Source organism: Ursus arctos, unplaced genomic scaffold (genome assembly GCF_023065955.2).
Source record: "Ursus arctos isolate Adak ecotype North America unplaced genomic scaffold, UrsArc2.0 scaffold_13, whole genome shotgun sequence".
Lineage (NCBI taxonomy): Eukaryota > Metazoa > Chordata > Mammalia > Carnivora > Ursidae > Ursus > Ursus arctos.
The window spans coordinates 53,763,795-53,907,973 of NW_026622797.1; the positions used below are offsets into that span (position 1 = coordinate 53,763,795).

General features: G+C 36.9%; 1 protein-coding gene and 2 pseudogenes across 5 annotated transcripts; 2 read left to right on the forward strand and 1 right to left on the reverse strand.

Moving 5' to 3' along the window:
* Positions 1–918: 918 nt before the first annotated feature.
* HACE1 (HECT domain and ankyrin repeat containing E3 ubiquitin protein ligase 1) lies at positions 919–101,341 on the forward strand. Of its 5 annotated transcripts, none has more exons than XM_026511728.4 (24): positions 920–1,242; positions 6,833–6,887; positions 8,242–8,331; positions 9,090–9,194; positions 13,626–13,701; positions 24,403–24,534; positions 33,751–33,833; positions 41,190–41,286; positions 41,559–41,660; positions 42,534–42,640; positions 47,759–47,909; positions 54,801–55,135; positions 55,635–55,703; positions 55,944–56,031; positions 70,349–70,460; positions 70,553–70,650; positions 70,831–70,918; positions 74,883–75,032; positions 75,549–75,745; positions 84,068–84,199; positions 91,093–91,191; positions 91,467–91,537; positions 99,688–99,801; positions 100,344–101,341. In XM_026511728.4, the coding sequence occupies exons 1-24, from the start codon at positions 1,167–1,169 to the stop codon at positions 100,444–100,446; spliced, it is 2,730 nt and encodes a 909-aa protein (XP_026367513.1). In that variant the 5' UTR covers positions 920–1,166; the 3' UTR covers positions 100,447–101,341. The 5 variants fall into 5 exon arrangements, with proteins under 5 accessions (XP_044244785.1, XP_026367513.1, XP_026367514.1 ...); XM_026511729.4 differs by lacking the exon at positions 920–1,242 and adding an exon at positions 7,689–7,829 and having other exon boundaries at positions 6,840–6,887; XM_044388850.3 differs by lacking the exon at positions 24,403–24,534 and having other exon boundaries at positions 919–1,242.
* An 839-nt stretch (positions 101,342–102,180) lies between these two features.
* On the forward strand, positions 102,181–104,744 carry LOC113264656 (cofilin-1-like; annotated as a pseudogene).
* Positions 104,745–113,895: 9,151 nt separating this feature from the next.
* Positions 113,896–116,506, reverse strand: LOC113264693 (piezo-type mechanosensitive ion channel component 1-like; annotated as a pseudogene).
* Positions 116,507–144,179: the final 27,673 nt, after the last annotated feature.

The window sequence follows — 144,179 nt, forward strand, 5'->3', positions numbered from 1 at the left end:
TGCACTACTGGGTATTTACACAAAGATACAGACATAGTGAAGAGAAGGGCCATATGCACCCCAATGTTCATAGCAGCATTGTCCACAATAGCTAAATTGTGGTAGGAGCCGAGATGCCTTTCAACAGATGACTGGATTAAGAAGATGTGGTCCATATATACAATGGAATATTACTCAGCCATCAGAACGAATGATTACACATTTGCAGCAACATGGACGGGACTGGAGGAGATTATGCTAAGTGAAATAAGTCAAGCAGAGAAAGACAATTATCATATGGTTTCACTCATTTATGGAACATTAAAGAAATAGCAGGAAGATCGGCAGGAGAAGGAAGGGAAGAATGAAGAGGGGGTAAACAGAAAGGGGAATGAACCTTGGAGTCTCTTGGAGAGACTATGGACTGTGGGGAAACAAACTGAGGGCTTCAGAGGGGAGGGGGGTGGGGGACTGGGATAGGCTGGTTTTGGGTATTAAGGAGGGCACATATTGCATGGTGCACTGGGTGTTATCCGCAAATAATGAATCATTGAACATTACATCAAAAACTAAGGATATACTGTATGGTGACTAACATAACATAATAAAAAATTATTATAAAAAAAATAAAGTCACACGTGGAAAAAAAAACCAAACAACTGTGCAACCCCCAATCGGCTATATAGGAGAGTGACAGAATTGAAAGAAGCTGCTCCTCTCCTGTATGACTTTGGAGGGCAGGAGAGGGCGTGGGGCCACACAGCTAGTCTCTCCAGGAACTTGGGGGTACGCCCAGTCTTAGCTTCGCTTCCCCCGCTCGCCTCTTTACCCGGGCTTCTGCGTGGTCTGGGCGCGGAGCCACCGGCGAACCTAGCGTGGCTCCGCCTCAGGCGCGCTGGTCCGCTGGCTCTGAACTACCGTTCCCAGAAGGCCATGCGAAACCGGGAGGGAAGCGGCGGCGGTGGCAGGAAGGGCGCGAGCGGCGGCGGTCGGTGTCCCGTCAGTGGTCGGTCCGGCTGTCCCCGGCTTCCAGACCCAGGACGCGGTCCCCAACGGCTCGTGCAGCTCCGGACGTTAGCTGGGGCGAGTCTGTGCCTGCGCCCTCCGAACGGGCCGGGGGCGGGATGTAGGGCGCTGGGCGCGGAGGCCGCCGGGGCGGCGGGGTGGGCGCGGAGGGCGCGCCGAGGATGGAGAGAGCGATGGAGCAGCTCAACCGCCTGACGCGCTCGCTGCGCCGCGCGCGCACCGTCGAGCTGCCCGAGGGTGAGCGGGGCGAGGGGTAGTGGTGTTCCGGGCATACGTGGCGTGGCGGAGGCGGGGATGGGGGGGGGGGCCGAGGTCGGGTGGATAAACTAACCCAAAGCCGAGAAAACGCCCACATTTACTTTCCTTAGCTGGGAGGGGCCAGGCTGGAACCCCCGGCCACCCCTCGCCCGCTGGTCCCACCCAGGCAGGTGGGAGTTTGCTGGAGGGTCTGGGCTCTGCGGGCCCTGGTGCTGGGAGAAGCAGGAAAGAAGTCTCTCCCGACCGTCGATTTGGGGTTTTGGCAAAGGGGCAGAAATAGTCGGATGTCGGAGACCCGGATTCAGAAAACATTACAGTTGTGGGTCATTTTACAGTCGTTGATAACTGGGGGTAGAGAGATGCACCAAAATAGTGTTTTTTTTACTTTAAGCTGCAGAGCGGGAATCAAGTAGCCTTTCTTTTCTTTTCTTTTCAGAAATGGAGAGTACTGTGTTTTGATATTTTGACAATAAACACAAATAAAAGGGTGTTAAATATCAAATATGTACTCTTAAAGTACTGTGCTTGTGTATACATACACTTTGAAACTATGCCAGCCTGTCTTCATTCATTTATCAGACCTACGTGTGGGTTGGGAACCTTCCTTCCACAGAGAGGAATAAGGCATGATCCTTGTAGTTCAGGAATTTTAGTTCGTTGTGCCCCGGTTTCTTTAGAGCAGGTAAAGCGCTAGCAGTAAAGAAGGTGAGCAATAAAGCCGTTTTGTTTGCAGCCTCATGAATTCTCACTTTTTAGTGGCAGTGGGAGATGGTAGTGCTTCCTCTAGGAGGCTTTCTGTTCCCTGTGCCCCGGTGAGAGAAGGGTTAGGAGGTTAAGGCTGGTGATTTTTTTTTTTTTTTTAATGCATTGTATTAGTGTAGCTTTCATTTTTGAAAACTTTCTTTGAATTGCTGCTGGAGAGGTGATTTGTAGGTTATAGGAGACCTTCGGAGAGAGTCATCTAATAAATGTGGGACTGGGAACTTTGGGGATAATTTTCATGAAAAAATTTCTCTACTTGGGATTAAGAATAGGGATGATTTGTGAGACTTTCTGAAAAATAATTTTCTACTTGGTACTTTGCTAGTATGAAATAGTTGTCTGAAAATGATTATGATTTTAATAACTAGACTTCCAAGTTGAACTTCTACTTTCTGTGTTTTCTTTCCAACTTTTACCTTTGAATCCATACAAATTATTCGTATGGGTTAGTGAAGAACACAGCATGCACAGTTTCATTGAATTGGCAATTGTGTTGCTTAGTTTAAATCCCACTATTTTTTACACAAATATGATTTAGAAGACTTTGATAATGTTTCCTGGTCTTAAAATTAAGTAATATATTTTCATTGTAGAAAATTTCAAGAAGAAGGAAAAATTAAAAAATCTGTTATTCTTCCATTCAGTAACAATGTTCATATATTCTTTATTCCTTCTATTATTTTTTCTGTTTTTCTCTACCAAATTAAGATCATACTGTACATAGTCTTTTATTTTGCTCTTAGAAAACATCACTTTTAAAAAATATCTATAAATATGCCTAATGACATTGCACAATTTCATAGGAAACGTGTAACAAATAGTGAATTTAATTTTTGTTTTGATACTAGATTTTATGAGGAGCAGCTTTGTAGTTTTTAAGTCTTAGTCTTCCTCTAAGTCTTTCTTCAGGATTAATAAGTGGAAGAGGAATTACAGATCTAATTATGTCAACATTTTTAAAGCTCTGAGTCTCAACCTCTCAACTCTTTAGAAAATTCCACCAACAGTCTTGAGAGTCCCTGGAAACTAGAGTAGTAAGTAAAAATGAAACATTTTCCCATGTTGCTAGGCAAGAGTGGCATCTTGGCTTTCATTTGTTTTTCTTTCATTAAAATGAATCTGCTCATCCTTGTTCCTTTGTCCCTAAGTTCTTTTTTTTTTTTTTTTTTTTTTAATTTTATTTATTTATTCGACAGAGATAGGGACAGCCAGAGAGAGAGGGAACACAAGCAGGGGGAGTGGGAGAGGAAGAAGCAGGCTCATAGTGGAAGAGCCTGATGTGGGGCTCGATCCCATAACTCCGGGATCACGCCCTGAGCCGTAGGCAGACGCTTAACCGCTGTGCCACCCAGGCGCCCCTGTTCCTAAGTTCTGATGGATCTTTCTTTTTGAATTCTCTGAGATTGGCTCTTTCAAGTACATATATGTATGTGTTATAAAAATCTAGTTATATAAATCCGGATTGTTGTGCTTGCATTTTAAAGATTGCACAAAAGTTCTGAGACCTCTCTAAATTTAGAAAATCTTCAGCTACTTATTTTGCTGTATTGGAATTCAGTGATTAATAAGCATCTAATTGGAACACATTATTAAGGTTAGAAAGTTTTTAATCAGCTTTTACTCCAAAATTAACTTTGTTGCATAGGATTAAGCTGCAGATTTGATTTACTGTATTGGATTCTGGTAGAACACATTTATGTTTCTTTGGGATGATGAAAACCTGTGTATTACTGTGAAGTAATATCACTAAATAATGGAGTGCAGGTTGTTGAGTCATCCTGGGCAGGGCTAATATAGGAATATTCTTGTGAGACAGGAAGTGAAGAGAAAGAAATAACTCTAGGGATATGGATTCTCAGTGGACTTTAAAAAATTGGTTTATTTTGTTTGATTATGTGGGAAAATAGTCTTAAATTACTGAATTTACAGTGAATGTAGCTTGTGTTGTAAGATAATGGAACTTGAGCCCATATTAACCTATATTTGAATGTTGCTTAGGGTGATAATCAGTTTTTTAAAAATTACCCCCATTTGCTGGTTTAAAGAGAAATAGTATATAATATAATGAATCTGAGCCCCCTATTCTTTAAGGTTTCCTTTTAGTTGTGGAGTCCTGGAACTTTATCAACTAATCAAAATGGCCAACATATCTAAAAAAGTGAGAGATTAAGCTTTTTTTTTATCACTCTGAAAACTTTAATTATATACCTAGTTCTTAAGGTATGTTCCTGAGTGTGGAGAATGAAGCACATGAGAACAAATTTTATTCTGTTCTTTCATAGTATACTATTTCCTGGATAGTCTCCTCCTAGCATCATAGTTGTGGTTATATTTATTTTCTCATACCATTTAGTGTATGTGAGCTATATTTTTATAAGGTTATATGTAAATTAAAAAGTGAGATCTATATCTAAATTTTGTCTAAATAAACACCCTATTAAATAAAACCCATGCAAACCTTATGAAGCTCATGCTCACTTTAAATTATGTACTAACTTGATTTATAAGTTAAAATTAAAAATAAGGGTACTTCCTGTTTATGACTTTGTTTATTATGGAGAGACTTAATGAAATTGTCATGGTTTGGAAGTTCAGATGTTTGTTGGGGCATGTATCACATGAGAGATAAAAAATGTTGCTATGCCCAGTGAGGCTGAGTGGAGTATTTTTCAACTGCTGGTGGTGATTCACTGGTAGTTAATGAGAACAATTTAGTGCAGTCAGCATTTTAAAAAATGAAATAGAAGAGAATAAAACAAATTAGAGTGTATTGCACATAAAAGACTAAGTATTGTATTGTAGACCTTTTGGTTACTGTATGTAGTATACCGGGTGTACTATAAGATTTTTTCTGTGTGGGCTCTGGAATCAGCCAGGTTTGAATTCAAGCTTAATGACTTAATGCTACCATCACACAGTTTGTTACTTAATTTAGTGCTTAGTTTTTTCATTTGTAAAATGGTGATAATAATAGTACCTACTTCATAAAGTGATAGGATAAAAGAAATGATGCATGTAAAATGTTTAGAACAGTGCCTTTAAGATAATCATTTAAAACTTTTGGGCTTCTAGGACTAGGATTTTTTGGTATTATTATTTTTTTGTAGTGAAAGAGTTGTTGCTTCTGTATGCTGAACTTGTGAACAGTCCTGACTAGGACTAAATTGCTTTTCAGGGATATACTTACACATAGTGAAATAATGAACAAAGATGTGAAGAAATGGTGATAACTTTTTTCCTTCTCCCTGGTGTATATTTCTTCAGTATATATTTCTAAATATGTAAACTGCTTTTTTCAAACATAATCACAATACAATTGGTAGAGCCGACACAAATGACAATCATTTTTTTTTTTTAAAGATTTTATTTATTTATTAGACAGAGATAGAGACAGCCAGCGAGAGAGGGAACACAAGCAGGGGGAGTGGGAGAGGAAGAAGCAGGCTCATAGCGGAGGAGCCTGACGTGGGGCTCGATCCCACAACGCCGGGATCACGCCCTGAGCCGAAGGCAGACGCTTAACCGCTGTGCCACCCAGGCGCCCCGACAATAATTTTTATTATCATCAAGTCCTTATTAAGTTTTCTTCTTGCAGAAACATTCTCTTACAGTTGGTGTGTTTGGATAAGTACCCAGAGTCCACATACTATACTTGGTTGATCATTTCTTAAGACTCTTTTAATGATAACAATTCCCCTTTTTTCTTCTTTTGTTAAAACTTTTTATTTTAAGTAATACAAGACTTACAGAAAAGTTGCATAAAAGTACCCAGGTTTGTCTGATCTTTTTTCATGATGTGCTGTTCTTAGTGGATCGTATCAGAGGCTACATGATATTACATGATAACACTATGTATTATATCTGGTGGTATTGCTGTTTATCAGTTGGTCAGGGTGGTATTTGCTGGGTTCTCCACTGTAAATTTACTGTTTTCCTTTGTAATTAGTATTTTGGGGAGATACTTTGATACGATGCAAAAACCCTTTTTCCTCCTGAAACTTTAACTCTTTAATTTTAGCATTGGCATTAATGTTTTAAGAGTTGTCAGAGTTACTTCTCTGTAAATAACTTACAAAAAACCATAAACCTCTAAAATGCATTGATTTGAGAAATGACCATTAGTAATATATAAAAATAAATCCAAACAAAGCTGAAATTTACATAAGTATAGTCTAATATCATAGATATTGTTGACTTTTAACCTCTCTCTTTGGGTCCTATTTCTGTGAACTTATTCTATAAAAGATATAACTGAAAATGTGAATAGTGTAAAGTAACGGGAAAGTAAGATTTTAATGCTGTTTTGTAAAAGCTTCTAAAATAATTTCCTTTGTTATAATATTGGCAAGAAGCAAGTACTAAGTATATTTAATGTTTTAGAATTATTTTAACATATATATGTATATAAAATACCTATATATGCTTAAAGTTCCTCCAAACTACATGTAAGTTTGATAAAACATGAAGTCAGTAAACACTTTTTTGGAAGTAAAAGAAATTTCTGTTGATAAAGCTACAGAAAATATTAGGTCTCATTTTCTCCGTCAAATCCAGAACCTAAGCATTTTGGTGATGATGTAACGGGGCCTAGCATTAGAATAAGAAATTCTGCATTGTTGCAAATTTTGAAATGCTTCTGGTATTCTGCACTATCTTTAGCCTTCTTTCACCTCTTCTCACTTTTTATATGTAATTAAGAAAACTCTGAGGTAGTTTTAAATATCACCCTTTGGGGAAAAAATAGGACGTAAATTAATTCTTTTTATGTTTTTTGTTTAGTTTTTGTTTTGTTTTGTTTTTTACCCAGATAACGAAACTGCTGTTTATACATTAATGCCAATGGTTATGGCTGATCAACACAGGTGAGTGCCTATTTCAAATTTATGCTTTTTGTATAAATATACAAAAGAAGGGTGCCTGGGTGGCTCAGTTGGTTAAGCGTCCGACTCTTGATCTCAGCTCAGGTCTTGATCTTAGGGTCATGAGTTCAAGCCCCATGTTAGACTCCACACTGCATGTGGAGCCTACTTTAAAAAAGAAAGAAAGAAACAAAACCCCCCAAAACTAAAAAAAACCCTCAAAAATATGAGAAGTATAAGTTTACCTATGTTATGTACACATACAAGCACACACACAGTTTGATCATAGATGTTGTCCAGGGACACGTTACTTAACCTCTGTTACAGTTTATTGTCTGTGAAATAAAAACCAGGATTATCCAAGGTCTATCTCAATTGTAAAATTCTATGGTAAGAGATGTTCTCAACAAATTATCAGATATTAAGTTATTCAGTTGGTCACTGACAGAAAAAACATGGTGATGGTTGCAATCAGAGATCACTACTGATCTTTATTGCAAAAGGATAGGGCTGATGGACAGCTTACTTCCTAATGTTCTACTTTGTTGTTCTTTTGATTGATGTAGTGTGGACACTCTTTTTACAGGGCTCATATGAAGTATAGTTATCTGGCTGGGTGATAAGATGTTTATACTTGTAGCAGGCACTGCTATGGTTAGCCATTGGGTAGTTGGTATAATAAGGTGACAAGGAAACTGTTTTGAAACAAGTTTAAAATATAAATAATTTTTTGCTTTAAACTTCCTGTGTGATACAACTAAAACATGTTTAAATCTGATTTTTATTTGGCCAAAATTAATATAGATAGGCTATACGTTTTGCAAGGGGAGCAGCCAGCCCAACTCTGTTTCTCAAGAATCTAGGAGGAATTGAAGCCAACTTAGGTGTCTTCAGAGCAGATGATACAGATCAGTAGATGAGGAAAACTTCAACACCAGTTTATAGGTCAGTGCAGTTTTTTTTGTTTGTTTTTGTTTTTAAGATTTTATTTGAGAGCAAGAGAGACAGAGCACAAGCTGGGGGAGAGGCAGAGGGAGAGGGAGAGGGAGAAGCAGACTCCTCACTGAGCAGGGAGCCTGATGCGGGGCTCCATTCCAGGATCCTGGGATCATGACCTGAGCCGAAGGCAGATGCTTAACTGACTGAGCTACCCAGGTGCCCCAGTGCAGTTGTTTTTTGAATGAAACTGTGCTGGCTACCATGCTATGCTTAGAGAATAGTGCTTTGTTTTTTTGTTGATGTAGGACAGAACTTTTTGGATAATTGGTTAGAGTAACTGAAGGGCTATTAACTTGAGTTAATATGTTTAAAAAGCATTTTTTTTTAACATATTGACTTTTATTTTCTTTTGGCTTAGGTCTGTTTCTGAGCTACTATCAAATTCAAAGTTTGACGTCAATTATGCATTTGGACGTGTGAAAAGAAGCTTGCTTCACATTGCAGCAAAGTAAGAAGGAAGATATTTTGGATTATAGTCTGGTCTAGCACAGTGATCAGTAAGCCTTGGATCAGTGTTGTCCCACAATATTTATGGGAAGAGATGAGAACGGACTGCTGAATGGTTCTTTATTCTGTTTAGAGCATAGTGTGCTCTGTTTGCATTCTTTTCTAGATATGTTAACCTTGAGACCAGACTCAAGTCTCACATCTACTATCTTAGCTTGCTGTAGAGCAGATCAGTAGGTTGTCTTTCCTGCATGTACTTGAGAGGGTACATTCACTGACATTTTTCTCTCATCCTACCAGTATGACATTTTATATGTTAACTGCACATGAAGCCATTGACTTTATATTTTTTACTTAGGTGTGAGAATGATTTTTATCCATAATCTTCCAGCATGTAGTCAATCAATTATTGATATCTAACTTCCTTTCAGGACTTAGGTAGATATGTTAAAATTAATTTTTCATAATAAATTTGGCTTCTGGAAGGCCAAAAAATTGAGAATACTATGTGTTTCTTTTATGTATTAATACTTTATTTTGCTTTATTTGAGCATCTCAAATACTTTATAGCTTTCATAATAGAATGTACCTTTTTGAAAGTAGAGGATATTTACTATTTGTGACAAGTTAAATCAAATTGTAGGTGAATAACGGACCTCAAAAATAATGTGTGTAATAGAGCTTTTTGTTTTTTTAATTAAGGTATGTCACTGTGGCTGTTTATTGAATGTATCTGAACTGTTTTTAATATTGTTTTAGTTGTGGATCGGTGGAATGCTTGGTCCTGCTATTAAAGAAAGGAGCAAATCCTAACTATCAAGATATTTCAGGCTGTACACCTCTTCATTTGGCAGCTAGAAATGGGTAAATATTTTGTCTCCTTGAGTAGCTTAAGTTGTATTATCAGTTATGAGTATTCAAGGCACTCTTGATTTGGTGATTTTTTTTTTTTTTTACTAATATTTGCCTTGGGAAGAGGATTGTGGGTAATTATATTCAATATTTAAATAACTATCATATTTAACAATTTATTAAATTGCTTACTAATACTTTTTTCTTGAAAATATTCTTGAAGTTCATTTTTACTTGTATTATAATGATATTTTATTTTCTAAAAAGCGTCATTGTCACCTCTTTTTTTGGTGTTCTTTTTCCTGACCATTCTTTTCCACATCTACTTCCATACCTTATTTTCTAAATTGCTTATTCAGTTAATTTTATTGATGGGATTAAAGACAGAATAAATATACCCAGCTTATTTATAACTTTTTGAGAATGGGCTATACCATAGTAAGCTTTCGAAATTAGGGTAGCTTACTCCTTTCAGTGCCAAAGGTTATTTTTCCTTTTAATTATGACAAAATTTTTCTAAATAAATAATGTCTTTTGTACTCTTCCTTTTGAAATTTTTTATTAAATAATTTTTCCCCTTATCAAGGTAGTATTTCCAAAATGTAAATATATTTTTGCCTTTTCCTGATAACTCTGGTCTTCATTATGAGCAGCTTTATGTTATTGTGTGCTGTTTTATTTTATTTTATTTTTTTAAAAAATTATTTATTTGAGAGAGAAAGAGAAAGAGAGATGCTTGAGGGAGAGAGTGGAGGCAGGGGCAAAGGGAGAGTCTATCAAGCAGACTCCCTGCTGAGCATGGGGCCTACGACTTGGGGCTCCGTCTCAGGACCCTGAGATCATGACCTGAGTTGAAACCAAGAATCAGACACTTAGCTGACTGAGCCTCCCAGGCACCCCCATTGTGTGCTATTTTAAACTCTACTATACTTTTTATGGCTTTCTTTCTCCCTTTTTTGTTGAGAATTTCAGATGTCACATCTCTGTGTCTGCCTCTACTTACCACTATTTTTTACATCTTAAAATTCTTTTGGGCTGAGGGGTGCCTGGGGACCCAGGCTCAGTTGGTTAAGTGTCCGACTCTTGATTTCAGCTCAGATCATGATCTCAGGGTCCTGGGATCGAGCCCCACATTGGGCTCCACACTCAGCAGGGAGTTTGCTTGTGATTCTCTCCCCCCATCTACCCCTCCCCCCTCTCTTGTGTGGGAGTGTGTATGTGTGTGCGCTGTCTCTCTAAAATAAGTAAATCTTTAAACAAAATTCTGTTGGATTCAGAAACCATACCAAACGCCTAGAATTATGTTTAAAATGAGATAAGTAGCATTTGACTCAGTGTTTGAAGAACTTATATTTATAAACATGTTTCAAATGATATAAAACATATATATAAAAGTATATTGCTGGGGCACCTGGGTGGCTCAGTTGGTTAAGCTTCAAGCTCTTGATTTCAGCTCAGGTCATGGTCTCAGGGTTGTGAGATCCAGCCTGGTATTGGGCTCTGTGCTGGACATGGAACCTGCTTAAGATTTGCTCTCTCCCTCTCCCTTTGCCCCTACCCCCCTCTGTCCCTCCCCCTGTTTCTCTCACACACACATACACACAAAGGTATATTCCTATGTGTTTCTTTTTTTGTTTACTCTCTCTCTCTTTTTTTTTAAGATTTTATTTATTTATTTGAGATAGAGCATCAGTGGCGCGAGAGAGAGGGGCAGAGGGAGAGGGAGGAGCAGACTCCCTGCTGCGTCCAATTCCAGGACCCTGAGATCATGACATAAGTCGAAGGCAGATCCTTAACTGACTGAGCCACCCAGATGCCCCTCTTTTTTTGATTACTCTTGAAAATATTTTTGTTTCCTGTTTTGACCTGGAATTCTAGGTAGTTGATGTAGTTGCCTAACTGAGATATGGGACTAAAATTGTATACTGCATCATTCTGAGACCAAATTTTTGCATACAAGGATTGAAGTGGAACCAAAAATATAAGAACCATAGTGATATCTAGGTTGGACAGGGGAAAGGCATACTCCTTTGATCCTGTTTTGTCTGATCCATTTCTTGATTTAGCATGTGAACCAGTTGTCCACTGTTCTGATAGGTAACAAGGTATCAATGTGCTGATTAAACAACTGGTTTTATAATAATTAGCCACACTGGTTTTGTTTGTAGGGTGTCACACCCAAGGTGATAGATCTTGTTGAATTAATTCCTTGCTGAATTGATCTCAGATCTAGATACATTATCCCAAGCATTGGTAGGATAGTGACAAAGCTCTTTCAAAAAATTACACATAGAAAAATATCTCAGCAACTGCAAGTGGAAAGAGATTAATGCAATGTGGGGATAAAATATCTATTGCCATTGTAGTCAGAGACTTAAGTCATTTAGGAGATTATTACTTTTTTTCTTCTTCTAACTTTGTTGAGGTATAAGCAACAGAATTACAAGATTTTTAAAGCATACATCGTTATGATTTGATAGACCTATACATTGTGAAAGGATTCCTTGCATTTAGTTAATAAACACATCCATCACTATCACCTTACATATTTATCTTTTTTTGGGTGGGTGTGTGAGAACATTAAAGTTGGAGACTGTTACATTTAAAGGTGAAGAAATATGACAGAAATCACTTGATTCACACGGCAAGTCAGTGAGGAGGGAAGGAATAAGAAGAGTTTGTAACCCTAACGTAATATCTAATTTGGATGCCTTTCTGTTTCTCTAAAGATTAATTTTGATATTTAGTACTTGACTATTTTAGTTTTTGTTACTGGGTGCCTTGTACAACTTAGAGTTGCTCCATAAATGTTTGCTGAGTAGCTTGAGTACATGTTACTTCCCGTAGCTTCTGATGTTTTCAGAAATAGCTTTTTATTACAATTTCTTTATGAGTTCAAATTTGTCTAGATTGAAGCAGAAGTTGGAGGGGACTTCTGCCCCTTTTGCTTGTCCATCAGTTTTTGGGAGTTTGTTTTTTGTTTTGATCCCTCAGTTATCATTAGATGAGTAGTATAATTCTTCTGGCCTGTTTTATTATTCCTCTCTTTAACCGTTAGTGCTGGGTGCGTTGGTGCTTAATTGCCCTCCTTTCCAGTAGAAGACCCATTAAGCTACCACCGAGCACTAGGATGGTTTGCCCCTGTGTCATTTGGGTTACCATAAGCTTCCCATAATTGTTGCAATATCTGGGCAGGAAAATAGTTGCTTCCTGTACAGGAGGATCCAGTGTTGCTCATGATTATATGAGATTGTTAAAAAAAAAAAAAAAAAAGACTTCAAAATTGTTGTGTATTCTTAGGTTGCATTTTGGTCAAATTTGAAACATGATTTTTTTCTGTATTTTTTGGGCTAGGTTGTGACCTCATAAAGGGCAAAGCCCATGTATTAATTAATATTTTAGCTCTAATTCTTGGCAAAATAAGTGCTCATTTAGTGAATTGTTTTGACATACTGAGATTCTATAAAGTATCAATAATGATTGTTAAATGAGAAAAAAAGCATGCATTTCTCTCATCGTGCTCTCTGTCTTTTGTGATTCATTTTTGGGATAGGGAGCATTATGGATTGCTCCTTTTCTTTATCGGCTCCTCCTAAACACCTCCTTGGGACTATTTCCCGGCTCATTTCCACCTAAGTGTTTATTTTGGCCATATGCCAGTAGTCTAAGACAGGCTCTTGAAGATGTTTTCGAAATCCAGTTGTCACACAAACACATGTTTTAAACAATGTATTAATTTTAATAGGGCTGTCTGGTCTGTTGTCTCAGGATTATTGAAGATTTATTAACTACGGTGTTCAGAACAGTGTATTAGATAAGCTTTGTAAATGTTGAACTTACAAGTTTACTCAGAACTTTCTCTTTCTTTTCTTTGATTATAATGCTGTTTTTAAATGACATTTAATTTCATTTCAGATACAAAAACCAAAGCTAGAAAAGTAATTTGTTCCACTTTAAAAAGATTTATTCAGTTAATAAAAATTTTAGCTATTAACTTAAAAGATTGAATAATTAATAGTAAAGTTTTATTGAGTTTCATTGAGAGCAGCTAGCTGTGCTTAATATTGAGTTTATTAAAGAAATACACAATTCATGGCTTGAAATTTATGATCTAATTGAGTAAATAGTAACATATACACGTACATACTCTATTTAGTATCTGTTCTGTATATATCATATATAGTACCATATATGTAGTATATCCATATGTTAATACCATATATGTAACATATGGTACATAATATGCTATTACATATACACTGTTACATATTTTTTATATGTCCAATTTTTCATTTTATTTCAAATGTTTTAATGTTTGTTTAAAAACCTATAGATTGATACTTGCCATCAGTTAATGTTGAGTGTAGTCAGTATTTCAGTAAAATAATTGTCATTTGCTTATTTTTCTCGTACCAGTTATCTGTGTCTCTTTTTTCTTTTCAGGCAGAAGAAATGCATGAGTAAATTATTAGAATACAGTGCTGATGTCAACATTTGTAATAATGAAGGCCTTACAGCAGTAAGTGCTAAGAATTTTATGTGACAGTTTTAAAATACTTTTTAGAAAATAATATTGAAGGTGATAATAATGCATAGTATAGTGCAAGTGTTTCTGCAGGTTACTTCTTTGTGTAATTAAGAAGATGCAGAAAGATTTGAAACATAGTTCTCTGCTGTGTTTATTAAGAGAAGTTATGGGTTCACTATGTTTCTCCTTTCTCCTTTTTGTTTGTGACCTTTCATTTAATTTGAAGGCTTATTCCTCTAGCTTTTGTTACTGACTTTCAGGGGATATTTTAGGAGCATCTCTGCTGTGTTATGAGTTCATTATAGGAGAGCTATTTTTCATTATGACTTTTAAATTTAAATTATTTTAATATGTACATTTCAGAAAAATTGCATAGCTAGGTGGAAAGGAAAAGTAATGAATGGACTGATCACTAACTGTATCGTCTGTCCTCAGAGATAATCACTGTTAATATTTTGTTCTATATCCTTCAAACTTGTTACAGCTTACCTGAACTAGTACTTTTACCCATTTTGCTGTGTCACTTTCTTTTCAAAAATAAGTTAATGTATTTTTGACCCATATAGATGTTTATTTGGAGGTAGTGTGGGATATTTCTGAAAAGATTGTTGAAATCCAAAAATTTTTTAAAATTTGATTTTTATTTTGATTCCAATATAGTTAATATACAGTGTTATATTAGTTTAAGATGTACAATTTATTGATTCAATAGTTCTGTACCTGAAATTTAAAAATTTTAATCATTGTCGTCATTTAATGGAGCATTCTTCATTTTAGAAGTAGAGATAAAATAGAATTATGAGATTATTGAGAAATTATTTTGAAGTTGTGACAGAAGATGTTAAATTTTATATATTAAATTTTACCTTCCTATATGTGATGTTATGCATGTATGAATTAAGTGGATGGTGAGAATCCTTTCACAATGTCTATCAAGTCAATATGTTATATACTTTAAATATCCTACAATTTTATTTGTCAATTTTACCTCAATAAAACTGAAAAAAATTTTTATTAAGTTTTTAATTTTAAGTCCAGTATAGTTAACATACAGTGTTTTATTAGTTTCAAATGTACACTATAGTGATTCAACAATTCTATACATTATTCAGTGTTCATCATGGTACGTGTACTCTTAATCCCCTACACCTATGTCACCCATCCCCCCACCCACCTACCCTCTGGTAACCATTAGTTTGTTCTCTGTAGTTAAAAGTCTGTTCCTTGGTTTGAAAAAAAATTTTTTTTTTTTACCTTTTTGGTAGTATTTGTAGATTCTGAATCTTTTAATTTGTGGATAGAGAATATTATTTATATACCATGCCAGTTTTCAAGACTTTCAGATTAAAAAATTTTTTGAAAATGGGGGTGCTGGGCATAAAAAAACAGCTTCCCTAAGATTTGCTTTATTCCGTGAATGCCTCAATCATTATTATATGGAATCCACAGTTCCTGTGATAATCTGGATTTTGTTATATATTAACAACATAATGCCATCTACTCTATAAAGAAAAACTGTAGAGTGAGTATTTACAAGATGCTTAGTGATATGGTAGCTACTACTGAGGATTATAAAACTATGGAACTGACATAGACCTATCCTTAGGACACTAGTATAGGCAAGATAAGATGATCAATATTAACATACTCTGTTTAATCACTTAAATTTTTATCTGTTAATTTCTCCCTATCACTCCTGAACTTTTAAGAAAAGTAGAGTAGAAAAGTTTTTAAAATCAAATTTTTACCTAAAATATATATTAATGCATATATTTAAAGAGTCAAATGACTCTACAAAGCTTGTTATAGAAAAATAGTCTCTGCACTCTTTCTGCCTGGGACCAACCTTCGTGTTTTCTCCTATGGCCCTGCATGGTATAGTGTGCCTCTTGGAAACTATTCTGGCCACCAACATGATTCTGCCTAGTCCCAGACCACCATGATGGAATTAATTCAACAGCTGGGCCCATTGACCCCCCCCCCCCCCCATCAGCTGAAGGAAGCGGGGCTGGTGAAAATGTGTTGCTGCAGGACTGAATAGTTGCCACCAAACATGTGGGACAGTAAAGCCAATGGCTCCTGAGTTGGAAGAAACCTTCAATGAGGAGCCAAGAGCCCCAGGATTTTTCTTACGAAAGGAGAGAACTGTTGATTGCATGCTTTCTAGGCTGATCACCCTCACAAAGGACTCCTCATATTTCTTGCTTCATTTGTTGTTTCAACAGGAATTTCTTGAATACCTACTATGTGCTAGGCCTTTGCTGTTGTGGGATAGAGTGATGAATGTGGTCCTTGTCCCCAAACTTATAAGGAAGATAGGAAAGTTTTTTTTTTCTTCCAAGTTTTTATTAAAGTTCAAGTTACTTAACATCTAGTGCAGTATTGGTTTCAGGAGTAGAATTTAGTGATTCATACAACGTCCAGCGTTCATCACAAGTGCCCTCCTTAAAGCCTATCACCCATTTAGCCTATCCCCCCACCCGCCGCCCTAGTTCGTTCTCTGTAGTTAAGGGTCCTTTATGATTTGCCTCCCTCCATGTTTTTATCTTATTTTTCCTTACAGAAAGACTGGAAAGTTAGCAGTCAGTGGTAACACAGTGTAATGAATGTCAACATAGGAGACCGAGATGCTATGGAAGTCCTAGCAGGGGACCCATCCTCTCACCTAGGGCATTAGAAGAGGCATTCCAGGGACATAGCACATGAGCTGAGGCCAGAAGGACAAACAGAAATTAGACTGGTGAAAGTGGTAGTTGTGGGGTCGGGAGAAAGCTGGGGAAGAGAATTTTGGCTCTATGGAATAGATTAGTGAAGGCTTGGAGGTGAAAGAGAGCATGCTACATTAGAGTGGTGAGCTTAACTGTTGTTCAGGTACCTTGGGGGTTCAGAGCCTTTCCAAAGGTCTTTGGCATGGATAGTTATGGGGATCACTTTCCAGATCTTTAGCTTCTAGATGTGCTTTTTTCTTCAAGATGATGTGCTCAAGAGCAGCCTGCAGTAGAGAGCCTGCCCTTCCCACCTTCAGCTTCAAAATCACTCTCCCACCACTTTTTTTTTTTTTTTAATATTTCACGTATTTATTTGATAGAGAGAGAGTGAGAAAGCACAAGCAGGGGGAGCGGCAGAGGCAGAGGAAGAAGCAGGCTCTTTGCTGGGCGGGGATCCAGGATCCCTGGGATCACCACCCGAGCTAAAGGCAGATGCTTAACTGACTGAGCCACCCAGGTGCCCTCTCCCACCATTTTTTGAACGAAGTACATTTTATGCTCACCCATCCTGAATATTACTAAGGCACATTGTCAAGAATGGCCTGGGGATAGTGGCAAGCAAAAGAACAGTTCAAAGTATTGATGTCTGCAAAGGCTCTGTCATTCAGCACCGTAAACCATAAAATCATGGCAGGATTTCGTAGATTTTTCCCTGCCTTATACATATTGTTGTTAGGGGTGAGGTAACTGGACTTAATTTGGTTTGTTTTGAACTCAGCAAAATTATAAAAGTGGAGCAACAGGAGTTGTGGAATAATTGTTTGACGAAGTTGCCTATAACATTCCCCAACAACTGTCAGAGAATTCATTGCCTCTAACAGAGGTCTATGAGAACAAAGCAAAAGAACATCAGTAAAAACTACTGAAGGCAATGTTGACTTGCTTTACACAAAATCAAGGTGAGACATGTATCTTACCTATCTATCTCAGGACAAGGGAGGAAATAGGCAGTGACCGCTAATGGTATTGGGTTTCTTTTTGGGGAGATGAAAATGTTCTAAAATTGATTGTGGTGATGATTGCACAACTGTGAATATACCAGAAACCACTAAGGTGTATACTTTAAATAAATGGATTGTATGGCATTTGAATTGTATGACATTATGCCTCAAACAAATGTACATCTATGTTGTGACCACCCCCGAAAAGGAAATACTCTCTTGACTTTCTTCCCCAGCCTCTATAAACTTCTAACTCTGTAGTTAGCTCTTCTCAACTATTTTAATAGATGTAAAAATTTTGTTTCCTCACATCTAAATAACACGCTACTATTGCTGTTTTTTGATTTTTCAGTTTTAGGCATTACCAGTTGACTTTATGGAAGATAAGGTTATTTGCTATCTTTTTCAGCCCCACCTCCCCTTATCCCATCATGTACAAGCACATTTCCCTCACACCTTTCCAATATAGTTGTAATTTTAATTAGATTGTTTTTCAGTATTTTGATTTTTTTTTTTAAAGATTTTATTTATTTGACAGAGATAGAGACAGCCAGAGAGAGAGGGAACACAAGCAGGGGGAGTGGGAGAGGAAGAAGCAGGCTCATAGCGTAAGAGCCTGATGTGGGGCTCAATCCCATAACTCTGGGATCACGCCCTGAGCCGAAGGCAGATGCTTAACTGCTGTGCCACCCAGGCGCCCCCAGTATTTTGATTTTTTAAAAAATTATATACGTACTATTCATAGTTAGACCAAATAGTTTGCTGTAGTTACTTTTCTTTATTACATAGTATTTTGATTTTCATGTAGTTAATAATTGCATTCTTAAAAAATTGAGATAATTGTACATTCATATATACCTGTAAGAAATAATACAGAGGAATGCCTTCTATATATTGCCCAGTTTCCCTCAATGGTAACATTTAACAAAACGGTAGTATATTACCATGACTAGGATATTTATACTGATATGATTCGTTCCGATTTCCCCAGTTTTACCTGTTTATTTGTACCCAGTTTTATATATGTGTGTGTGTATGTATAGTAAGTTCTATACAGTCTTGTTACCTGTGTAGGTCCGTGCGTCCACTACCATAGTCAATATTCTGAACGTTTCCAACTCTACAAAGATGTTTTGCGTTGCTCTTCTTTTGTAACCACACCTTTCCTCCCTTTCATCCTATGCCTAACCTTGGCAACCACTAATCTGTTCTCCATTTCTAAAATTATGTCCTTTTAAGAATGTTATATAAATGGAAGCATCTTGTATGGAACCGTTTAGGATTGGCTTTTGTGTGTTCATCATATTCCATGGAGAGTGACCTAGGTTGTTGTATGTGTCAGTAGTTTGTTCCTTTATATTGCTGACTGGTATTCCTTGGTGTAGATGTACCATTGTGTGTTTAACCGTTTACCTGTTGAAGGACATCTGGGTTATTTCCTGTTTGGGGCTATCTTGAATAAAACTGCTATAAACGTAAACATTAGTATACAGGTTTTTGTGTGGAAGTAAAACTTTTCATTTCTCTAGAATAAATGTCCAAGAATGCAATGGCTGGGTTGTATGATAGTTTCATGTTTAGTTTTAAAATGCACTGCCTGGCTTTTCCAGAGTGCCTGCAACATTTTATACCCTCAGCAGCAATATATGAGTCATCTAGTTTTTCAGCATTCTCCCCAGCATTTGACGTTGTCATTGTTTTTTATTTTAGCCATAAGAATACGTGTGTAGTTGCTATCTCATTGTGGTTTTAATTTGCATTTGCCTAATTGACATCTTCTCATGTGCTTTTTTGCTGTGTATCTTTTTTTTTTTTAAGTTTTTATTTAAATTCCAGTTAACCTACAGTGTTATATTAGTTTCAGGTGTGCAATATAGTGATTCAGTGCTGATTACAACAAGTGTACTCCTTAATCTCCATCACCTGTTTAACTCATTCTTCCCCTGCCCCCTTACCCACCTCCCCTCTGGTAACTGTCAGTTTGTTTTTGTTTCTTGGTTTGCCTCTCCTCTCTTCCCCCTCCTTTCCCCCCTGGCTTTTTTCTCCCTTCTCTTGTTTTTTTTTGTTTCTTAAATTCCACATAAGAGTGAAGTCATATGGTATTTGTGTTTCTCTGACTGACTTATTTCACTCAGCCTAATACTGTCTATCTGTGTCGTTGCAGATGGCAAGATTTCATTTTTTATGGCTGAGTAATATTCTCTTGTATATATATATCTCACATCTTTTTATTTATTTATTTATTTTTTATTTTTATTTTTTTGGTTTTTTTATATCACATTTTTATACATTCATCAGGTGATGGACACTTGGGCTGTTTCCATAGTTTGGCTGCTGTAGATAATGCTGCTATAAACATTGAGGTGCATGTATCCCTTTGAATTAGTATTTTTGTATTCTTTGAGTAATTTCGCTGTCCATATATTTTTCTATGTCAAATATCGTTTCATGTCATTTGCCCATTTTTTAATTGGATTTCCTTTAACTCTTGAGATGTGAGAGTTCTTTATATACTGAAGATATAGGTCCTTTATCAGGTATATGATGTGCGAATATTTTCTCCTAATCTCTAGTTTGCCATTTTAATTCTTTATCTTTCATATGAAGGTTTTCAATTTTGCTGAAGGCCAATATATCAGTTTTTCCTTTTACGGTTTATGCTTTTGGTATCAAGTTTAAGAACTCTGCCTGACTCTAGATCTTGAAGATTTTTTCAGATCTTTTTTCTAAATTTTTATTATTATGTATTTTACATCTAAATCTGTGATCTATTTTGAGCTAATATTTGTGTAAGATGGGATGTTTAAGTTGAGGTTCTTTTTTTTTTTTTTTTTTTTTTTGCTTATCAAGTCCAATTACTCGAGCACTGTTTGTTGAAAGACTATCCTCCTGCATGAAATTGGTTTTGCATCTTCCTCAAAAATCTGTGGGGCATATTCATATGGACTTTTCCCTGGGTTCTTAATTCTGTTTCACAGATCTATGTGGCTGTCCTTTTGCCAATACCACACCGTCATAGTAAGCCTTAATATCTGGTTGAGTAATTCCTCCCACTTTATTTTCCTATGTCAGGATTGTGTTAGCTATTCTGGTTTCCTTGCCAGAAATTTACAGATAGAATAAATTTATTTATAGTATAAACTTGACTATGACAAAAAAAACCTTGCTGAAATATTTACTGAGATTATATTAAATGTATAGATCAGTTTGAGAATTGATATCTTTACTATAAACACAGTATGTCTCCTCATTTATTTAGGTCTTTGATTTCTTTTTGTAAATGAAATTTTACATCTTGTACTGCTCACCATAAGATCTTGTTCGTGTTTTAAGTGTATACGTATAGCCAAGTTTCATTTTCTTTGGAGCAATACTAAATGGTATTATGTTTTTAATTTCGGTTTCTGCATGTTTACTGATAGTATGTAGAAATTAGATTCCTTTTTTGTGTGTTGATCATGTATTCTTGTGACCTTGCTGAAGTCACTTATTAGTTCTGGAAGTTTTTTTGTAGATTCCTTAGGGTTTTCTATGTAGACAATCATGTCATCTGCAAGTAGAGATAATTTTATCTTTTCCTTTCCAATCTGTATGTCTTTGTTTCTTGTCTTATTGCAGCTTAAACTTTTTTTATTATTTATTTAAAAAAATTTTTTAAAGATTTTATTTATATGTTTGAGAGCAAGGGTGAGCACACACGTGAGAGAGAGAGGGAGAGAGAGAGTGAGCAAGCATGAGGGGGGGGAGCAGAGGGAGAAGCAGACTGCCAGCTGAGCAGAGAGCCAGGCTCAGGGCTCGATCCCAGGACCCTGGGATCATGACCTCAGCAGAAGCAGGCAGTCAACCAACTGAGCCACCCAGGTGCCCTGCAGCTTAAAATTTTTTAAAAAACTTTTCTAAGTACTTATTATTCATTATGAAACTTTTCCTGAGCTTTGTAAATACCCTCATGGTAAGTATTCACTGTCTTTCATCTTCTTGATTAGTTTTTTTTTTTTTTAAGATTTTATTTTATTATTTGACAGAGATAGAGACAGCCAGTGAGAGGGAACACAAGCAGGGGGAGTGGGAGAGGAAGAAGCAGGCTCATAGTGGAGGAGCCTGATGTGGGGCTCGATCCCATAATGCCGGGATCACGCCCTGAGCCAAAGGCAGACGCTTAACCGCTGTGCCACCCAGGCGCCCCCATCTTCTTGATTAGTTTTGAAGGAGTCTTTTATGGAGACTTCTGTCCTTTCTAAGCTGGTTTGGGTGATTTCTAGGCCTCCTTCACAGTTGTTGTTTGGAATGACTCCTCACCATCATCCTGGAGATTTCTTTTGCCTATCTCTTGTTTTGGGTTCTTTTTTACATTGATTCTGTGTCTATCTTTGCAGATAGCCATTCTTTCACTTTGGTGGAGCACATTTTCCAGTAGTTAACTGAGAAAGAGTTAATGGGAGGTAAATTTGTTGATACTTTGCATTACTTGAATCTTGAGTCTGATTATGTAATCATTAATAATAATTTAGCTGGTAATAAAATTCTAGGCTGGACATTCTTTTCTCTTAGAATTTTGAGTGTTGCTTCATTGTCTTCTAGCTTTCAGTTTTGAAGTTTGGTGCCATTTAGATTCTTCTATTTTTTTAAAGATTTATTTATTAGAGAGAGAGAGTGTTTGCATGGGGTGGGGGGAAGGGCAGAGGAAGAGGGAGAGAGAGTCTTTTTTTTTTTTTAAGATTTTATTTATTTATTTGACAGAGAAAGAGAGAGAGAGGGAGAGAACACAAGCTGGGGGAGTGGCAGGCAGAGGAAGAGGGAGAAGCAGGCTCCTCGCTGAGTAGGGAGCCTGATGCAGGACTTGATCCCAGGACCATTGGGATCATGACCTGAGCCAAAGGCAGACGGTTAACCTACTTACTGAGCCACCCAGGTGCCCAAGGGAGAGAGAGTCTTAGACAGACTCCTCACTGAGCACAGAAAGGGATGTGGGGCTCGATCTCACAACTCAGATCAGGACTGAAGCCGAAACCAAGAGTCAGAAGTTTAACCAAGTGCGCCACCCAGGCACCCACCATTTAGATTCTTGACTCTTCATGAAACCTGTTATGTTTTTTCTCTCCAGAAACTTATTGAACCTACTTTGTATTTAGAGTTCTAAAATTTCAGGATTATAGATCTGGGCTTGGTTTAATTTTATCCATTTGGCTGGGTAATACTGAGACACTATCATCCCGGAAACTCATGTAATGGGAACTCAGGAAAAATTTTCATAAAATACTTCTTTGAAGATTTCACTCCTCTGTTTTCTCTGTTCTCTCCTTTTTGAATTCCTGTTATTTGAATATTGGACCTCTTGGGCTAACCTTTTAATTTTCTTACCTTTTCTCTTGTTTCTCCATTTCTTTGTCTTTTTGTGCTTCTTGGGAGGCTTCCTCAATATTATCTTCTAAATCTTTTGAGTTTGCATGTCTCTATCATAGTATTAATTTCCAGGAGTTTGTTTGTTTTTCACTGTCCTTTAAAAAAAAAATATCCTGTTCTTGTTTGAAGGATGCAGTCAGTATGTTTTCTCTCTGAGAGTATTAAATATAGCTTTTAAAAATTTTTTTTGTTTTTTTTCTTTAATATTTATGGTTCCTTCTCTGCTCTTTTCTTCCTGTTTTTTGTTTGTTTGTTTGTTTGTTGTATTTTGTTCTGTTTTGTATTTTGTCTTCCAAACTAGATGCATTTGTCAAATGTTTGGTGGAATTGGGAAAAGCTATTTGAAAGCCCTGTTTGAATGAATGAGGATTATTCACCATGGGCTTCAGTGTAGGGTGATCTCTTGGGCATTTGCCTTTAGATCCTTCCTGGTATCAATTTCTTTAGGCATTTACTCTCAGGCTGGTTAGATTCCTCAGAGAAAGCTCTAACAATTGCCAGGAGGGTGTTAGCATTCTGGATATCAGGTAGAGGAGAATTCTTTGGCATTTCAGTATTCAGTATGTAAACTTGACTTCATCTCCCTTTTTCAGTGTGATATTCTTGCTTCATTGTGCCTAGCGTCACTTATCTAGAGATTGTTTTCAAGCCTCTTGTGTTCTCTCAGAGTGGGTAGGGGCAGTTATTGGCCTGGAAGTGTTGGGGAGGGTTGGGGATATAAGTGTTTAAATCTACCAGTTCATCCCTACTGCAGGAGATGCAAGATGCTTACCACCGATTCTTGAGTCTTCTGGGATTTTAGTGACTTGAATCATCTTCCTTGGCTTTTTCTATTACTTGTTTAGGATTCACCTTTTTGTTCTGACAAGTCAGACAAAAGCTTTTAACTTGCAAAACTTGTTGCTATTATAATCTCTTTTTTTTCTTTATTGTAAGGGGTCTGTCTTTTAAGAAAAAGTATATCTTTATTGTTATTTCAGTGGTGTTTGGGGAAGAAATAGAAGTTGATTCATGTGTTTAAGCTGCCATGTTAAAACAAGTTTCATGATATATTTTTTAATGGAAAACAGTCAATTGAAAAATGCATGGATAGCATAGTCCAAAGTTTTAACATTGATTATCTTTGAGTGGTAGAGTTACAACTATTTTATTCTCCCTATATATGATTATTTGTGTGTGATACATGAATTACTTGGAAAATACAGGAAGTAAAGAATATGATGTCTCCTGTTTGCTTCTGGGGAAGGAAAAGTATCCAGTACATTTTGTTTAGAGACAAGCTGTACATAGAGTCCAGTATCATCTAGGAAGCAGGGTATTTGTTGATCCTAAGTCTAGGATACGTTAACTGTTTTGATCCATGAAATGCTTGATTTTGAAGTACATGGTGCTGTAACCTACATCTTGATGCGTATTTTTTCCCATAAAAAAATAGAAAGAATGTAGGAAAACATATGGGCTTTTCTTTTAATCTTTAGTGTGTGTATCATGCTCACATTTGAGAAATAATAGCATTATTTATCTGCTGTTTTTATGAAACACTCCTTGCACAAATGTTAAGTAACTAACTGGCTGTACAGATACACTGGCTGGCTGTGAATGGGCGGACAGAACTACTCCATGACCTTGTACAACATGTCAGTGACGTCGATGTTGAGGATGCGATGGGGCAGACAGCACTGCATGTGGCCTGCCAGAACGGTCACAAGACGGTAAATTCAGCCATGAGGACTTTAAGTTGCATGTATTTATTTTTGAAAACTTCGAATTCATAAAAAGTTTTTCACTGTGCATAATTGGGAACATGAAGGCTTGTAGCAAAATCTTAAAATATTTTCTGCATCATATGGAATTATGATTAATATATATTCTTTGTGGGTAAAAGGAATAGAAAACAGTGTTTTTAAATCTGTTTAAAGTATTTGGATTTCACATTTATTTCTGATTCATAGAGTTTGATTGATAGCTGAATATATTAAAATTTTAAATGTATGTTCACATGTAATTCTAAGTAATAATGTTCTTATTCTCAATTTTACTATCACATAGCTTATTTATATTTTATTTTTTACCATTAAGCCCCAATTACTTGGATTCGATAGTCAGAAAGTGAGCAATGATGTTGCTAAAATATTTCAGCTTGGATTATCATATTTTTCTGCTGTCTTAGAATATGATGTAAGAGTAGAGTGATGGTTGTTTTCTTTCTTAGATTTCTAAAATCATGCGTTTGTTTTATGTCAGTACTTTCCTGGTTACTCCCATGTACAAACATAACTTTAAATGTTGCTAATAGATTTCTTCATTAGGAGACTGCTGCGTTATATAAAAATTGGTAGTTTAAAATTTAAAATCTGCTTTGTTATAATTCCCTATCCTGGTTACTAACTTTTTAGTTTTTTTTTTCACATTTAATGTTATTGATAATAGAAATTAATTTACTTGTTAACCATAACAATAACAAAAACCAGCTGAAAACAGAATCATCACCAATAACTGCAAAGATACAGAAATTTGTGTGTTTAATATGTTTTTTTTTAAAGATTTTATTTATTTGACAGCACAAGCAGGGGAAGAGGTAGGCAGAGGGAGAGGAAGAAGCAGGCTCCCCGCTGAGGAGGGAGCCTGATGCAATGGGGAGAGCGGGGGTTGGTTCTCGGCTCCATCCCAGGAGCATGGGATCATGACCTGAGCCAAATGCAGGGCTTAACGAACTGAGTCACCCAGGCACCCAGTATGTATTGTTTTGGACACAGTCTCTCTGAGTCTTTGTGTTGGGAGAATTCCTACTGGAATCAGGATTTTCATCTCTGCAAACACTTTTTTCCTAATCTGGGTTCAGGATGTAGAAGGCTACATGTTTAGATGCTCTATGTATGACTACAGTTCACAGAGTTTTGCACTTTAAGATAGTGAGGCCAAGAGTAACATTTTCTTATGTTTAATGAGTTGGATAAGAGGAGGGATATAGAATTTTTTTTCTTCCTTGTAATTTCTTCTAAACACTAGTTGTTCATTTTTATTTATTTTTTTGTCTTTCATCATCTGAAAACTAACCCAGTGTTTTCAAGGAGTATTTCCTTCTCATTAGTTTTTACTTTTTGAGAGTCAACACTATTAATTTAAAAAGTATTCTGTGTAAAAAAAAAAATTATCTGAAATGTCCTAATCTTGAATGACCTAGGTTTTTAAACAACTTTTGCATATTAGAGAATGAGTCCTGCTGGTAGTTGTTATAAGACAGAAAACGCACCCACTTTAATATAAACACTTTGCCATAACAGGAGTGGAGTGTCATATACTAAGATCATAAACCTTGCCTGTTGCCCAAGAACTTTTGTACAAAAAACTGGGATTCAGATCAGAAGTGATCTACAAAAGCTAATTTTAGCTCCCTTGAGCCAATGAAGAAACAGTAATTACTAAGAAAATCTTATTTCAAAACATGTGCATTACAGGTTGCATTAAAAATTTAGAATTGCCTTCTGAAGTTATTGAAGAATAGTTAGTATGAGTATAATATATTCCATATGGTTTACAACCTAAAGCAGGTGTGGTGAAGTAAGGGAGAATTCCTCATAGTCAAATGCCTTTGAAGAATTATATTCTCCGAAGATTTGTAAGGGGGCCTGACTTCACTGCAATGATGAGTTTCACAGAGTGAGATTTTGCAGATATAGTAGGGAGGAAGGGTACAAAAAGCCTTGTTGACTTGTGGTTGATTGTATTGGTGAGTGAGATTCCATTCTATTATAGTTGGTCAATTATAGTTATCTGTGAGGATCATGAACAGATAAAGAGTATGTTTAGCACTGACTGTTTATGAATCATTGTATAGATCTTTAATTGATCTCAATTAAGATAAGAAGGAATCTTGAAAAATTGGTCTTTTAGCCTCCAGGCTGAATTATACCCCTAAAAATCTTTGTTGGTAGTTGTGCTAATATTACCTATGTCTTGTAATTACTTGTATACACATTTCTGGGACATGTTTAAATCTCAGTGGATGAGCATATGATATGATAAATTATTACAGGGTAGGGATTATTGATTTTTTAACTCTTTATATCTTTCCATAAGTTGAACACTGAATCTAAAATGCTTTGTCGGGTATCTTAGTGACTTATTTTAGCAGCAAGTAAAAATGGCGTTTTCGTTGTCTCAAATAGTCAGTTCATGCATAAATTCATTAAAAGGTCTTCAAAACTTGGTTCCATGTAGACATATAGCAGTGCATATAGGTTTCAAGATTTATTTTTTAAAAAGCTTAAAAGTTTGCATATTGATTATATATGTTTTACAAAATAGAAAACTTTAAAGGGAGAAAGAAGCCCCATTTAAAAAATATTTTTAAAAGAGGGGCACCTGGGTGACTCAGTCGGTTAAGCATTTGACTTCAGCTCAGGTCATGCTCTCAGGGTCCTGGGATCGAGCCCTGTGTAGTTGGGCTCCCTGCTCAGCAGGGAGTCTGCTTGTGCTGCTCCTTTTACCTCTGCCCCTCCCCTGCTCGTTCTCTCTCTCAAATAAATAAAAAATCTTAAAAAAATATTTTATTTTCAAATTAAAGAGATATGATAAATCCTCTGAAATTTACTTTCTAATCTCACTTTAGGGTAAATCTCAGGAGTGCATGAAAAGATTTTGATCAACTGGCTAAGAGCTCTAAAGCTTTTCGGAATTTGTAATTGAATACTGTTATTTTTGCTTTGATAACAAGAAGTGCTGTTCAGATTTACATTATTTTTTAAAAGACAAAAGATTTAGAAGAAAAATTCAGTTTTGTGATAAATAAGAAATTGAATAATCTTTGCCATGATTTCATATAGATGTGTTGGTTTTGTTAGAGGTAAACCAAGATAAAGGTCTTGTTGAAAGGAAGTGGTTTGGGCTGTTAATGCATTTTGACCATTTTTTGTCCTTGCAGCATAATAGCACTATGAGGTTGGGTTTTTGTTGTTGTTGTTTTGTTTCTTTGTTTTTTTTTTTTTTTTTTTTTGAGAGATGTGGGGGAGTGGGGAGGAAGGGACAGAGGGAGAGGGAGGGAGAGAATCTTAAGCAGACTGCATGCCCAGTGTGGAGCCCGACACGGGGCTCCATCTCAGCTCCATCTCACGACCCTGAAATCATGACCTGAGCCAAAATCAAGAGTTGGACTCTTAACCGACTGAGCCACCAATAGGTGCCGTAATAAATAACACTATGATTTTAAACTACTCTGTTCCTATTTAAATATGATCAGATGAAAGAAATGAGCATAACAACTTCTTAGTAATTTAATTTTTTATAACTTTCCTTGGGTCAGCTGTTATTAGCTTTACAATAGCAAAATTATGGTTTGTCTTGGGATATTGATTTTAAAAATCATTTCAGAGTTCCATTATTCAGCTGGCCTATTATACAGTCTTTGGCAAATTTTTCTTCCTCTGTCCTTACCTGCCTCCTAAATATTAGGTGGTAAAACCTAATATTATTTTACATGGATATAATTGACTCCAGTTTTTTGGGCAATAAACTAAATCAGTGACTTTATTCTTTGTTATTAGTTTTTTAAGATTTGTTAATGTGTTAAATTGCCACAAATGGTTGATTATTGTTTTCCTAGAATAACTTGGATTTAAAAACCCTAGCGAATTGTCGAATGGTTTAGTCGCAGTTTATATAAATTAGAGTGCACAGCGGGATTAGTTTATGGACTAATTTCACTTCACTCAAAAAAGAAATTTTATTTTTATCAGAATAAACTTTATGTTGCTAAGTTTGTATAGCTAAATGTGAAGCTTCACAAACAACATAAAACGATAGTTGAACCCTGCTTAGAGTAGATTTAAGCTCCTGGAACTTAAAAGTGTTGTTTGATGCTGGTATTGTAGACTGTTTTTGATAGAACTGACTGTGTTTTACTGGAATGGTAGGCTTGGTAAGGAACAGTGCTTATCTACATTCAGTTAGCTCTCTTGATACCTTTTACTCAGCTTTCAAGCTTTTCATCCAGAGAATTACAGGACAGCGATGCAAACTTAATTGAAAGCTTTTGCAAAAACATTCATTGGATTCAGCCTTGAGGCACAAGGTAGATAGACGAACATTTTGGATTGCATTTTTAGATTCAGAGTAATTTTATTTATTCTAATGTTAGAATTCTCCTTTAATCACTTCTGGGAAATGTGAACAAATAATAAATACTTCTATTACTGTGATCTTCAAACACAACTGGATAATGATTTTTACTAGGTGTTACATAAGACTTCAAAGTTTTGGTAGGTATAGGTGGACAGGTTTCTATAGAAAAACCTATATAAACCAGTCATTGATTAGTGAGTTGGCCTTTTTTCTTAGTGGATAAGTAATTTGTGCTTTGCTGTCAAGTCATATTATCAATTATTTTTAATAAAAGATAAAGATGCTGTTTTTGTTGTTTTGTCTTTTAGCAAGTAGAAATACCACAACTCAGATGTTTACTTGTAATTTTAATATTGAATATCTGTTCCTTTTTACTTTGATCAGTGTTATTTAGAGAGTTGACATTGATAAAGTAGTGCTGCCTTGGATTTCTTGCTTTGTAATTTTTCAGTGTATTGGGCACAGGTGGTCTTGGTTAGTCACTACCTTCAATTAAATGACTTTTGAGATTGACCCAAACATTAGCTTTGCACATTAGTTTTCCACTCAAGAATATTGTTTTATCACTTGAAAGGTCACAAAATCTGTTGAAAATGTGTTGTTTCTTCTCAAGGATTTCTTGAAGCCATATGAAAATTCCCTTTTAATGCTTTTCTTTCAAGGATCCTTCCTAGCAGTTTCTTATGCTATAAGGAGGAAGGACCCCCCCCCTTGTAGATTATCTAGGAAAAGGAGAATAGTTTTTAAATTTTTTTCTTGTTTTTTTGCTGGGGGGAATATTTGACAGTGTCCTACTTTAAAAGTAGAGAGAATATCAGTTTCCTCACAGGATGTGTTAAGTTTATTAGCGCAGTGTCCAGGCACATGTTAAGGTTACTCATTATATCATTATGTATTTTAAACAACTATATGATTTTTCTAAATGCATAGTATGTTTTGTTAATGATTTATTTCTGCTTCTGGGACGCCTGGCTGGCTCAGTTGGTAGAGCGTGCAATTCTTGATCTAGCAGTTGTGAGTTCGAGTCCCACATTGGGTGTAGAGATTACTTAAAAAAAAAGTCTTTAAGATAATAATAATAGTAATAATAATAATTTATTTTGCTTCTATATGGATTGCTAGGTTTTAATTGCGTATTAACGTATATTTTCAGTATATATATTGCATTCATCTCTCCTGAGCCTTTTGAATTATGGCTTTTTATCAAATTTTTGTAATAGCTAATGAACATTATTGCTGCTGTCCATCTCATTCTTGTTTTGGACCATGTAGACACAGCCTCTAGGTCAAAACTCAGAAAGGAGAAAGCCATGATCAAAAGGCTCAAATAGGCCTTGTCTTATAAAATAATGACCTAATGCTTATTTTTCTTACATTTGAAAGTTGTGCTTGACCACTTGTCTTCAGTCTAAAGGAATTCTATATCTGATAATAAAATTTTATGTTGCAGTGTTTCTATTCTTCTTGGGATAGAAGTGAATTCAAGTAGTAATACATGAATACTATATCTTAAAATATTTCGCTTTTATCAGAATCTTTGCAATAAACACAATAATCCCTTAAACCACCCTTTTTTGTCCAGTCATGAACACCAGGCAACAATTTTCAACTCTTTTAGTTTTCCTTTTGATATCTATTTCCAAATAATATGCTTCTGTTGCTCTTCCTCAACTTTCAGATATCACTGAATCATTTCTTGTCCTGGTGAGTGAGGATTTAACTCATTTAAATCCTCTTCCCATGCCTTCTCCCCCATTTCTAAAATTAAATTGTAAATTTTGACAGAAAAGATTCGGTGTATGTATATATAGTTAGGTAACTGTTGTTTACTGCTGAGTCAAGTAATGAATTATAATAACACTTTCTGTCAATGGTGACTATTTTTCTTGAAGTTAATAATTGGCTTTGTTCAATTTTCTTTTTATGACTCAGTAATTCTTTCTGTGTACTCCTACAGAATATGTTAGGACTATTTTCTACACAGACAAATTCATTAGATAATATCAGTTCCATTTTTTTAACTTGGGAATTTCTTAGTTTCTCCTGTGTTCAATCCCCAATAATCTAGCTTCTATATCTTCTATATTTTGATGTATTTCTTCATTTATAGCTTCTTGAGAAAAGGTGCATTGGATGTAATTTTTTTTTCAAAATCTTACATAGCTAAGCATATTTTTAATTTAAAACCATATATTGGAATGATAATGTGGTTGGCTATAGAGTTCTACATTGGAAGTCATTTACCTTACAATTTTGAAGGCATTTAATGTTTGAAATTCCATTGTTGCTGTTGAGAAGTTTCATGCTAATCCCATTTCTGTTTATCTGGAATTTTCTTTCCCCAGTATTATGAAATTTTACTTTGATGTGCCTTGTTCAAAGTCTTTTAATTTATTACATCACTCAGTTGGTGAGCTTTTTCAATCTGGCACTGCATGTCTTTCAGTTATGGAAATTTTTTGGTATTATTTCTTTATTACTTCCCTTTTGTCTCCTACCTCCTTCATTCTCTTTATTCTCGATTTCCACAGTGTCTCCCTGGATTGATCTACTAATTTCTTCCTATTTTCTTTGTCTCTTTGTTTTACTTTCTTTCTTGTGGAGTTTTTCAACACTGTCTTTCTAAACTTCTGTTGAATTTATGGAGTTGCCTGGCTGGCTCCGAGAGAAGCATGCGACTTTTGATCTCTGGGTTCTGAGTTTGAGCCCCATGTTGGGTGTGGAGATTACTTAAATAAATAAATAAAAATAAACTTTAAAAAATGTTTAATCTCCTATTGCATTTTTACTTCTTCCATCATATTTTTGATTTATTGTTGAATATTTTTCTCCCAGCATCTTGTTCTTGTCCTATGGATGTAATCTCTTTTCTGTTTGAGGGTAATATCTTTTCAAAATTTTGTTTTTTCTTTCATTCCCTTTATTATCTTTATTTTTCTGACTTCCTTTTTCTGTTTGTTTTGATTTTGTTTTTCAGGTTAGAGACCTGCTTTTAGTTAGTCAAGTTAGTTGTCCCTTAAATGTTGTGTGTCCATTTGGGTATAGTGGTGAGGCACTAAAATGTTGGCTGGAAGCATTGTGTATGTGGGCTGGGTTTGTTGACTGGCCTCGCAGAGTGCTTTGGTTTCTCAGTCTTGCCACTATTGATATTTTGGGACTGAAGATTCCTAGTTATGGTGGTTGTCTGTAGATTGTAGGATGTTTAGACATATCCCTGACCTCTACTAACTAGCTGCCAATTGCACTCTCCCTTCCCCAGTCATGAAAAAAAAAATCTTCCAGCATTGCCAAATGTCCTGTAGGGGACGACTGGGCTATTTCATGGCACTCTGTAATGCCAGTATTTGTAGGACTTTTCTCTGGTGCCAGTCTGCAGAGAGGAAACTTTCAATCTCCAGCCTTTGAGGTTTAGCCTGGCTACTGGATTTCTGGGAGCCTAGTGGAATGTAGGGGCTGGAAGTTTTCACTTAACTGTGTTCATCATGGCTCCTTATTTCTGCTTTACCTATGTATCTTGCCTGTCAGTCTAGAGCCTCCCTATTCACTTTGTTCAGATGATAAACCTCACTATTTTGTGACAGTGTATGGTGAGAGAGTGGCATGGGGAGGAAGGGTCCTCTGGTAAGGTCCAGCTGTTTCTTTTATAGGCTTTTACTACTATTCCTGTTTAGAGCTCTTTGTAACTATTCCTATCTTCCAAGATACCTGGTATTTCCAATTTTTGTATTTTGTATGTGTGTTCTACAGGGAGAATTTGGTGGTTTGTTGGAATCCATGTTTGCAGGCACTTAATCCTTAGCTGCCTTTGAACTGCTAAGTCGGCCTCTATTTCTCTCCTTGCTTGCCACTTTCCCCAAACTTACTGACTTGTCTAGTATGCTGTTGTGTTTTTTCTTTTTCTTCCTTGTGGGTTTATAGTCTTATTATTTTATTGACCTTGTACTAGGTTTTAGAGCAACAATAATGAACATGTCTGTTCAGTCCAGAAGTAATATTAAACAGTGTAATTCCAAAAACTTTTAGGTTTTTACATGTTTTCTTCCTTTTTGCAGGAGAAACCCAAATGAAGATCAGAGGAATAAAACCAGAAGAGATTCTTTTTTTTTTTTTTTAAGGTTTTCAGGCGAGCCACATTCTATATCTAGTTACTGAATATGTGTTTTTAAGATTTTACATTAACTTGCTTTTTCTTAGTATGACTCAGATAATTGCAGAAGTAGAGCTTAGGAGACAGAGTACGTATGAATCAGACTATCAGAGAAACTGAGTCAGTATTGGTTACTATTAATAGCAAAAGGATTTCTTAGCTTTTTAACATTTTGAGCTTTAATAATTATGTATAATAACTATGTTTGAGTTTAAGAAAGTGATAGTTCTGGTACCTATTTTTTGTTTTTAGAGGCAAAAATTCTGGTTCCTAAATTCAAATATCTAGAGTAGCGCTGTCGATTTTACTAGTCGTATGTGGCTATTTAAACTTAATTATTATAAAATAAAATTAAAAATTAAGTTCCTCAGTTATTCTAGCCATTTTTCAAGTCCTTGGTAGCTACATGTGTCAGAGATTTTCTAGAGCCTTCCCGGGTTAACACAGGCTATATTACATTGATAATTCCACATATATTGCTTCAAGAGAGCTAACCAAAAAGTTGAAGTAGTTCAGCCATCATAATTGTCATGTTCCACTTGTTCTACTTTAAAATTTCAGGTAGTGGCAAGAGCATTCCTTATATCTATTTAAATTGTGATAATTGTGTCTTTGTTTGACTTCTCTGGCTTTACTTTTTAATTGTTTCTTTTCCCTCCAGACAGTGCAGTGCTTGCTAGACAGTGGTGCTGATATTAACAGGCCAAATGTATCTGGAGCTACTCCCTTGTACTTTGCTTGCAGGTAGGATATTTTATATTTTCAGATGCTCTCATTAATGGATTTATTACATTTCCAAACACAAGCATTTCTGTATATTTTCTAAAGTTCTCTTATTTTCCCACAAATACTGTGCTTACTTAACTGGGCAGGGAAAAACATTTTCTATTGTATTGCCAGTGTTTTTATGTTATAGGTGGGAGCTTTTGATTTACTTGATTATTTAAATTTTAGACTAATTACTTTATAAATAATGAAAAAAGATGTCTCTATAATCGAGTAATTTCCATAGTTTTCTTTGTTAAGTACTAGGTCAGTTCCAGAAGGATGAGCCATTAAAGTGTGTCTTGGACCAGAGCCATGTCTTTGCTTTCTTTGGATTTGTAACTTCAAAAAAAAAAAATCTTTGAATTTGTCTAGTTAGATATTAAATTATGCATTATTTTTGTACTTCTGTCTTGGTTCATTTTCTTGAAGCAAACATTTTGTTCGTTGGTTCATTCATGTAATAAGCAAACATTTAGTTAGCATTCGGTGTGTACCATGTATTATGGCATTAGTGATACTGTAATAAATAAATCTAAGTCCATAAGGAGCTAACAACATAACAATTATACACATACTCTACCCCATACATACCCCACATAAATACATACATACTATGTTCTATAAATGCAGTTAGAAGCAGTTTACAGTAAACCAGTGTTTCTTATCTTTGGTTTGAATTATATGAAGTGCAATATTTATTTAGGCTCTTAAATGCAGATACGGAGTTCTCCAGAAAGCTCCTCTTTTCTTATCCATTTTTCTGTTATATATCATTTTCCTGGAGGTTTGTTTTAGACTAAAAGACCTACTTTTGTTCTTGCTTAGCTTCTCTTTAGGGTCTCTGATGTTACTTTTATTAGACTGCTTCAAATCATCATTGAACAACCTTGAGTTAGAATACAAGGACTTTTGGATCACTGGACTTCTATATGCTATCTGAATCCAGCCATTTTCTTAAATTATACTTATGTTTTGGTTGGTTGCCTAGAAAACCAGTTCTTTCCATGGCGTCCTGAATTTATGAATAATGTCATTGTTTGATTCCCTGAAATCATATCCTATCTTAAGGGGTTATCTCTAGATCAGTCCTTTCTTTGAAGCTTCAGATTTGAATGGCCACCTGCCTGATTTACATCATCACTTGCAAGTCTTATAGAATCTCAGATGTCAACATGTCCAAAACAGAGCTTCTGATTTTCCTTTTCAAGCTTTTCATCTACCTTTTCTCATCTCTGTCATTGGAACTGTTATCCTTTCAGTTGTTTAAACCAGAAACTAGATAATTATTTTTTTATTTTTCTCTGTCTCTCTCTGACCCTGAACTTGGAATTTATTAGTAAGTTCTGTAAATTCCACCTTCAGAATATATTCTGAATCTCTTAACTTCTCTCCAACTCACTGCAATGACCTTAGTTAACGTTGTTAGTGCTTGTCTAAAGTGCAGTCGTCTCTTAACTGGTCTCTCTGATTTCTCTGTTGTTTGTCTCTCATCTGTCCTTTCGTCAGCAGCCAGAGTGATCTTTTAAAAAAATGAATCCAGTTGGGGCGCTTGAGTGACTCAGCCAGTTGAGCGTCTTGATTTCAGTTCAGGTCATGGTCTCATGGTCGTGGGATCGAGCCCTGAGCCGGACTCTGGGCTCCGTGCTCAGCACAGAGTCTGCATGTGATTCTTTCTCTCTCTCTCCCTGCCTCTTGTCCCCCTCCCCCGCCTCAAAATAAATCTTTAAAAAAATCAGCTTTTGTCACTTTCTGTTTAAACTTTGTATTTAAAATTTCTCAGGCCTCTGTTGCATCAAGTAAAATACATACTCTGCCTTTGCCTGTGAGAAGACCTGCATGGTCTGACCCCGGCTTAGCTCACTATGCTTCTGTCATGTCAGCTCTCTCTGAGTTCACTAAATGCAAGGGACTCTTTCCAGCAGGCTTTTCTGCATACTGTTTGTTTTCCCTGAAATGCTTTTTATGTGGCTGACTCTTTCTTTATGTTACCGCTTAACTGTTACTTTTTAGGAAGGCAGTTCCTGACCAGTCTGAGTAGGCCTCTCCTCAAATTTTCTTTCACAGCATCACAGTCATTTCTTTTTTTTTTTTTTTTAAAGTGGTCTCCACGCCCAGCATGGGGCCTAGCATGGGGCTTGACCTCATGACCCTGAAATTAAGATAGAGTCAGACACTTAACCGACTGAGCCACCCAGGCGCCCCACAGTTATTTCTTTTATAGCACTTTGTATTTTGTAATTGTTTATTTACTTGTTTATAGTGTATCTCTCCTACTAGACTGAAAGCTCAATAAAAGCAGGAATTTTATTTACCATTTTATGTGCAATGTGTAGTTACAGTGCTTTGCATTTAGATGCCAAGTGAATGTTTTGAATGAATGAATTGCTGTAATGACATGTTTGAGAAGAATCTTCTATAAAATAACGGCATGTATAATAGTTAAATATAGGCACGTTAGTGTTGTGCAGAACATGGATATTCTTATGGTTAGTCTGAGCATAGAGTACTTTTAGAAGTACTTTCTGAGTAAAAGAGTTTTTTAGAAATACTTTCTGTTAGTTTTATATTCCCGTCATTAACTTTTATTTCTTCAATTTCTTAAAGATTTTTTTTTTTAAGTAATCTCCACACCCAGTCTGGGGCTCGAATTCACAACCCCAAGATCAAGAGTCGCATGCTTCACCGACTTAGCCAGCCAAGTGCCCCTCCCATCATTAACTTTTATTCTAGCAAATATTAGATTTCTTTGAACAGAGATAGTTAGGCAAGTCTGATTAAAATTGAAACAAGAAAAGAAATTTATCATTGTAGCAGGATCATAGATATGGAACATGGTTCATTTGTAGGCAGACTTTTTTTTTCTTTAAATTTTTATTTAAATTCTAGTTGGTTAACATACAGTGCAATATTGGTTTCAGGAGTAGAATTCAGTGATTCATCACTTACATACAACACCCAGTGCTCATCACAAGTGCCCTCCTTAATACCCATCACCCATCTAGCCCATCCCTCACCCACCTCCCTCCATCCACCCTGTTTGTTCTCTATCTTTAAGTCTCTTATGGTTTCTTTTCCTTTCTCTCCACCCCCCACCCGCCATATGTTCATCTGTATTGTTTCTTAAATTCCACATATGAGTGAAATCATATGGTATTTGTTGTAGGCATACTTTTATTTGTGATATCTAAATAGGTATACATTAAACATATAAATTATTCCCAGTGTATTCTCTCTCATAAATAAAAAGGGAAAGGAATGTGGGAAACAGAACAAGTTGACCCTATAGACAAATTAAATTTAAAAAAAAATTAATGGAAGTTTTTATTGGTTGAGAGGTGTTAAGATATATCATCATATGCTTTTAAAAAATTTTTAAATTACATTAGAAAAGTATTGAGATATATAGGAGAAGGAGCCTTGGAAGCAGGGTTTAAATCTCAGCCCCAAAGCTATGTAACTTCAGTCACGTTTCTTGACCTCTGAAGCTTTTGTTCCTTTTTTGCGAAATGGAAATGCTTCTCTCTGGCTTGTGGGACTATAGTGAGAATTAAGTGAGATGGCTTATAGAAAGCATCTGGCAGAGTATTTTGCACTTAGTAAGTGCCTACTGAACTGTAGCACACTTCTTCACTCCTCAGTGAGCACAAAGTATAGTTGTCCTCATTCAGTTTTGTTGCTGTACAAGATTTTCATTTTAAGCAATAGGATTCTTCTTTCACCGTACAGACCTTTTCTTTTTTTTCTTTGTGTTACTTATGTTCTAATTCTGAGCCATATTTAATTATGTAGTGCTTCCGTGAATGAGTCATTTTCAAACTCATTTTGACCTAAAATTATGACGGGAACTATTTCCCAGCCACTTTTTTCCTCTAGGTATTTTGCAGAAGACATAATTCATTAACTTTCTTTTATGTATATACTATAGGCACATAATGATTCCCCCCCACCCATTCCACCCCGATTTTTTTTTTTTTTTGAAGATTTTATTTATTGAACAGAGAGAGGCAGCCAGCGAGAGAGGGAACACAAGCAGGGGGAGTGGGAGAGGAAGAAGCAGGCTCCCAGTGGAGGAGCCTGATGTGGGGTTCGATCCCATAGCTGGGATCATGCCCTGAGCCAGAGGCAGACACTTAACAACTGCGCCACCCAGGCGCCCCCACCCCGATTTTTAGGTACTCTTGTTTTTAGGACTTTTTTTTAGGAGGGAGAGGGGAGAGGGAGAAGCAGACTCCCCGCTGAGCAGGAAGCCTGACATGGGACTCTATCCCAGACATGGGACTCTATCTCAGGACCTGGGATCATGATGTAAGCCAAAGGCAGACTCTTAACCGACTGAGCCACCCTGGTGCCCAGGAGAGAGAGAATCTTAAGCATGCTCCAAGCCCAGCACGGAGCCTGACATGGGGGTTGATCTCAATCCTGAGGTCATGACCTGAGCTGATATCAAGAATCAGACATTTAACTGACAGAGCGACCTAGGCGCCCCTATTTTTAGGACTTTTTTTTTTTTTTTTAAAGATTGGTTTATTTATTTTAGAACAAGAGAGTACGAGTGCATGGAGGGGAGGGGCAGAGGAAAAGGGACAGAGAGCTTTTTATTTATTTTTTAAGATTTTATTTATTTATTTGAGAGAGAGAAAGAGAGCATGAGCAGGGGGAGAGGGAGAAGCAGACTCCCCACTGAGCAGGGAACCTGATACAGGGCTTGATCCCACAACCCTGAGATCATGACCTGAGCCAAACCAATAGTTGGTCGCTTAGACAACTGCACCACCCAGGCATCCCTAGGACTTTTATGTAGTATTTACAAATGCCTCAAGTCCTTAAATTGCTAGATAGATTTTATGTTCAGTGGTATGCTTCCCATTCCCTTAACTGAGTTCTTTAAGTAAAGGTTTGAATGTATAATGATTTTCAAGTATTTTCTGTATCTGGGATAACTTTTTTTCTATTAGGAAAAGCAAGGTTTAGTTAGAGTTATATGGATACAGTAAATTAGCGAGATGTTTATGTAATTGTAGACGTTTGCTATAGAGAAATAGAAAAAGGTATGATTCTGGACATGGGTTTGTAGCTACTGCCAAGCAGCTCCTTTCAGTTAGTGGAATTCATAATCAAAGTCATATAGAACAGGCCAAAGACTCAAAATTGTAAACTTTAGAATAGGAAAGATCATTAGAAAATATGGTCTCTTTGTTTTAGAAGTTGTTCCAAAAAATATTGCAGTATTTGTACTGTATGCACTTTAGCCAAGTTTTCAGATCATATTGCTTGAAAGCCTAAAATTTGTAAACTGAAAGTGCGTGAAAAATCACCTCTGAGTGTGTTTCAAAGTACTATAGCTTTCTTATTAAATCGTTGCCAACTTAGTTTCCAGAAAATTCATTGGCATTTCCTTGAAGGGACTATTATCTCAATAAAAAAAAAAAAAAAAAAAGAATTGAATTGCAAAGAATACATGTTCATTGAGCAAATTTTTGCAGTTATTTGAACTGGAAAATCTTTCATGCAACACTCTGAGCAGTTTGTTATAGCTTAGTCTTAACGTCATGCAGTATTGTAGGTGAGGCACTTGAAACCCTAATCGGGTTATGCAGATTTTATATATTATTTAGCTCTTGTTTCTTGCTTTTAATTTATTTTTGAAATGAAATGTTACCTGATCGTAGATGAGATTTTAATGTAGTTTTAGAAATTACTCCAGTTTCCTAAAAATGTCAAAATAGTATTCTTTTTCCTTCATGCTGATTATCCCTTTTGCTATATATGATAAATAAAATTATTTGGAGACTTTTTAAAAACCACATATATTCAACAATGTCCCAGTTGTACATGGTGGTCTTGTCTATCCATTGTGTGTGATCCTCAATGTATATAGCATATATCCCCTTGCACCTTATACAGTACTCTCTTGAGTACTAAATTGTTTACTCTTTGAGGGCAAACTCTATGTTTGTTTGTCTTGGTGGAATAATATATAGGTGAAAGATTTTGGAATCAGACTGACCTAGATTCAAATTCTGCTCTGTTACGTAACTGTTGATCTTGAATAACTCCGTGGTTTTCTCAAGTCATGGTTTTAGCCTCTTGATACTTGTATTAAGCTAAGTAATCAGTATTAAAATAGAGTATTGAGGGAGTGATAGATCTGTAATATCCGCCATCACATTCGTAGTAGGGTTTTACTAACTTTAAAAATTTTTAAATTAAAAAATTTTAAATTGTTTATTGCCGTTTGGTTATAAATTATACTTTATGCAGTGTCATTTTGTGGAAAGGAATGAGTAGGGTTTTTTTCTTTTAGCTTTCTGAGAAATCTGTATGTCTTTCTCTTTGGGAAATGACATACTGTTTTGGGTGTAAGGGTATTGTAGAAAGAGTCTTGGTATGGAAGACAGGGATCTGAGTTCTAGTTTCACCTGTGCTTGAGTTAGTAGCTTTTATCATCTACATAGAAATTTTTGATCAGATACTCTTCCAAACCATATGACTTCCTTGGGTGTTTTGTATAATTAGCTTTAAACTGTAGTGTCTGTGCATCGTAAATTTATTTTTTTATCGCCTAGAGTATCTAGGATCAGATTAGCTCACTGAATAATGAGACCTAGAGTCTAGTGGTTGCTGTCCCCAAATTAGCTTCCTCCTAGATGAAAGAATGGTGGTTACTAATTTTACTCTTACTAGAAAGAGAACAAATAGAGAATGGGCATGTAGGTAAGAGCATTGTTCATTCTAGATCAGATTAATTAGCTGTCAACAGAAGCCAAACTGAGCAGGTTGATAAAATGGAGGTTGAAAGCTAGATAGGATTTTTGGGTAATTAGTCCTTACCCTTCCCCCCTTTTCTTATTTTGATATTTGTATTTTCTCCTTCCTTCCTTTTTATTTTTTTGCCAAGTATTAAAGTGACATAAAATATATTCTTGTTTTGAATATTGGAGGGTTTTTTTTTTGACGTAAGAAGTCTAGAGACTTGAATGGGTGTGGTAGAAAGAGGGTCAGGCTAAAGTTGAGAAGGGGATGATTGAAAGAAAAAAATGGAGCATTAAGCCTGAGTAGTAGCTGCTTATCCCAAAATATTATGATTTATTGAAGGTAATGTGTTCTAAGTTCAATTCTAAGATTTAATAGGTCAGTTTCTTACCTACATAGTGAAGGTGTGCTTTAACATTGGAAAATGTTTTCCTGGATGTTGAGGATGTAATTCAGATCTTTCTTTCAATTTTTAAAAATTGTTAGTCTTCTGTTGGTTCATATTGACTGCCCATAATTCATTGAGAAAGACTTTAAATTAAAAAGATTATTTTTTAACATGGTTTTACTTCTGTACAGTCATGGTCAGAGAGACACAGCACAGATTCTTCTGTTACGAGGAGCTAAGTATCTGTCAGATAAAAATGGAGTAACGCCTCTGGATTTATGTGTACAGGTATGTTGTTAATGTATATTCTTAGCCCTTTACTTTATAATAGAAACCGAGACTGGTAAAATCACTTTTTTTCCTCTGGGTAGTTAGTGTCAGAATTGAATTAAATTGTATGACACTTAGTTGGTGTCCACAGACAGTTGGAGAATTGCTTGGTGTGGAAACCCCACACATTTAGTGTCAGACTGGTGTGTAGAGGAAATAAGTTTTCCATTGGGAACGTTTTTTTAAACCTAGGTAATTTTAAATCTTTCTTTTCTTTTTCTTTTTTTTAGGGTGGCTATGGAGAGACTTGTGAAGTATTAATTCAGTATCACCCTAGGCTTTTCCAGACAATTATTCAAATGACACAGAATGAAGATCTCCGAGAAAACATGGTAATGTAATTGTGCTAGTGGCTTGTAAATGAACAAGCTTTGTTCATGCTTAGCATATATGGCATTTTAAAATGTGCTTAGTAATTTTATTATTACAAATGTTTTAATGATTCAAATTTGCTTATCTGCATATTAGGAAAATATGAGTTATATACTAATAAACTTTGTGTTAGTGTTTAGCCCTATGAGTCTTCCGCCCTCTGGGTCTTTGTTTTGTTTTTAAAGATTTTATGTATGTATGCATGTATGTATGTATGTGAGAGCACACACATGGGCGGGGGAAGGGGCAGGGGGAGAGGGTGAGAGGAAGAATCTCAAGCAGACTCCTCACTGAGCCCAGAGCCAACCTGGGGCTCAGTCCCACAACCCTGAGATCATGACCTGAGCCGAAACCAAGGGTCAGATGCTTAACCAACTGAACCACCCAGGTACCCCTGAGTCTTTTGTTTTTGCTTAAAATAATTGGAATTTTCCCCATAGGTAGAGGGAAATAATCTAAGGGGGAATATCGTAGTATCAATGGTAGTCACTAGTTTGTTGAGCTCCATATTTACAATAGCTTTACTCGGAAAAATTGCAGAGTTTAAACTTCTCTTATATTTTAGAAATTTGGAATTAAATTTCTGTAAATGAACTTCGTGATTTCTCTTCTATCTATTTATATTTTTATTGGTTATTTACTGGGTGATTTTGAAAAGATTTTATGATATCTCTATATTAGCTTTTGAATTTATGCAAGGCAAAATAACTGTAAAGGACTTGATTTCAGCTAATTGGCTTTGGGATACTTTTTAAACTAATAGGTACTTAATTTCTTGATAAAGTTTAATGGATTATTGTATAATCACATTTTTTTATTTGTAAAAAATTTAGTTACGGCAAGTTCTGGAGCATTTGTCTCAGCAAAGTGAAAGCCAGTACCTAAAGATTCTAACAAGCCTTGCTGAAGTTGCCACAACAAATGGGCATAAACTGCTTAGGTAAGTGTTTCAATATGTAAGCAAATCAGTAGGTAGCAGTATCTGTCAACTTTGTCTCCTTTCAGGCTTTTCTGGGAATAGCTTATTTTGTTGGATGTTTTTGTCAGTGCTAAGATGTTCTGAAACTTTACTGACTTATTATTGTTTCATTTTAAAGGACTAGAGCAATCAGCTATTACTGGGGGACTTTAGTCTCTCTAGAGAGACTAAAAACAGAGACTTACTTAAGTAGCTTTGGACAAAAGTGTCTAAAATTTTATAAGATGATAGCTTAGATTACTCATCCAAGTAAAATGTACATGAAGAAGAATCAAGAAAGTTTAGGAGTCTTTTTTTTTTTTTTTTTGTCCTTCCCCCAAGAAAATAGTTTAGGAATGTTCATCACTAATTTACAGAACTCTGTGTATGGGCTATTGTTCAGCCTCTCAGTATATCCTCATGATCCCTTATAAAGTTTTTGCCCTAAACTGTCCCCTTCCATTCAGTTCTTTCTTTCCAAAAGATGCTGTGGTTTTAATGGCTCATTGCTATGTCCATGGAGGTCATGCCTTTATATTACTTGTGTTTATATGTATTGCATTTTCCTGCAACTATACTTCACTGTATGTATATGGTTAGCTGCCCCAATTAGGAATAAACAGCCCCAGTTAGGAATAAACAGCAATTTAGGGGCACCTGGGTGGCTCAGTTGGTTAAGCATCCGACTTTTGATTTTGATTCAGGTTGTGATCTCAGGGTTGTGAGATTGAGCCCTGTGTTTGGCTTCATGCTCTGTGTGGAGTCTGCTTGAGATATCCTCTCACCCTCTCTCTCTGCTTTTCACCCTGCTTGCGGGCACACAAATGCACGCTCTCTCTCAAATAAAAAAATCTTAAAAAAGAAATAAACAGTCATTTAGAAATGGTTGATGTGTTTTTTCTTAGCTTATAAATTTGGCCCACTTCTAATTTGGGCGCTTTCCGCTCTGCAGTTTTCTTTTAACTTCTCTTAATACGTTGACAGTCTTAGAATAGGTCACAGTCTTCTTTCATCTCTGTGGTTGCAACTGGAGTTTCTTCCTTCCAACTCCATGCTGTTTCTATAAATCAGCTACATTGTTGGATCCATTATTTTAACCCTTTGTTTCTGTCTTCCTTTGGGCTTTTCATATACTTCAGACCAGAATCACACTCTATACCGTTTACCTAGAAGGATCTTTGCTAGGCCCCTTGCCCTTCATGATACCAGGGTCACCCCCTTGTGTTCTTTTATCCATTAAGTCTTTCTTCAGCATTTCTACTCACTGTACCATTTGCTAATTTTTTTTGAGACTACTTTAGATTCCATTTATTGAATTCATTGAATTTCAGCTTTACATGATACTCTTGTTTTATTTAGTCATTCCTATTAATCCATTTATTTGATGAGGACTTTCTGCAATTCAGACATACTAAATAAAGGCATGGCTTGGGAGTGAGCCAGACTTAGGTTTAAATCCAGATATCACTATTTGCTGTGTTATCTCAGCAAGTAACTATTTTGAGTTTCCCTTTATCATCTATCCATATATCTCATACATGTGTCTGAGTGCCTACTATCCACCAGGCCATCTGGTAGGTGATTATGAATAAAACAGATAAGATCTCTCCCTATATTTAATATACAACCTAGTCAGGATTTTATTTCCTTGTTGGAAAATGGTATTAAGTATCTTATTAATGAATTGTTGTAAAAATACAATGATAACGTGCTATAAAGTGCCAAGCATATTGTCTGGCACATGGTAGAGATGATGATGATGATTATATAAATGGAAAATGCCAGAGATAATGATTATGGTTATTATAAATACTCTACATTCCTTCCTTCCTTCCTTCCTTCCTTCCTTCCTTCCTTCCTTCCTTCCTTTCTTTTTTTAAGATTTTATTTATTTGAGAGAGACAGAGAGAGCACAAGTGGGGGAAAGGGACAGAGAGAGAAGCAGACTCCCCACTGAGCAGGGAGCCTGACGCGGGGCTCAATCCCAGGACCTGAAGACAGACGCTTAACCAACTGAGCCACCCAGGCACTGCAGTACTTTGCATTTCTTATGTTAGAAAACTTACCTGGTTTTTTTCTGTTTCAATCTTTGTCCTATTTTTTGGTTTTCCACAGTAATGAGAAAGCCTATATTTTTATGTATTTATGTTTTTAAGTTTACCTTTAATATTTATTAACCAAGCACTAAGCTAAGGAACATTCAAATACATTATTTCATTTAAATCTCACAGTAATTTGTTATTAGGTAGTTATTTCCTTTGACATATAAGAAAACTGAAGTTTAACCATTTACCAAGCTAACACATAGAAGAACCAGGATTCCTATTCTTACTAATAGAGAGCATATTCTGGGTTGCAGTCTAGCTCTTAAAAGTAACAGGGAGATTAGTGGAATAGAAGTAGAGTGGGAAAAAAGGAGCCATGACCATAACAAGTCTTAAAACTATTTTGCTAACCTGTACTGCCTCACCACTTACAATGCTACTTTCTTTCTTTCTTTTTTTTTTTTTAAAGATTTTATTTATTTATTCGACAGAGATAGAGACAGCCAGCGAGAGAGGGAACACAAGCAGGGGGAGTGGGAGAGGAAGAAGCAGGCTCATAGCAGAAGAGCCTGATGTGGGGCTCGATCCCAGATCGCCGGGATCACGCCCTGAGCCGAAGGCAGACGCTTAACCGCTGTGCCACCCAGGCGCCCCTACAATGCTACTTTCATATGCCCTATGAAATCTGTTAATTATGGCCATTTTGGGGCTCTAGTATCTTTTTCTTGAGATTGGTAGTGAGTATTGGTTATTAGTTTTTTATTAGAATTATTGTATTGTTTACTGTTTTAGGAAATCCTGCGTTTCTCCTTTACTCTCATACTTCTGTGCTCACCAGAGGTATGGGTTTTTTATTGCCCACACCAAGAAATTCTTTAGACATCAGCTGGCGTACAGTTTAACTAAGCTTGGACAGTTGTCCATCTAGAGATACATCAGATCTCATAGGTTAAGGGCTCATTCCTACAAGACCGCTCCCACTTTCAGATACCAATTGCAAGTAGTAGATCCCAAGGTTACCCACAACTTCTGTCTGACTTCGCTTCAAATCAGAGGTTCTCATGACCTCCTTCCCCTTGGATTTGGAAGCTCCTTGAACCACATATTTTTGGGCTTTTTGTGCAGGCTTTATCTCGTAGGCATGTTCATCATTGACTGCATTTCCAGGCCCTTTCCTCTTTTTGGAGAATGTGGGGTGGCACTGGAAATTCAAGCTTCTAATCATGGCTTCATCTTTCTCATGACCAGCCTCCATCCAGGAGCCCACTAAGAGTCAGCTCAGTAGAACCAAAGACACTGCTATCACCCAGGAAATTACAAGGGATTTAGGAATTCTGTGTCAGGAAATGGGGTCAAAGACCAAATATTAGAACAAAAGATGCTCCTAGTGCTCTTATCACTTAGGAAATTATGAGGGTTTTAGGAGCTCTGTGCCAGCAACCAGGAGCAGAGACCAATATATATATTTTCTATTATTTCACAACTGCCAAGGTAGAGTCTTAAGGGGATCTCAAATACAAATTATTCCCCCCCCCAGTTTATGTTTCATGGTACTTTTGCAAATTGTCTCCCTTTTGTTTATTCCTTTGTGAATCATTTTGTGTTTCATAACCCACAATGTCATGTGATTTTGGCCAAAAACTTTAATAGAAATTTTAATTAAGGAAACTGATTCAAATATATATTTAGTGACAATTGAGATGTTATTTAGCTTACTGTTGAAAAAATGGATATCCTTTTGTCTGACTGATTCTAGGAATATTTACTAAAGATAATAAATATTTACTGAAGGCCCTTTTGCACATAATGGTGTGTTTCACTAAATAAGTGAGTTATCTTGCTTTCTGTATACTTATGATTAAGGATAAAGATAGTTATCAATGTGCAAATGAACAGAGAAATTATAGCTGTTTGCTTAGTGAGACACTGAATGAAAGTATACTCTTAGATAAACCAAAGGTAAGTATATTGATAGGACTTTGCATTAGGAAACTGATGTTAAAACTTATATATTGAAACATCTCATGGCTTGGGAAGAAGTTATCATTTTATGATCAAGGATATGATTAAGTTTGGATTTTATGATCTTTTTGCTTAATACTAAAGAGATATTTCACTGATTGTAAAGTGAAAAATAACATTTTTTAGATCCAGTGAATCAGCTTGGGAGAAGTTTAAACTGGGTACAGTAATAGAAAATTATTAGATGTATTAAGAATAGTGATATTCAGATTCCACTGTGTAAGAAAATACTTCTTAAGATAACTCATAATGTGTTTCCTAGATCAGTCTTTATATATGTGGTAATTTTGCAGAGGAAAGTCAGATTCACTTCTTTCTCATGGAATTTGAGAGTCATCATAGTTAACTTTTCCAAGAGTCACAATACAATTAAAGAAGGAAATAGTTTCAGCCAAACTACATTTCTATTTTGTCAGTCTCAACAATCTTAGGATAAAATTAGAAGCACTTCATAAAGACAAATATGTAAAAATCAACACAAGCTGATAGTAACTTTAAGATTATTCAATTTGTAAATGTTCTACTGTACATGAACAATTGGTTACTCTTCTGGGTAGAGGAGGGGAAATGAGGTTATGGATGAGAGAAAAGAAAGTTCAGCTTCTACAATTGAGTTGTGTGTTGACTTAAGAACATAATCAACATTTCTATCATTGTTTCTCTGAAATGTTCTGAGAGTTCTAAAGACTCAGTGTAATTTACATATACATTTTTGGAAGTGAAAGTTTGAGATTGCCTTAAGTTGGTGCCTCAAGAAACCGTTTTACAGTGGTGCTTTTCTTTATATTTTTATGCTTTGGTTATCGGTTATATTCTGGTTGCTTAAACATTAGTAATTTATTCATATGCAATTCAAATAATGTATAGCAACTTCCTATTAAACAAAACATTCTAACCCTATCATGATAGGAATTTTGCTAGTTATATTAGGAAACCCATGGTCAGTATGATGAAAAGACCTTAAATTAGGTATTTTAAGATGCAATTTGTTTTATTCCACCTAACCTGTTCATATTTTAATTTTTATTTTCAGCCTATCTAGTAATTATGATGCTCAAATGAAGAGCCTTTTAAGGATTGTGAGGATATTTTGTCATGTCTTTCGAATTGGTCCATCCTCTCCCAGTAATGGAATCGATTTGGGCTACAACGGGAATAAAACTCCAAGAAGCCAGGTGTTCAAGGTCAGAAAAATACATGATGTTGTTAGGAAGACAGTTGAAAAAGAGATGAATATGACAAAGCATGCATTCATTAGTCAGAAACCTCACAAACTAAGTTTGGTTCATACTCATACCACTTTTTAAGTTAGGCACACCTTTCTCCCTTCATTTCTGTCTAATCAGCAGCAATCTTAAGTGGTAAGTTTTCTGTATTTTTCTTACAACTAACATTTTAATTCCATTAGTGGTGTATTCTAAGGGTAAAGGTATTTATTATTTAATCTACATTTTTACTGGATTATAGGTTTTAAATGTGACAATATGCAGCCATCATGCTTTTTTTTTAATTATTATTCAGAAGGAAAGAGAATATCTCATTTTTTTTCCTTGTGTCCACTTTTTAAGTTTTTATTTTAATTCCAGTTAGCTAACATACAGCGTTAATGTTAGTTTCAGGTGTACAATATAGTGATTCAACAATTCCATGCATCACCTGGTGCTCATCATGACAAATGCACTCCTTAATCCCCATCATCTATTTAACCCATCCCCTCACCCACCTCCCCTCTGAAAATATCTAGTTTCTATTTAGAGGTTATTATCATGTGTGTGTTATGTGTGTGTCTGTGTATGTATTTTTGAAGGAAAATTACTTTCATTTCCTAGGTTTACTACCAGTTAATTCTTGAGATCACTTCAACGAAAAATCATTGAGATATTTCCTTTCTCCCTCCTCCTTCTCTCTCTCTCTTTCTTTCCTTCTTTCTTTCTTTCTTTCTTTCAACATTTTATTTATTTGAGAGAGAGAGAGCATGTGTAGGGGGTGGTGGCAGGAGGGCAGAGGGAGAGGGAGAAGCAGGCTCCCCGCTGAGCAGGAAGCCCGAAGGGGCTCCATGCCAGGACCCCGAGATCATGACCTGAGCTGAAGGTAGATGCTTAACCAACTGAGCCACCCAGGCACCCCATATTTTCTTGAATTATTTTTTATCGCTTCAGCTGCTTCCTATAAGGCCCAACACAATGTTGCTACCCAAATTAAATTACAATTTTATAAATTAAGCAAAGTGAAATGGCTATAATTGCTATTGTTAAGGCTTTTTTGTGGCATTATATTTTTAAATAACTCAGATGGACAAGTGTGTAACTTTATAACTGTTTTCATGTTATTTTTTTAAAAGTAATTTATCTTAAGAGATTTTCATAGTGGGGCGCCTGGGTGGCACAGTGGTTAAGCGTCTGCCTTCGGCTCAGGGCGTGATCCCGGTGATCCAGGATCGAGCCCCATATCAGGCTCTTCCGCTATGAGCCTGCTTCTTCCTCTCCCACTCCCCCTGCTTGTGTTCCCTCTCTCGCTGGCTGTCTCTATCTCTGTCGAATAAATAAAGAAAATCTTTAAAAAAGAAAAAAAGAGATTTTCATAGTATACAGTTTGCTTTTGGGTTCACAAAGGTTTATATTTCTTTAGTCTTTTGAGTATAAATATAGGTTATCTCTCCAGAAGTGATAAAAATATTTTTATGTGCCAGTTCCTCAAAAACTAGTTAGGATTAGCAGCTTTACTGCCTGTAAAATTTGAAGTAAAACTAATGACCTATGCTAAGTGATTCTTTTCTTCCATAGAAATTTTTTTTGGCAGACATTTACAAATAAGTGCTTTTGTAAGCATTTTGACACTAGTAGATTCCTTAATAACCTGAAATAGGTATGATAGGCTTTTAGAAAGGTATGTGTCTTTCATCTGTTTGTCTGCTTCAGCGTTTTTTAAAGAATTAGTGTAGGAAAGAGTTTTCAGCCGTGTGTGTGTGTGTGTGTGTGTGTGTGTGTGTGTGTGTGAGAGAGAGAGAGAGAGAAAGAGAGAGAGAGAGAGAGAATGTGTTTATTTTTCTTCCCTTTTTTTCCCCTATTGTGCCACCTCCTGGAAAAAGTCAGTAGTACATCTTGTAATTCAAATTTTGGCTTTTCACATACCACTTCTTCAACACTAGTTTGGAGTGATAACTTAATGTCTTTGCAAGATTTGAATCTGATTATTGATCCACTCTTTGTCAGGGATGTTTTAATTAAGTTTTGCTGCTTAAACATTCAAATTACATGCAGTCGTTCTTAATGTATTCTGGTGTGGCCCATGCTGTTAGTTACTGAATCTAGGCTTGATTTGATTTTCTGCTTATCCTTTCTACTTATCTATAATGATGAATAGTAAATCAAATCAGGTGTAGATACAGTCACTGTTACCCAAATTGTGTGTAGATTATATTTACTGTTGTCTGATTTTTTGTTGTTATTAAAATTTAAGTCCACCATGTGTTTGCTAATATCAGAAAATAAGTAATGTGCTAATTAGTAGCCTCTGTATAGGAATTTAATGCATGATTTAAAATGTTAGTTTTCTATGTAGCTCATCAGTAGAGGTATAAGAGAATAGAAAAGGGTGTCACTGGTTTTCTTTGAGCTTTTATGAAATCTAAACTCCGTTTCGATTGTCATATATCAATGATGTATATAATATAAAAAGTTGTTTTTTTTCTATTTTATTTCATTTGTTAGTTTCTTTTTTTTCTTTTTTTAAGGTATTGTTTTCTGCATCGTTGACAGCTGCTTTTGCCTCCGACCACTTATTTTCTCTTAAATTTTGACCTTTCACTTCGGTAAAATATTTTTATTACAAAACTCACCTGATTTTTTAAAAACATTAGGTGTTACTATTAAAAATTCATAGTCTCTTTCATATAATTTTATGAATTAAGTGTAGACTGAAGGATGACAAAATGATCTGCCCTCCAACTTATAAAGATAAAAAATAGAAACTACGTTGTCATCTATTTATATAAAGTCTTCTGTTCATTGTAGGGTGATTCACAGTTGTAAAGATCATAACCATTTCCTGAGTTCCTGCAATGCTAGACTGGAAATACCATTTTAATTTTTACCACATTTTGTTTAAGGTAGCAACTGATCCCTACTTTCCATTTCATTAACTAGGTACTCTAACATGTCACTTTATTGTTAGGATTAACTAATGGGTTTTCCATTAAGAATGAGTGGGTTTATAGGCCATGTGGTTTTAGTAGGTGAAATTGTTTAACATCCTGTTATTAGTTTTCTGATTTATCTTAGAAATCCTTTAAGTTAATCTTAACACTTAGCCATTTTTTTCAGTGTTAAAAGATTTTTATCTAGTGCCTTGGGAACTTGGGGGGATCCAAAGGAAATGTAGTTATGATTATTGAAGCAGTGTGAGCATGGGGAAGACAATTTAGGCTTCCTGAATCTTGATGTGCTCTGTGTGTGTGTGTGTGTGTGTGTGTGTAGTAAGCTGTGACTGTTAACACTTTCATAGAGTTATATAATTGGGAAAATTTGGAAGCCAGGAAAGATTGAGAAACTTTTAACTTTAAAATATTATCTTTGGGTTATAACATTTGACATTATCAATTTGAGAATAGTCAGACTAACAGAAAACTTCAGGATACTATTTAAGAATTTAAGTTAGTAATACTTTCCTGTCAAATTTGTATCTCACTTTGCCAAATGGATCTTAAATTTTTAAAAATTGTCCAGCAAGTCTGAGATTATATGTTATAGTTTTGAAATAGATCTTAAAATATTTTGAGAACTGTGTATGATTGTCATAGCATTGTTACTATGTATAGAATATATTTCTGTAGTGAAGACCATTCAATAATATGAAATGAAGCAATATTTCACAATGCTAAGAAGCCTACTAATGACTTCCATATTCATTGACTCATTTTCCATAGTTATTGTTTTCCATAGTGATTTTTTTTAAAAGATTTTATTTATTTGACACAGAGAGAGACAGCCAGAGAGAGAGAGAGAACACAAGCAGAGGGAGTGGGAGAGGAAGAAGCAGGCTCCCAGCAGAGGAGCCTGTTGCGGGGCTCGATCCCAGAACTCTGGGATCACGCCCTGAGCTTAAGGCAGACGCTTAACGACTGCGCCACCCAGGCGCCCCTGTTTTCCATAGTCATTGACTCAGTTTTCAGTAATAGTTGATATATATGTTGCTTTGTATCTTATCTAAAGTTTTCTATCATTATTATTTATGGATATAGAAAACATCATAGATAAGCTTTGCAATGTTTTATTTTTAATTTTAAAAATTTATTTGAATCCTTTTTTAGCTGCTACCACAGTTAGAAATTGAAGTTATTTTCACAATTTTCTTTTTGGTATTGAGGCATGAACTTTCTGAACAAATCTTCAAAGGGACAAGTCTCTTGGTAAAAATACCTCAAGGTTGGAATTTAGTTTTAATGCATGTGTGAATGATGAAAGAAAAGATAGGTAAAAAGAGAAAAGTAAAGAAAGGCCTAAGATGACTTACTACTTTTTTTCCCCTCATTCTCTTTTAATTTTTGCTCTGTTCCTTTGCTGAAAACTCTTTCTAGAACTATCATTTTTACACAGATCTGGGTTTAAAAAAATATTTCTGGATTTTTCAAAATTTGCCTTTAATTTTTACACAGTGTCAGTCTTTAAAAGTAGGACTGCTGTTGGTTCAGGCTCAGTGCTCTCATCTGTGTGAGCAGCGGGTATCATTTCTTGCCTTAGGCTTCAGCTTGATCCAGTGTGTTGATTTTCTGGGTTTTAGCCCTTCTCATTTAGAGGCCAATTATTTCTTTTGCCTTTTGTTTCAAGAAGTTTTATGTTACCACCTGTTCTTTCTATTTTGGAAGTTTATTTTGTGATGTAAAACTAAAAGTTTTGCTGACATAAAAAGTTCTTTTTCATCTTTTACAGTGTGTTTAATGTTTTGCTCGTGAGGAGAATTAAGACATTTTCGGTGCACGTCGGTGTTTATGGCAGCTGGTGCTTCTTACCCTTCCTTTAAGCAGCTCAGGGATCCTGAATCTCTCAACTGCTGTGCCTAACCATGGAAAAGCTCTCTTTGGGGGGGGGGGGCAGGGGTGCTTATTTCAACCTCAGAGAGAGTATAATTAGTTTCTCACTCTGCTTACCTGTTACCTAGTATGTACTAACTAAATATTTGTTGAATGAAGGAAGTAGGTTTTTGTTGGTGATAGTAGGGACTTTTTGCTTTATTTTATTTTGTTTTCTGCTTTTTGATTTAATGTTACAGTGAAGAGTTCGGGCTGATGTAATTGTTTGCAAATTCAGTAAGTCAAATATTCTCAAAAAGAGAATGTTCTGGAAACCTGAAGAAAGGCTGAACATACAGCAGAGGAATTTGTTAGAAAATAATTGTAAAGAATTTCCTGGAAGAAAGATTACTTAAATATTTCCTAAACTTCCAAATATAGTTGTGGAATCTGTTTCTATGAAGTAAGATTTTAATATTTTAATCTTTAAAAGTAACATTTCTTTTGGTTGAAATATTGTAGGCATGGGTCTTTCTGAAGCACATGGTCTAATTTGTAGCATTCTGTGATCCTATAAGAAACAAAAAGTAGGATTAACTTTTACATTCATTTGCAGAAAGACAATTTATATTCTCAATAGGAATATTTAGCACCTGGGTGGCTCAGTTGGTTAAGTGTCTGCCTTTGGCTCTGGTTATGATCTCGGTGTCAGTAGGAATATTTAAAATAGTGTAGGAATGAAGGAGCATTTAACTGGTATCCTTGGCCGCCCTCCCCCCAACTGTTAATTTTTATTTGGGGTTAAAAATGTTTTAGCAGGTCTCCCCCCCCCGTTTTATTGAGATATAACTGACATATAACATTGCATAAGCTTAAGTTGTACAGTGTGATAATTTGATACATGTGTGTATTACAAAATGTTTACCACAATAAGGCCAATTAACATATCCTTCACTCACATTATTACCATTTTCCTGTTGTTATGGTGAGGACATTAACGCTTTACTTTTATAGCAGCATTCAGGTAAACAGTACAGTATTGATAACTAGTTATGGTATTGTGTATTAGATCCCTGGTAGCATGTCTTTTGTGATAGTATTTCTCCTTGTTAGAAATTACTGATTATTAGGGATGATGCATATATTTCATCTTCCTTAGTACTTAGTCCTTTTGTAGCTTTCGCGATTACATAATATTTTAAAAAGGAAATTTCATTTGCTGTTAATTTACAAAAGACATTTCATTATTCTTAAAAGGAATATTTTAAATAGTGTAGAAATAAGCAGTTTACTCTCTCCCTCCCTTTTTCTTTTTTAAGCTGTTACTCTTTAGTTGGAATTAAGAATTTGCTAGTCAGTATTTGATATTTACTAGTTATTAGAGATTGATTTTGTGTATATGTGCATGAAAACATGTATGTTATATATGTATATATATTACATACATGTTTTTAAATTTCTTACCATAAATTTTTAAAATCTGTGAATTACATGTAAAGAAAACAGTGCACTAAACTTTTTTTTTAAGTTTATTTATTTCTTTTAAAACCTCTGAACCCAATGTGGGGCTCCAAACTCGCAGCCCTGAAATGCTCCACTGACTGAGCCAGTCAGGCACCCCAAAACTAAGCTATTTATTAAGCTTTTAGGAATTCTCTATTTTTTAATTGAGCAAAGATTTATAATTGAAAATTGTTAACACATGAAAATAGTAAAGGTTGGGGGATTGTATATATAAAAGTAGTATATGTTTTTAAAGCTAAATATTTGAAAATTTTTAGAAGAGGAAAGATTGCTTATAAATTTTTCGTTAGATTTTAGTTTTACCTTTTTATTCCAAGGAAATAAATAAATGCAAATTAAATTTTTGCTATACGCAAAGTAATTGTTATTTATGTGGTATTCATATGTTTTTGTTACTTACCTTAGGCATTGCTGTCACATTAACTTGAGAAAATAGAAGTATCTAGAATAAATTTTCTCTTTTATATTATTTGTTTAACTATGTGAGTTTTTTTTCCTGGAGTTTAAGAATGATGTTTAAACAACACTTCTGTTTTTCTCCTAGCCTCTTGAATTGCTTTGGCACTCATTAGATGAATGGCTAGTTTTAATAGCTACAGAACTGATGAAAAACAAAAAGGACTCAACGGATATCACTTCTATTTTACTGAAACAAAAAGGCCAGGATCAAGATGGTACTTCCATTCCTCCATTTGAACCTCCAGGACCTGGGAGCTATGAAAATCTATCCACTGGCACAGGGGAATCTAAACCAGATGCTCTTGGAGGGAAACAGGAAGCCAGTGCAGACTGTCAGGATGTTATTTCTATGACAGCTAACCGGCTAAGTGCTGTCATTCAAGCTTTTTACATGTGCTGTTCTTGTCAGATGCCTCCAGGGTAAGAAGGTTTCTGCTTATTATTTCCTTTTCTGATAGATGAAGAAAAGCTTATGATTTTTTTGGAATTTCAGTAACAACAAATAATAATTTGTTGATTTTAGGTTCTGTTTTGATCTTGTTTTAGGACACTTATTGTACTAATCTTAAACTATTTGCATTATATAAGTTATTTAAGCATTATATAAGTTCTTAATATGTAGAATGGTGAATGTCACTTTGTGTAGGATCACTTAATTCCTTATTCAAAATGTAAAGAGCAGAGACATTTAAAATTTCAAGGTTTTTAAAAAGTCACTGTTCATATCCTCTATTAATGAAAAGTTATATATATATTTTTAGTCTTATAAATTGGGCATGCCTCGGTTTCTCAAATTTAGTCCAAACCCAGATCTTTTTTTTTTTTTCTGTCTAGAAGCCAGTTCAATTCTATACATTGTTATCAAATTTGCTGTATCACCAATTTCTGTGTGTTCTGATTGTTTTTTTATTCCCCACAGAATGACTTCACCCCGTTTCATTGAATTTGTCTGCAAACATGATGAAGTTTTAAAATGCTTTGTTAATAGGTAAGGCTTTCTTGGATTTATGGATTGCCCTTGTAGACTTTTCTTTACTTACAGTTTTGATCTCAACAGAAATAATGTTATTTCTGTTACTATTCAAAAAATGTTACATGACAAGTTAAAGTATGGTAGGTGTGGATTAATATTTTTCTTCTGTTTCAGTATCTGTTTATCTGAATTTGCATTTCACTTAATGCAACTCATTTTTCCTGTCCATTTAAACAAATTATATTTTTCTTTTAGAAATCCCAAAATTATATTTGACCACTTTCACTTCCTCCTTGAATGTCCTGAGTTGATGTCAAGATTCATGCATATCATAAAAGCACAGGTAGAGATTTCTCTTAATCTTGTTTTTTGTTTGCCTAATGAAAATTAAGTTTTTTAATTTGAATACTGTTTAGTGACGTAATTACACTGAGACATCTGCTGTAAGAGGAGTGACATTACCTTATTCTTTACTTTAGTATGTGGAATTACATTAGTATGTTACTTCAGTATGAGGAGCATTTTTTTTTTTTTAAATCTTAAAGGAAGTGTGTATTGAGTGCCCACTGTGTGCAAAGACAACAGAATACGTTGCCACATTTCCTGAAATGAGTTATTGGAGTGTTAGTCCTATAAGTCCTTGAGAAAAGAATTTTATTCCCAAAAGGATTTGGAAAATATAATATCCCTGTTGGAGATTTATAAAGCATATCAGTAGCTTGTTAAAAGGTTTTGAGAAACCCTCTACTAAAAATAGTGATTTAACTTTGTTAATCCTCCAAATTTATTTGGCCTGAGACCCTTTTCCCCGGCAAGGTTCATTCATCATATCTCATGTTTCATGGAGCATGCTAGGGAAAAGCTTGTTTGTTTTGCTACTTACCAGCTGTGTAATTTGGGGTACATTTCCAACATCCTTGAGCCTTGGTTTCTTCATCTATAAAATAGAGATAACGACACCAACCCCACAAAACTATTGTGAAGAATAAATTTTAAATAGTAACTGGATATATGTTCAATAAATGGTAGCTATTTGGAGATAGAAAGCATATGTCTTTTCTCTAAAAAGATCTTAATTCACTCTAGCAGGGGAGATAATAAATGTACCTATAAAAGTAATTACATTATTACCGAGTTGTTTAGGAGTTTAAGGGAGGAACACCTTGCTTCTGCCTGCTGTAGTAAAGGAAAATTGTGAAGACGAGGTGGATCTTATGCTGGACCTTGAAAAGCATTGCAGAATTTTGCTGGGAGTAAATGGGGAAGATGAACATTATAGCCAAGATATGGGCCAGGGCTTGTAAATGGAAGACTGTATAAAATTACAGTGGTTGAAGTAGAAATTTTGTGTAGGTGAGGAATGAGATATAATTCTGGAAAGGTAGGTCAGGGTCACACTGTGTTAAGCCTTGATTGCCTGATTGAAGATCATCTTTGTTTTTTAGGCTGTCAGCTGCCCCTGATAACTTTGCTTCAGGAGAATGATATGACCTTGGCAAAATTTTAGGAAATAATTTGTCAAAAGTGTAGGATAGACTGGAGGCTCTGGTTTGGTTACTAGTCATAAGATAGGTACTATAGGTGTTTTTAAATGTTTTTAGGGACACTGACCCTTTCAGAAGTTAAAGAATGCAAAGAACGAATTTTTATAAAATTATACACATGTATGTAGGTATCGTTTGGCATCTGTTAAAAAATGACAATGTAAAAGAGAAGGTAGTAATAGTACCTTATATTTATTAAATGTTAACTTTAGGTCAGTTACCATATATTTGCTTTACATAGATTACTTTCATAGCAATCATGCAAGATAGGTACTCTTTAACTGAAGACGTTAAGCAACTCGTTGAAGTCATTTAGCTACTAAGTGGAAGAATCAGAATTTAAGAGTCTGTGGGTTTTTTTTTTAAAGCTCATTGGGATCTTCAGTTAAGTCTTTTTTTTTTTTTTTTAAAGATTTTATTTATTTATTCAACAGAGATAGAGGCAGCCGGCGAGAGAGGGAACACAAGCAGGGGGAGTGGGAGAGGAAGAAGCATGCTCATAGCGGAGGAGCCTGATGTGGGGCTCGATCCCATAATGCCGGGATCACGCCCTGAGCCGAAGGCAGACGCTTAACCGCTGTGCCACCCAGGCGCCCCTAAGAGTCTGTTTTTTAAATTCATTTTCTTAATTTAAACTATGTGACTCCATTCTAGGACAAATGAGGTTATATGTGAAAGAAGCTTTTAGTTTTTGAAAGAGTTTGTTATTCTTAATATTATCTCTGCTTTTCAATTCTGTTTTCCTCTTTCCTTCCTGAACAATTTAGTCGAAAGCATCTGCATTAAGCTATCCACTTTTTTTTTACTCACAGAGGAGGTTTTGTTGCCTGACCAGGGTGAGGAGGGTGTTCACATGGACAATGGTGGCCTAGTGTGGGGTTTGGGACTTGGGTATGGTAAGGAGGTTGTCTCTGTAGAAGAGGGGCCCAGCATAGAGTATGTGAGTTGGAGCAGCATATGGAGGATGTCCAGTGTCGAGGATGGTGACAGTTGCTCAGAGCGGACTGAGAGAGCTGGAGTAGGGTAGAGGGCATCCATGCAGTAATGTGTCCATGTCAGCGACAGGACATTGGTTATATACAGTGGGGCAGTTCATCAAATAAGTAAGTATACGTGTTATGGGTGCCTGGTTTCTCACTGTTGGAGAAAGGAGTTACGAAATGGAGGAGAATAGAATGAACCATGTGCTGTTGGATTGGATTGGAGATATCAGTGTGAACTTGAAGTTTTCAGTGTAGATTAATAGATATGCAAACTTGGCACCCAGTTCTCGGCCCCTAAACACTGTTCTCAATTAACCAGAGCTCTTTGGAGAAATGGCTAATTTCAGGGCTGGGTCAGAGAAGGTACCTATGAGCCTGGATCCTCTTATTATGCAAGAAAGCTGTTCAAAGAGTGATAGGATTATGTCAGAATGACACAGAACCAGTTTGAATGGACTCCACTGGCCAAAGCTGAACAATTTGAATATCCAAATAAATGATGATGGCAAATAAATAAATAAAATTGGAATCCATAAATCTATACTGAAAAAAATTAATGAATAAATGGGAAGTTTGATGAGGAGTGGGGTGTGTTTATAGTCTCAAAGTATCTACTCACAGAATACTTAAGAATTAGAAAGATTAAAAACTACAGTGGAAAACTTGGCAGTGACCAAACAGACAGTTCAGCGTGCCTGCCGGCTGATAGGATGCACCGAGGAGGATGTGGCATCACTTCTTTGATATTCCTGCTAAAGATGTACACCCTGAATTTAATCATGACAAGAACGTCACACTAACTCCAGTGGAGGGACATTCTCCGCAATAACTGACCTACGGTTTTTAAAAGTATCAATCAAGGTCATGAAGGTTAAGAACACACTGAAGAGCTGTACCAGAGTGAGAGAGACAGGACAACTGAGAGCCATTCCTACGCTGTGAAGAACAGTATTAGGAAATGGGCAGAGCTTGACATAGGGGTCTAAGAATTAGCTATAGTAAGGTATCAGGGTTAATTTCTTGATTTTGATGGTTGTTATCTGGTTATGTAGGAGGATTCTCTTGATTATAAGAAATACACACTGAAGTATTTAAGGGTGACTGGACATCACGTTGGCAGCTTACTCTCATATCAGGGAAAAAATACTTTGTACTCTATTATTAGAAATTTTCTGTAACTTGGAAGTGGTTCACAAAAAAGACAAATAGAAAGTGTAAAAGAACAAAAACAATTACCTATGGTAAGGGATTGACTACTTCTTCTACCGGTGGCTTTCAGGTGGCCTGTAGTTAAAGGGAGAGACATTTTGTATTGCTGTGCAAATGCTATTAAGAGGAGCCTCTGTGATCAGTCTTGTTTTGCGAATTATTTTATGGAAGTGCAGGTACTCAGAAAGTTTACATACAAAGACATGCCCTTTGGTTTTTTAGGTATATATAAATGTGTGTGGATGTTTTGATCTTGCACATCTCTTATTAGCTTTTGAAGGTAACGTTGTGTACGTTTTAATGTTCCATTTGAATTACTTTAAAAAATGCCATTTGCTTTTATTTCTTGGTTCACATTTTATAGATAGTTTAATATCTTACAGTGGTGAGAAAGTTTTCTGTCATTTTCTGTCATGTTAAATAATTTTAATATTGTTCTGAGTGGTAATAAGAACACCTACTTATGGAGCATTCTGGGTATTGAGTATTTCCACATGTTACTTAACTTCTTGGTGCTGCATTTTTCTCTTCTGTGAAATGGGGATGATATGAGGCCCTTTTTCTCATAGTGTTGTGAGGATTATGTGTGAAAATGCATGTTAAGTGCTTAAAACAGTACCTGACTTATAGGCGCTTTAATAATTGTTAGCTAATTAATTATTGTAATTATGATTATGAAGTTCCGTATTTTCATTATTTCATTTAATCCTCACAGTTAGCCCTTGAAATAATTTCCCTATTTTACAGGCAGGAAAACTGAAGTTCTGAGAGGTTTAGTAATTTCCTTAAGATCACAAAACTAGTAGTGACAGAGCCAGGATTCCAAACCATGTTTATCAAACTTCAAAGCCCCTACTTAAATGCATTACTTCTGTGTAATGTTTTTTTCTCTCTTTTACCAAAATTTTAGAAATAATCAGCATTTAAACTGCAAGCACTTTATATTCTAGTTTGCTTATTAAAATTTATATGCCTAGTAGTTATAAAAACAGTGCTTTATTCAGAATGCAAAAGACTATTAGAAGTATGGATAAAATTATACGCTTAACTTTTTTTTATTTTTTGTTTTTTTTAAAGTTTATTTATTCAGGTACACCCAGTTGGGGCTCGAACTCATGACCCCAAGATCAAGACTTACATGCTCCTCTGACTGAGCCAGCCAGGCACCCCAGTACTTTTAACTTTTAAAAAGAGAACATTTATTCTTTTCTTACTGAAAGAAAATATATTAAAAGGCAGAAGTTAATCTCTTACCAGTTACCTTCATAATAATAGTATTTTTATTAAGAATTAATAAAGAGTGATGTTTAAGCCTTTTGAAGCAAAACTAATATTTAGTTTAACTCAGATGAAGAAACTTCCTGGTGTCCTACAAAGTGCCTGAAGGATAACCTTTTTGTGGTCTTGGATACTGGTCATATTTATTCCTTGAAACTCTGGGCTTTGTGGTATTACACCACCCTGCTCCTCCTCTGACTTTTCTAGCTGTGTGTGTCATTCACTAAGCAGATTCTCAGTTCTGACCTGTGGTCATAAACTCTTTTCTGGGTGTTTGTTCTGTATATCTTTAATCTCTTGAACAAAGGACCTTACCTTGTGTCCAACTTCAGCTTTGTTCATGACTCTATTTCCAGCGTTTCAGCTGTGGCACTTTCCAGTATTTATTTCCAACCACCTAGTAGTTGCATCCCAAGTAAACTGAAATTCGGAATATATAAAACCTCATTCATTATCTTTCCACCTGTGCCTTCTAGGAGTGTAGGGGTAGATTGTGAGGGGAAGGTTTTCCCCCTCTAAGCTGTTTCTGTCATTAAGTTCTCTCCCTAGAGATCTCTTACTTTCCATCTTTATTCAAAGTAGTAATGTCTTTCAGATTTCCTTTTTGTTCCTCTTTCATCCTATGACCAACTCCTTATCACCTAATACTTAATATTTTAACTGCTGCCTCCATGGTCTCGCTTTATACTGCAGCTACTCTCATTTTAATTACCACATTTATTATATTATCCCTCTGAACAAACACCTACAATGGTTCTTGTTTCCTTCGCTTGATTCTCAGGATCCATGATTATGTCCCCAGTGAACTTACACAAACTTAATTCCTTCATTCTGTGAAGGGATGGGACTCTGTTTATGGCGGTTACCCTCACTGCACCTTCCAGGGAGACACAGTTTTACCTTCTGTGCCTTTTTCCTTGACTCCCTGAGCCTGGTGTGCTCTCTTCTCTCCCTTTTTGAGCAAGTCTTACCCAGCTTTATGTCCTGGTTCAAACTGAGACCCCCTGAAAGCTTTGTACTCTCCTCATCTGCACAGTCTCTCAGTGCTTAGGGCACTATACCATGATAGTGAAAGTCTGTACTTCACCATTTAGAACTTGATATTATGTACATATTGTTTGTTCTGTGTTAGTCTTACCTCTTTAACTGTCTTAAATAGTTTTAAACAATGAAATTGAGGTTTTTAAAGCTCTTATGTTACCTGCAGTGTTGGCACTTATTAGGCATGCAGTACTTCCTGATTAATTTAGAAGTAACAAGTCACTTGCAGTTTGCAAATGACCAAAAGGTAGAGACTTCTTTACTGTTCAAGAAATCTTATTTTTCAGTTTTTGGGGAGGAGGAAGGGAAGAAAACAGGGTAGTAGTTCCTTTCTAGTTGCCATATATATTCTGTTGTGTGTTCAATCTCAGCTTATCAATAACCAGTGCTGTGGTTGGACCAGCTGTTGTGGTTCTGAGTGATACCTTTCAACAATAACCATCAGGAGACTTTGAAAATATAAAGGTCTATTACTTACAGGACCTGGAAATTACTCAGCATACCTGGGGCCACATAGTGAGGGCATGGGTAAAGAAAAAGAGCACGAGTGAGCACTCCAGAGCTGGGGGTTCTGCTTTTATGGGGTTGAGGTGGGGGCCTAGGGTTTTGAGGGCTCACTCTTTATTGGTGAATTTAAAACATAAGAGCAGGAATTTAAAGCACGGGAAGAGAAAAATACAAATGGCCCAAATAGTTACTACAATTAACCAGGATCTCTTGGTTACAAAGGTAACAAAGGAACCTCCATGTGGTGAGGTAGACTGGCTCTTTATCTAGTTTTGTGGCTGGCAGTGTGTTCCCCACCCTCCTCCCTTTGCCCCAATCCCCCTCCTCCAGATAGCCCATCTTTGAAGTGGCTGCCACAGCAATCAAAGTTTAAGTCAGGCACCTGCATTATGAAAAGGAAAAAAACCCAAACAACTGTCAGTGTTTAGACACTCTGAGGCATTAGAGTCAATGGTGAGGACCTTAACTGCCTGGGTAGCTGATATGCTAAAAGTCCATTGCAGGGCATTTTGTAACCCAGAATGTGCACATCTAAACAGAATTATAATAGCAAAACTTAATAATTATACAGGCAGTAGTCTGAAATCCAGTCTGTAGCTATTGTCCCAAACTTGAAAGGTCCAGCCATGAAAATAGGTCAGTTAATTAAACAGTTGCATCTCATTTCAGGAGGCGGTCTTGCAAGTGGATTTCCAAAGTTAGGCCTGTATTTGCGAGAAATCAGGTATTTAATAAGAGGCATTTCTATGGAAACAAAGGAAAAATAAAGGCTAATGGTCAGAGTAAATTATAAACCAAATCTGGATCCTGAGGGCAGGATTTCTAGATGTTAGGCTCAAAGCAGCTTGGCAGTTTGAGTTTTTCTGATGGTGCCATCAGGTATTCAGGTAAACTTGCTGTTACCCACACAGCAATAGGCACAAAGATTGTCTGTATATGAGGTGTTGTGATGATTTCTCTGAAGTTTATATCAAGTTGTTCTATTCTAGCTCTCATAGCTTTAGGAAAAAGGCACTTTTAAGTTCTCTGTGATTCCAAGTCAGAGGGTGGGAGAAAAATTGGGAGTGTTAGTTTGGAGAGTTGTAACCAAATACTGGAAGAAACTAGAAGAATTCGTGATCTGGTTCAGTTTACAGGTAGAAAACAAAACCTCAAGGACAATTAAAAACACTAAAATCTGATATCCACAAAGATATATTACTGAAACATAATTTGTTCTCTCTATAGTCATTCTTATTTCTATCAGAGATAAGGAAAATAAGGCTGAAGTGTTTGTAAAGTAAGTCCAGTCTCTTTAAACTTGGTCTGCTTATTTACGTAAGTGCAGCATGAATAGCAGTTGATCATGTAGACTCTTTTAAGTCATCTTTGCTGGAATTTTTCATAAGGAATCTCAGATTGAACTTTTAAAAAGCTGCTCAAGATGGGGAAGCCAAGCCAAAGACTTGATGTCAGACTTCATCTATAATACCTATAGATTTGGGTGAATTCCTCATTTTTTGAGGTTCTTAAAATATTCTGATGTTCCTGGGCCGGCCAGGAAGTGACCTTCCTCACTCACCTGGTAAGGCTGCTGGGAACCCTAGAAGTGAGTTACCAGACTGATTTTTCCTAAGGGGCTTGATTGGTTCCATAAAGTCAGCCTTATTTTTTTAAAGCTGCTGGGTCATATCTGAATCTATGCATATCTTTCTTAAATATGACATTACATTCAAAGCCTTGGTGATGTAACCTGTGTTTCTAGTTGTGTCCTGGTACAAGGAGAACAGATTCTCAATTGAAATTATGCAAATAACTATACTGCTGTGAAAATACAAGACTATTCACTGAGAGTTTCCAAAATCTGGAGGAATCAGATGTGGGGTGGAAATAAGTGATTGTTTCATCTTGGTTCACAAAGGTATACTTTACCAAATTGCTGTAAGTCATAGCTATCTTAAGAGAAAAGTTTCTTTAAATCCAGAAAACAAAAGATTAAAGAACCAGCAGTATTTCAAACAAAACTCGTAAAAAATTATAATCATTCTCATCAGTTCATCCAGGCCTAGTGATTCTTTTTTTTTTTTTTTTTTTTTTTTAAGATTTTATTTATTTGACAGAGAGAGACAGCCAGCAAGAGAGGGAACACAAGCAGGGGGAGTGGGAGAGGAAGAAGCAGGCTTCCAATGGAGGAGCCTGATGTGGGGCTCGATCCCATAACGCCGGGATCACGCCCTGAGCCGAAGGCAGACGCTTAACGACTAAGCCACCCAGGCGCCCCAGGCCTAGTGACTCCTGATCTTGATCTTCTCTTAGCAGTTTTATGAATCTAGTTTTTCCTTAGAGTTTTGTCATTTCTTACCCAGTTCATTATATGATCTGAAAGTTAACAGAAACGTGGGCTTGTCAGAGTCCTTTTCAGGAATCTCCTTGAAGACGAAGCATTTGTGCAAAAGCATCAGAGTGAAACAGTAACTGTCTATAAATGATAAAAGACTTAAAAATGCCCATGTTTAAAGTTCCGATGAGAGTTAATTATAACACAACTGACAAGGAAATTTGACTATTTCTGTGACATTTTAAGATGATAACTAGAATGGTGACTGATAATACTTCGTATCAGATTTTTAGGAATTTGATAGAATTTCTGGAACACTTATATTAATAGCATATATCCATACACAGATATCCATAAGGAAGGGTTAGCATTATTTCTTATTTGACATTGCTTCTCAAATAATTTTACCTATCAAATAAGCCTAATTAATTCAGTGTTTCTCTTTTTTATAAGGAGAGTGAACAGATCTTTTGAGATGTTCCAGGGTTCTCTAGAAAATCCCAGAGTTATTTCCAGGTCACAAAGACTTTATTTAGAATTTGATTTTCGGAACTTAGTCAAAAACATCAAAAGGTTTTGCACACTTGACTAAATAGGATCACAGATAATTATGAAACAGTACTTAATTATCTACTTCGCTAAACTGACAAAAGATTTTAAAGGCATATCCCGAAGATTACATAGTTCTAAGCAAAATTCAGCTCCTTTAATATTGAAAAGACTCAGTTTGCTTAAGTAATCAAAGACCCGATTAAAACAGCATGAAACACATGTTGATTATTTTGATAAAACATAGAATCTTTGCCTTCTAGCTAGATTACTTAAAAGGTAAGGCAAAACCTTTCATAATCTGTTATCAAGAGCTGACCAATACTCCCAAGAAAACTTTGTCCTTTTAAGAGGAACGAAAACTATAAAAGCGTAGTATTGATATTAAAGCTTATTAAAAAAAAAAACCCTTGTAACAACAATTTAGTTTTAGCTAACTCAGTTACACAAGGTAAAATTTTTTATCTTTCTTCTCAACTTTCTATACCATTTTGTCCTTTATTTTCCTCTTTCCCATTCTGAAATAACCAGTTTTACTTTAGGACAAATTTACTTTCTTTTCCCTTAACAAAAATGTATCTTCATACCTCATACCTTCTCTTAGCTAAAGACACATTCTACTTTCTTGCATGCAGAGATGTTTCCCATATTATTTCTAATAGTTGTAATTACATGTATTAATTAGGACTCTTAGCCCTTAGAAGCCTTAATTTCTAACAAAAAGCAAGAAGTAAAATTTGTGAAGCAAGAAGTACAATTTACACCAGCATTCTTTACACTGGCAAATTTATGAGTATATTTTGTAATTTCTATCAACATACATTTCCTCGTAGTACAGCTTTTCAGTGTGTCAGAAGACGTGCTTACTAACAGGCCCAAATATCTTTAGTTCCTCTGTAATAAGAGGTCAAAAGTGGTAAACTTCGACTTGTTTTGCAATTAATGTTTCAGTATTTTGTATTTTATCTTATTTTGAAATGATTTAGACATTCAATGAATTCCCTTCTTTTAACTCGCAAAATTCTAGGGGTGGAAGTTAACAATTTTAGAAACTAGTTTTAAGTAGACATATCATAACACATAATCATTGCTGGAAAGTTTACCTAGAAACTCTTAACCCATTTAACATTTATCTAAATCTCTTGATCCCAACAATTATGTTTAGATGACCCATGAAAAACTTCATTAGATAGCATCATCCCGTTATTTTTCTTGCTGACAGATTTTGTAATAGAGATAACATGAATTTATTTGACTAGTACACCCCAGTAGAATATGTTTTTAATCTGCATTTTATTTAACATAACTAGTTATAATTAATATGATCTCTGTTATATTTCATATATATATGTGTAAAATATAATTATGTTAATTATTGATTATTCTATGTAGATTAATAACATATAATCTGCATTATATTAAATATATATATATATATATATATCTCCGAAGACATACTTTTTAAAAATCACACCAAATTTAAACTAGCTTTTATTTCCCAAAGATCAGCGCAGATCATGTGAAGTTGTAAATATTTGGGTTAGTTTTGGGAGCGCCTGGGTGGCTCAGTTTGTTAAGCATCTGCCTTCAACTCAGGTCATGATCCCAGGATCCTGGGATTGAGCCCACGCATCGGGCTCCCTGCTCATTGGGAGTCTGTTTCTTTCTCTCTCTCTCTGCCCCTCCCCCTGTTTGTGCTCTCTCTCTGTCTCTCTCAAATAAAATCTTAAAAAATATATATTAGTTTCAATTGTTTTGAGTTTTAAGAATACTTAATTCATAAGTGCTTATTTTTAAGCCAATTAAGTAGAGCCTTTTATATATTAATTTTGGCAGTACCATCTGGAGGTTGAGAGAAGAAAATCACATAACATATCCTTAGACACATAAACATGCAGACAGACAGAGACCTATAGCTTAAATTCCGGCATTCTAGTCATGAATCAGGTACAGCAATATAAAACTCGCTAGTGTTTAAGTAACAGCTGAATCTAAATTGGCAGACAGAGTAAGTTAAGGTTGCCTGTTCCAGTGGCTAAAGGTTTTTACTAATATCTGTGGAGAAGACTTTTAAGATTTGTATTTATCTTAACAAATAATCTTAAAGAGGCTGTGGACTAGAGTTTGGGCAGAAGAACTTTTATAGCATTTTGTATTTTAAAAGGCCTCTTTCCCTTCTTTTTTTCCTTTAGTCTTAGCCAATCATGGGCAGAGTTTTAGTTACCACCTGGGATGTTTACTTTTCAAAGACACTGTAGGATTTACATCTTCAAGGGACAGAGAAAGGATGTAAGTTTTCTCGTAGGAGTTCTAGTGCTTTTTCGATGGTTTCCGAGGTCACAGTAAAATGTAGTAGTGCCACCCTGTAATTAGGGGGAATGCCTAGTAAAAATAATTCTCTAGCCTCAAGGTCAGATGAGGCCTCTTCAGGTTGAAAACGAAGAAGGGGTTATTTGGATCACTGTGGTCATGGAAATGATGAACCCATTGGACCACGGGAATTTTGTGTAGGAAGAGATGGGCTTCCTCTGTGAGCCTTAGCAGTGATCACTGTGAATGGAAGGATGGGTACAGTGCCAGGCAGTGTATATCCAAGTGAGGAGGGGGAGGGCTCAGGTATGAGTATCAGTGACTCTAGTGTCCTTTGTCTTCCCATTTCCTTCTTCCTCCTCAAGAGAGGCCTCGATAACCCTGTCTGCTCTGCCCTTGGCAGCAGGAACACCTCATGAGGTGTGCTTGTAGTTATGCTCCCGTTCCGCAGAAAGCTGAGGGGCCTCAGCAAATGTGCTGTCTCAGGAGGAATGAGCATTATAGTTCAGATGGATCTTTAAGAGAGTTATGGATTTTAGGGTTTTTAGAGATGGCAGCCAGTTGACGCGTTTTGGCCGCCATGAGTAACACTTAAGAGCCTGTTCCAAACAAACAAGAAAACCTGTAATAACCAATTAGTTCCCCTCTCTCCTTCCTGCTGCATAAAATATTTAAGAAAGGTTTGAATTTCAGTTAATGTATAGCTTTTGATCTCAATTTCTTCTTCTTGTTTTTATCCTGTTACCTTAATCTTACTGGAAAGTTGTTGTTACCAGAAAATTTTGGATGGTTTCACTGTCAGCCCTCTTTGTAGGTGGCTGCTTTTCTTTTCAGGGTGTCCCAAAAAGCCTCTTCTGGATGGAAGTCTGCCTTCAGTAGCATGATAGGCACGGAGTCTTTGGGAAAAGTCTCTAGGCCTCTGGAGCATAAACCAGAGTCTTGGCATTTCGGCATACATAATCGAGAAACACCTAAGGAAGCATCTGTGGGGTATTACATTTATCAAGGAGCTAGTGTATCTCCTTAGGGTTCTTAATTGTTCAGGACATTTATATTCGTCCATTAATTTTTTAGCAATACCACACCAGGGATTGGACCGGTAGTATCCTATTGGGTCAGGGGACAAGTAGCAATGGTAGTGAGTGAAGTGCTGACACAGAGACTGTAGGCCTCTGTTGTACGTTCCCTCTGTGGTGCCATTGGCTTCCAGTTGCAAGGCTATTTCTCTCTTCTGGGTTAGGACATGTAATTTGGGCACAACCCACTTGACTCAGTGATTGCAAGTAGAAATTTCCAATCCTCCTCACCTAAGGGAATCATTTCTATCTACCTTTAGCCCAGAACCCTCCGAGGGCAGTGACAGTAGCCTTGTAGTCTAATCCACCCTCCCTCGCTCTCCTTGGCTTTGGAGGCCCCTTGTACACATTAATAGTCAATTAAGACCTTTATAATTAGTAGTTTGATCATCTCATTAGACCATATGGCCTTGATCATGCTGCTCTGGGGATATTCTTGAATTATTATGGCATCTGTGACCTTTTAGGTTGGATATTGCAGGCAACACATGACAGAGGCAGTGTGTGAAAGCACATAGCAGCATGGCAGATCCCAGCTAAAGGGTCTCCTTTCTCAGACGGTGAGTTTGGCATTTAGTAGACAAGTTGCAGGTAAAGGCATTCCCCTTGGTTAATTGCAAGAGCAATCATGCAGTCCTTCTGACTATGCCAATTGTGTGTTGGTCTCAGCCTGTCGATAACCAGTCTTGTGCCTAGACCAGCCCTTGTGGTTCTTACCATGATTGCAAGATGCCCTTCAGCAATAATCACAGGAAACTAAAAAAAATAAAGGTTTATTACTTATGGGACCTGGGTATTACACAGCACACATGGTGGAGGAGGGAGAGTGGGAGAGTGCATGATAACGCACATGGGCCTGAGGTTCTGCTCTTAGTGGGGTTGAGGTTGGGGCCTCTCGTTCACAGGCTCACTATTGGTGAATTTAAAACGTAAGAGTGGGAATTTAAAGCACGGGAAGAGGAAAGACAACAAGTGGGCCAAATGGTCAGTTATGTAAATCAACCAAGATTTATAAAAAAGAGGAGCCCTCTGTGGGAAGGTGGCCTGGCTGTTTATCAAGTTATGTGGCTAGCATTCTGTTTATTTGAGATGACCATCTTTGAAGTAGATGCCTCTTTGAAGTGGTTGCCTTGGCAATCAAAGCTTAAGTTAGGCACTTATAATTAAATTAAGAAAAAATACTCCAGTTGTCAAGGTTTACACTACATATTCAAAGGATAGAAATACGAATAAAATTAGATAGGGGCACCTGGGTGGCTCAGTTGATTAAGTGTCCAACTCTTGATTTTAGCTCAGGTCATGATCTCAGCCCTGTGTCAGACTCTGGGCTCAGTGCGGAGTCTGCTTGAGATTCCCTCTACCCCTTCTGCCCCTCCCCCAGCTCTCATACATGCTCTTTTCCTCTCTCTCTCTCTCTCAAAAAATAAAAGAAAGTTAGATCTAGAAGATTATTTTCATGAAAAATTAAATGTAACATGCAATGTAATTTTTCTGGATTTGGAAATTTATTCTTACAAGCATTGTTGGTCTTAAAAGAAATTGGGAGTAAATGTCCTCAGTTACATATCTGATATTAAGTTTTCAGATACAACCTTCTAATTTATCAAGTCTTTTCTGTTAAAAATGGGAATTAAAAAAAATACTGTATTTGTAATCAAAGTATTTCAGCTAAGATCTGCCTTTTTGTGAATAGTTTTTGAGATGTTAGAACATTATCTAGAACTATTTATTATAAATAAATGTCTAAGAATGATTATTTGTAGAAAGGGCATTAGCAGGCTCATTAGGTAATCTGATAGGTAACTGAAATACTGCTAACATATTTTACTGTTATTTGTTGGGGTAGCCATTTAAAGATCGCTGTGAATGGTTCTATGAACACTTGCATTCAGGACAACCAGATTCAGACATGGTGCACAGGCCAGTGAATGAAAATGATATCCTGCTGGTTCACAGAGGTATGTTTAAAAAGAAACTGATGTGTGTGAGGTACAAAATATTAATTATTGTAAGTTTTAATACATAAAATTAACCAATGCTACATATTCAGATTCTATTTTTAGGAGTAGCTGTGAAGTTGTGTCAAAAGCAAATTGTGCAAAGCTAAAGCAAGGAATTGCTGTGCGGTTCCATGGAGAAGAAGGCATGGTGGGTATAAAAAGAAGTGCTGCTAAGTTCACTAGATATAAAACATTGAAATGCACTTGAATAAAGTTTGGTATATAATTGATAATGGAAGAAACTTGAAATGCTTATAATTTATTATTATTCAGAAAAAAGTTCCCCATATATTTCTGATGATACTTAATTTTATTTTCTTGAAATCAGGGTCAAGGTGTTGTGCGTGAGTGGTTTGATATTCTGTCTAATGAGATAGTCAATCCTGATTATGCATTGTTTACCCAGTCAGCTGATGGTAAGTTGTATAGTCTACATTACTTTTTCTGTGTCTTGTCATATTCTCAAACTACGTCAGTGCATTTAATCCTTTGATTCCCATAGTAATCCTGTGAGCAAGGTGTGGGATATTCCCATTTCCTAGAAAAGAAAGTTGAAATTCAGAGTTTTGTTAACAAAATTAACGAGTAGTGGGATCATGAGTGGAACCTGATTCAGTCTAGCATTCTTTCCTCTAGACAGTTGGTCTCAAATATTTGTCTCAAGGGCCAGTGCTGGCTCTAAGAAAGTTTTCATCGGTCCTTTGTAAAGTAAAACTAGATTTATATAATTTAAGGATTGTCCTTAGACTACTTTTTTGAGTTAAAATTTCCTTTTATGAAATAGTGGTAGTAGATGGATTTAGAAAAATACTTACTTGGAAAAATTAAAATTTGCTAACCCTATTTGAGTTTCCAAGTCTTAAAATTTGGTCATAAAAAACAGAGTCTAGAAATCATGGTGTTAAATCTCAACTTATAATCTATGTATAGTAACTTAGTTTTCAGTCCTTTTAAAAGATAAAACCTGGCAACTAAAAAGCTCCTAATATCTTATAAAACAAACTATTTGTTGAAATGGTGCTTTTGACGCGCACAATTCTAATTTGATATTGTAGGCTGAATGGAAATGGTTACCGCCTCACCTATGTGGAGAATACTTGACAGTTCTCTAGCTTAAGAAAGACATATACAAGTGAAGGCGGGATTTCAGTTTTAAAATGCTTTACACAGTTGTTTTCATTTCCTGAAGATCTTTTCTTTCCCAGTGTCTAAGTTTTTTTTATAAGGAGAGAGTACATCATTAATTGTACTTTCTGATTATCTGCAACCAAACCAGCAGGCACGTCTGCATTGCATAAAGATGACTGTAGGAGCAGCAAGGGGGTGGCGGGCTGCAGTGATGCTACGGCGCTGCAGGTATTCACTTGTGCGATGGGCTCCTCAGTCACACATGGGGTATTTGAAGTTATTGAGGACTATGTGACTGCTTTAATTTATGACTTCTGATTATTTGCTCTGAGGTGAATTTGGTGTCCTTTGTTGTTTTTATGACAAGTTTGATGAGGTACTGGGTTCAGTTAGGCCTAATCTTTGAAGCAAGATTTAGCATGGAGCATTATATTTTAGATTTATTTCATTACTTTGTCGTCCCTTATTCTGAGTCTGCCTGTTTAGTTTCATACCTGAGAAACAGATTTGGTGTGGAATTATGAGTCGAGGTAATTCCTCATACTATGAATATATTAGCAGGGCATCTGCTGAAGCACAGAGATCATAAAGGTTGTGATGTTTTCCTATTTGTAAGCCATATAACTTTTCTCTTTGGGATCACAGTATTTATAAATTAAAATCTTGGTGAAATATGTCCTGTTCTTACGTTTAGTTGACATGAAGGGAATTATATTAAAATTTTGAATTAAAGATTCCTACATTTGGGAAATGTGTGGGTAGTCCTCGTGTCTATAATTTCTTTAAAACTTGCTTTCTAATTAAATTAAGATGCTTACTGTAGAGTTTGGCCTTTGGTGTCACACTGGATGTGAGTCCTGGCTCTGGTCTTCTTGTTGTTATCATCTTGGGCCAATAAATGTAACCTTTCTGGACCTCAATTTCTCCATTTGAAAATGGTGAGAACGTATGTTTTGTAATGTGGTGAGAGAGAAATCAATTAGCTGTTATGTAAAAAAATGCTTAGCCTAGTACCTAAGAAATACAGAAAGCACATAGAAAGTAGAAATAATTATTAGAAGCTATTATGATATGGAAAATGATATTTTCTTGTTCACTGGGATTTTTCAGAGGCGATGAAAATAGCTGTGTCATATTTACATTTATTTTTGAACTTAGAACCTAAACTTTGTGTTCTAAGTAGTTTTTAAGTTAAAAGCTATTATTTCTTTCCTGAAGATTTTTTCCCTGTTTGTTTCCTTATTTATTTTTTGGTTTTGATTTCTCCTTATCTGTTCTTATTAATAACCTAAATATCCCAGAAAGTTCTTAGCAAAGGAATTATAAATCACAGACCTAGGGGTGGAAAGTTGAGTCATCAGAAATCTTTGCTGATTGATTCATCAATAACCCTAAGCATTCACTATTTTATTTTATTATTTTTTAAAAATATATTTATTTATTTATTTGAGAGAGAAAGCCCGTGCCTGTGCACACACACACAAGTGAAGTGGTGGGGAGAGGCAGAGAGAGAGGGAGGAGCATAGTCCCCACTGAGCGGGGAGCCTGATGCGGGGTTCGAGCCCAGGACTTTGAGATCATGACCTGAGCCAAAGGCAGGCACTTAACTGACTGAGCCACCCAGGCACCCTAAGCATTCACTATTTTAATAGGTAAAAAATATTTGTGACTATTCTTAGATTATTTGTATTTTTGGAATTATTGTTATGTTTGTCCTGGAAGTCTTTCTTCATCTCACAAAACTTTTCTTTGACTTTTATTACCCAGTCCTACCCATGACTGGGAATGATTCTCAAAAGGTTCTTGACAGTGAATGACCAGCTTCATGTAGCCCTTTTAAGTCATCAGTCATAAGCTTTCAAATTTGTACCTTATATCTAAGTAAACTGGACATGGCAATGTAGTCTAGTGCCAACAGTGAGAAATCAAAGACCAGTAACGCACGAAGTGAATTATTGTCAAAATATGTATACTAAATGACCAAACATCTCATTTTCCAAAACTTTCTGCTTTTCCTTTATTTTCTCTTTGGATACTATTTCATTAGATTTAGAATTTATTCTTTTAGTGTATCTAGAAGAGTAGCAAATAGCATGAGCTCAATAAATATTTGTTGAATGAATGAGAGTTGACTTCGGAGTTAGTGATCATCATAGAAAAATACAAAAAGAGTTCTTCAAAGTTCAGGTCTTGGTATTAGGTTTTTCTGTTGTACTAGATTTTTTTTTAGACTTTTGTTTTCATTGTGATCAAATATGTAACATAATATTTACTATTTTAACCACTTTAAAGTGTACTATTCACTGGCATTAAGTACATTGACAGTGTCGTGTAACCATCACCACTATTTATTTCTAAACCTTTTTTCATATAGGTGGAATCATACTAGGTTTTGGCAGTAATTGCCAATTAACTATTGCCTTTGCCATTTTTACTTTTATACCTCAGTGGTACTTATTTAAGGTTGATTATTTGTGGCACACCTAGGTAGCCAGTTGGATAAGTGTCCAGACTCTCAGTTTCGGCTCAGATCATGACCTCAGGGTTGTGAGATTGAGCCGTGAGTCAGCCTCTACGCTCAGTGGGGAATCTGCTAGAGTCTCTCTCTCCCTCTGCCCCTTCCCCTGCTTGTGTGTGCTCTCTCTCTCTCTCTCTCAAATAAATAAAATCTTAAAAAAAAATAAAGTTGATCATTTGTTATGAGGAATAATTGGTTGACTTGTGGATTTAGGTGATTTTCTGATAACTGGTAAAAGGCATCAAGTTCATCACTTAAGAACAGTTGTACATTTAAAATTTTAGTTATTCTCTTGTAGTTCTGTATTCTATAAGGAGCAAAAAGTAGTGAAAATCTACTGCACTGGGCATAGATAGATGAATGAAACAATGCCTGTCCTGATTCACAGCCTAGTATTTCTACATTGCTGAGGAAAACATGTTATATGTATTATCTTTTAATATATTATTTCCAGGATCTCTCTGACACATCTTCCAACTACTTTCAGTTAAAAGTATTCTAAAATTTTCTCTCTGCAAAGACTTGCTCTGATAAGTATGTGTGAATTAATGATTATCTTCTGACAATTCCATTGTCTGTTATATATTCCACAAAGAATGTTCTGGTGGAAGTTTATGCATAATGTAACCTTGGTTTTGCTGAATTTGTATATGAACTGATTTATCTGCATTGAAATGATCTTTCTTCTGCATCTAGATTCTTAGAAATAAATTACTTTGTATTTATTTTAATAGGAACAACTTTTCAGCCTAATAGCAACTCCTATGTAAATCCTGATCATTTGAACTATTTCCGGTTTGCTGGGCAGATTTTGGGATTAGCTTTGAACCACAGGCAGCTGGTCAACATTTACTTCACAAGATCATTCTATAAGCACATTCTTGGTATGGCTCTATTGTTATTTCCAAAAGCATTTATTGGAAGTGTTTTTCTTAGACTCTTTAGGAAAAACTAAGTAGATAAATGGTGGCATTTTGATTGATGTAATTTTTATTTCAATTGGAAACTGTATGTAAGGATTTGGAAGCCTGAGGGAGGGAAAAAAATCTACTTTTTTGCTAAAAAAAGTTGTTTATCATTTTAGCATGTATGTATGTTTATGCTAAGAATGTGTTTTAATATAAATATGCTTAAGTGAATTGGCACTTTTTGAAGTTTATAATAATTTTTCTGTATAGCTCTTTTAAAGAAAGATTGCATTATAAAAATGTGGAAAAAAACACAAGCTTAAATTAACAGACTTCCAAATCCAGGAATTAGCCTCCAATTAAATCATGCTGTGAGTTGTATTATATTTTGCAGTTTTATGGAATATCTGTAGAGGGCAGTATTTTACCATTAAACAAACAAGGAAAGGCAGACACATTTAGACTATAACTGCTGTATGTTTGCATTTTTAGGTATTCCTGTAAATTACCAAGATGTGGCATCCATTGATCCAGAATATGCCAAAAATTTGCAGTGGATTTTAGATAATGACATTAGTGATCTGGGTCTAGAACTAACCTTTTCTGTTGAAACTGATGTGTTTGGAGCAATGGAAGAGGTGCCTTTGAAACCTGGGGGTGGAAGTATTCTTGTGACACAAAATAACAAAGTGAGTATTTGAATATTTATCTTAGCCATTGTTTGTAACTTGGCCCTGATAGTTTGCTGGTTACTCTAGCCTTCTGACACTAGCTAGAAACACTTTTGCTGTTATAGTTTCATAACATTTTATAACAGATAAAATATTTAAATTAACTAAACCATCAAATATCAAACTTTGAGTTAGAAAGGATCTTTTCACTGTTGTGTTAGATAGCTGAGGCAATTCCTGAAGCAGCCTAGAGCACAATTCAGTCAATTGTGTAAAGTGGGCTTCTCTTTATTGAAAAATTCGGTTAGAAATAGAAGTTTACATCAAGATCATATTTGCATTAATTACTGTTTCATGTTTTAAAGTATGATGTTAAGAGCTCCAATAGAGAAAAGAAGAATTTCCTGTGTTAAACTTTGTACATGCTTTTGGGACCCAGTAAATCTGTTAGACCTCTGAACTTGATTTTTTTTTAAGCTTTATAACTTGATTATTTTTTTTAAGATTTTATTTATTTATTTGACAGAAAGAGACAGAGAGAGAGGGAACACAAGGAAGGGGAGTGTGAGAGGGAGAAGCAGGCTTCCCGCCGCAGGGAGCCTGATGCAGGGCTTGATCCCAGGACCCTGGGATCATGACCTGAGCCGAAGGCAGACGCTTAATATAACTTGATTATTTTTTATTTATTGTTCTGTTTGTAAATATTTTTTCTAGTTTATTGAGAAATAATTGACATGCACCTGCGCATATTTGTTTTAAATTTTGGCATATATTTTAAATTTCAGTTGAAAAATAAGTTATTTTAATATATAATTCAGTTTTATGTTATATTTTGATATGTAGGATATTGGGAGTCAGGAAATCTGGTTTGGGAACTCCACTTCTGTCATTTACCAGTAGCAACTTCTGGTTAAACAAGACTAAAATCCTTTTCCTTTCCATTAGTTGTATTATAATTCCAAGACAGCTTCAGAAGCAACTAACTTTAAAAAAGAATATCCATTGATTTAGTAAAATACATATATATATGTATATATATATATATATATTTTTAAAGACCAAGAGACTTGACTGCATTTTAACCTCTTTGAGCCTCAGTTTTCTATTCTATAGAATTGGGATAATAATACCACCCATACAGAATCATTACTAGCAAAATTTTGCAAACTGAAAGCCACAACACAAAAGTTAGTTGTTATTGGGTAGTGTTCTATACAAAGAAGCTCTTAGTTTGAGATATGTACAGGGTATTAGAAAGTTATATTAAGCTATATAGTTTTACTTTTTGCAACTTACTCTACGTATAAAAAAAACCATGGGGGCGCCTGGGTGGCACAGTGGTTAAGCGTCTGCCTTCGGCTCAGGGTGTGATCCCGGCGTTCTGGGATCGAGCCCCACATCAGGCTAATCCGCTGTGAGCCTGCTTCTTCCTCTCCCACTCCACCTGCTTGTGTTCCCTGTCTCCCTGGCTGTCTATCTCTGTTGAATAAATAAATAAAATCTTTAAAAAAAACAAAAAACCATGAAATTTAATTTTTGAAAATAAGATCAGAAGCTAAGTTTTTGCACATACATACTTAGATGTTTTTATAGTTTGCCCTCTCATTTTACACATGAGGACACTGAAGCCTAAAGAGTTAATGTAAAGTTGGGGCCAAAACCCAGGTCTCCTAGTTTCAAGTCTAATGTTCTTCCTGTTTGCAAAATTAATCATGTTGAGGAAGATCTTACTTGATTTTTAATATAATGAGTCATGTCAAACTCTAGAAGATGAAAATAGTAAAATGCTTCATTTTTAAAATATGTATAAGCTTGCCAGTGAATGAAAATACTTTTTAAAATCTTTTAATTATTTGATTGTCCACTCTATTGTGCATTTATTATTTTGTTTTACACTGGAGACCTATTCTCAATTAAGGGTAATGAAGTTACAGAATCTTTATTATAAACAAGTGATTGTTTTTCACCAGAGAAGCTCAAACATGATTCTTATCTGTGAATACTATGGTGAGTAGAGAGTAGACTTGTCACCCTCTCAGATATATTTTATATGACAAAGTGGAAAGACCGATTAACAATTGCATGATGCACAGCTATATTTTACTTGTATCTCCTAATGGTCTCTCTCCCGTTATGACATGATTTTTGTTTGGATTTTTAAAAAGACATATTTTATTAATTCTTTGGTGTTCGTGTCTTTTAGGGAAATCTAGAAAGAAGGAAGATACTGAGTAAATAATAGTAAGAGTATACACACATTGAGGGTGTACCTATCATTGTCAGTCTAGTTTGAGACTGGAATACTTACTATTGTAATATTAAAGAGCCTGAAACTTTTGCTTCTAAGTTAAATACATTTTTATTTAACTATATTAACTAATTAGTTGATTATAGGCTAATTTTTTTTTTAATGATTAGCTTTTGGTAATAAAGCAGAATCTCAATCACTAATATGTTAATTCTTTGCAGCTTTCATTTTTGTGATGTAAACATTTTTCAGAATAATTGAGCCTCTTCATTTTCTAATATTACCAGAAAGAGTCAAGTACAGTTTTTTTTTTTGAGTCAAGTATAATTATATATCAAATTGTTGATGCTTAAACATTTAATGGTTACTCAATTAGCAACCTGATTAATTTTTTAAAATTAAAAATCTGTAGAAACATACCTGCATCTTAAATTGATCAATTGTTTTAAGATTGTTAAAGTATTCAATTTAGAAATAAAATTTTCAGTTTTTAGAGATTTTGTTATTTTTTAACATACATTTCTTTCATGAATTTTTATTACTTTATGGTTAGCCTTTTACTTACTATCTCTATAGGTGTAAAGTTATAATTGTCACGTTTGGAGTTCAGCTTCAAAATCTGTAAGCATGTTGAAGCTTAAATGAGTTACTAAGCTTGTTAGTACGAGAAAATCTGTGTAAGCTGATCTCCACATGGGGGAGTCATTTATTCCTAAGTTTTATGGAAAGGCTTTGGTAATTGAGACCAAATAGATGAAAATACCTTGTTTAAAAAGCAGTACATTAAATAAATACAATTGATGTAGGCAGAAGAGTATATATCTATTCTATATTTGAAATATACTGGTCTTTTAAATTTAATTTTGTATCTATCAATTTGTTTAAAAATCTTAAAAAATAATAATAAAACTAAACTCTGGTTTCACTTTTGAAAATGGCTGAATTACTAGGACCTGAACATTTACATATAAATAGTATTTTCATCTTCGTTTAAAAGTTTTGCTTTTACTTTTCACATTCTCTTTTTTTATTCCTTTTTTTTTTTTTTGTAAGGTTTTATTTATTTGTCAGAGAGAGAGAGAAAGAGAAAGAACACAAGCAGGGAGAGCGGCAGACAGAGGGAGAAGCAGGCTCCCTGCTGAGCAGGGAGCCCCGATGTGGGATGCGGACCCGATCCCAGGTCCCTGGGATCATGACCTGAGTGAAGGCAGATGTTTAACCAACTGAGCCACCCAGGCGTCCCCTCTTTTTTTATTCTTGACCAAAAGCTGGAATCATGGAACCATAAAATTTGAGTTAGAAGTGACAGGTTTTCTTATATCTTCAGTTCTACCTCCTAGAACTGAAGAGTAAGCTGCATGAGTTTTAAATGCTAACACTTTTACAATACTAATCATGAAGTTCATTCAGGCTGGGAGGGAAAGAAACGGGGGTAGGATAAGACAGGATATCAAGGAATGGAGGAGGTGGCATGGAAGTTGAATTATAGAGGAGAAGCATTAAGGGCTCAGATAGGAGTAAGGAAGGGGAAAAGGAAATGTTCTGGGCTTATAGGAAATTAAGGATGACAGAGCATGATGTGTTCAGGGAACCACAGGTGGTAGATCATAGCTTAGATTGCAAAGTAAATGAGTGGTAAAAGATGAGGGGAGTAGACAGGGGCCAAATTCTGAAAGACTGAATTCACAGTTAAGAATTTGAAAATTATTCTGAAGATTGCAGGGATGATTGTAGGTGTTATAGAGTCAAGTTTCATCAATGGATTCTGTTTCTTAAAAACTCACACAAAACAAACTCAATTTAGAGTGTGAAGAATGAATTGAACTGGGGCAATACTGGAGTCAGGGCAACTGATAGGTGGTTGTGGTATTGGTCTGGGGAGCATGCATGAGGATTTTATAAGACAGTGGCAGTGAGGATGGAGAAAATGAGGTAGTTTCTTGCCTTTTTGGTATATCTGCTTATTCCTACAAAAGAAACCTGGTTATCCTTTGGAGTTCTCAGTGGAGAAATTTTCAATGGGAACTTTTACATATCAGAGCAGTAATAAGTGCATAAACTCAGGAAAGAAGCTTTTATACAACAAAGGATTTATATTCAAACAGTAAATTGAGTTATACCAACAATAATGCCATTTAAACTGTTAATTACTAAAAAAATAACTGTTCCAAACTGTTTTACAAATGTGGCCCAGTTTATTCCTCTGCTTCGAGGAGGGGAAAAAAAGAACATCTTATTTTCACTAGTAAGTTAACTATTGTTTAAGTAAATATGGTTTATTTAGATATCTTTCAAGAAATAATGAAAAAGATTTTCAAGAAGAAAAATAGCTTAAAAAATGCATTCATTTTCAACATCACCACCATTTCTTGTAAGAAGACATAATTTAGTTTCAAAGCCTGAAGAGAAGTTACAATTTTAAGGAAGATTTCTGAGAGATGAATATTATTTATTCCACGCATTCAGAAGACTAGGAGATTATTAAAACAAAATGTTTCTGTAAATACAGACATATAATTTAACTGGAACATATTGTCTGAAAGTTCAGTCTTCTTAATCTCAGTATTTTTACACAGTTTCTTTTTCACTTACTTATTTTATATCAGTTACCAGCTTGAGAGGTTAATCCAGAAAAAAGCTGCTAAGGCTCTTTTTTGTTGCTGTTGTTGTTTCTATACTGAAGTTTCCAAGTTTAAAGCTTTGTATGTATTAATATAATTACTTCAGTACAAGTACTACGATTCTGTAATATGATTAATTCTTCAATTTAATTCTTTGGCATCTGGTATTATTTTATGCCTTCAAAGAATAGACAACAAAACTCAGGTGGGAGCAAACATGACTCCCAGGATATGCCATCTGTTAGGGATAAAAAACGATCCCCTGCCCCCAAGTTATAGCAATCTCTTGTAATAACTTAAAAGAAAATGATAGTTTAGGTTCGGTTTATATTTAATGTTTAATTGTGCAACTCTTTGTGCCAGTGTTTTGTGGACTGATTGTCATCAGCATATCCACTGTTTTCTTGTTAAAGCGTATAAGATATTTGGTGTAGTTATGCAGGGCATAAAGTGTGGGGAGGTGAGTCACTTGGATACCTGCATAGATAATGAGAATGCAGCCAGTAATTTCTGCACAGTATGAATAGTCAAAATGTTAGTGTGTAACAATAGTGGATGTTTGTAGTAATAATTGTATCATTGAGAAAATATTAATTTTTGTTCTGTTTGAGGATGTACTGCATTTAAGGAAGCAGGGCAACATTTTAGCTCGCTTGGATTTATAGTTTTGTTAAACAGTTATATTTCAGCTACGTGGAAAACTTTATTTTACTAAATATCTCAGCAGGATTTGTGATAGCTATGATTTTATTATTTTCCTGAGAAATAATTGAGACCAAGATTCATCCACATATAAATTAACTTAATATGGAAATTGGTTTTTGAAGGAGCTGATTTCCACAAATTGACATACAATGACTATGGGTCAAAGTTACATAAATAAATGTGGAAAATATTTAGATATTAGAATAATACTCATATTAGAAGAATGGAAGGGAACATGTAGGGAAAGATTAAGATACTTGTGGAAATTAATTTTTAAAAAGAGAATGTGTGAGGAAATAATAGGAATTAACTGATTGAAACAGAATGTGTACTATTCTGATAAATATGGAGTGCAATGGCAAATTAAAATTGGTAGAGCGTACTTGAGCAATTCACAAATCTTTTCCTTTTTTTTTTTTTTTTTTTAAAGAAAGAGAGAGTACACGTGCACATCTGAATGGTTGGCGAAGGGGAGGGGGCAGAGGCAAAGGGAGAGGGAGAGAGAGAATCTATTTATTTATTTATTTATTTATTTATTTATTTAAAAGATTTTATTTATTTATTTGACAGAGATAGAGACAGCCAGCGAGAGAGGGAACACAAGCAGGGGGAGTGGGAGAGGAAGAAGCAGGCTTATAGCAGAGGAGCCTGATGCGGGGCTCGATCCCATGACGCCGGGATCACGCTCTGAGCCCAAGGCAGACGCTTAACCGCTGTGCCACCCAGGCGCCCCAAGAGAGAGAGAATCTTAAGCAGGCTCCACGCACAGTGCAGAACCCGACACGGGGCTGGGTCTCACAACCCTGAGATCATGACCTGAGCTGAAATCAAGAGTTGAACATTTAACCTACTGAACCACACAGACGCCCCACAAATCTTTTACTTTTATGCTTCATAATTTAAGGTCTTGAACAATGATTATTGAATAGTACCATAAGATTCTAAGAGCAATACCTTTTGGGGAAAAAACTGTTCTTGTTAAGGGAAGATAGGGTCTCATATAGCATCTTAAACATTAACGATGGAGTGGAGCAGAAAAATTGTCGTAGTTGAGTAAGTTTAGGTAGAACGGACATAAACTAAAAGATAATGATGTGCTAGTATTGGAATCACTGCTGGTTATCACTTGGAAGTGTGCTATGTATATTATTTCTTGGATTGGATGTGAAAATCCAGTTTATGTTTCTGTTTGATTGTAGGCACACATTTTTATCTCCCTCTGTCTAGTAACTACTTAAATGTAGTAACTGATTAATTTCTGTACAGTGGAGAAAAACTTGGGTGGTAGGGAGTATGATTTGGGGTTGGGAGTAGACTGAATAGCAGAGATGAGAGCTTTCCTCATGCTATATTGCACAAGGGGCTATATGGGATTTGGGGAGAACTGTGGGGAATCCACCATGACACTTCTTTAGCTTTGACATGTATGGAGAATTCATAGCCAGTGGTTATATATAACTTGCTAGCTCAGTGCTTGTGGGTCCCCCCACCCGGGTAGAGTTGGGGAGTGGGGTGGGGCAGAGCATCAGATTAGTGCCGCCCCCCCGCCCCCCCCCACCCCCCCGCAAAAAAAGGAAGGAACCTAAAATAGGGTTTCTCTACTCTCTTTAGAACATTCATACCTGGGAGGTAAGACCTATATACAGCATATTGCTTTTAAGTCACAAAGTTTCACTTAGATGTAACTTAAAATATATAAATGATAACAATTGATAGGGCTGATTGATAGGTAGGTATAATAATTGATTCTTGTTTGAGCCAAAATATATAGAATATTACCAGTTAATTTTAAGTGACACTATTTTCTATCATGATGTATTTTAAAATGAAATGTGTAAAGATAGTTTACCTTAATTCAGAATCAAATCAGCTATGCTTAAATGACCCATTTTATCAAGTTCTAAGTATGTATTAAAGCAGTTGTTGAATGTATGCATTCATCCAATATTTGTTGAACATTTGCAAAGTAGCAGCCACTTTTTTAGGAGCTGGGAATATATACTGGAAAACAAAACAGAGCCCCTGCCTGTAGAGAGATTACATTCTAATGAGATACTTCAGTCAGAGACATGAGGAAGTGTAGACACTGAGGTCTGAACAAGCTTATGTTTGGGGAATAGAGAGAATGAACAAGGGGGAGAGCGGAAAGAAATGAGATGAGAGAGCAAAGCAGAGGCTGCACCATTTAGGGCCTTTAGGCTAGGAAAGTAATTTGTATTTTACTTAAGTCAAGGTAGAGTTGTTTTGTTTTGTTTGTTTTTTTTTTAGGGAGGGAAAGAGGTGCTTAACTGACTGAGCCACCCAGGCACCCCTCACTGTAGGATTTTGAGCAGGAGTGATGTGATCTGAATTATATGTGAAGTTATATATAAAATATATTTTTATATATTTAAAAAATCACTTGGTGGTATGGAAGAAGCAGTACAGGGCAAAAATGGAAACTGGGACACGACATGTTACAGTAATCCAGGTGAAGATGATGATGGCTAGAAGTGGATGGAGATGGTGAGATGGGTCAGATGGAGAATGTTTTTTAGAGGTAGTTCTGATAGCACTCACTGATACAGCATGTGAGAAAAATCATTTGTGATTGATTCCTAGGATTTTGGCCTAAGTAGCTTAGTGATTTATGGGTTTACTGAGATATTTGAATAATGGTGCCAACTAATTGCAAACCTTTACCTCTTAAATGAGAAATGATTATATCAATAGTACCTGAAGTATGTGAAATTGAAAAAAAAATCATCACTTTTTTTTTTTTAATAGGCAGAGTATGTCCAGCTTGTTACTGAACTTCGAATGACAAGAGCCATTCAGCCTCAGATCAATGCTTTTTTACAGGGCTTTCATATGTTCATTCCACCTTCCCTCATACAGCTTTTCGATGAATATGAATTGGTAAGGAAAAACATCAGTTCATTTGTGGTTACAAAACAACACAAAACTCCACTTGCTGTAATTTGGAAATAATTTTGGAGTACTATGATGAATAAAATAATGTATAATAAGACATTGTGGTTTAATGTTCATGTTTAGAGATTTTTACAAGATTTGTGATTGTGCTTCTCTTAAGCTTAATATCAGAATAATGATTCCTTAGTGTGAAATGGGGTGAGGTGGTGATAAACAAAAATGGAGTACATTTTCAGAGTATTTTACATGGGAGATGTTGAAGGCCAGTCTTCTCAAAAGCAGTATTCATATTACAGTTAACCCTTGAACAACACATGTTTGAACTGTGTGGGTTCAAACTTAAACACGGATGTTTTATAGCATAGCACTGTAAATTTTCTCTCTTCCTTTTGATTTTCTTTTTTTTTTTCTTTTAAGGATTTTATTTGAGAGAGAGCACGTAGGCACAACAAGCGCATATGCGAGTTGGAGAGGGAGCAGAGGGGGAAGGGAGAAGGAAGAGGGGAAAGATCTCAAGCAGACTCCACACCAAGTGTGGAGCCCCATGTGGGGTTTGATCTCACAATCCTGAGACCATGACCTGAGTTCAAACCAAGAGTCAGACACTGAACCAACTGAGCCACCCCAGATGCTCCTTCCTTTTGATTTTCTTAATAATATTTTCTTTTCTCTAGTTTACTTCATTTTAAGAATAGATATGTGTAATACATATAACATACAAAATATATGCTTATTGTTTATGTTATCAGTAAGGCCTCTGGTCAACAGTAGGCTATTAATAGTTAAGTTTGGGGGGAATTCAAATGTTACACGTGGATTTTGACTACAAGGGGTCAGAGTCCCTAACCCCTGCATTGTTCAAGCGAGAATCAGCTGTACTTCTGAATTTTTTATTTGACCATGAGGTACAAGATAATGATACTAACTTCTTTTCATTCCGAAAAGAAGAATTAGAGGGTTTTTCTTATTATATTTGTTTAATTTTCTCTAACTTCTTATTTTACTGTATATATAATTTTATCATTTTCCACTTTAAACCTATGTGGAGTCTTCTCTTCATTGGCCGCTAGTATATAATAAATGTTTTGCTCTTTTAATTTGCCTGCCTTTTACTTTGACCTAACAGGATTTCTAATTGTATATGCTTTATGTTTGCATTTTCTCTCATATCCTTCTCTCTTATGATTGGTAATCAATTATTTTCAAACTCTTTGAATTGTCTAACTCTTTAATTAAACACAGTATTTTTTTTTAAAGATTTTATTTATTTGAGAGGCAGAGAGAGTAAGCGATAGAGCACATGAGCAGAGGCAGAGGGAGAGGGAGAAGCAGACTCGCCACTGAGCCGAGAGCCCAACACAGGGCTTGATCCTGGGACCCTGGGATCATGACCTGAGCTGAAGGCAGACGCTTAACTGACTGAGCCACCCAGGTGCCCCCACAGTGTTTTAAATAGAGTATAGAGTATAACTAATTTTTTATTTAAAAAATTAAAATTTGGAATAGTACATTTTAGATTAATGGAAAAGTATCCTTTGGTTTTTATTCTTTCCCATAAAATTAGTTTTACCATATGCTTTTCCCCATACTATATGAATAAGTACACTGGTTTATACCTTTTAATTTTACATATATGCCAGTATTTTTGGTTTATCATTCATAGTATATCTTAGTATAGTAGTGAATAAAATTTGCAAGTTAATTTTGAAGTCTATTGTGACTTGGTTTCATTAAATGTCAGTTTTGAGGTTTTTTTTTTTTGGCTTGCATTTTTAGGTTTAAGATTAATGGTTTTGTTTAGTATAGACTGACCTAGTTTTTGCATAGCAGTAAGTTATTGTTAGCATTTAAAAATCGAGGAGTACTTATGAACTATTATTAAACATGACTGAGATCTGACTTTTTTTGTACTGTACATATATTAAATTGGTCTTGTGAAGTTCAAAACAGAATTTTACATTATTTTCTGAACCTATTTGTAAAAATAGCAACAAAGTAAATAATTGACAAAAACTTTGCCCCCTAATTTACTGATACTGCTAAGTTTTATGAAACTTAGTGATTTACAATGTATGTAGAGAAAAGTATATGCATCATAAGTGTATAGTTTGATGAATTTTTACAAACTGAACACATTCATAAAACTGGCACCCAGAGAAATCCTAGCACCCCAGATGTCCACTCCTGTCCTCTTCCAGTCACTATCCCTCTTCATAGGGAACCACTTTTCTGACTTTTTTTTCCCATTAACATTATTTTATTAATTTTCTTGTTTTTACATTTATTTAAATTCAATTAATCATATAGGTAGAGTTCAGTGATTCATCAGTCTTATATTTTTTCTTTAAGATTTTATTAATTTATTTTTTAGAGAGAACCTGAGAATGGGGAGGGGCAGAGGCAGAGGGAGAGAGAGAATTTCCAGCAGACTCCCTGCTGAGCACGGAGCCCAACATGGGGCTCCATTTCACGACCCTGAGATCTTGACCTGATCCAAAATCATGAGTCCTATGCTTAATGGACTGAGTGACCCAAGCTTCCCCTTCTGACTTCTAAAAATACCGTAGATTAGGTTTCCCATTTTTGAACTTAGTAAATGGAATAGTCACCTAGAATATATCTGCCTTCTTTAGCTCAACTTTTTGTGAGAATTGTACGTATTATTTCATGAAGTTGTAATTTGTTCATTTTTATTGCTTTATAGTATTTCATTGTGTTAGTTTATGTATGTATATAAATATATATATATATATAGAGAGAGAGAGGTCTATTCTGTTGTCGATGAACATTTGGTGGGAACTTTTCAGTTTTGGGTTATTTGAAATAGTGCTATTATAAACATTCTGGTACATGTCTTTAGGAGGGTATATGTATGCGTTCTTAAAGTGGAATTGCTGGGACATAGGATGTGCATTTATTACATTATAGTGGATATTTGCAAACAGTTCAAGTGGTGTGTCAGTTTCTATTTCCACCGTAGGTATGAGAGTTCCGGGTATTCCATATCTTCATTAGCACTTGATATTGTGTCTTCTTCATTTTACAATTTTTGTGGATCACTAGTGGTGTTTCATTTCCCTAATGACTAATGAGGTTGAGTGTGTTTTTGTGTTCACTGGCCACTTGTACTGTGTTTTTAAAGTGTTTGCTCAAGTAATTTGTCCATTTTTCTATTGTGTTTTCTGGTTGTTACTGATTTATAGGATTCTTTATAGGAGTGTTTGCTAGTTATCTATTTTGTGAATATCTTCTTCTCTGGTATCTTTTAGTGAATAAAAGTTTTTAGTTTTAACACAGTTCAGTGTATCATTTGTTTTTTTCTTTTTATAATGAATGGATCTTTTTTGTGTCCTTTTTACATTTAAGAACCTGTCTCTTATTCCAAGGTCATGAAGATGTTTCCCCATGTTTTCTTCTAAAAGCTTTATTCCTTTATCTTTCATATTTAGGTCTGCTACTGTTACGTTTTCAGTTGTGGTTTTTATTAGAAGTTAGGTCAGGATTCCTCATCTGTCTTGGACTCTGGCTTTACTACGTTGAGCTGATTCGGATGGAGGGATATGGGAAGAGCAGTGTTGTCAGCATGATCCTGATTTATGCAGTGATGAAAATTATTATTAAAAATGCAGTATTTGCCAGGCACTGTCTGTCTTCACTTTTAATATTTTCACAACGGACCTCTGATATAAGTATTATTATTCCCATTTTACAGATGAGGAAAACTAATCCAAAGAAGGTACAGAACTTCCTCCTGTTCATAGAGTATGTGTTAGAGCCAGACTGGGAACCCATGTTCTGTGACCTAGAGCCTGGTCTGTCTTCATCACTATTGCCAAACTGCCTCTCAGAGGCATAAGTTATAAATGGGACTTGGTTTTAGAACCTTTTGTATGACTTTATGTCTTTCATAGGAAAGGGCTATGCTACACTGGGATAGGAAACTTTTTTAAAAAGTTGGCACAGACATCTAAGCTAGGTATGCATCTGGTATTAACACATTGAGCCATATGAATACTAGGTAAGCTAATGGCTACAAACATTTGCATGACTTAATCGCTGGCCATTTGTATGGGATATATACGTTAACCCATTTCCAGCAGACTAATTCATTTATTTTGTCATATTTTTAAAAAAATAAATTATTGATTGGGACTTGAAATCTTCTTGCTGTATATTCTTTTTATTGTGGAATTCCCATTTCATCTTCTTTTTTTTCATCAGTGTAATAATTTTTTTTTTGCCCAGGTGTTCAGTGGCATAATAAAGATCTTTCATCCTCTTCACAAAACTCATAATATGATATTCATGAAATGCTTCAAATTTCTTGAGAGAATATAATCTCAGTCATTTTTGTTCATAATTATTAATAATGAAAGCATACTTAATATTATTAAAAGCTTATCTTCAGTTTAGAAGGGAAGAGGATTAAACTCTCATGGCTTCTAAGAAATGTGTAAAATTCATCCCCACTCCCTTTTGGCAGATCTGTATCAGTGTCTTGCCAGGGAATAGAATTTCCCCAGATGGCTCAAATCGAAACTTTAACAAAGGGGCTATTACAGAGGTGTGGCAGTGTTAAGAATAACAAGAGTATGGTGAGGCATTCAGAGACTAGCAACAGTGGAAAGCTTTATCATCCCTAGAATTGAAGAGAAAGATGGAGGAATTACAGTAGTCCCCCCTTATCAAGAGGGAATCTGTTCCAACACCCCCAGCAGGTGCCTGAAACCATGGATAGTACCAAATCTTGTATATATTTTTTCCTAAATATACATACCTAGGGTATAGTTTAATTTACAAATTAGGCACAGTAAGAGATTAGCAATAATAACTAATAGTAATATAATAGCTAGTAATATTTATAACAACAATAATTATAATAATATACTCTAATAAAAGTTATGTGAATGTGGTCTCTCAAAATATCTTATTGTGTGGTGCTCACCCTTGTTCTTGTGATGATGTCAGATAAAATGTCTGTGTGATGAGGTGAAGTGAGGGGAATGACATAGGTATCATGAGTTAGCGTTAGGCTACTATTGACTTTCTGACAGTGTGTCAGAAGGAAGATCATCTGCTTCTGGACCACAGTTGACCACAGTAACTGAGACCACAGAAAGCAAAATTGTGGGTAAGTGTCGGGGGCTGTTGTACTGCGAGGACCCTGTGAGAGCCCGAAGTACCAATGAGGGGCAACCTCATAGTAGCTATAGTTGAGGATACATGGCCACTGCAAATACGTGCTGAAGCAAAGTGGGAGCAGAAAATATCCTCATGTCCAGAATGTTTCCTGTTTCCCGGTGAATGAGCCCAGCCTAAACCTGATAGGCAAGAGAGCCCGTCTGTGAGAATTGGCCTCCTGAGGCACAGAAAAGTGCAAAGAATGATGGAGAATATATTTAGATTGTTAAAATGGAGACTAATCAGAATGTCCATCTAGTAAAAGTACTTCACAATACTATGGAAAGGAGGACTGAAATACACCCTAGACCAGCAGTTCTCAAACTTTTTGGTTTTAGGATACCCTTAAAACAAAAGGTTTTGTTTATGTGGGGTTTTATTAATTGATATTTACTGTATTTGAAATTAAATCAAAAATTTAAAATATTTTCTTGATGTAGAAATAACAGTCCATTACATATAAATAACATTTAAAAATTGAAAATTGCATTTTTCAGAATAAAGCTAAAAATAGTGGGAAGAGTGGCATTGTTTTACATTTTTGTAGGTTATTTAATATTTAGTTAATAGAAGACAACTAGGTTCTCATATCTGCTTCTGCATATAGTCAGTTGTAACATGTTGTTTGCTTGAACTAAATGAAGAAAATCCAGCCTCAGATATGTTGGAAAAGGGAGAACTTTGTAGACTCTGAATAGATCTTAGAAACCCCAAGAGTTGTCATATCCCACCTCTTAGCCTTCATTAATTTTCTTCAGAGCATACCTCTGTACCAGTCAGATGTATGTATGAGTAGTTGGTGTAGGAGACATGATTTTGAACCGCATTGTATCTATGTCTGTGACAACAAACTGCTGATCTGGCTTGTCAGTATTTAGCTAAGTGTAGTATAGTCATTGCCTTGTCTGACTGTACAAACACATCCAGTTGTGAGATATGGGCTCATTGAGCCATTTGGACAAGCTCTTTCCATGTTCTCTTTTCTCTTGGAAAACATAATGGTAAATATTTTTGACATTCTTAATTTCATTTTTATTTATTTGGTTAATATTTTGTTTGATGATCTTCACATAAGAAAAAGATGACTACCAAAAGTCATTAGGAAATTACATTTTTTTTTTCTCACACTGGGGAATGTTGGCTTTAGAGGATCCAAATCATGCGAAAATCGAGTTCTCTGGGGACCTGAGTCTGTTCTGTTTTTTTTTTTTTTTAAATAACTATTTTTATTATATTGCCTCTTTTTATTATATTACTCCTTTTTCCTAGTAATTAGAGTTTCTCAATGATCTTTTCCTTTTGCTTAACCCAGGATTTATTCAGGTTGTTGTTGTCACTTTCATGTTGAGCATATGGTCTCTTTAGAATTTAACAAATCCTAAAACAAAAACATAAACCAAAAATAACATTCATAAAGTTGTTGCAGATGTAAACTTGTTGCCTATGTGTTTATGTATTTGTCTCTTCTTATGTTTTAATGAAATTGTATCAGTGTGTAGACATTTCCACATCTCAGCAATATTTGAGATTATCAGTATGAAGAGTTCTCTCCCATGTAGTACTTGTTATTGATGACATGCAGAAACTGTCACAAAAATAAATCAGTTTTACATGGGATTAGTTTCTAATTAAGGCAAATTTATAATAGCTTTTTGTCCCAATGAAGATTAATGAACTACTTTTCTTCTTCCCCAAAGGAGCTACTGCTTTCTGGCATGCCAGAAATTGATGTGAGCGATTGGATAAGAAATACAGAATACACAAGTGGCTATGAAAGAGAAGATCCAGTTATTCAGGTAAAATCTCTCTAGAGCTTAGAATGAAGTTAAGTTTGCCATTTAATTTTATAAGCTTTTCAGCACTATTGGATGAAAACCTACATTAATTAACAAAGTAAAATTTTTCCCTAAACTCTTCTCCTGGGAATATTGCATATGAAAGCTTTGTATGAAAGCATTTTTGATAAATGAGTTTCATAGAATATATGCTTTATGAATATTACATATTTCTCGGGTATTAAGAAGTCTACAATTACTCTGAAATATGAATTAAGTTTTTTTGTTGTTGTTAGTGGTTCTGGGAAGTTGTGGAAGACATTACTCCAGAGGAGAGAGTTCTTCTCTTGCAGTTTGTTACTGGCAGGTAAGAAGTGTTTTTATGCTAATGTGGAAAGAATTTAATGTGTTGCCGTTTTGATGGCTTAAACAACCAAAATGCATTATTACTTTGAATTATCAGTTTCCACCTCCCTTTCCATCTTTTTAGGTATTAAGCAAAGATTTATTAGCCATTAAAGATAAAACGTATGGTAATGCTCAACAAATGTTTATTTAATGTATATTAATGTATAAAAAATAAACTTCCAATCAGGACAATCAGTATATATATTGTATTTTATAATTTGGTAATTTTTTCATTGTGTAGATAAGTCAATGGTAGTGCCAAATTTTTAATATTCGTGTGTTGCTGGACAGCACACACACACACACACACACACACACACACACACACACACACACCACATGTAATATCCATACTCAGCAGTTTTTCTCCAGTTCTTACCAATTTTTTTTAAGATTTTATTTATTTGAGAGAGTGTGCTCGCATGTTCGCGCACAAGTCGGGGGCGGGGGCGGCAGAGGGAGAGGGAAAGAATCCCAAGCACACACTGCGCTGAGTGCGGAGTGTGACGTGGGGCTTGGTCCCACAACCCTGACTGAGATCATGACCTGAGTGGAAACTAAGAGTCGAAAGCTTAACAACTGAGCCCCCAAGTGCCCCTCTTACTAGATTTTAAAGTCTCAAGATTCATGGCCTAAAAAATAATTTGTTATACCGCACATCTTTGCAAAGTTCACTATTGGACTGATGAAAGATGATTTTAACCTTCTTTAACTTATATTTCTGAAAGATGTTTAAAAAAAGCTGATTTTCATTTGTGGCATCTTAGAATTTCATCTGTGCCCTCCTCTTTATGGAAATATAGTTCATATGTTCCATTATAAATGTACATGGTTCTTCTAGGAAAGTTGGAACACACATAAAATTAGAACAAATAAAGAACAACACTCCCTGCCAGCAGTAACTACTATAAACAATTTGGTGTGTTTACTTCTCTATTTTTTCTGTCTATTTTAAAAATTGTTAGTGTGCATCTCTATAAAATATATATGTAATTTAAAGTTGTCTATATTCTTATTTTAAAAGTAGTCCATAACCATTACAGAAAATTTGGAAAAGGAAGAATATAGATAGAAAAAAATGAAAATCCATTAATTCCACTATTCAGAGATAATTCTTTAACATTTTGCCTCATTTTCTAAGTCCTTTAACTATATAATTAGAAAAATAGTTGGAGTCACACTATATATCTAACTTTAAAAAATAAATAAAACACGAATATTCATTCAGGGTACCTGACTAGCTCAGTTGGGAAAGCATGAGACTTGATCTTGGGGTTGTAAATTTGAGTCCCATGTTGGGTGTAAAGATTACTAAAATATAAAATCTTAAAAAAAGAACATGAATATTAACAGATTATAGACTAAAGATACGAAAGAAACCTAGTTTTAGTGTTGTATTTTGTTTTTTTTGACTTCTTAGTGCCAAGAAATACCCAGATTTGAGTAACTTAATGAAAAGAATTAGAAATTATATAGTCTATGTAGGAGGATTAGACAATTTCAATAAAAAAAATCACTTCTAATCTCCGTGCCTGAGATTCCAGAATTTTTCCCACATACATAAATTTTTACCTTTTTTTTTTTTTTTAAGTTTTATTTAAGTAATCTCTACATCCAACCTGGGGCTCCAGCTCACGACCCCAAGAAGAGTCACATGCTTCTCCAACTGAGCCAGCCAGGTGCCCCATAAATTTTTACTTTTTAAATACATTGTTCCTCTTTTATAACTTTTGAATTTAGCTATATATATTTAAAATTGTTCCATTTTATAGATCTCATTTTTTCATGGCTATCTGTTCAGTTTATGGACCTCCCTTAATTGGTATTGTCCTTCATTGCTAAATTTTCCTGTTTATGAATAATACTGAACAAATAAGAAATTCTTGCTCTTGTACACTTGTGGGCCAGTTTGTCTTTATATAGAAAAAATTCTTAGAAGGGAAATTTTTGAATATGAAAGTATATAAATTTTTATAACCTGATAAATATTGTTCATTTAACCTTCAAAAAGATATCAGTTTTCGTATCAATAAGGAAGGAGAGGGCCTATTCCTTTTACTGTATCAGTACAGGATGTAATCTTTTTTTTTTTAAGATTTTATTTATTTATTTATTTATTTATTTTAAAAAAGATTTTATTTATTTGTTTGACAGAGAGAGAGATAGCCAGTGAGACAGGGAACACAAGCAGGGGGAGTGGGAGAGGAAGAAGTAGGCTCCCAGCAGAGGAGTCTGACGTGGGGCTCGATCCCAGAACGCCGGGATCACGCCCTGAGCCGAAGGCAGACGCTTAAGGACTGCGCCACCCAGGCGCCCCTAAAGATTTTATTTATTTATTTGAGAGAGCATGAGAGAGAGCGTGAGCACAAGCAGGGGGGAGGGGCAAAGAAGCAGGCTTCCCAGCGAGCAGGCCCGATGCAGACTTGATCCCAGGACTCTGAGATCATGACCTGAGCCGAAGGCAGATGCTTAACCGACTGCGCCACTCAGGCGCCCTCATTTCTATTTTTATATAATTTTTTATTTATGTAATTTTTATGTGAATTGCCTATCTTAATTTTTATGCATTCTATTGTCATTTATTTTTTTTTAAAGATTTATTTATTTGAGAGAGCGCTGGGGGTTGGGGGTGGAGAAGGAGAAGGAGAGAATCCCAAGCAGACTCCCCACTGAACACAGAGCCAGACACAGGGCTTGATCTCATGACCCAGAGATATGACATGAGCTGAAATCAAGAGCCAGATGCTTAACTGACTGAGGCACCCAGGTACCCCTATCTTCATTTTTAAAAATTCAGTTCTAAGTGTTCTTTATGTGGGACATCAACTCTGCAGATACTTTTCCCAGTTTATCATTTGCCTTTTAACTTCATTAAGTTAAATATACAGATTTCCATGTAATTTAAATTATAAATTTACTTTATAAAGTTTATAAAACCGAAATATTAATTTTGTCAGTTGATTATTAGTACTTTTCTTTGTGATAAATCCTTCCCCACCCCCAAAATTTTGTATATATGTTTATCTGCATTTTTTTTCCTGTAACTTTTTATAGTTCCTATTTTTACTTTCCTATTTTTAAGCCATCTGGATTTTATTTTGGTTTGTGTATTGAGGTAGGGTTCTTATTATTTTTCTAAATGATTTATATCTAAACACCATTTAGTGGATTATTATATCTCCGCCACCATGATTTGGTTGGTATGAGTCTTTAAAGTGCAGATAACAATTACAATTACTCAAGTTGTCTGGTACTAAAAATGTTAAGTTGCTGCTCTTGTAGAATGAAAAGCTGCTGTATTAGTAATACAGAGTGCGTCTCCCAGGTCAACATATAGTGATTGTTAGCAGGACTGAAAAGAATTGCGCTGTTTATTATTTAACTGGTCATGAAGTGTAGCTTGTGAATCCATTTAAACTGAGGTGAGGGATGTGAGTAAAAAAAGAAGCCAAGGAAACTAAGGGGAACAACACAGAGCTAAGCTTCACCATCATGCTGAAGAAGCCACCTTTCAACGCTTAAGTCTACAGAGTCCTTGTTTTGAATTAAGGCTGAGTAAATTTTAAGTTTTTTTGAACCTTAACTTTCATTTAATTATACTTAAGTATAGCATTTGCCATTCTAAACTTAGTGTGTATTTTTTTATTCAATACCCCTTCTGATTATCTGTTTACATTTAGATATTAAAATATCTCCCTCCATGTCCATAGTTTAGTACAACCTTATTGAAAAGTCCATTGTGTTCCAATTATTAGAACCAAGAATCAATGCAAAAAGTAAATTTTAAATATTTTTTGGTGTAACATTATTTTCTTGGTCTATAAGACTGTCTTAATTAAATGACTTACTCTTGTTTCATTACCCCTTAAGAATAATGAAAATCAGACTTGATGATTTCTTTGTGTATAAAATATAAGTATGTCATTTTTATTGACTGTAATTTTACATTGTATAATCCAAGTGTCATAATATTCAACCAAAGACCATTTCATTTATTTTTCTCATACATCCTTTTTTTTTTTTTAAAGATTTTATTTATTTATTTGACAGAGATAGAGACAGCCAGCGAGAGAGGGAACACAAGCAGGGGGAGTGGGAGAGGAAGAAGCAGGCTTCCAGCGGAGGAGCCTGATGTGGGGCTTGATCCCAGAACGCTGGGATCATGCCCTGAGCCGAAGGCAGACGCCTAACGACTGAGCCACCCAGGCACCCCAATTTTTCTCATACATCCTTAAGCTTGATGAGCCATGATCTTAGCATAAGAGTCATTGATTATTCAAGTACGGGGCCCAGTCATATTTGTTTGTAGTTTAGAAGAGGAATAAAGTTTCAGAGATTGTTTGTAAATATCAGTTTACAGTGTAATTTTAATTTAGATCTTAAAATTGGGAAATCCTCTGATTTTTAAGCTTATTTTTCAAAATTTAGTTACACAAAAAACATTAGATAGTTCATTCTGTTGTTGAAATAGTGTGTATTAATTTGTGTAAGAATCAGTGTCATACCTTATTTTCTCATCCTGATAAAGTGGTGTACTTACTTTTAAATTCTATATCTACAGGAAATTGAGAACAGCTTGGCTTTTTATCCCTTTTCATTTTTGGTTGCCGTTGTTAATTTTTAAGGCAAAGGTTGATATGCATAGACTAATGTTGAATTTTATTTCAGTTTACAGACATGCCCAGGCCTTCTTTAGCTGTTTTTTTGCCCTAAGTAGGAATTGCTCATGTATTAGTGTTTATTAACAAGACTTTTAATATTCACATGGATTTCTAAGGTAAACTGAGGCATTTCATCAGTAAAGCATTTAATAGCAACCAAACAACTTCCCAGCTATAGAAGAAAACTCCTTTTTTTTAGAGATTTATTTATATTGGATTGTTATTTTTTCCCCTGTAAATGTATACATATCATTTATGATTTTAAACAGAAAATCCTGGTGCATTTTTCCACAGTTTTTATAGCGTATGTGGTAGAAAATACGTAACATTTAACATTTTAACCATTGCTAAGTACAATTCTGTGACATTAAGTACATTCACATTGTTGTGCAACCATCACCACCATCCAACTCCCAACCTTTTTTTATCTTCCTCAGCTGAAACCGTACCAGTTAAACACTAACTCTTCATACTCCCTCCCTCTAGCCCTAGGCAACCATGATTCTATTTTCTGTCTCTATGAATTTGACTACCCTAGGTACTTCATGTAAATGGAACCATGCATCATTTGTTGTTTTGTGACTGGCTTATTTCACTCAACATAGTGTCCTCAAGGTTCATCCACATTGTAGCATATGTCAGAATTTCCTTCCTTTTTAAGGCTAAATAATCCACTGTATGTATGTCCCACATTTTGCTTATTCCTTCTTCCATGGATGATCACTTGAGTTGCTTCCACCTTTTGGCTGCTATGAACATGGATGTAAAATAATCTTTTTTAGTCTCTGTTTTCAATAATTTGGGCTATATACTGTAATTCTGTTTATTTTTTGAGAAACAGCCATACTGTTTTCCACAGCTGATGTAAATTTTACATTCCCACAAGCAATGCATAAGGGTTCCAATTTCTGCATATCGTTTCCAATACTTGTTATTTTCTGGTTTTTTGTTTGTTTTTAATTTTTGATTTTTCTTTAAAATGGTCATCCTAGGGGCGCCTGGGTGGCTCAGTCGGTTAAGCATCCAACTTTTGATTTCGGTTCAGGTCATGATCTCAAGCCCCATGTCAGATTCCGTGCTCAGTGGGGAGTCTGCTTGAGATTCTCTCTCCCCCTCCCTTTGCCTCTCTCCCTGCACACACACTCTCTCTAAAATAAATAAATACATCTTTTTAAAAAGTTAAAAAAAAAAAGGGTCATTCTAATGTGTATGAAATGGTGTCTGGTTGTGGTTTTGGTTTACAGTTCCCTAATACTAGTAACGTTGATTGAGCATCTTTTCATATGCTTATAAGGTGTCTATGTATCTTCTTTGGAGAAATGTCTATTTGGATCCTTTCCCTATTTTTAATTTGGGTTTTTGTTGTTTTTGTTGAGTTGTAGAAGTTCTGTTTATTTTCTGGATATCGATTCCTTATCAGATATAAATCTGACTTGAAAATATTTTCTCCCATTCTGTGGGCTGCCTTCTCATTCTTTTGATGGTGTCCTTTGGTGGACAGGTTTTTAATTTTGATGAAGTCCAGTTTATCTGTTTTTCTTTTGTTGCCTGTACTTTTGGTGTCATATCTAAGAAATCATTGCCAAATTCAGTGTCATGAAGCTCCTCCCCTGAAGAGCTTCTGAGAATTTTGTAGTTTTAGTTCATGTTTTCATCTTTGATTCATTTTGAGTTAATTTTTATGTATGGTATTAGGTGAGAATTCAACTCCATTTTTCGGTAGTGTGGATATCCAGTTTTCCCAGCACAATTTGTTGAAAAGACTGTCCTTTCCCCATTGAATGTTAGACTGTAGTTGAAATTGGTAATATATATAAGGGTTTATTTGGGATATTCTATTCCATTTCTACGTGTCTGTCTTTATGCCAGTGCTACATTGTTCTGATAACCATAGCTTTGTAGTTTTGGAATCAGGAACTGTGAAACCTCCAACTTTATTCTTTTTCAAGGTTGTTTTGGCTATTTAAGGTTCAACAGTTGTCTTTTGTTTTGTTTGTTGTTTTTTTAATGAACTGAATTATGCTTTCTACTAAGAATCCTATGCTAGAAAACATTTCTAAGACTAGTCAGACTTCTGCCTTTGAGTATATCTTTAGTACTTATACATTAAATGTTTTGTTTTTTTTTGGTTTGGTCATCATTCTTATTTACCTAAAAAGCACTGTAGCATCTCAATTTAAAAACAAAATGTTTTAATCATGATACATACAAAAGCGAATTTGAAATAATGTCTTTCAAATGTGAACAATAGAATTTAGGAAGTTGTAATTATATTCTCTGTAGCCATGTACCCAAGATTAAATTTTCTAGTACTGTGTATGCATTTTGTTAGGGTTTTTTAATTTGAATGTGGTCTTGTTATGTTTTTGTTAGGTGACATTAAAAAAGAAATACATCTGATATTGTGAATCTTTGGAATAGAAATGTAAAGAATATTCTAGTTTTCCCACAGTGAAAAACAAAACAAAAATCCTTTGACCTGTTGGGGAGGAAAAATTTTCCTTTACCTTTTAAAGTTATTCTGCTTGGTCTAAAAATTAAATTGACATGGACAGATTAACAAGAAGAAAACATTTAATTCATATGTTTTGGAGCTCATAGAAGTATGAGTCTCAAAGACGTGACCAAAGTAAGCAGGATTTACACCTTTTAGACAGAGAAAATACATTTTTGAGGAATTGGAAAGACGAAGTTTGTGAAATTGGTGAAGAAGTAATGAGGTTTGTTTCTATAGCCTTCTCAGCCCTGAATTCCCTATCTCTGGTCATAGGATGTTTCTTTACCTTCTGATACAGGGAGAGTACCTTTCACATGGGAGATTTATTTCCTGCTTTCAGGAAAACAGGAAGGTTAAAGTATCCTTTTTGCACTGGTTATTTTTAATTTAAAATAATCAGTATGCCTAAGTGGCATATTTGGGGATCGCCTGCCCTGAACCCTATCAGACCTAGATATTTTTCACATATAGAGTAATTGTTTGGATTATGTCCAAGAGCCTCTCTATTGCTTGAATTAATCAAGCAAAGATTCATGTATTTGGCAAATATCTAATGAATGTCTGTTAGATGCCAGTCATTTTGCTAACCCCAAGGATACAAATGCAAATATGACACATTTAGGTCCTCAGATTAGTCCCAGTTGAGTAGGGAGAGACACATAGAAGAAAATAATTGTACATGCAGTATGCTACGTGCAATAATAGAGGTATGTGCAATGGCCAGTTGAAAGCATAGTATGGCTTATAGAAATGTGGAGGAGGGTCTCCATGGAAGCTTGCTAACTGGCCACAAAGCATCTTTTAGTAATGAGCTGGAGTTTTGCAGAACCAAAAATGTTACCTTGCCAGTGCCCTGGAGTTGAATATATTCTTACTCTAAATTATAATTTGAACTATATCTGTCACAAAGGTTTTCGTTTCATGATTACAACTTAAGATATGAACTCTTAGTTCCAGGGTCCCACATGGTGGATTTGCTAATATCATGGGTGGAAGTGGATTGCAAAACTTTACAATTGCTGCTGTGCCATATACTCCAAATCTCCTACCAACTTCAAGCACATGGTATGTTAAATTGTTTATTTAAATGTATTGTGAATTGTCTTGATTAATTTTGAACGATTAAAGGTCTAACTACTGTACTGCTGCATTGAGAGGAAAATCTCAACAGTAATCTTTTTTCCACATTTTGGAATCACTATAAATAAGTACCAACATAATCCCTTGTTTCTCCCTTTTTTGGTAGGGAAAATATTTGAGGAAACTACCTATAATGTAATTGAACGTAGTTCAAGTATCACTGAGGTTAATACTGTCATAAGTATCACTGAGTTATACCGTCACTTCAGACTAAATTCCCTTATTGCTTATTTATTTTAGACTGAAAGGAACTTATTTTCTTCCACTACATTTGCATGCTAGAGGAAACTGCAATGCAGCAGTTTTTTTTTTTTTCTTTTTAAATACTACTTCAGGGTTTTCCAATTTGAATGCAAATTTGAGAGGGTGGTTTTATGTTAATTTTGAGTAGTGTTTTCACTGCTAGACAAAATAATCAGAAATTTCATAGATTTCCTATTTAATGGTGGTATATTTTTCTTTTAAAGCATCAACATGCTCAAGTTACCTGAATACCCAAGTAAAGAAATACTCAAGGACAGACTTCTTGTGGCGTTACATTGTGGCAGCTATGGTTACACAATGGCATAAAGAAGTCTGGAAAATTCATCTGATTACTGATGCGCAATTCAGAGTGGCAGAAATAATTTAGGAAACTGTCAACAGAAAAGGAGCCTAAATGCAGCCCATAGGCAGGGCTGATGTTTAAAATTCATAAAGGATCACGCTTTCTACCCTCCCTTCCCGTTTGCCTTTTATGTTTTCTGTTTGTGATACAATTAGAAAATATAAAATCACAGTAGTCTTCAATTTAAAAAATGCTAATTGAAAGTAGTAGAAATTGTCCTTTTTCATATTTCTTTACTCTTATCCAAGATTGTGTTAAGGCAAAATCTTATTCTACATTCCGCCTCCACTATGTAACTGTCTTGTTAAAAAGGTGTTTTCTCTTTATTTTCCTATATATTAAATTATATTAGGACACCCAGCCTGGTATGTTCTGTTGCATGTAAAGTGCCGTTTATATTTTGGAAAACTATTGTATAGAATGGATTAATTTAGATTGTGTATAAAGCCACAAATACATATTTTCCCATATTGAATCTATATTGCAATGATGTTTTTTAGCTTTTTAATATTTTAATATATAATGTAAAGTTTAGACTGATGTGACTAACAGCTGATGAAATGACATTTAATTTATATATTAAAGCTTATATTGTATGAATTATTTGCATCTTTCAGTGGTCAGTTTTCCATATACGTATTGTGGTTTCAAAGTTTTTCTTATGCTCTATTTTAATTTATATTTTAGGTAAAATTAAATATAATATTTTACCACTTTCTTTTTATTACTTTTGTTTTATCTGTGAGTTCTGATAACACATTTGAAGAAGCAATCCAATGTGCAGATTACAATTTATGTAATTTTTTTATTCTTGTTTGTTTCTCATGATTAAAATGTTGAGATAAATGACATACCTAATACAGAGCTTTGAGTTTTTAAATTTTGGGGTGATCTAATCAGTTTTCTTTTCAAAGGACATACTAGAGTCATTACAGCATACCTTTTAAGGGGAAGTAGGAACACTCACATATTTAGAAGTGCTAACAGAGGAACTTGTAATGTCTAGGACTTTGCCTTTGGAAACTAAAAGTACACTCTCCAGTGGCATCAATGTTGGTAAAATGATTCATGCAGATTTTTTCTAGGAGTAGCTGGTCATATTTTCAATATATGTTGAAAGCTTGGTTACATTATAAAGTAGCTTCTTTAATATATGTATTTTGGGCCTCTTTTGTTATTGCAGGTGTATGTGTGTATATATATTTCATATATATTTACTTATATAGAATATATATTTATATATATTTATATTTATATATTATATATATGTAAAGAAAGCATTTCTGAACAAATTAATATTAAAACTATAGGAATTCTTTAAAAATGACAGCTTTAAAATTAAGACTCAGATGCATGTTTATAATAAATGAAGCTAATAATTTTTAAAATTTGACTTTAAAAATTCATTTGTATAAGATGTTGCCCTCTGAGTTTTCAAATAGGCAGCTGACCTCTTTAATATAACATTGCTTATAATTTAAAATTTATAAACATTTATTTCTGCTTATAATCATACAATGCATTGGGCTTTGTCAGACTGGTCCTTTTGCAAGTATTTATGTAGAAGAGATAATGAAATACTAAAAATCTCATGGTATTTTACCCCTGAATTTGAATATTTTTTGATACAGATTTAGCAACTTCAGGGTTTATTTTTTTATGTTGCTTTATTTTTTAACTATAAGAATGTAGTTAATATAAACTACTTTATATGGATTAAAAATACTATTTAAGCGAGAGGCAGCAAGTCTTTTTAATAAACTCTATTCCCACAATTTCTTATGTGAGTAGGTGGGTATGTAGAATGCAAAGTAGTATAGGAAAATGACTCTGCCCTTAAAACATATGGTGGTTCCATATAATGGAGAAAACAGAGGAATGCCACACTCTAAAGGAATAAAAATGTAGGGCAAAGGACCATAATGTAGGAAACTGATTAATAAAAACATCTGGACAAGAGTAGAATAAACTGTTCACATAGTTTGAGGGAACAGTGACCACGTAGTTAATAAAATCTTCTAGTTTGTCTAGAAATAAAATGTAATCTAAGGAAATCCCAGCTTTAAAACAGTATGCTAAATGCAGCCTAAAGCCATGACAGTCTTTGTTGGTTGGATATGGGGACGGAAATGAAAGCTTTAAAGTGTAGGACACAATTTGGAGGCCCAGTGGATGGTTTCCACTCACAGTTTTGTTTATCGTGCCAATTCTAAAATTCTAAAATGAGTTGTCAACATTTAAGAAATCTGGAGGTTTCATGCAGAAGTCTAGATTTTAGGCTTTTGAGAGACCAAGACACTAATATTGATTCCTAGAAGGCATAGTTGGCTGCCATTGAGGAGAAACCACTTCTTTCAGTGACTGAATATTCATGCTTTTCAGTTTACCATCTTCTTACCCCATCCTGCCTCCCTCATTTATGGTACCTTCTTGGCCATTGACAGCATTGGAATTTGCTTTAAAGAATTTTTTGATCAGAAATGTTCCCTTGGAGTATAACTTGGTACAAATTCTTTGGAAGGCAATTTGGCAATCTCAGATTTTTTTAAATGTACACATATTCTTTTACTCAACAATTCTAAGAATTTATCTCGTGGATAATCTTGTTCATGTACATAAAGATATTTGTACAAGAATGTTCCCTGAAGCCTTGTTTGTTATAGAGAGAAACTGAAAATAATTTAAATGTCTATCAGTAAGGGGTTACTAATAAATTACAGCCATCAGTAGACTATTAAATAGTATTTACAAATAATAAAATGGATTTACACATACTGATATGTAAATGTTTCTAAAGTATGTTAAGTGAAGTAAGGTGTATAGAAGAGTGATTAGTGTATAAATACAATACATGTGGGGCAGTTTTACACAAGAATGATTTCTGGACCATGGATTACTGCTATATGTGGGAAAGCGTTGTAAGATGGGATGAAGACTTTTTCATTAAATAACCTTTTTTTCCTGTTTTTCTAACTCACATGCCTGTGTTATTTTCTATGTGAAATGTGAAAAGAAACAGTGGTATCTTTAATCAAGGGAAGTAAGCATCAGTAATAGGTTTTATTGGATCTATAAAAATGCCATAGCAGTAGCAATAAGCATTATTTTCATAACCACAAAACTTAATATTTTATAATGTGGTTAACTTAAAATAAGTCTCTTTCTGTCAGATCCCAGCAGCAGTGGCAGTGGCCCTCCTCTCTTCTGACTCTCCTTGTTATCTCCCTTTCGCCTGGAAACATGGCCTCTGATATGGCAATCTCTGATGGCATCATCAAGGTTTTCAGTGACATGAGGGTAAGTGCGCAAGTCCTCAACACCAGAAGAGGTGAAGAAGTGCAAGAAGGCGGTACTCCTCTGCCTAAGCGAGGACAAGAAGAACAGCATACCTGAAGGAGGGCAAGAATATCCCGGTAGGTGACATGGGCCAGACTGTAGACCACCCTTGTGCCACCTTTGTCAAGATGCTACCAGACAAGGACTGCTGCTTTGTCCTCTATGATGTAACCTATGAGACCAAGGAGAGCAAGAAGGAAGACCTAGTATTTATTTTCTGGGCACCTGAGTCTGCATTCCTTAAAGCAAAATGATCTCTGCCAGCTCCAAGGACACCATCATGAAGAAGCTCACGGAGATCAAGCATGAATTACAAGCAAACTGCTATGAGGAGGTCAAGGACCACTGCACCCTGGCAGAGAAGCTGGGGAGCAGTGCCATTATCTCCCTGGAGGGCAGCCTTTGTGAGCCCCCTCCAGCCCCCTGCCTGGAGCATCTGGCAGCCCCAGACCTGCCCATGGGGGTTGCAGACTGCCCCCTTCCTGCCAGACCGGAGGGGCTGGGGGATCCCAGCAGGGGGAGGGCAATGCCTTCACCCCAGTTGCCAAACGGCCCCCTCACCCCCTGCTCCTCCCTCCTCCCTCCATCCCTGCTGGTTCTAGCCTTCCCAAACCACTTTTGATCAGATTCCTCTTGGGTTGAAACAGACCAAGTCCCCCCCCAGGCACCCCAGTTTGGTGGTGGGGACTATTTTTTTTTTATGACACCCCAATTCCCCACCTGTTCCTTTAACCATGCTGGTAACTTCTAACCTCAATAGTGACTCTGTGCTTATCTGCTTAGTTCTGTGTGTATATGGAGTGTTGTGGAGATGACCCCTCCTTGTGCCGCTTGGTTCCCCTCCCCTTTCCCCCTGGTGACAGCCATTCATGGAAGCAGGACCAGTAAGGGGCCCTCAATTAAAACCACACACACACACACACACACACACACACACACACACACACGTATAAAATAAGTCTAATTAAACTCTTCTGCAAACGAAGTTAAAGAAAGGAATGCTCTTTTGTCCACAAAGCTTTATTTCCACATTGCCTGATAATCAGCACTATTTATAGCTCTCTAAAATTCTACCAATTAGGGATTTATTTAAATTTATACTTTGTTCTCTGATTTTCCTTTTTTTTTTTTTTTTAAATAGCACTTATTTGATATAGGAAAATCTGGAAAGCATGGATTCATGCATTAATTGGGAAAAAGCCATAAATTATAAGTCTACTACCCAACAGTTTTATTATCTTCTAGTCTTAGTGCATTTTTTCCATAATTGAGTTCATAAAGAACATAGCATTTTAGTATCTTTTTTATTTATTCAGCATTATGTTTTGTATATTTCCCATGTAATTACAACTTTTACACATTTTTCAAATGTTGGATACTCTGTTGTATGAATGTATCATAATTGGTTGGACCAGGTCTCTAAAATTTTTAACATAGATTTCTAATATTTTTGCTTTTATAAGTAACAGATGGTCTCTTTCAACACTAGTTATAGTTTAAGAGTGGTAACATTTTTTGGGTTATTTGTTGAAATGTCCATCAATTGCTCCACAGTTGTGGAATTACTGTTCGAAGGTGCAAGGAAGGGCTGTTGAAATTTACAGTACGTAGGACTGGATAGCATTGTTCCAGCAACATAATTAGGGCTGGGTGCCCTACCCGAGTGTAAAAAAGGTTAGAAGGGTGTGACAAAGGTAAATCAATTTTAATCATTGTTTACTTGAGTCTTCTTTCTAAGAGCAGGGGAGGAAACTCATGTACATGACACAAGCCCCATTCTCAGGACCCAGAGCTTGGAGCATTTATTATGATGTTATATAGTACAGCTATGTCCACATTTATACTCTCATGCGTTGAAGTACAAGCCTAACTTCCATTTACAAAGTTTTCCAAAAAATGGACTTACAAACTTTTGAAATGCAATCCTTTTTGTCAGTTGCAAAATGTATGTATAACAGCTGTCTCTCTGAGGTGGTTTTTAGCTAAAAGTAAAATTTTGGTATAGCCCAATTTAGACATCCTAACACATATCTGTAGTCACTATTTTTCACATATGAAACATGCTCCTGTTCCTGTGCACATCCACAGTGGTTAGGTAACAAAATTGACTTTTAAAGTTAACGAGTAACAAATCTCAATTTTACACTTTATTTTATTTTATTTTTTTTTAAAGATTTTATTTATTTATTTGACAGAGACAGAGACAGCCAGCGAGAGAGGGAACACAAGCAGGGGGAGTGGGAGAGGAAGAAGCAGGCTCATACTGGAGGAGCCTGATGTGGGGCTCGATCCCATAACACCGGGATCACGCCCTGAGCCGAAGGCAGACGCTTAACCGCTGTGCCACCCAGGCGCCCCTATTTTTTTTGTTTGTTTGTTTAAAAAATTTTTAAAAATAGTTTATTTATTTATTTGACAGAGGGAGACAGCCAGCGAGAGAGGGAACACAAGCAGGGGGAGTGGGAGAGGAAGAAGCAGGCTCCTAGCAGAGCAGGGAGCCTGATGTGGGGCTTGATGCGGGGCTCGATGTGGGCCTCAATCCTAGGACCCTGGGATTACGCCCTGGGCCGAAGGCAAACCCTTAATGACTGAGCCACCCAGGCGCCCCTCAATTTTACACTTTATCTTAAGCTATTTTAATGTGGAGAGATTTCTGTTAGAAGGTCCTTTGTGAAATTCTTGGGTCCTGGGTTATGGTTACCTGCCTACCAATCTGGTATAAACGGCACAAACGCATTTACTTAATTGGTAATAAGTCCTCTCATTTTAAAGATGGGAAAACTGTAGAGATCAGAGAGGTGGTGACTTGCTTAAGGCTTTGGGGCTACTTTACTACTAGAATTTAAAACCTAGGTTTTCTGATTCTTAGCCCACCAGTTTTTCTTTTACTCCATGCTGTCTCTTTATGACATAACTGCATTATAAAAAGACTCTTAGAAAAACACCTGCAGCCTATTAACAGTCATGTAAGACAAGCCTGTTGGGAAACTATAACTTAATAAGCTGATAGTTAAGAGTGATTAATAGGACTATAATTCTTCTCTCCCACTGTGCCACAATAAGCTAGGGTGGGTATTTTACCATCTCAAGATGAAAAAGAACAGATGTATTGTCAGATCATAGATCATGGGTAGTCATTAAGTTTTATTATCTTTATAAAAATCTTCAATTTCAAGCATACTTGGTGCTTGGAAATATGTTGTGAATCTAATGTTGCAATACCATTAAAACCATAAACTGAGAATATGATGACTGTTACAGTATACTTGTGCGACTGAATTAAATTAGTTGAGTGAAATGGAGGGCGAGTCATCCTAGGTGAGTGGTGGACATACAGTTAGTGGAGACAACTTTCCAAATGAATTCAACAAATTCCCCTTTAATGTACTCAACACTGGTTTAGGGACTGGGTCACAGTCCTTACCCTCAAAGGAAATAAAATTCGGTTGGGCAGATGGAAGGCATATTTGAAACATTTTAAAACTGCAGTATAGCATATGATTAAGCGTAGAAACCAGCACAGAAATGTAATAGTGTAGGGGAAGAAGGGTTTAACGTAAACTAAATATCCAAGGAACTTCAAGTATTTGGCCTAACTGAATTATTTCTCTCTAGATTTGGAAACAAATAAATTGATCACCATGTTGATTGAACAAATGACTGAAAATCAGGTTAAAAATGATAAACGTAATAACAAGGCTAATGTGTGGCAGTCGCTGGGTTCTCAGTTTTTAATCAGTGAATTATTAGCTTGCTCAGTTTCAGATTCTAGTCATTCCTTGAGAATTCTGATCTAGTAGTTTTCATAGTTTGGAGACTGTTGTGCCCATATACCAACCATATTTGAAGATGACTGTATTTTTCTCAGAAGAGTCGCAATATCTGATTCTTTTTGAGAGCTGACTGTAGGAGTGGAGAGGAGTGCTTAGCTTAAGGTGGTGTCTGCACTGTATTCTCTTATACAGTATTTCTCTTTTCCTAATTCTAGGAATAGAGAAAAAAAGTAAAATTCAAATTCCAAAATTCCATGTGAGTGGCCTACCTGACATCTTCACTTGGATATTATTAAGAATCAGAAACCTTAAATATATCCCAAGAAGATCTCTTGTTTCTCCATCATCTCCCTGCCACCTGTCACCCCATCCCAAACCCCAAGGGCACCCTCTACTTCATTGCTCTAAGCCGAAGACCAAAATGTCATCCTTTATTCTTTCCCTTTTCTTATCTTCTACATCTGACCCATCACCAACTCTTGTTGAGTTTACCTGTTCTGTATGCTTTAGCCAACTTCTACTGCCCTATCCAAGTCGCCATGACCAGTTCCTTGGGCTAGAGCGGTCTAACACAAAGGGAAGCAGTAGAGCATTATTGTTAGGAATAGAGGTTCAGAGCTGGACTGCCTGGATTTGAATTCCAGCTTTCCTACTATTAGCTGTTGTTAGGAGTTCAGCTGAGCTGGGGAAGTGAGCTGAGCTTCAGATGTTAGAGTAGCTGATTAATGCACAAGCCAAAAATGAAAGAGTTAAGCCTTTAACACCTGCTGGGATGATTATACGCAAGAGTCTAAAATGAGAAGGCACTGACTCCCCCTGTTACATTTCCCTTATGGACGGACACACTAATCCTGGGTCAGGTGCATCAACACAGATGTGAGAGATGGCTCACTGTTGTTGGGAGCCTCAAAATAAAGCCTCCAGCAATTTCATGGACCCTATGGGGGAAGGGTGAAGGAGGTGAGTTAGGAGTGGAAAAGTATAGGGAAAAGTCAGAGTGGAACAAAGTGTTTTCAAGGTGTCCCCCACTGCCCCTCAAAAGGAGGACTCAGCAGAAGCACAAAGGCTTCTGCCCCAGGCCTCAGATAGAGATCCAGAAATGAAAGCACCAGGCTAGGAATGCAAATATATGAAAAGCATGATTGGGCAGGGGAGTCTGAGTTGTCGCCTGCAACTGCCTTCAGAGACTGCAGTGCATTGGCTATGTGCCAAGCTTGGGTGGTGGGCAGTAGCCTTTTTCCCGTGAGGCCTGCCAGGTAAAGCCTTTGTAATTGCCCATAGGCACATCTGAAAAATCACATAGAGTTTTTTTTTTTTTTAAGATTTTATTTATTTATTTATTCAACAGAGATAGAGACAGCCAGCGAGAGAGGGAACACAAGCAGGGGGAGTGGGAGAGGAAGAAGCAGGTTCCTAGCGGAGGAGCCTGATGTGGCGCTCGATCCCGTAACGCCGGGATCACGCCCTGAGCCGAAGGCAGACGCTTAACCGCTGTGCCACCCAGGCGCCCCCACATAGAGGTTTTTAACCAGGAGCCGAACTCCTCAGCCTTGTGAACTGGGCAAGCTTCTTAACTGTTCTCTGCTACAATTTATAAAGGAGATGTAAAATTATGAGAATCACATATTGTATGTTAGTTTTCTATTGTTGCTGTAACAAATTACCACAAATTTTGTAACTTAAAACCACAAATATTATCTTAACAGTTCTTGAGGTCAGAACATTACTGGAATAAGGGTGAAAAATCACACGATTACATCAATAAATGTAGAAATAAGCACTTGATAAAAGATCAACTGTCTCCCTGGTTTTTTAAAGATTTTATGTATTTAAAGAGGGCATGTGAGTAGAAGGAGGGGCAGAGGGAGAGGGAGAGAGAGAATCTTGAGCAGACTCCACGTGGAGTGTGGAGCCCGATGTGGGGCTCGATCTCATGACCCTGAGATTATGACTGGCACTGAAATCAAGAGTCAGACGCCCAACCAACTGAACCACCCAAGCACCCCAAAGTTCAACCCCTTTTGATAAAAACTGTGAGAATTCAAAATTTAGAAGAATTTCCTTGATTTGACAAAGACATTGTATACCCAAAATTCTACAGCAAATATCATGTTAATGGGGAAACTTCACTCTCATCGAGATCTGTCCTAAGACAGGAATACTCGGTATTATTTTTAATGTTTGACATAATACTGAAGGTATGGCTAATGTTATGATGTAAAGAAAAGAATAGTTATCAGGGGGCGCCTGGGTGGCACAGCAGTTAAGCATCTGCCTTCGGCTCAGGGCGTGATCCCGGCGTTGTGGGATCAAGCCCCACATCAGGCTCCTCCGCTATGAGCCTGCTTCTTCCTCTCCCACTCCCCCTGCTTGTGTTCCCTCTCTCGCTGGCTGTCTCTATCTCTATTAAATAAATAAATAAAATCTTAAAAAAAAAAAAGAATAGTTATCAGGATTGGAAAGAGAAAAAATTACTTGCAGATATGATTGTGTACATAAGATATAAGTGGATTGAACAGAACAACTATTAGACCTAATGGGAGATAAGAATGATAGTATTTGTCTTTATCAGCAATATCAGAAAATTTAAGTGGAAATTAAATACTACCTACAATAGCTGCTAAAACTATAAAGTAAGACGTAATCTCTCAAAAATGCAAAAAAATAATTTACAGATAAAACCTTAAAACTATTTAAAGACTATGACCTTAGGGTGCAGAAAAACTTTTAAGACCCAAACAACTCAAATGAAGAATTGCTTGCTACAAAATTAAGAGGTTCTTTCATTTGAAGGACATCATAGAGAAAGACAGATGACAGATTGGGAAAGGATAGCCATAATGTCTAAGTCCAGCTCTACTGGTGTGTTTATATATTTCTTCTTGTAATGCTTTTAAGTTTTGCTTTTTTTGGTTTCAAGCTATATTACATAGAGTTTAGTTGGGAATTTTTATATCTGATGGTGAATTAACCTTTTCTCATTATGTAGTTTGTCTCAATGGCTTTTGTCTTAAAGGTCTATTTTGTCTGATATTAATATATTAACATCAGCTTTGTTTTGGTTATCTGCACTGTGTATTTATTTTTTCTTCCTTGGATTTCAACATTTGTTAACCTTATGTCACAGGATTCTTTTTAAAGCAACTTATAAGTGGATTTTATTTATTTTTACCCAACCTAATAATCTTTACTTTTAAACACATTTTTTCACTTAAATTTACATAATAATTAATATTTTGTATTTACATCCATGTGCTATCTTCAGGAATTCCAATTTGACTTTCATAGTACCTACTTCACAGTGTTGTGATGAGAATTCAATAAATTAATATACATAAAGCACTTACAATAGTGAAAAATATTAAGTGCTCAATATACATTAGCAATTATGTTACTATTATTCTTACTATTATTATTACTATATATTATTCTTCCAAGCTTATCTTCTAGGTAATCTACTCTTTCATTGCCCTCTGACTGAATTGAATGTGTTGTCATTATTTCTCTTGAAGTTCTCTTCCAACTGTAAGTCATTCTCAAAGAACACCTGTGCCATACTTAGGGAGAATTTTCAGCTCAGCCCTACATGAGATCCCACTCATTATTGCTGCCTCCCCATCTATTCTGTCTCCTTATTTAAGTTTGGTAGGGTTCTCTGTGGGGAGCAGAGGGAACCTGACAGGCCTCCCTATTTGGGGATAAGACTCTCAGCAGTGCTATCCCAACCTATCCCACCTATCCCGGTAATCCTAACACTGGAACAAAAGCTGCAAAGACAAGATTTATAGCATCAGGAAGACCTCAAAACATCACGCCATCAGATTTAGGTTTGAGTCTCAGTTCTGTGACTTACTAATGATATAAATGATGTTACCATCTCTACTGACCTCTCAAGTGTTGTTGCAATATTTAAACAAGAAAAAGTAGTTAAAGATCCCGGTAACAGGAAAGCCCTAAATTGGTAGGAGCATTTTTTTTTTTAAAGATTTTATTTATTTATTCGACAGAGAGACAGCCAGCGAGAGAGGGAACACAAGCAGGGGGAGTGGGAGAGGAAGAAGCAGGCTCATAGCGGAGGAGCCTGATGTGGGGTTCGATCCCATAACGCCAGGATCACGCCCTGAGCCGAAGGCAGACGCTTAACCGCTGTGCCACCCAGGCGCCCCGGTAGGAGCATTTTTAAGAGGTTAGGAACCCTTGTTTAAAAGATAGGAGGTGATTTTTAAAAATCACAACAACAAACCTTTATTTACATCTAGAGGAATTAAGCATACTGTTGATAAATGCTTGTGAACATTATGCAACACGAAGCCTAGGGGATGTAACATCATCATTAAAAACAGACTGAGGGGCACCTGGGTGGCTCAGTCCGTTAAGTGTCTGCCTTCAGCTCAGGTCATGGTCCCAGGGTCTTGGGATCGAGCCCTGCATGGGGCTCTCTGCTCAGCCTGGAGCCTGCTTCTCCCTCTGCCACTCCCCCGGCTTGTGCAATTTCTCTCTCTCTCAAATAAATAAATAAAATCTTAAAAAAAAATAAACATGAACTGACATTCTACACACATTACTCCTCCCTGGACCAAATGCAGTGACCATTAACTTATGTACGAGAGGGTAGAGTTTGTGTGTCAACATAGAGTTCAGCTGTATGTACTAATTCCTCTAAGTACTTGTGACATTATGTCAAGAGTTCAGCAGCTGAGTTTCACATAGGGCAGTGTGATTCATCGGGATTATTAGGATCCTCCTGGAATAACTTCCCTGAGTTGATTGTCTTTGACAGATCAGTTTGCTTAGATTAAAAAGCAATTGCTGCTGTCTAGTCAAATTTAAACACTTTGGCTAGAAGAAGCTGAACTCTAACTCTGTCCAGTCTATAGAAACACCTTGATGTGAAAAATACATCGAATGCAGTGATACAAAGAGAAAACTGAGTTAGCAATACGCTGGGGTACAGTTTTGTAATAATGTGAAGGGGCAAACATGCCAAACAAAAGTGATCGCAGGTATATGGGAGGGAGGGAAGAGTACATTGCTTTTAATAGCAACTATATCTGTGCCCAGTGTACTGCTAAGTCAGTAACAATGTTTGAGGTACCACTCTGCTTCACATTCATACAACATTCTCTACCATTAGACTTGGGGTAAAATGGATCCATCTTCTGGGCTGAACAATGGAAAGTATTTGGATATATAGAGATCTCTCCCTCCCCTTTCTGAATGGACCTAATAATTTAATAGAAGAAACAATACTATCAAGAGGACTAAAATAGGAGTATGCTAAAATTTAAACCATCTTTTAAAAAAATCAATGAATATCTGATTTAAGTGAAATTTAAGCTTAATGCCTGACATTGCATTCCCAGCCTGCATGAGTTGTAGATAAAACGGAGGCTGAGATGATATTAAACTGACATCCAACCTATTTCTGGTGGATCAGCAAATAGAGTACTGAAACTAGTGTTAGAGGAGTCTCATATATACCATCCCTTTCATCACAGCTTCCTTTTATGTTTGGGCTTCTTGATATCTTTGAATAGGGAGGCTGACTGGGATGTTTAAAGTGGAGAAGATGAGAACCCTGGCTCGATGGCCTTCTCTCTTCTTAGGAATTTAAGTCTCCTGAGAATATAATCCTTACATGGACCCAGACTACAGAAAACATTGGTTACACAGAGTTTTAATTTTAGTGAGTTTGTAGTGAATCTTTATCAACAAAGAGCACCATTGTCATGTCATCTATTAGTGTATTTGTGGACTTGTGCAACCATCATGATGATCTAAGTTTAGACAATTTTTTATCACCCCAAAGAAACCAGGTTTCCATTAGCAGTCTGTCCAGCAGAACCCTGTGTACGTAATCAATGCCAGGATAGGACTCCAACGACATGGAGGATAGAAAAGATCGTTACAGTGCCAGCCACCCAGTATAGAGTCCAAACACTTCTGTCCACTTTATCCTGATATCAGAGTCACCAAGGAAAACACAACATGACCAAGCACTGGATAGAACAATGCTTTTTATTCACACAGAGAAAAGCCAGCCTGGAACTTCCACAGGGACTTGGCCAAATGCAGCACCATGGAATACACCACGGACCTGTGCCCCAACAGCACCATGCAACGACAGCTGGCCAGATTGCTGGAGGGCACCCCGGACAGGTCAGTAATCATCCCCAATCTCTTCCCCAAGTATATTTTTGCACCCAACAGACCTGAAGCCAATCCTATGAAGCTGCTGTAGCCCAAAGAGGAGGGTGACTACCATTATATATGTGCATCTAGCTTTGCAGGGAGTGTGTGGGCTCAGGAGTTGCTGGCTTCCTTGAGTGGTGGGTCATCGAGCTGCCAGACCAGCTGCCACCTGCAGCGATATACACTCAGTGCCAGGGACAGACAGAAGCAGCTCTGCAGTGAAGTCCAGTTGCCCTCACTCTCTCCTGGGGTGATTCCACCTCCTCTCTCTCCCCAAGCAGCTGCCTCCCCCTGCTCCTGCGCGTCCTCTGGGTTTGGGGCCCTCCCAAAGAGGGCTATGAGCCGCACCAGGTCATACTTGGTGTAGCCGTCAGTCTTCTTCAGGCCCAGGATGCATTAAGCAAAGTAGGGCTCGTTCTCGTAGCGCCGCATCACTGCGTGACTGTTCCCGGGGAAGAAGTCAAACTGGAATAGGTACTTGGTGACCCTGTGAAGACAATGGGCTTCATCCAGAAACGCTTGCTGGGCCACTGGACGGACAGCACGGTGCATGGGAAGACGAGCATGGGCGGCACCAGGAAGGTGGCCAATGCGGTGACCACGTGGTTAGGGACGATGAGGACAGAGCAGAGCAGGTCCGAGCGGGCGGCCGCACACTGGTACACGGCCTGCAGCAGCCCCAGTGCCCGGCCCTGCCCTGTTGTGAACCGCTGGGCCTCCTCCAGCTCTGGGATGCACAGGTGCTTGGCGAGGAGGAGCCCAGCAGCCATGCGCGACCGGCCGCCTGTGTTGCCCGGAAGCTCCCAGGGCCGCACAGGAAGTCCGGGGCTCAGCACCGCCTCCTCGCTGCTGTTGTGGGTGTTGTAGCCAGTGCCGAGGGGGCTACTTGTGTTGTTGGTTGTGCTGCTCCGCGGCTCGCGGTAGGCCGTGTTTGGCACAGGGCGGACCTCCCAGGGGCCTTGCAGCGTTGCCTGGGCTTCGCTCTCCTACAGCTGGTCCAGCACGCGCCAGTGCCTGTCTCCCCTGGGGAGGAGCTCCCGGGTGCGGAGGTGGCACCCGCGGCGCAGCACTTAGCTCACGGCGCTCACGCGCAGTCAGTGCGTCAGCTCCGGACGCAGTCCGTCTCCTGTGGGCAGCTACCTTGCCCACTCCTGCCACGGCAGCTTCAGCACCGCCAGGACATTGGTCACCCATCCCTGCTGCGCCGTCTGGAAGGCGCTCTGTGCTCACTGCCTGGGGTCCTCGGGCTGGGCCTTCTCCTCCTCACCGTCGGACTCAAACACATAGTGGTCCCAGGCAGGAGTGGATGGCTGTGACGTGGTCCAGTCACAGCCACCACCACTGTCGCTGCAGGAGGAAGAGGCCCTCTGGACTGCTGGGCCCTGGCTCCTGATTTCTGGAGGGGCAACCGCCCGCGGGGTCCTGCCTGTGCTTCTCCTGCTTGGCACAGCTGCGCCAGGGACTTCTCGCTTTGTGGTGGAGATCGATGCTTTTGAGGTCCGCAGCACTGTAGCGGGCAAAACTCCTGGAGGCCTGCAGGGTGGTTGGCGTGGAGCTCAGCCTTGATGTGCAGGTCGTAGTGGCTGAGGAAGATGCAGTGCTGCAGCAGCGCGGACCGGGAGCAGAGGCTGTCCCAGAGGACCTGGCCTCCTCCACGTGCAGCGGGCAGTCCTGGTCCCTGCCCAGCAACCAGAAGAGCAAGCAGAAGATGGCTACCTTCACGCTGAGGTAGGACCTGCAGGGGATAAAGCTGGGCATGGGGTTGGGCTCCCCCCACAGGTTCCAGGTGATCAGTATTGATGCCAGCCACTGCTTGGTGTGCTTGGGAGAGAACACCTGCCACTGCTGGGAGGTACAGAGCAGCAGGAGGAAATCACCTATGAGGTTGGTGGAGTTGGGGACCCTGAATAAATTGGGTAGGTACAGCCATTTGAGTGTGGAGTTCACAGGGATGGTCTTGTTTCAGTGCCACAGGTAGTTTATGCACAGGGCAGGTGGAATGCCAAGGATAGCAGGTACTGGTAAAGCAGTAAGAGTATCAGGAAGAGGCAGTAGTTGGGCCAGAGGCCAGCAATAGCCCAGAGGGCTGATGGGTGAGGATAGCCATGCAGGGTGACCATGAAGTTCCTGCACAGTCCAAACATGTTCACGGCCATCAGGAAGATCTCCTGTCCAAGTTTGTAGGAGAAGAATTTGAGGCAGTGGAGCAGGCCCGGCTCAGCCACTGGAGAGTATTGTCATTTATAGACAGCTTGGGCAGCTGGTGGGGCCAGCAGGTGCTATGGGTGGTGATGTTCCTGGCATTGGTACATGGTAGCCTCACATGCCAGCAGCAATAGGGTCTGTAGGTGATTCTGGATGTAGCCCAGATTTGGGAAGCCCTTCCACACCCCCAAACCAGTTAGCAGGATTGATCTCTAGTGGGTGTTCTCTAGCCCCAGATGCCCAGGCTGACAGGGCTCAGGGTGGTGGGGAGCTCAGGACACTGCTCCATGGCCCACATGTAGTGCAGGCCACACTGTGCCAGCCTGTAGAGCAGGATGGAAGGTGCTCCGAGCATGGTCAGCTGGTGGCAGCTGCACGTGGTCCAGATGAGGCAAGCCCAGGGCAGCAGCATGAAGACATGGAGGCCAGCCAGCTGTGGCAGGTGACGCTCCATATGGTCATGGTGATAAGGGCACACCTGTACAGAGTGCTGGCCCATAATGAGGTGGGCCCACATCTCTCTAGGCTCAGCCAGCCTGGGGCACAAACAGGTGTTGCTGGGTGGGGTTGTGGCCAATCAGGTTGTGCCTGATGTAGTTGTTTGCCTCTGTGTCAGGCCTGTGAGCATCATGTGCCGGGCAGCCTCCTTTTGCATGGCAGCAGCAGCCCTGGCCTGGCTCTGGGCCACAGTCCACCTTGGTCAGCTCCACCTATTGCTCTTCCTTGCTCCTTACGCTCCTTCCCCTGGTCCAAGCGGTGGTGTGTGCAGAGATTCAAGAGTGAAATTTAGAAGCTTAGCTGAAAGACCTCTGAGGCCCTGGAAGAGGTCTTTAAGAGGCTGCAGTTCAAGGTTGGGGGTCTGGAGAGATGAACCTGGACAAACATGGCCTTCTTGGCCTTCTTCACCATAATGAGTACTATGAATGGGTCACCCTTCTCAAATGTCCTTCAATAAGCACATTGGCAGTGGGGACTGGAAGGCTGCCACAAAGGTCTGGGGGGGTACACCTGTCAAACAGTAATGCAGGTGTCCTAAGGTGAGGCTCAGGAAGGTGAGTTCCCATGGAGCAGAAGGACAGTCACTCACTTGATCTTGATTTTCAGTATGAATGCACATTATGAAAGCAGGCCCTCAACATCCTTCTGATCTTTTGGGTTTTAAGCAGGAGGTGTCAGAAAAGTTACGAGGATAGCTGGCTTGTGGTGGCCAAGCATTCATAGCAATGCTGCTTTAGGATCCTTTGATGTTGTCTGTTCCCATCATTGTGAAGCAGAATTCACCAGGCATCAAATTGTTCATTCACTAATAGGCAAGGTGAGCTGGGATTAGACCATCATAGGATAGGTTAGTTTTACCTTACTGATAATGTGTTGTTGCCATGGTAATCCTGCTTAGTACAAGAGGAACTTCCCTGTTATTTTTTATAATAATTCCGAAATTCACTTTTATTTCAGAGAAGTGTTCTGAGCTTCACACCTATGAATTCTATTTTGTTAATGCTATTTGAGTGAAAAGTTTAACAACAAACTAAGTACAGTCTTATTTAGATGCTCAGAATTTTGTTCCTGGAAGGATTTTGGAGATTATCTGGTCCATGGATTAAGTACTAGCTACTCATTGCCAGTCAATTATTGCCAGACCGAAATGAGGGCCTAGGGATGCTGGATCCTATAATTGAAACAAAAAAATCCATAAATCTGGATATTTATGGGAAATATCAAAATTTTAAAATGGCAGCAATGAATTTGAAACTCTGTTAAGGTGAGAGGCTCTGCTGTTTTAGTTTCTTTGTATCCTGCTTCGTCCCTCCTCGTGCTGTGGTTTGGTGATAGACGTTGCAGAAGAGTTTAGTTCAAAGAGTTCTAGGAGACTGTAGATCTTGCTAGATCTTCAGACTCCTACAGATAGGAAAATAGTTATTAGCTTTAGCCTTTTGGTATAAATATTGGCTATTTGGAACTAGATAGGTATTAAGAAGCTATGTCAATGAATTTTCTTCCTTTCTTAAGCTTTTACTTTTGATTAACCCATTGCTTATAAAGTTGGAACTTCAAAGGCCACCCTGGGAGTTGTCCCTTCTATTCAGCTAGAACCTGACAAAATGCTGTAAATTCAAGCATCTATTCTGTTCAGCTTAAGTTTTAAGGAATGATTCTTCTGGAAGTAAGACATTCCTAAGGAAGCGTCCTGGGCAATTTGACATTCAAGGAGAATGGCCTGGGAAAAACACCATGGAGAATCCAGCAGCATTATTCAAAGCAAAGGTCTCAATATATTTAAAGCTACACTTGGAAGTGACTAAAGATACTCACATTTTAAAAATTGAGAGTGGGTGCCTTTTTTTTTTTGGAGCTAGAGATAGAATATTCCCTATGATCTTTTTCTCCTTGGCTGAACTTGGGATTTGATTTATCTGTTTAAAAAAAGAACTTGGGGCGACTGGGTCAATTAAGGGTCCAACTCTTGGTTTTAGCTCAGGTCATGAACTCAGGGTCATGAGATTGAGCCCTGAGTTGGGCTCTGAGCTCAGTGTGGGGTCTCCTTTAGACTGTGTCTCCCTCTCCCTCTGCCCCTCCCCCTGCTCTTTCTCTAAAATAAAAAATTAAAAAGAAAAAGAAAAAGAACTTGGTTGGACATTTTGCTCTCTGAAGTATTTTGAGCTCTTTATAGATGACTGGCATAGTCCTTAGTTTCCTGATAACTTACTTAAGATTTCCTTCCTGAGGAAACTTTGTCTCACAGCTGAAGAAGGAAGCCTCTGGCCACATCCTGGTGTTCTGGTGTGTGGTTGATTAGTCTTTCAAATCTTAGGAAAAGCCAAGGTGAAGTGGACTCCTAACACTTCTTTTTTCTATCTATAAGTATTTAGAACTAGAAGCCCTTGAAACAACACAACTGAGTATCTAAATATATTTTGCCAAGTAAGGTGATCCTTTTAAAATGGGACCATTTAATGGTGAAAATGAAAATCATGAAAATTTAGTATGGGAGAATGTGTGTTGCTGGAAATCTCTAAGAAATGCAGTGTAAGAATTTCTCTGCTGCAAAATTGAAGTGATTTTGCACCCTTGTTTGTGACTTCTGTGTTGTGCTTTGTTTAGGCAATATAGATTTTTTTCCCTTTAATGAGTCACAATTGAACTATATGTTTATATATTGGTAGGTGGCTTAGAGACACTTCTGAAAATTAGTGACTAGCAAGTGCATTTCATGTGTGAAGCAACATTTTAGCAGATGGAGTTAGCCTGAAATTCAGACTGCCTGAATTGGCTTTCAGGATCACAAATTAATTCCATGTGGAACCCCACCAAACCTTTTGGCATTAAACAGAGCATGGTAGAAATACTTGAAATGTACATCACACTTGATGAGATGGGCTTTCTGATAAAAAGTGAGTCCAGAGGCTAGACATCTGGTGTTGTGGTTTATGCAAAATACACTGTCAAATTGCAGCATATAGAAAAACAATGATCATCGTTCTTTTTTGATGCCATTCTTCCCAGGAGCATATTATAGTCTGCACTCTGGTCAAAATTATGTTATTATTATTATTAATAATAATAATAAATAAGCTTCACAGTTTTTCAGACTTACCGTTACCACTTGGTTATTCTTAAGGAATGTGACTTATGACCTGTTTGTGATGCTGCAGTTTTTCTTTCTCACACATGGAGGTAAGATCTGTTCAGAGGGTAAAGCAGGACGATGCGTGTTTTTCAAATGCTGACTTCTCTTTTTACTACCTGCTTTTATTTATGAAAAGAACATGTTGTATTTCTTCTTCTGAAAGTAATTTATTCCATTTTAGTTTGCTGTCTAGCTCTGGTTAATACTTATTATTTTGAAGGTATTCTTTATAATTTTCATCAGATTCTTCGTTTTACTTTTGTAAACTTTAAGTTCTGTGACGTTACATTGTTATTCCTTTATTCATTATGAATAACCTTTACCTGTTTAACAGAACTTCAAAATACTCAAGTTGAGGAAGACAGTATGTAAAGAGTGGTTTAAGCCACCATGGTAATCCTGCTTGAAGTTTCTAAATGTGAGGTTAAAGGTTTCGGTCCATATATCTTATCTATTCAGGTTAAGGTCTGTAGGTGAGGGTGGGAAAGAAGTGCTAGTATCCATTCATCTCTCTTCTGTGTGATAGCTGCCCCCTCCTCCTTTGTACATTTGTCAGATTCTACTTACCCTTCAAGCATCTTGGTATAGGTAGCATTAATTATGTGTTCTGTAGGCCCCTTACATGGATACACTGAAAACCTTCTTTCATGCAATGTTTCTTTAAACATGGGAAGTTTTAACGGACTGCCTTGGGGCCATGTTTTCAAAAACAAGTTGAAACTTTTTACAAATTGTTACTGTCAAAGAGAATCTCGACCTGTGTTAAGGGAGGCAGTACAGGGCAATTTATATCAATGGAAAAAAAACTAAACCTTATTGAAATCACTATTGTTCACCAACAAAAAGGGAGACTATAATTTTGAAGGCTTCTTCCAGTGACTGTGCTACCATTTGGCTGAATTGTCCTGGCCTCCTATGAAGAGTGGGTCTCTAACCATAAAATGAAATCTCTTTGTTACTTGTGGTTATAAGCTTTTGTTCTTTAATAATAAATCTAGCTCAGAGACATTTCTTTACTGTAAATTTGTCTCCACTGAAGTGCTCATAAACAGTATCTGCTTCCATTACCAGTGGTAGAACCAGGTTGGAGCATCTTGTAGAGTAAGCATATGCACTAAGAATCAATATGTGTTTTATTAGCACCAGGAGACTCATTGGATTGATTTTTTTTTCTTTTTACCTTTATGGGCAATTGCTATAAAAAGGTAAATTAAAAAGTTAACCATCTGCTACCTCACTTTTTATTTAAAATCTTTCATTTGATTACTCTTTCCAGGTAATCAATGCTTTCTATTTTGCTATTATGCTTGCTGGTGAATGAAGGTGGGTTTAATTTATAGCTTCTATTTATCTAACGGTATTGTCAGAGTCACAATCTTTATGCATCCTATTAGTAGTCTGGAAAATATTTCTTACTACATCGAAACAGAACAAAATTCAATTTAGAAATATAATTTCCTGCCATGGAGACACTTGATAACAGGGGGGAGATTAATGGAGCCCAGTGACAGAAACTTGATTTAAAGCAGGAGATTAATACTGCTTTATCAGCCTACACTGCAAGTGAATTGGCTCTGAAAGAAAAAAAAATCTGTTTGAAGTTGCTGAGTTGTCGGCTTGTTGGTTGGAAAAAGGTCTCTGGACATTTATTTTGTTATTGCCGAGTATTTGCTGCATGCTTGTCTACTTGCCAACATAGGAACAAACCTGCGGCACAACACCAGACTTGCTTAGTTTACAGTACTAACATGTTTCTTATTATTCCTTTTGATCCCACAGGAAGCTTGAATGCTTGGAGGTCAGCTTCTGACTTAAGGGGATTATACTCAGTAAATCATGTCAAAATTAACGAATAGAATTGCGCTGACACTCCAGTTTGGTTGGATTTAAGTAAAGTGTTTAAATGGTATTTTTAATTGCAAAGCGCCTGCCCCTAAATCCCATTATAAGTACTCTTTTCTGTCCTTTACAGAAGTCATTAATTTTTTCCCCAACTATGAAAGTGTGAGTCTTCCAGAAGAATTTAAAGCAAATCTGAAGATTACCTCAAGGGGTTGAAATGCCCACTAGATCTGTTTCTAAACAAAATACAGAGCTTGGTAAACTGTTAGAATGCATGCTAAAGGGAGTGGGTCTAGATTTTGATTTTTAAAATTTTTATTCCCAGGAAATTAAAGTATTCATAGTGCTGGAATTAAAGTTTTTGAACTTGTGCTTGAGGTATATGAATTTTAAACTTGGTATTTGTCTAATAAATCCCTCCTGGGAAATAAAAAAGAAATAGAATGAATTCTTTACCCAGTGGCATCACAAAAATGGCTCTGTGTTTTTTTAAAGCTTGATTTTTTTACATAATAACTTACAAATTACTTAGTTACCTTATTTCTGAGGGAAAGAGGTACTTAACAACTTTTATTTGTTTTTATTAACTTTGAAATTTTGTAGAAGTGAACTGAAAAAAATTCTTGCATTAATTTTTATTAAGTTACATAGTAGAAAAAGGGTTTTGCTGGAAGTCATACTATCTGGGTTATAGTTTAAGGTCATTTAACAACTTTCTGTTTTCTTAAGGACATTTTAAAACCACCTTCTGTTTCTAAGACAGCTGAATTGTGATAATATCTGCATTACTACATTGCAGGGTTATTGAGAATGTCAAATGGGACGAGTCATGCAAAATATTTAGATGTGTAAAGGGCTATAGGAACATAAGCAGTTTATAGTATTAGTATGTATAGACAACCTTAAATATATTGCGTCTAGCGTTTTATTGGAGGGAGATGTATCATTTCAAAGACATCTATGTTAATTTTATGTTGGTATAACTAAAACTGTCAATATTTCTTGGAATTGATCCACTGTAGGTTGTTTAGATGTTTTTGAATATATGGAGAGTAATGACCTGTAGCACACTTCTCTTTGGAACTAGTTGCATGGGATAAATTAAGTAAAAGAAATTTAGGGCCAATTTGATTTGCTCAGGGTGGGCTCTCAGTGCATTAAGAAAATGAATGATAATGGATCAATGATAGAAGAGATGGTCATGAGTTCTAAGTGCTCTGAACCATGTCTTTGGGGTGGTGCTCTGTCTGATATCACTTAAACCTCTTTAGGCATCATTAGCTTGTGGACTCTGTTTGGTGCTTGAAAAAATACATATGCCTGAAGGGAGTATTAGACCCTCTTAAAACTCTTCCTGGCTTGAAGGCACGGACCAAACTCCCAGGTAAAGCACATTAAAGTGGCTAAACATTGACTCAGGGGAAGGTGTTGCTTTCAGGAATTTAAAATCATTTCAAGTCATAAGAATTTAGCAGAGAAGACAACCTAAAAGGGTTTTTAGTTTCAACAAACATGCATATGCTTTTATTCCCTCTTGTTTCACAGATCCAGAGGGACCTTCTTGAATATGCCCCTTTGACCTTTGCCTAGTCATCAAATTACCCTTATCCTGCTTTTTCTCTTTTGCACTTCCTTTCCCAAATGGCCTTTCTTTGGTGATGCAGTTTAAATTGTGCAGTGCCTACTCCAGACATTGGCACTTGGATTAATTTTAATCCCCTCCACTCTCATTTTGCTGGGATGTGACCATCAAGTGTGCTGACCTTTTGGGAGCCAGTCTGGGTTTTGCCTGGGGTTCATGGAATCCCCAAATATTTGCAAATATTTTATTTTCCGTCTTGGGGAACATAGTATTGGAGATTTTTCTTCTCTTGTGTGTGTGTGTGTGTGTGTGTTTAACTCCCCCCTTTTCTGTGCTGTAAGTGACATTTGGGAGCAGGAGAGCCAGGTGTGAAGATTACAGACTGTGACAGCTAGGTTGCCATTATGAATCCGAGCTGGCAAATAAGACTCAGGAGACACAGACAGGCTTTAATCAATACTACTCTTACTGAACTTTCTGGAAAGAAACTAGCAGGAGACCAGCAAGGAGATACAGTGTTGTCAGCTCATGCGGAGGCCTAGCAGCTACCCACGTAGCAGTTTTTGTTTGCCCCCTTCCCACACAGGGACAAGGTGTGAGAGTCAGGATATGTGGGGTTGCATTGTCACAGAGTGGCCACTTCCCCCACCAATCTCGTATATGGTTTTCATCAAGCCTGAGGTCTGCATGCCTGCTTGCAGATCCCCAAGCTCAGGTTTTTGTTTCACACAATGCACAGGGAGAGACAACTGTTCCCCATTTATCTTAACTCTACTGTTTCCAAGGAAACAGGACCATGGGAGACCGGAGGTCATTCTCAGGCAGGCCTGTCTCAGCCAGGCCTGATGTTAACCCTTTATTCCCACTCATACATGCTGCTGTAGAAATGGTAGCATCATGGGGTGCCTGGTTGGCACAGTTAGTGGAGCATGTGACTATTGATCTTGGGGTTGTGTGTTTGAGTCCCACACTGGGTGTAGAGATGACTTAAAAAAATAAAATCTTAAAAAAAAAAAAGAAATGGTAGCATCACTATGTGCAATGCTAATGCTAAGTTTCAATGTGCTAATAGAGTGTCTTTAATATCAATATTTACCACTGTATGTTTCCCAGAGCAATAAATAGAAAAGGAAAGCATTAGATATTTATCTTTTTATCCAACCGTTCACATTTTTTGAGTGTACACTGCATGCCTCACCTGATTTTAGGTACTGAGAATGCAAAAAAGGGCAGGACACCAACCTGGCTACTGAACACTTCAGAATCTGGAGGGCAGTTCTCTCAGCATTTGGATTACTACAATACAAAGCTCCCAAGTTCCATATAGAACTGAGCGCTCTCTGTGGGAGCTCTAAGAAGAGAACTCACTCTTTTGCTACTATTTTGTATCTTATAGACCTTATTTAGCCTTTCCTTATAAGCATGACCATATAGAAAAGTAACTGACATTCACAATGATTACTCTGGAATGTTGTAAGATCATAAAGTACCCTCTGAATCACTGAAAAAGGACTTTGGGATTGTCTATAATTTATTATATTTTAAACTACAAACACTAAGTTCATCCTTGTATACCTCCCAGTACATGAACACAGTATTGTATGTCTGGAAAGTGAATGATCAAAGTTTCTTGAATTAAGTCTGAATAATACCACTTTGGGCATTACACAATATTCAAGACATTAAGTTATAGAAAAATAAACAAGATTATTTCAAATTCAAACTTACGAAGCTTACGCTTTCCAAGAGTTTATACAATCTGAAAAAAGAATTACTCAAAACACATTAGATAAGTCCATTAACTGTATTTCTGTAATAGGCTCTGGGAGAGTAGGGTGTTGAGGCATGTTGCATCCCCACCCTTGAAACAGATGTCAAGGGGCACAGTTGTGCCTTATACAACGTGGTTCTGGATGTCACCGTCAGATGTAATTCTAAGCAGGGAGAGCCATGGATCTGACCCATTCATTCTGATTTCATTACCTAGGATACTTGTTTGTAACATTCACAGACGGTTTTTTTTCTTTTTTTTTCATTATTTGACTAGAAAACTAATTCATGAGTCTTTTGCCTGTTTGGGGGAGAATCCAAATTAATGTACCTGAGAACATGTTCAATATTTGGATTTAGTTTCAACAATTTTTGAATACCTACTATGTGCCAGGTGCTTCCACATGAGTCATCTTATTTGATTCTCACTATAACCCTTTTATAATTTTTCACTTTTCAACTGAGGACATTTAAGTTCTAAGAAGTTGAAAAACCTGACTGAGTCACATAGCTGGAAAATGGAAGAACTAGAATTTGAACTCCTGTCTTTTGAGTCAAAAGGTAATGTCATTATATCACCAATAACTACAAGTTGAGAAGAAAAAACAAGAAAAAATTTTATGGTACAATTTAGAAGTCAGAAGGTAGGACATTGTAAAGGTAGGAAGCCATAAGGTCATAGTAACATACTTTTAGTTCCTGAAACAAAGCAAGTTTATCACAGTGCTTTGCTTGGTGACTTCTAGGTCTTTTTTGAAGCTTACCTCAAGTGTTACCACATCAAAGAGGCCTTCTCTTACCTCCTTATTTTCTATCCCAGTGTACTATTTATTGCATGTTTCTTAATTTTTTGTTGCATGTTTATCTCCTAAAAATTTATCTATTGTCTCTTTATTTCTTTGGGCTATGAGGTTGATAAAGCCATTGTCTCTCCAGTGTCTGTCATAATGACTGCGGTGTAACAGATGCTTGTGGAATGAATGTATGAGTAAATGAAAGATAACCGATGAAAGGACCCAAAGTAGATGCCTATCGTGTTTAGTCCTTATTAAAAATTAGAATTGGTGAAATCAGAATTGTTTCAAATGGGCAGATGGAGCACACTTAACTTAACCAGCACTCCCTCCCCAATCCCATTAAAATAAGTGTAAAAGGTTTTATTTAACAAAGAATACATCTTCAAGGAAAAGGAGATCAGAAAAAGACAACAGCCATGAAATTCGGGAAAGTAGAGAACAGATGGGTTATTTGCAAATGCCAGAGCAGACTAGAGAAAGCTGAACCCTGGCCTACAGTTAGGAAAGTTAAAAAAGCAATTCTGTTAACACTACAAAACCCCAAGAAAGCTCCTGAATTGGCTTCACAGCTTCTTCTAGAAGGGGAAGTGGAGGTGGGGCTAAAAACAGAAGGACTGATTGAAAATTTGTTTGAGAAGCTATGGCAGAGAAGGCTCCTGTCCCCAAATCCAATCTCCCTTTCTTCCTTTTGGAACCCCCTTGTCACCGAGTTTTAGTTAAGCAGGTGCTGCCCATATATCAATGACATTTCTCAGGCTTTCTTGCAGGGAGAGATGGCTACATGAATAAATTCTAGCTAAATAGGATAGGGTGCGCCAGGCTCTTAGAGAAGAAGTTAATTGCCCTTCAGTTTCTCTCTCCCTGCTTCCTGAGAGCTGGCAAAACAGGGAGATTAAGTGAATGCTTACCTACTGACATTTGTGACTCCATTCCCCCTCTGTTTCTTCTACTGGTTCCCAGAATATGGAGTCAGACTTCACCTATATATAGGTGACTGGGAGAGTCTTGTCTGAAAGATCTGACCAGCCCAACGCAGAGGCCTTCATTTCTTGACATTGAGTGTTTACCAGTGAGACACCTAGGCAGATGACTAGAAAATGAAGTTGCCAAGCCTCACTGTGCACAAGGAACTTTAATAAATTTGTTAGTGCAATACTTCTAGAGACAGACAACCAGGAATCATCAGACCTTTTAGGAGAGCATCCAGTAAGGCAGAAACAACCTTAAAAAAAAAAAAGAATCTTGGAGGGAGTAGGCACTAGGAAGGCAACAGGAAGAGGAAAATATGACCAAAGGAAATTATTAACCAAATGGGTGAAAGAAGATATGGCAACCACAGACAATAAATACCGGCTACAAAAAGGAACATTCAGAAAACTACAAGAGATCCTAAAAATTAAAACTATGAAAGAAGAAATAAAAATTCAGCAGAAGGGACACCTGTGTGGCTCAGTTAAGCATCTGCCTTTGGCTCAGGGTCCTAGGATTGAGCCCCGCATTGCATTGGGCTCCCTGCTCATTGGGGAGTCTGCTTGTCCCCCTCCGTCTGCCCCCTGCTTGTGCTCTCTTGCTCTCTCTCTCTGTCAAGTAAATAAATAACGTCTTAAAAAAAAATTCAGCAGAAGGGTGAGAAGAAAAGTTGAATAAGCCAGCATGTAGACCAAAAAATAATTTTAAAACTATCTCAGTATTGAAGGATAGGAATTTCCAGAATCAAAGAGCCCATGGATTTTGGGATTGTAAATGGATCCAACCAATTTAGAAAACAGTTTGGTGTTGCGTTTCGAGTAGAAAATAGGCATAATGTAAGGAGTAGTGTTTTTATGACAAGAGTGATAGCCCTATTTGAACACATAAAGTATGTGCATGGGTAAGTTTGTTAAAAATAAAACTAACATTGAAAAGAAAGCTATTATACTAGTTTCTTTTCATAGCAGTAATGGCTACTGTTTACTGAGGACCTTCCATCTGTTAAGCATGAAAACAAGTTTTTTCAGATGTTATTTCTAATTTTTACGTGAACTTGCAAATGAGCTATTATTACCATTTACAGAGAAGAAAACCACTCCTACAAGAGGTTAAATGGCTTTTCCAATACTATATCTCTCTGGCTCCAAAGCCCACCCTCCATCCCCTAGACCTGCCTTTACTTCTCTGAGGCTCTAGCTCAGGTCAGGGTATTCCTGACTTTATGGAGGTCCTGGAAAGAGGTTCACATGGCTTTGCTGTGTAACATACGGTCACGATGGTGACAGCAATAGCAGGAAGTTCTGAGTTTGATCACAGATCTGAGTTTCTGATCTGAATTTGACAACTTTGTTCTCTTCTAGCAACTGGAGGCATTTAGAAAGCTTTTCTAAATCCACAGAAGGAGAGAGAGCCCTCTGATGCCGGGGGGCTTTCTAGAAGATACACGTTGAGTAGAACTGGGAGGGTGGATGAAATATGGCTGTTGATTCTCTGTCTTTTGTGAACTCATTTTAAACTGTTAGGTTCTATAGAGGCAACTTCTAAGTAAACTAGAAGTGACAGATAATAAACATATAGCTCAGTCCATAGCAACAGAAATCGATGCATTTCAAGTTCCACATAGAAGAAAACAGTCGAGATGTTTCAAGTCCTTTTAGAGTGATAAATGCAATTTACACAATAAGCAAGAGGCAATGATTGGGAATAGATAGTGTAAGATCCCATCTAGGAGATAGAAAAGAGGTGTTTGATGGGGGTGATGTTGCTAACCTTAGGAACTGCCAACAAAATTGGCTCTGAAGGTTATAAAAAAAAACTTGTGAATATAAGCCAAAAAGACGGAATAAGTTTAGGTTCTCTTTGCTTCACATCACTTGTGTAATGGTGATAGGGCCCAGTTAGATAGTACAGCTGCCTTGCTTGTCTTAGAGAAGTGGAACCAAACAACACTCAGGTCTGTAGACACATAAAGACATTTCATGCAAGTAGAGGCAAGATGAGCTCCTGTGTTTCTCGAGAGCTTTCCCCAGGCCACTGCCTCTCCTTCTCTGTTCTAAAGAGGAAGCTTTACAAAGAGGCAACAAAGTGTCCTTGGGCCAAGCCTGGCCTTTGGAGTTGCCAGAGAAGGGAGGCTCTGAGCAGGACTTCGAACCAGTGAAACCCTGCTTTCTCAAGGCCACTCTGATTCTGGGCAAGTTAGCTAACCTCTCTGAAACGTGTATCATTTGTTGTAAAACAAGGATGATGTTAGTCCTGACTTTATGGCGCAGCTGTGAGCATCTGGTGGATAATGCATATGGAACATACAGCAGACCCTGGACATAATTGCCGCTCAGCAGACATCAACTTTATAAAGTGACTTCATTACTCTAAGCTTCCTTTCGTAACTCCTAGAATGGGGACATTAAAACCCTCCCCATGGCGTTGTTTGTGGAATGAGAGCTAGTGGAGGTGGAGAGTCTGGCTCATGATGAGCCTTGATGAATGGTTGCCATTATCCCTTAGCCCTACAAACCCCATCAGAGCCTGGAGTTTCAGAAGGACTCAGCGGTGTGAGGGTTGATCCCCGGAGACTGGTTAGTAAGATATGGTCTCTTTTCACTCTTATTATCTTACTCTGCTAAGGCTTTGGAGTTGATGTCCCTGGCTCACCAGGCTCCAGGACGAGGCTCCATCCCAGACACTGACTGGTCAGAATGTGCCTTGTTTCTTGGGTTCCAGGCCTAGTCACTCTCCAGAATGTCTCCTTTCTTGTTTAATGGCTAACAGCTAGAGAAAGGGCTAGAGAAAGTGTCTCTATTCTTTCTTACTGCTTTTTTCCCTCCTTTATTCATTGAAAAAGATTAAGAATGTATGGCTTAAGGAATAAAATATAGTCTGGGATATTCCAATGTTCCTTTTAACTGTTGTTTAGTAAAAATTAAAAAAAAATCACCCTACTAGAACATTGACACTATTATATGATCTTTGACCATTGCTGTTTGGGAATTTGGAGGGCTTGGCTAGGCAGTTCTGGCTCTGGGTCTCTCAGTGGTTTATAGTCTTTGCTTTCTGGAACTGGAACATCAGCAGCCTAGGTACATCTCTCTTCATGTAGACTCAGCACTTATGGTCTCCTTGGGTGGGATCGTTTGGTTTCCTCATAGCATGGCGGCCTCAGGCTAATTCGGAGTGCTCATGTGGTGGCCTAGGGCTCCAGCACAAGTGTTCCAGAGAACCAAGTGCGAGCTGCAGTGCCTTTTATGACCCAGGCTCAGAAGCAAGACTGGCTATGTAATCAGTGGGGCCCAGTGCAAAATGAAAATGGTGAGTCCTTTGTTGCTAAGAATTGCAAGATTGTAGTAGCATAGCGTTAAACCAAGTAAGGAGCTCTCTGAGCATGGGATCTGTTATGACTTCATAGGTCTTATGACTAGGAAAGTCACCCTCACCAAACTATAGGTGAAGTGATCACTAAGGTCAACCGAGATTCAAGGACAGGGAACATAGAAACCTAACTTCTGAGGACAGGAGTGTCAAAGAATTTGCAGATATGTATTAAAATCCTCACATCCAGATTCATCTGGTTCCTCTTTTTTTTTTTTTTTTTCACTTTTCTGTGTTCTGCTGGTCATTCTATTCATTCTTACGTCATGCACATTATCCTTTCCTTATCTTAGGTTCCTTAGTATTACTTGGCAAGTTTTTTTTTTTTTTTCCAGTTTTCATTTGAGGTTAGTCAAATTTAGATTTTAAATTACATGTTTTTAACAATTGTATGGAAATTTGACTTTCAAATTTACTTGACCAAATGCTTCTGGTCCACCTGGAAATGGCTTGTCATGATTTTCTGCCTTTCATTGAGCTCTGTGCTCTGTAGCCAGCTGCCTCTGGGTTGTGTCACTTTGTGTTCAGCATCTGCCAGGGCAGAAGGAGGGGCTGAATTCATTAAAATCCTTGAAGAGGAAGACATACTTCTTCATTGGGGTTCAAGCTGAAAGGAAAAAATACATATGTTCCCCCCAACATGGACACACACACACACACACACACACACACACACATACACACACACACACACCACTCTTTGGAACAAATGTGTGATAGTGCCCTCTACTTGGGCACACTGAACATTTTTGCCTGCTGCAGCTGAGGGTTTTTAAAGTTAATCCTCATTATCATATGACCTTCATCAAGACTTTCCAGATTATTGTCTTCTACTCAGGCCATTGAGTTTCTTAATTCTTAAATGAGTTTCTTAAAAAATTAATTACATACTAACTGGCTTGTTTATATCACTTTCAGTTTATATGGCACTAAATTCTTAGATAGGAATTAGATATTAACTAGCATGTTTATGTCATATTAGGCTGACGTGGCACTTACAGTTTTAACATTACCCAGTTGGAACCTCACGGGAAACCCCTACATGTTTGTTCCTATTGATAGTTGAGAAAGCTGAGGTTCAAAATGTAAGTTCCTTTTTCTAGGTTATACAGCTTTTAAGACGTGGAGCTGAAGACTGAACCCGGGTCTTCCAACTCCAGATGCGTACTGTGCATTTCGTGCTCTCTCCTACTGCATTTCACACTTCACTGAATTCCGTGTTCAGCGAAAAGTGAGAGATTATATACATTCAGTTTTTCCTTATCTGTGTCAACAACGCGGCTCAATGGTGCTAGCAATGGTAAATCACAGATAATTGCCTAAATATTCAAGGCCTTGCTCGAACATGGCTTTCCTTAATTTTTTTCATATTGGTCATATGCACATGACCAAAAGTTTTCATCTATCCTTGATCCCACAATGAACACAGGTGACTAACACATATATCCGTTAAACACTCATAAATGGTAGTATACTGTATGTTCTTCCTGCACCTTGATTCGTTTTCATATAGCGATATAACTTGGAGCTCATTCATTTAGAGCTATCTTGCTACCACTATCGACTGCAGAATATTTCATTGTGTGTATGTGCCATCACTTACTTAGCCAGTCCTTCAACAAAGGGTGTTTGGTTTTTATCTGATTGTTTTCTGTTACCAAAAAAAAAAAAAAAAAAAAAGTTACATTTTAATTCTCTTTTACATACTTGTTTGTGTATACGTGAGAGCATTTTTATAGGATATATTAGGATTAGAATATGTATATGTAAACTTTTCATAGATATTTAATTTTTATATGAGTAGAATTTATGTGTCAGCAATTTGTACATTTACATTTTGGTAGACACTCCCAAATTTCTCTGTAAAGATGTTGTTGGAGGAGAGCATGGGGAGGATGTGACTGCTAGTTGAGCTGTAAGCTGGACCTGAGGCTCCTCACCCCCTCCCTTGTCCTTAGAATATATGTTCTACCCACCGTGCCCACAGCTGGAGTCGTTTTCAAGGACATAGCCTTGCAAGAATAATGTGTTCTTGAGACCATCTGGATGGTATACATGACTCAACCCCCTTAAGGCCTCTCTATAAAATTTTACAATTCTGATGGGTGGGTGAGGAGATCTACTTGTCTTGTAGCCACTTAAGTCAAACCTTTATGTAAGTTCCCTTATTAAACCTGCCACCAGCTAGTCTGGAATGAGTGGTCTGCCTCTTTCTTGGGTTTCTCATTGCCCTTCATTTATGGGAGCTCATCTCAGGTTTCACATGGGCACTCCCGAGGTTGTGAACCAACGATTGTTCTAGTTACCTTCCCACCAACATTGTTATAAGAGTATTTGTTTCACCTGTCCAATATAATATGCAATCAAAGTTTTGTTTTTCTCCAATCTGATTGTTAAAAAGTGGAATCATTGTGTTATTTGAGTTTCACTTAATTTGAATAAGGTCGACTACTTTCTAATATGTAGGAAAGCCATTGTATTTCATTTTCTGTAATGTACTGTTTTTGCCCATTTTTTTCCTTTGAGTTGTTGATATTTTCTGATATGTTGGAATCCTTATATGTATTGCAAATATGTTCTCCTGTTTGTTATTTGCAAACTGGAGAAAGAACATTTTTAGGCAGAGGGAATAGCAAGTGAAAATACCCTAATTTTCCCTAATTAGGACTAATTTTCTCCACTTTGTGATTTCTTTCCAAGCAGAAATTAAAAATTGTTATGGAATCAAATTCATTATTTTTTATATTACAGTTGTAACATAAGTTCAAAACCATCCTAATCTGAGATTGTAAAAATTTCTTCCATGCTTTCTTTTAGCAATTATAATGGTTTTATTTTGTATGTTGAAATCATATATCCATCCATAATTCATTTTTGTGAGAGGTAAGAAGTAGAAATGTATTTTCCCCTAGATGGTTCCTCAGTTCTGACAACATTTACTGGACAATTCTTTTGCTTACTGATCTGTAAGGATACTTTTTTTTTTTAAGATTTTATTTATTTATTTGACAGAGATAAAGACAGCCAGCGAGAGAGGGAACACAAGCAGGGGGAGTGGGAGAGGAAGAAGCAGGCTCATAGTGGAGTAGCCTGATGTGGGGCTCGATCCCATAACGCTGGGATCACGCCCTGAGCCAAAGGCAGACGCTTAACGACTGCTCCACCCAGGCGCCCCTGTAAGGATACTTTTATCATATCTTAAATTCCTGAATGTAATTGAGTCCATTTCAGGACTCTGTTCTGTTCTGTTGTTCTGTCCTTTTCAGGCATAATACCATACTGCTTTAATTAGTGTAGCTTTATAATATCTTCTCTGGTTGGGCTTACCTTCTAATTACTTCCTTTCTCAGAAAAAGATTACTTTGCAAGATTACTTTTCCATATTTAACTTTAAAATTAGCTTGTTTCATTCCAAATGTTGCTGGTGGTATCTTTATTGGGGTAGCATTAAATGGCATCTTTATTTTAATACTGAGTTTTCTAGCTACTCGTCTGAATTTTAATGTGTGTTTCCTTGGAGCCAACAAATGTATGAGGACAAGTGTTAATAACTCATTTTATAGAGGAAGCAGAGATCTTTTTAGAGGTTCCAAACATCCTTATTGCTCAAAGTCACAAAAATGACAAATCTTGAAAAAGGCCTAAGACCGGATGTTCTTCCTTTATACTCTTGATCTTTCTATTGTTAAATGGTCTACGCATCCAGTCAGCCTCATCTATCCCTTTATGACAGGGAAAGACAGGTGCTTGAGACCAGGGGTGCACCTGTCATGACACACAACGATGCTAAGAAACATGAGGTAGTGAAAGTAGCTTTAGAGTGGGGAAGATTCCAGTTCCTCCCTGACTTTGCCATTTCCTATCTGTGAGATCCTGGGAAAATTATTCAACTTTTGTAGAAACTCAGCTGCTTCTTCAATAAATAGTGGATGGTACTTAATTTGTAGAGGATTAGTGATAATGTACCCTATCTTATTTGGATTTTGGAGGTATTCAATAAATGGTAGCTATTTCCCCCCTGTAGAAATGTGAAATACTTTCCCATGTGACATTGTGATTTTGTGATCACTTTGCAGTGTGAAGTTTATCAGACTGGTGATTTTCCCCCCCACACCTAAAGTTTCAGGCTGTAATAAGGGGAAAATCTTTGGCCCAGGAAGGGAAACGAGCTCTTTTTAAGGTAGTATATAGCCTTGGTCTCCACAGATTTCTCTCTTCAGCTGCTCTATGGCTTTGGGCCTCTTCCCTGCCACTTTAGGGTACATTTTTGTTTTCATTGGTGGGTTCCCCCAATTACTTCTTTTCTTCTAAGACTCATTTTTACTAGAAAATAGCTATTTAAAATGAGTCCACTTAGAATAGGGACCAAAACTCTGTAGTAAAAATGAAAAAGATCTAAATTGGTTTCTTGCCTTGAAAACTAAAACTTATGAAACTAAGTTTCCTACTGGAAAAAAAGTAATAATAATTATGGTTATGAACTTAGAGTCAATAAGGAATTAATCAAGATTGATTTGCTTTTGGTAAAAAATTTCTGAGACAATTGTATGATTATATATGATATCATTTCACATTTTGCATCATAAGAAAAAATTTGAGGGCTTCATCAGTTTTCTAAGATTCTCTCTTAATCAGGTGGTATTTACATAATTTTTTCTTTGCTGTACCCAGCTGTTATTCTTCCTGCTGATTTTCTATGTTTTTCAATTGTAAAAGGTTCTATCTCTGCTGAATCATCGTTTGTCAGTGGCTTTGCTCATAATCCCAGCAGTTCTCAACCGTAACTTTTGTTGACTATGATTTCATTCATCTTTTGCAAGTCTCGCAATTTCTCTTTGTGATTGTCTTGCATGCAATTTGTACTGGTTTTTTAAAATAAGGTTTGTGACATCTGATAGTGTGGTAGGCTGAATGATGGCCTCCCCAATCATGTCTACATCTCATCCGTTTACTTTATGCATGTTACCTTATATGAAAGGGACTTTGTGGATATAATTAGGTTAAGGCTCTTAAGATCATAAGGATCTTATCCTGGATGATTCAGGTGGGCCTGATGTAATCACAAAGATCGTTCTTAGAGGAAGGCAGGAGATCAGAGTGAGGAGTGGATCGAGGCTGGAAACAAGAGATTGTAATGATGCAGCCACCAGTCGATGAAAGCCTCTAGAAGTTAGAAGAGGCAAGGAACAGATTCTGCCTTGGAACTTCCAGGTGGAGCAACCCTGCCAACTCCTTGGTATGAATCCCTCAGGACTCATTTCAGAGTTCTCACTTCCAGAACTATAGAACGGTAAATTTGTGTTGTTTTAAGTCACTTAGTTTGTAATGATATGAAACTGATGTAGCCAGATGCTAACCAAAATGCTGACCTCAGACAGCACAGGAGACGATAGATGTTGTTGTGAAGAGCGTGGGGTAAACAGAGTCAGTTCATTAGTGAATATTTGAATGACTTTAGCTTCTCCATATAGCCTATCACTGTGCTATGTGAATGTCTGTGTGTGCTTATGTGTGGGTGTGCAATGAAAAATGAATATTCAAAGATCAATTTATACAATCCTTCTTCTTCTTCTGTCTTGTTGGGAGTTGGGATTCTTGCTTGCAAAGCTACTGGATCTAGGTGGGGAAATGGTCAGAGATAAAAACGGAAGACACTGCAGAGCGTTGATGACTGAACATAAGAAAGAGCCCGAAACTATCTGAGGAATAAAGGAAGGGTGCTGACAGGCTAGTGAGAAGTAGAGCCTACTGATTCTGGAACATTTTAAGAAATGGAGAATGAGAACAGGGGCAACTGTGCCAAGAAGTAGGACTTTCAGGAGCAGAGGAAGGAGGATTTTTAGAAAGTATTGTGTATTGTAATTTATACCTCTTTTGCTTCCCAATCAGCTCTCCTTAATGAAAATCTTTAGTTGTGATCCAGAGTTAGGATTTTATTTTCTGTTTTTAAATATATCTTTGTAGTGAGGCTTGTCCTAGAGCAGGAGAAGCACAACTTTATTTGGATTGCACTTTATCAAAATAAACTATTATTATTTCTTACCAGGGACTTCTAAGCCAGCTCTTTCTGACCTGTAATGTTCTAGGCAGGAAGCAAGATGTCTGCAGATTTCTGATCTTCAGCATTTTGGGTAAAGCCTTCTTGTTGATTGTCTTCTTAGAGGTGCCTTAATGGCAGTCTCTACTCATTGAGCAGCTGCTGTTGGGCAAGGCCTTCAAGAGAGAAGCCTTTCTAACCTCAGCTTCATGCTTCTGTTTCTCATTTTCTTTGCTTTTTTGAACTTAGAGCAGTCAAACATCTGTCATATTGGAATTCCTTTCTCTGGCTGCACTGTCCTTGGCCTATCTTTAAACTGACGGGTTTGGATGGATATTCCTCTCTGGGGCAGCTTCTCTACTGTTTTGATGAGCACGGTGTAGGAGTTGCAGAGTAAAGTCAATGAGCTGTGTACATTTGCACATAAGAGCACACATCCTTATACCACTTCATACACCATCAACCAAAGTCCGGTTCTGATCACTAATAACCATGATTATAACCAGATCCCCAGGATGTAGCACAAAGGAAATGCAGACTACCCAGCCAATTTTCACATCGTGCTTGGTAACTTTCAGCCTGAAGCACTTGGAGGCTTCTAAGCAGTTTCAATTAGATGTCTCCTTCACTGCGTCCTCTGTCCTAGCCCCTGGGAGAATCAAAGGCAGTTTTCAACTTTGAAATACCCCCTCCATGTTATTGGGCTTGTGGATGCCACATGAAATTATCCTGCCATGTGCTAGGATAGATGAGAATTTTAGTTTTAGTATTGTAACTTTTCCGTGAATTTAAGTTTAGCTGAATGATCAGCCGTTGGGCAGTGAGGTCATTCAGGGGGCACAGCTTACTGGGAATGTCATTGCAGAGCCACTTGTGTGCTTCCCATTCCCAGCAAAGACTCCCTCATGGGAAAGAGGGGCTCTTTGCAAGTATTTGTGACCCAAACTGATATTCGGAGAACGTAATAGATTGTATTTTCCTTGATGCTCTGAAAGTCCTGTATTGCTGGGCCCATATGGACCATCTTGTTCTGCCAGTGCTTCATGAAACATGGCTGAGTCCATAGAGCCAGGGCCTTCAATGGGCCTGTGTAACTGACAGGAGGGCATGTGGTTGTGGCTAGGAGATGTGTCTTTCCTGGCTTTGAAGGTATAATTAAGTCCTGAGTGATTATTGAGAGAACTAATAGCTCCGGAAGAGCAGAATAAGGAAACGAATCCTTCATCCAAGTGAGAAAGCAAGAACTAGTGTCAGCAAATTTTTGATGAAGGTAAGACAAATGGACGAGCCCTAGTTATCTTCCACCCCCCCAATCCGGATTTGGTGAGCAGAAGGAATCTGTTGCAGACAGAATCATTTACTAAACAAATATGAAAATTCTTAGATAAAAATCTATGTTTTGCCTGGTGGCTGGCATGCTAGGATTATTTTGACAGAAAGTAAATAGCAAGGCCATATGTGAGATGTGAGAGAGAAAAATTTGGATCAACCCCTGTGTTATTTTATGAAAAGATCCAATAAATTTTACTCCTGTTGCCAAAGGAAGAAGTTATGTAGCCATGTTGGGTAAGGTTCACAAATTGCTCTCCAATCAAGAAGTAAATAATATCTAAACCCTGCAAATTGAATTTTTATTAAGAAATTCATCTCTGGTTACCCCAGGGTTTATGAAATCTTTTAGAGCTTGTGGAGGAAGGCAGTATATCTCAATGTACAAAACCAGATTGATTGGGGTGAGGGATTTTAATTTTTAGGGTCAGGAATATACCTCACCTTTTAAAACAGGCTTAATGAGAAAGGAACAGACAAATGTTGCTTTAAAAGCCATCCTAATTCTTCTTGTGTTGTCCTTTATCTATATTACCACTCGTATTGCTAGTTTCATGTACTTTACAAATTGGGATTAATGGCTTTTTTGCATAAGAGTTTCAAGGTCACAAATTCATAAATTGAGTAAATAAATAAAATCCCTCTCCATCATTGACTTGCTGTGTACTTAACATCTATATATTCATTATTTTCTATATTCATAAGATGCCAGTACTGCTATTAATAAAATTTGTATTTCCTGGACAGGGCTTGTTTAACTAGAAAATGTAAGTGTCAGTGCTTAACATAACATTTTTTAAGGATGAACAAGTGGAAATGTTTATTCTGCTCTTGCACTGTCCATTTTCAGATACTCTTCTATAAGAACAAGTGATAATAATAGCAGCTATTCTTAAGCTATATTGAAATTTTACGGTGTGAAGGGTATTTTACACATAGGTTCTTATTTAGGAAAGGTATTATTATCCCCATTTTTGTGGTGGAAGGAACTGAGGCTCAGAGATATGAAAGAACTTGGCTGTGTAATCAGGGTAGGTAGGTATCAGAGTCAAAATTTGAACCTGGCCTGTCTCAGTTTTGAAAGCCTAGTTCTTTCTATAGGTCCCTACCACTTTTTGAGAACTAAATCCCTCTGTCGCCTTGCCCAGTGGTATCTTCCCTGACCTCTGCTTGTTACAAAGCCTGGGTCCTGGTGCATTATTAAGGTATGATTTTCTGATGGGGCATCAGTCAGGATATGCTGGAATATGCTGTGGTCAAAAAAGAACCCCCAAGTCTCAGTGGCTTAAAACAGCAAATATTTATTGCCCATCAGTCGTGGATACCACATTTCTGTTTTGTCTCTGAGAAGCCTGTGATTCATGATTTTTTCGCTCAGCTCACACTACATAGCTGGACGCTGCGGCCGTGTAAGGGGAGTAGGCCAATCAGGCATTGGCTCTTACAGTGTTCACTATGCTGGAAGAGATGTGTGCATTCATTTCATTGGCTGAAACAATTCATTTGGCCCCGCCTAATTTCGCAAGGGCGGGGAAGCGTTAATACTACCACCTGCTGGGTAGGCAGGCAACAGGCAGTGTCAGTGAATAAGATAAATACCACGTGTTTTCAAGAGAAACCTCTGCTGGTCTTAAATATATTTTAGTTTAAAAAATTCTAATACATATTAGCTTCAATTTTAAAAGGTCCCTACGTCTGTTCTAAGATTCAGAAAAGACATGATTATTCAGAGATTGTTCTAAGTTTTAGTTACTGTTAATACTTCCTTGTAGAAGAATTCAATGGTAGTATCTTTCATTTCCCTAAAAAGGCACTATTTATAATGATTTGTTTGTTAGCTGGATTTTAAAAAAGAGGTGGAGTTGGATTTAAAAGTATCCAGCTTGGGGGCACCTGGGTTGGTTAAGCTGCATTCCGCTCAGGTCATGATCTCAGGGTCCTGGGATCTAGCCCCCCCCACAGGCTCCCTGCTCAGAGAGGAGTCTGCTTCTCCCTCTTCCTCTGTGATCTCACTTGCTCTCCGTCTGCCTCTCCCTCCTGCTCATGCTCTCTCTCTCAAATAATTTTTTTTTAAAAAAAGTAACCAGCTTGGATATGTTGAGAAAATAATTGAAAGGATAGAAAAATTTTCCTAATTCATCTGAGTGTCCTCCTCAGGGGTTCCCATTTATATAATATGTAGAAGAAACCGAAAATCAGAATTTAGACTTCTAATTCAAATGGGAGAGATCATTTGGTACCTTCTTCTGGGATTGTTTTTGTAAAATAGGAAGGTGTAAAATAACTCTCAAGTGTCAATTTGAACAAACCTGTGAGGCAGATGACAGGAACATTGGTTAGAGAAATTTCTCCAGCAGAGGGGACTATGTTGGTTGGGACTTGAAGGCAAGAGAAACCTTAGCTGTCCTAAAATAAAAATTCTGTGCAGTGATTGCAATTAATAGCCTGTCACATAAAAATAGAATGAAATCATCTGGAACTCTGTCTTGTAGTTTAGTCCAGAATTTGTGTGTTTAACTTTGGCATTTGAATTTTGTGCTTCTTTCGACATTAACTAAGCATAGCAACCCCACAAAGGCATAATATAACTACTGGAGCTCTTAGCTTCTGCCTTGCAATGCCCGGCAGTGCTCTCGTGTGCTCTGTGAAAGATGCAATCATACAATCAAAGTCATATTTTCCCTGAGGTGTCCTGGGGCGGACTGGTTCCGCAATTTTCCAGTAATTGTTTGGAAGAGACAGCCCTAGATTTGGTCTTTCTCTTAATCTCCCCCACCTCAATTCTCTGCGCTGTGTCTCCTGGCTTCTCTTTTGCCAGTGTCACTAAAGTACCTGTGATTGGTCTGTGCCATTAATTACTGAGTGGGATTTGGTGCCTCCCTGAGTGAAATTCTACTCCAGAAATCCCCTCTATCTCTGCAGGCCAGTGCCCAAAATAGTTGTGCACAATAGTGATAAGGTTAAAGAATTCTTGAACATCAGAACTTATGAAGAACTGAGGTGGCCTTTTGGGGTTAACACACTTCTTTTGCGTTCATAGCCTAGATATTTTCTGAAAGATAACTAATGTTTGTGCATATAGATTTTCTTTCCTTTTACTCGTCGGCCTTGAGAGCAGACCTGTGATGTTGATGAGCCACATGAGATTGCTATTTGGTTTTATTATTTTTTCCCTCCATTTCACTGAAAAGAAAATGGAGGCTCTGAGTTCTTGACCAAATCAAATAGCTAGAGAATGCTGGAGTCTGGCTTTTCAGACTTCAAGTCCTGTGCACTTTATCTATACAATGCTGACATTTCCCTGTTAGTATTCTAGCCATGAGAAATAACAACACGGAAGCAACAATAATAGTCCGGTGTACTCCAGCATCTCCATAATTGCCGGCAGTTGCAGACCTGGACTTCCTGTCAATTACTACTTGTGGTTGGGGTCCTGCTTGTAATGTGGTCTGCCGCCCTCTGCTGGCAAAATGGCTCACTTGTCTTGTTGCTTGGTTTCCTCTGGCCTTAATCTTGATCTTCCAAGTGCAACCTCTTTTCTCAGTGTATGCCACTCTCGTTTGGAGGCGAGAAAGCGTTCTGGTTGGCACTTCACTTAAGGAAAACATCAGAGAATGTCAAAGAAAGCAGGACTTGATGTTTCTTCAACAGTACACTTGTATGTGTGAAAGCTCCCTTTTCTCCTGCCATCTACTGAGTTACCAAGTATGGCTCTTGCCTCACCTCAGCTTTGTCATGCTTCTAATTCCCTTTAAAAGAGAGTGAACATCCTCCTCCAAATCGTGTCAGTGGGAGGCAGCCAAGAGGACTGATGCCAGAGATTTATCACATACCTACGAGCCCTGAACCCTGGAAGGAGTTGGGTCAGAACTCCTCAGGTCCTCTAGGGAGCCAAGATGGAGGGGATCCCTGACGAGATCAGAAAGGTAGGTTGGGTTCTGCAGGGTAGCAGTGGCGGAGGTGTATGGATTCATGGTGGGAAGAGGCAAGTCTTCATGTAGTGGGCCCATGTCCAACAGATTCACGAAGACTACAGGCAGGCAAGTGGAAATCAAGTGAAAGTGCTTCCAAGGTGGGGGGACAGCTGAAAGATTTGGCTAGTTAAGATTTGGTTAACAAGTAAAAGACCAGAGTTCTCATGTGCTAACTTGAGATTTTTGTTGGAAAAAAAAAATTATATAGGGTGCTCTGACCGCTGTACTGTCAAAAGGAGTTGTCAGTTTGCATCACTTCTTTCTTCTTTAAAAAAATTTTATTTTTAAGTAATCTCTACACCCAGCATGAGGCTCATACTTACAACCCTGAGATCAAGAGTCACCAACTGAGTCAGCCAGGCACCCCTAATTTGCATCATTTCTAATATACCATCTAGGAGTTGTTAATTAGGATGATCACTCTGATGAGTCTTGGAACAATTTACATAAATTACAACACCGGCCACTTTATCTGGAACAAATACCAGAAGAAAAGTGGCAAATTACCTTATTAGTAGTGGTTCTCAAAATGTGGCCCCTAGACTAGCAGCATCAGCATTACTCATTAGAAATGTAAATTCTCAGACCCCATCCTAAATCCACTGAATCAGAAACTGTGGGGGTGGGGCCCAGCAATCTGCATTTTAACAAGCCTTCCAGATGACTTTTTCACGTACTCCAATCTGAGCAGCACTGCCTTAGATGATAAGTGTAAATGACTACCATCAGATCATTTCTACTGAGGAAGGATTGTAAATGATATGTTAGAGCAGCAGGAAAGGATGCAGAAAGGTAAGGCAAAGATTTGAAAGACCTATGTTTCTGCTGTGTTATGAATGGCTAAGATTGCTTGAAGTTTGACCACTAGATCAATCTGGGTAATAACAATACAATACAGCTTAAAGGTGGATTGCTAAAATCACAAAAGGGCAAGGTGGAGAGTCTGAAAGAAATGATGACAGCTAGGATTGATCAGGCTCACTCTATCATTGTTCTAGGGCTTTGCTGTGAAGCATTGCCCTGTGTTCTGACTCTGTGACCTTCTTTGATATAGACACAGTAAAATTATATCTTCCTGAAAAGGGCAAGACCAGAATTATTTCATAGAAATTAATTTTCTTGAGGAAAAAAGGAATTGGCAATGCCATCTGAAAATATTGTTAAAAATATTTATTCAATTTGGGGAATAATAAATGATAAAGCACCAGCTTTTTCTTTAATCCTTTATTAAAACTATGATTCATAAGGCTTCAATTAAAAACATACAAAAGGACCATAAGCATCAGTCTAGTCTTCACCATCTAGTTATTTCTTTCTTGAAAAACCAGCATTTTAAAAAACAGGGTGCTATATGACAAAGTGCTTCTGGAGAATTTAGTCCTTATGGCTAGAATTCCTGAAATTGCAAAATAAGTCACTGATTGTCGTCTTGTGCCAGAGAGATGAAGGGAAACCTGTTCTCAATTACTGGGCAGCTGGTATGTTTTAATTGTTTGCTTTTTATAAGCAATAAAATAAAGGGAGTATTCCTTAAGTATCCTTATACACTATTAATGCAGTGCTTCCCACACTTACCGTGCATCACAATCCCCAGGGAACTTGTTAAAAATGCAGATTGCCTACCCCTTGAGGCTCTGATTTAGTAGGGATATGATTTTTAACAAGCATCCAAATGATTTTGGTGCAGGTGTTTTGAAGACCACACTTTTCCAAACTCTGCCCAGGGCCTACCCATAATTTATGTGCTCATTATTTTAGCATATCTAAAAGTGATTGACAATTCATAAAAAGCCAGTTTAGTGTAGATAAAGACTTACCTATGAGCAGCACATGCTTATTCCAACAGAGCTTTGTTATTTGACGTTTGGGGAAAATGTGTATTACATAAAAAATAAAAAATAATAAACTTTTATTTTTTAAAGCAATTTAGGTTTACAGAAAATTGAGCAGTGTATCCCATATACTCCCTCTCTCCCCTAATCAGTTTCCCCTCTTATTAACATCTTGCATTAGTGTGGTACATTTGTTATAATTGAACCAATATTGATACAGTATCATTAGCTAAAATCTGTAGTTGACACATTATTATTAACTAAAATCCATAGTTCATATTAGGGGTCACTCTTCGTGTTGTACAGTTCTATGGGTTATGACAAATGCATAACGTTCTGTATCCATCATTATAGTTTCCTACAGAATAGTTTTACTGGTCTAAGAGATCCCCTGTGCTCTGCTTATTCATCCCTCTTCTACTCCCCTCCCTGAACTCTTGGCAGCCACTGATGTTTTTTATTGGTAGTATAGTTTTGGCTTTTCCAGAGTGTCATATAGTAGTAATCATATAGTATGTAGCCTTTTCAGATTGGTTCCTTTCACTAAGCAATATGCATTTAAGATTTCTTTATGTCTTTTAGTGGCTTGATAGCTCATTTCTTTTTATTGCTGAATAATATTCCATTGTGTGGATGTCCCACAGTTTGTTTATCCATTCACTTTTTGAAGGACATCGTGGTTGCTTCTGGTTTGGGACAATTATAAATAAAGCTGCCATAACATTTGTGTGCAGGTTTTTGTGTAGATGTAAGTTTTCAACTCATTTAGGTAAATACCTAGGAGCGTGATTACTGGCTTATATGGTAAAACTGTTTAGTTTTGTCAGGAACTGCTAAGCTGTCTCCCAAAGTGGCTAAATCATTTTGAGTTCCCACCAGCACTGAATGAAAGTTCTTGTCATACCACATCCGTGCCACCATTTGATATTGATGATTTTTTTGAATTTTGCCATTCCAATAGGCATACAGTGGTATCTTATTAATGTTTTAATTTGCAATTCTCTGAAATGTGATGTTGAACATCTTTTTATTTGTTTATTTGCCACCTGTATATCTTCTTTAGT

Excerpts from the sequence above, each read along its gene's own strand:
- HACE1 (XM_026511728.4), top strand. The coding sequence starts at position 1,167 with ATGGAGAGAGCGATGGAGCAGCTCAACCGCCTGACGCGCTCGCTGCGC. Across the intron at positions 8,332-9,089 it reads TTGCTTCACATTGCAGCAAA|TTGTGGATCGGTGGAATGCT; the intron begins GTAAGAAGGAAG and ends ATATTGTTTTAG. Across the intron at positions 47,910-54,800 it reads CAAGAAGCCAGGTGTTCAAG|CCTCTTGAATTGCTTTGGCA; the intron begins GTCAGAAAAATA and ends TTTTTCTCCTAG.